The sequence below is a fragment of the Henckelia pumila genome, chromosome 3 (assembly GCF_033568475.1).
Source record: "Henckelia pumila isolate YLH828 chromosome 3, ASM3356847v2, whole genome shotgun sequence".
In the NCBI taxonomy this organism is placed as follows: domain Eukaryota; kingdom Viridiplantae; phylum Streptophyta; class Magnoliopsida; order Lamiales; family Gesneriaceae; genus Henckelia; species Henckelia pumila.
The window spans coordinates 134,066,548-134,210,726 of NC_133122.1; the positions used below are offsets into that span (position 1 = coordinate 134,066,548).

A 144,179-nucleotide genomic window follows, 5' to 3' on the forward strand; every position below is an offset into this window, starting at 1 on the left:
ATTGACAAAATCAGGAGTGACAGGGGAACTGAGTTTTTCAATCAAACTTTGTCTTCATTTATAGAGCACTATGTAATTAAACATGAATTCTCAGCAGCTAGAACACCACAACAAAATGTTGTTGCAGAAAGGAGAAACCGTACTCTTAAAGAAGCTGCGAGAATCATGTTAGCTGATTCCAAAGTCTCTCAAAGGTTTGGGCAAAAGCTGTGAACACTGCTTGCTACACTCAGAACAGATCAATGATATGCAAGAAATTTTTTAAAACCCCATATGAGATCTGGAATGGCAGACAACCAAATGTATCATACATCAAGATTTTTGGGAGTAAATTCTACATCCACAACAATGGTAAAAGTCATCTGACTGCATTTTTGCAAAGTCAGATGAGGGTATATTTCTTGGATACTCTTCAATTAGCAAAGATTATAAAGTTTTCAACAAAAGAACTCTAAATGTTGAAGAATCGGTTCATGTAATATTTGATGAGGATTTAACTAACGACATTCCAACTAATGCTCATCAAATCTCAGATCTATTTCAAGAAATTCAATTGGACAATGAAAGTGTAAATGACAGTGAAGATGACAGTGAAGATGAATTTTCACCACCAATTAGAACACTTCAAACTCCTGAACCTGAACTAGTGGACCCAACAGTTGAGGATTATAAAATTTATCAACCAGTTGGTATCCACCAAACTCACACAGTTGAGAATAATTAAGAGCAGCAACATGAGACTCAAGAACATCAATCACACATTGAAGGAACAGAGCTTAACCAAGATAACTTAACTGATCAAGATTTAGAGGCACATGTGGACATTGAGAATCAGCCTAATCCTAGACTCAAATGGTCCAAGAAGCTTCTAATCAATTTGGTGATAGGAAATCCTAATGAACCATTAAAGACTCGAGGACAAATGATTAAAGAATTTCTTCATGCAGCCTTTATATCTCAAGAAGAGCCAAAGAAAATTGAAGATGCATTAACAGATAGCTGTTGGATAGAGGCTATGTAAGAAGAGTTGAATCAGTTTACTAGAAACTCAGTCTGGGATCTTGTTCCAAGACCATCACACCAATCAGCCATTGACACTCGCTGGGTCTTTAGAAACAAACTCAATGAAAAAAGAAACTGTTGTCAGAAATAAAGCTAGACTGGTAGCTCAAGGGTATAGGCAAGACGAAGAAATTGACTATTATGAAACTTATGCACCAGTAGCTAGACTGTAAGCCATAAGAATATTCCTTGCGTATGCATCCTTCAAAGACTTCAAGGTATATCAAATGGATGTCGAAAGTGTTTTCTTAAATGGAAAACTTCAATAGGAGGTATTTGTTGAACAACTGCCTGGATTCATAAATCAACAATTTCCAGACCATGTATACCATCTAAACAAAGCTCTATATGGACTGAAACAGGCTCCAAGAGCTTGGTATGACATCCTAACCAAATTTCTTCTTGAACACGAATTTACAATGCGCACACTTGATAAGACTCTATTTAAAAGGTGATCACGCATTACTAGTCCAAATATATGTTGATGATATTATTTTTGGGTCAACTAACCCCAATCTGTGCACAAGATTTTCTAAGCTAATGCATAAAAGATTCGACATGAGCATGATGGGTGAACTGAACTTCTTTCTTGGTTTGCAAGTTCAACAAATGGAAAATGGAATATTTATAAGTCAAACTAAGTATACCAAGGAATTAATCAAAAAGTTTGGAATGAAAAACTTCATAGTTGCAACAACTCCCATTGGTGCATCAATTAAGCTTGACAAAGATGAAAGGGGAATACCAGTTGATGCAACAATGTATCGAGGTCTCATAGGCTCATTACTCTATCTTACAACTAGTAGACCTGACATTGTTTTTGCAGTTTGTCTATGTGCCAGATTTCAATCCTATCCAAAACAGTCCCACTTCATAGCTGCCAAAAGGATACTAAAGTATCTTAAAGGGACTCAAAGTGTTGGTCTATGGTATGCTAAGGAAAAATCTTTCAACTTAGTTGGATATTCAAATGCTGACTATGCTGGATGCAAACTGGATAGAAAAAGTACAAGTGGATCATGTCAATTCTTCGGGGATAGACTGATCTCATGGTTCAGCAAAAAACAAACTTCCATTTCCAACTTCTACAACTGAAGCTGAGTACCTATCTACAGGCAGTTGCTGTGCTCAACTGCTCTGGATTCAACAACAGTTGAGGGATTATGGAATTAAAGAACAGGAATCACCTATATTTTGTGATAACACCAGTACCATTGCAATCAATTACAATACTATTCTTCATTCAAGAACAAAGCATATCGAAGTCAGACATCATTTTATCTGTGATCATGCACTCAAGAAGGACATTAGACTAGAGCACATATCAACGGAGCAACAAACTGCTGACATCTTCACCAAACCACTTTCAGAGTCTAAGTTTTCTTACTTTTGAAATATTTTAGGGCTCATTGAACTGACTTAAATTTACATCGTTCAGTTTATGCTTTGCAAATTTCCTAACAGTTTAGCTTGACCTAAACTGAATCTTTCTCAAATCATTAAACGGATTTCTTATTTCATCCAAAATATTTCATTGTATATATCCTCGTTTATTTGAACACTCTTTATCTTTTTTAATTCAGTTTACACATATATTAAGGGGGAATATTGTTATCTTATTTTGTTTATTTTTTTTTGCAGTTTACCTCTTAGGCGCATCACAGATATCAAATAACACAATATAAAACAAAAGAGCATATTTTATTAATAAACACCATTTACAATGTCTATTTCACTATCCACAGCTAGTTTCCAGAGGAACAGATGCTCATCCCATCCTCCAGCTCCTCCAAGCCATGGAGAAGGGTCACCACCCTCAACTCCTTCTTCAGGAGCAGCAGCTTTATGCCCTCTCGGCCGAGGACATAAGCAGGGTTGTTGATACCGAGCACTTGTTTATACTTCTCGAGGCATCTAACCTCGTCAGGAGCAAGGGCTCCCAACCCTCTGAACTGCATCCGCACAAGTTTTTCTCGCAGTCGAGCTAGATTTTCTTCCACAAAATTTTCATGGGCTATTATCCATTTCTCCATCTCTCTTTTATTTTTTTTGTTGCTTGTTTAACAACTGAATTCCCTAACTTGTCTCTTTTTACAAACTAAAAGTTTAGACAATGAAGAGTCTCTTACATTTATTATTTTTTTGAATATGAAGATTCTCTTACGTGTATTTTCACTAAATAAGGCACTGTTTATTACAAAATATCTCTGAAATTTGATTGCATGTAATAATTATCTGATAACATTGTTATTCGTGCTTATTATTACATATTGCAGTTTACCTTTATTAACTTAGCAGTTGCATTAAAACAGTTTAGGTAAACAGTTTATGAACAAAATCAGTTTAGTAAAATCTCCTTCATTGATAATTGAAATTAAAAGCTACAATCACACACGCCTAATTTCCCTCATCTTGAGAAAAATCTCAAAACTCCAGTTCATCACCCAAGCTCGAAGAGGGGCAACTGAAGGATCCATAAGCTAATCTGATGCAATGCTAAGCAAATGATACATACTCTTTGCTGAGCATCATGTAGAGAACATTTTTGTCCTTAAAAATTTCTCTGGGCTCAAATGTATCATGAGCGACATGTAGTACATCCTCCTCTGAGCTATCTCCTCAGCTTCCTTGAACTTTCTTGGAGGAAACTGGGCATGATGATATATATGCAGCTCGTCAATATTCAACCAAACTTTCATAACTTTTTCATAAACCCTTTCCTCAATCTTCTTTTTCTCAGCCTCAAAGTAACATTCTTTGCATGCCTCACATGTCACATATGGACTTTGAGAAAAACCAAACAAAGGAATATTGTTACTCATTTTTTAAATTTATGAATTTGTTTATCATACTGTAGCCCATTATTTATAGTCGAGATTTATAGCATTTTTAGAGGGAAAAATCTGTACTATCTCCCGCTTTAATGTCTATTCATTTTGAATTACAAACTTTTATGTGTGTCACGTCATTCACTTGTCGTATTGACCAAGTCACACATTATTCACCATTTTAGTTTACCGTAAACCCTAAGCCTACACTAATTTCATTTGAATTTCTATATTGATCCACAGGAAATACTTCAATGACTACTTCATCTACAGTTTACATTCTCAATGCCCTCGCCGTCGATTTTGAATCTCTACATGGGATGGATAAACCGGGCATAACCGAGATTTGCACAGCTCTTGAGCAATCTGGGCTTCGATCCTTTTTGGATATCAAGAGTTTGGACATCTATCAAACGTATTTGGTGTCTTTATATCACAACTGTACGCTCAACGATGATGGAATACTTTTACTTTCTCTCGGAGGACATACTATCCAAATCAGTGAAGAATTCTTTGCCAACACTTTCAGTTTACCTACTTCAGGTACTACTGACTTCAATGCTATATCAACTGCTGATATCACTGAAATGCAAAGTAAATTTTCTGGCTCAAGTCAACTGATATCTCTGTCTGGATTCAAAAGAGATTTGAAGCTTGAATATCAAATGCTAGCTGACATTGTTGCTAAGAGTATTCAGGCAAAAGGAGGGTCCTTCGCCAGATTAACTGTCGATAAATTCAAGGTGATGACTGCTATCATGAAAGGTGTGAAGATCAACTGGAGTAACATTCTATTCAATATTTTTGTTCAAATGATGACTCCCACAAAGCAATCCTCTGGATTTATACTGCAAGCCAGTCGACTCCTTGAAATTCTAGGAGTTACCCTTCAAGCATCCTCTTAACTGCACAAGCTCCAAGTCCTGAATGTTGAATATCTGACAAATTTTCACTCCAGGGAATCAACTGATTTAGTCATTGCAAAAGTTCACAAAACACCAGTCAAGAAACTAGCCAGAAAGAAGAGAAATTTTTTTATACATGACAGTGAGGAAACTGATAGTAAAGAAGTTGTGAAGAAGCCCCAAACCAAGAGGACAAGAACTTTACAGACAAAGGCTATCTCATCTCCATCTAAACTTATCATCTCTGTGATTCCTAAATAGATGGATGTGGCCTCAACTGAAGACACACACTCCTTTGATGAAATAGTTGAAAAGCTAAAAACCAAAACTGACTTAAAGGGAAAGCAACCCATGATGGTTGAACCAATTCAGAGCCTCCACCCTTCTCAAGAAATTCCTTCAATTGAAGATTTGGAACCATTTTTTAAAACAAGGCTCCTTGGAAATTTATCTCACCAATCATCATATTACCTCAAGCTATACCAATCGGTGGTTTATCTTCAAAACAACTTGTTGAATATACTCATTCAGGCCTAGACTTGGCCATAGGAAGCTCTCAAATTGCCTCTTCCTCAGATCCTGACAGGCCATCCAATGTCATTCAAATTCAAATTGACTTAACCATGGATGAGGTACTTGAATATGGTGAGAAGCGCACTGATGAAATTTTTGACACTTGGCAAAAATACAGGACCTCTACATTGGCTAGACATCTTACCAAAAATAATGAGTTGTCTAAATTTGTCAAACTTGAAGAAATTGTGCTAAGGGTAGTCAAGACTGTCAACATTCCAGAAGCCTTGACAAGAAGAAAATATTTCTATGATCTTTTGAGGATCAAGAAACTAAGTGAATTTGTTGATGATTTTCAAAGGAACTATGATCCCCGTGCTAGAACATCTTATGAAGATCGATCCATTTTCACTCAACTTCAAACTGATCTCATCAATATTCAAATGGGAGTAAAGCTTTGGCAGACTGATCAATATTTGGGAATTCCAGAATCTTTTGTTTGGAGGAAACAAAAATCTCATTCCAAGTCTCGATCCAAACACAAGAAAAGCAAAAAGGGTCACTCTACTGAATCTTCCAACCACTCAATTGATCAAGTGTTTGAAGAACTTCAAAAGGAAACTTCAGTTGCTCACAATACAACAAATACATCTATTGAGTAGCAACTTCACATTTCAGGCGCAGAAACCACACTGCCTGTACTGCAATTGATGAACATTGATGAAGTAATTTCACACATTGAAGATGACAATCAACAACTTCCTCTTGTAACAGACACATCTATAGGCGAAGTTGTGCCTTCATTCATTCTTCAAGAAGAACCTGAAGAACCTCAACCAATCACTATGGAAGCACCATGAAACGACCCTAACTCTATAATTAATAAATAAATATGTGGAAAATTTTTTTTTTTATTTAATTACTAAATAAAAATATGTACATATATGCCCATACATATATGCACAGAATAAAAATATTTAAAAATAAATAAATAAACAATTAAATACTTAGATAAAAATGCATTCTTTAAAATAAAATAAATATCTGAGTCAAACATTTAATTAAAAATACTGCATAATAAAATGATTAAAATTTGCATGCACTGACAATATTCAATAAAATATTCAAAACTCACACCACTGAAAAATAATATAAAATGTGTAACGTGCTGACATAATCAAAAACATGCATGTGACTCAGACATCTATCACGGTCACGGGGTCACTGCATGTCCGCTCATAGGTCCTCGCCGCCGGTGGGTACTACTTCATCCTCTACGTACTCACCTGCATCATATAAGTGTAGTGAGCCTAGAGGCTCAACATGTCTAATCATTTATAACAAGGTTAAAAATAATGCATCACATAATTACTAATACATATCATATACATGAATGTGCATGCTTAAAAATATCATAAACATAACATAACTTAAATTAGACTTGAATATCATAATAATACATAAACATTGTTGAGCAATTAATTTTCTAACATCGCATGGTTGTATCTGTAGTGTAACCTTAAATCATACATTAAATACTGATCAGCGTGGAAACCAACGTACGTGGCGGTGACGAATCACCTCTTAAATTGGCAGTAAACTGCCCTTCAATAGTTCACATATGGGAACGAATCCCCCTTAAATTGTCACACTACTTCAACTTCCAACATAAAATTATTTTCTTTGCTCAATCTTAAACATTAAATTATGCCATAAAATTATTTCATGAATGCATGCACTAAAAATATGTCCGGATATATATTTAATTAATTTTTTTCATAATATAATATACTTATACTTAAAATAGACTTTATGCATAAAAATAATTAAATATATATTCCGGACTTATTTATTTTTCATGGGTTGATCCAGACTGCTGGTCACTCACTCTAAGCCCATTAAACTTAAATAAAAGCCCAATAGTCATATCTTAGCCCAAAATAAAATTATTAAACTTAATTGGGCCTAAATAAAAATATTTAAGCCCATTAACTTAATTAAACTCAATAAAATTCTAGACTGGCCCAAAAATCCACTGACTGGCCTAAAAATTCCTATGGGCCCACGAGCCCATAAAAATTATTGGGCTAACTTAAAAATAATTTTAAAAGCCCAAATAAAATTATTTGGAGGCCCACATAATTTTCTAACTAATTTTAAAAGCCCAAATTACACTTAAACTCTTAATTGATTTAAAATTAAAAATACCCGAGCCCGGCCCACCTAACCCGGACCCGGACCACCTAACCCAAACCTGGACACTACGGACCCGACCCGAATCCCCAGGACCCGACCCTGAACCCACCCCCAGCCCAAACCCGTACCCCCGCCCCTCCCTACTCTCTTGGCTGCGCGAGCAGCAGGCCTTAATGGCCTGCTGCCGCCCGGCTCCGGCCGCCCCTGGCCGGAGCACCACCGCCCAAACGTAGCCCACGTCTGGGCGGTCCTAACCCACCAGGCCTCACCCTCGGCTAGCCCCTGCATGGTTCGAACCGAGCCCCCTTACAGAAACCCTAGGCCTGCGCTTGCTATCCTCCTAGCCGAGACACCCTTCGGCCGAGCCTCTAGCCACCCCTCCCTTGGCCATGGCTCGGTCCCTTAGACCCTACTTGACCCTTAGAACCTCTGTCAACCGTCTGAACCAAGCCCCATGCCAAGAAAATTCGACCCATGCAAATCGTGTGCAAGCAAAGAAAAGAAAACACTAACATGCTTCGACCCTTCAGAATTTAAACTTGGGAATCATAATATTTCTGATAAATCATGAATTAATAGCTTATATGGTGTTGAATGGAGGAATTAAACATGCCTTTTATTTATTTGACGAAGAAAGACGCGTATACGAGGCTCCGGGACGATGAACGACCAAATAAATCCTCAAATAAAATTTGATCGGCTATGGTGGCTTGTTTTCTGCTGAAACCGTGAGGAAGATGCAGAAAGATATGGGGGAGGCGGCTAAGGAGATTGTGGTGGGGTGTAGGGTAGGTTTAGGGTAGAATTTAGGGTTATAACTTAATTAAAATAGGTTTTAGGATATTAAAATATTAATAATGATTTTAATACTAAAATATATAACTTAAAAGCTCCAACTAATACTTAAAAAAAATCTGATACTAAAATAAAATCTCGAAATATTAAATTAAGGGAATTTTAAAAATACTAAAAAGTCAATATTTTGGCTTATTTTGAATAAAATGGACCCCTAAAATTATATAAAATTAAACACTAAAAATTTTGAGATAATAAAACTCAAAATAATATTTTAGGGTTCTAAAAAGGCTCATGAAATTAATTGGCTAGAAAGTTGTCATCTCGTCCGTCCACGGTCTCGTCTACGCGATAAAATAATTAAAATACTAAAAATCATAAAAATCATTAATTATGGGTTAAATGCTTAAAAATAAATTAAATCATGCACAAATAATTCACATAATTATTTAACCCATAAATCTAAAATTTAAATAATTAAATATCCTAATTATGCATGCGGATTTACGTATTTAAAATACCGGGTGTTACAATTCTCCCCCCTTTAAATTGAATTTCGTCCTCGAAATTAAAGTACTTACCCGAACAACTCCGGGTAGCGAGTCCTCATGTCTGCCTCGGTCTCCCAAGTAGCTTCCTCCTCTGAGTGATTCAGCCACTGGACTCTGACCATCGGTATGACCCGCGTCCTAAGCCTCCGCTCCTCCCTTGCCAAGATCCGCACTGGCCTCTCCTCATACACTAGATCTGGTGGCAACTGTAAGGGCTCGAAATCCAACACATGCGACGGGTTGGAGACATATCTCCGAAGCATGGATACATGGAAAACGTTGTGCACTGCCGCTAGCCCCGGTGGCAGAGCTAATCGGTAGGCCAACGTGCCAACTCTCTCCAAGATCTCGAATGGCCCTATATACCTCGGATTAAGCTTGTCTCTTCGGCCAAAACGCACTACTCCTTTCATAGGTGACACCTTCAGGAATACATGATCACCTACAGCGAACTCCAAATCTCGTCGTCTGGCATCTGCATAACTCTTCTGCCGACTCTGAGCTGTCCTCATCCGATCTCAAATCTGAGTCACTATGTCAGCTGTCTGCTGCACAATCTCAGGACCCAGCAAAATCCGCTCACCAACCTCATCCCAATGCACAGGAGATCTGCATCTCCTCCCATACAATGCTGCATAAGGAGCCATACCTATAGACGATTGAAAGCTGTTGTTATAGGTAAACTCCACTAATGGCAGTCTAGTCTACCAAGAGCCCCGAAAATCAATGACACAAGCTCTCAGAAGATCCTCGAGAACCTGGATCACTCTCTCAGACTGACCATCTGTCTGGGGATGAAATGTTGTACTGAACAAAAGCCTCGTCCCTAAAACTGTGTGCAGACTCTTCCAAAACGCAGATGTGAATCTCGGATCTCTGTCTGACACAATAGACACTGGTATGCCATGCAGTCTAACAATCTCTCTGATGTAAAGCTCTGCATACTGTGTCAAAGTATAAGTAGTCCTCACCGGCAAGAAATGAGCTGACTTGGTGAGTCTATCCACAATCACCCAAATCGCTGTGCAACCTCTGGCACTCCTCGGTAAGCCAACCACAAAGTCCATCGTAATATTCTTCCATTTCCATTCCGGAATAGGAAAAGGTCTAAGAAGTCCTGCTGGACGCTGATGCTCTGCCTTGACTTGCTGACAAGTCAAGCACTCTGACACCACTCTCCCGATGTCACTCTTCATCCCGGGCCACCAATACAATAGCTGCAAATCTTTGTACATCTTCGTACTTTCGGGGTGAATGGAGTACGGAGATGTGTGAGCCTCTGCTAAAATCTCAGCTCTCAACTGATCGACGTTCGGTACCCACATCCTACCACGGTACTGAACGATATCATCCTCCACTGTATACAAGAGGTTACCTCTAGCCTCATCTCTCTGTCTCCATCGCTGCAACTCCTCATCAGTAGACTGTCCCTCCCTAATCCGATCTCGCAGAACTGGCTGCACCGTCAACACTGACAAGCTCGGTGCATGGCCACTCGGATAACACTCCAAGCCAAATCTCTGAATCTCGCTCTGTAGTGGTAACTGTACGGTCAAACATGATACCACTGACTACTTCCGACTCAAAGCATCGGCCACTACATTAGCTTTACCCGGATGGTAGCTAATGTCACAGTCATAGTCCTTCACCAAATCCAACCATCTGCGCTGTCTCATGTTCAACTCCTTCTGTGTGAAGAAGTACTTGAGACTCTTGTGGTCTGTGAAAATCTTGCACTTCTCGCCATACAGATAGTGCCTCCAGATTTTCAAAGCGAAGACCACTGCTGCCAACTCCAAGTCATGCGTCGGGTAGTTCTGCTCATGAATCTTCAGCTGCCTCGACGCATACGCAATAACCTTACCACACTGCATAAGTACTGCGCCTAAACCCAGCTTAGACGCGTCGGTGTACACCACTAACTCCTCGTGTGGTACTGTCATCGCTAACACTGGTGCAGTAGTGAGTGCTTCCTTCAGCTGATCGAAGCTCCTCTGACAGTCTGAACTCCAGATAAAATTCGCATTCTTCTTGGTCAAGGAAGTCAAGGGTACTGCAATAGAGGAAAAACCCTTGATGAACTTCCTATAATATCCTGCCAAACCCAAGAAACTGCGAATCTCTGAAGCATTCTTCGGAATACCCCAATTCTGCACTGCCACTACCTTAGACTGATCAACTGCAATCCCATCTCTCGAAATAATGTGGCCAAGAAATGCCACCTGCTCAAGCCAAAACTCGCACTTGCTGAACTTTGCATACAAACGATGCTCCCTCAAAGTCTGCAAGGCTGTCTGAAGATGCTGTCTATGCTTCTCGATGCTCCTAGAATAGATCAAAATATCATCAATAAAGACTATGATGAACTGATCTAGATACGGCTGAAAGACTCGGTTCATGAGATCCATGAAAACCGCTGGAGCATTGGTCATCCCAAAAGGCATCACTAAGAACTCGTAATGCCCATATCGTGTCCTGAAAGCAGTCTTGGACACATCTGCATCTCTAACACGCAACTGATGATAACCAGATCGCAGGTCGATCTTGGAGAACACTGAAGCTCCCTGCAACTGGTCAAATAAATCCTCTATCCTCGGCAATGGATACTTGTTCTTCACTGTGACCCTGTTGAGTTCTCGGTAATCGATGCACAGTCTCATACTGTCATCCTTCTTCTTCACAAATAACACCGGAGCTCCCCACGGAGAAAAGCTAGGACGAACAAAGCCTTTCTCTAACAACTCCTGAATCTGCTCCTTCAACTCTTTCATCTCGGTAGGAGCAAGTCTGTACGGTGCCTTAGAGATAGGCACGGTGTCTGGCACTAAGTCGATGCTGAACTCCACATCTCTCACTGGTGGAATTCCTGCAACATCCTTCGAAAAGACATCCGGAAAGTCACGAACCACCTCTATCTCCGATAATGGTCTGCTAGATGGCTCTGAAGTCGTGACGATACTTGCTAGAAACCCCTGGCAACCCCGTCTCAACAACTTCCTCGCCTAAATAAGAGATATCACCTGAGGCATATCACTGCTCTGAGATGCATGAAAAGTGAACGGGTCGCCTACTGTAGGTCTCACTGACACTGATCTCCGACGAAAATCAATCGAAGGTCCATTTACTGTCAACCAGTCCATGCCCAAAATCAAATCGAATCCACTCAATGGCAAAACCACCACATCTGCTCGAATGGAGTGTCCCTGCAGCTCCAACTCCAGTCCTCGAATAACCTTCGAGGTAGAAATAATCTGCCCTGACGGCATAGTAACATCATACCCACAGTCACTACTCTTAGGTGTGATGCCTACCCGCCTGATAAACTCCAGGGAGATAAACGAATGCGTAGCCCCTGAATCTAGCAACGCAAACGTGGAGTTGCCTCCAACTAGAATTCTCCCTGCACGCAGAAAATTCCCAACAGATTCATACCACTACTAAATTTTCCCCAACGTGTCACTACTAATTCTTAATTCTAATCACAAGTAAAACATGCTTCCTATTCTAACATGCAGTTAAATAACCCAAATAACAACAATTCCAAATTAAAGACTAATTTTTTTTTTTTTTTTTTTTAACCAAAGGAGAGTTATTAAAATGCTAGGGATAAGATATACCGGTGATCAAGGAGGTGTCTGGATCTACCTCCTCGGCCTGCATCACAAACACCCTACCAGCGGTGTTCTTCTTCCTCGGGCAGTTAGCTATCTGATGCCCTGGCTCCCTACAGTGGTAGCAAACTCCTGCTCCCAATAGACAAGGTCCCGAATGCATCTTCTGGCACTTCGGGCAAGTAGGATAAGCTATGGCATTAGGGGCCCCGCCCCTCTGCTGCTGCGGCCTCTGCTGCTGTGGCCTCTACTGCTGATTCGGGCCCTTAGCCAGCCCTGTAAACTGCTTCTTCGCAGGAGGCTGCGAAGATGGTCGCTGATACCCAGCCTGAAACTGCCTCTTCCCTTGCTGCTCTCTCTGAATCTCTCTCCGACCCTCCTCGGAACGCAAGGCTCTACTGACTGCAGACTCATAAGTAAGGACGTCTGCCATGCGAACATCATGCTTGATATCCGCCCTCAAATCCTCCACAAACTGCCTCAACTTCTCTGGTGGACTATCTGAAATCAGAGGCACAAAGTGACAGCCCCTCTCGAACTGTCTCACATACTCAACCACTGTCTTGTCCCCCTGACGGAGACTCATAAACTCTCGGATCATGCGACTGCCCACATCCTCAGTGAAGTACTTGGCGTAGAAGATACGCCTAAACTCTGCTCAGGTCAGTGTAGGAAGGTGAACTCCCCTGGCTGCACCCTCCCACCAGAGCGCTGCATCACCCCTCAGCATATACGTCGCACAGTTCACCCTGTCGGTGTCTGTGATCCCCATATAAGCAAAGATGGACTCCAGAGAGCGAATCTATCCCTCCGCCACCAAAGGATCGGTGGTACCAACAAACTCCTTGGGTCCCTTCTTCTGGAACCTCTCAGCAACGTCCTCTTCATGGGACAACCTGGGACGAGTAGCCTGCTGCTCTAACAGTGCAGTAATCCCTGCCATCATATTCGCATTGGCCTGTTCCAATGCTGCTAGAGGGTTCTGCGGAGGTGGAGGTGGAGGTGGAGGTGTAGGTGGAGATCCCCCACGTCTGTTCATCGGTCTGGGAGGCATTCTGCACCACCACATATTTCTTTACGTAAATCGCCATGCATAACTAAGTTGTTTAAAAGTAATACTAACTTAAATCCAAAGAATTAAATCATGCTATAAACACTTAAAACTTACAGACCGGTAGCGTGGATTTCTGAGCTCGCGTAGCAGTATTGACCCCTCCGAGGACCGCGCTCTGATACCAACTGAAACGACCCTAACTCTATAATTAATAAATAAATATGCGGAAATTTTTTTTTTTTATTTATTTACTTACTAAATAAAAATATGTACATATATGTCCATACATATATGCACAGAATAAAAATATTTAAAAATAAATAAATAAACAATTAAATACTTAGATAAAAATGCATTCTTTAAAATAAAATAAATATCTGAGTCAAACATTTAATTAAAAATACTGCATAAATAAAATGATTAAAATTTGCATGCACTGACAATATTCAATAAAATATTCAAAACTCACACCACTGAAAAATAATATAAAAAGTGTAACGTGCTGACATAATCAAAAACATGCATGTGACTCAGACATCTATCACGGTCACGGGGTCACTGCATGTCCGCTCATAGGTCCTCGCCGCCGGTGGGTACTACTTCATCCTCTACGTACTCACCTTCATCATATAAGCTTAGTGAGCCTAGAGGCTCAACATGTCTAATCCTTTATAACAAGGTTAAAAATAATGCATCACATAATTACTAATACATATCATATACATGAATGTGCATGCTTAAAAATATCATAAACATAACATAACTTAAATTAGACTTGAATATCATAATAATACATAAACATTGTTGAGCAATTAATTTTCTAACATCGCATGGTTGTATCCGTAGTGTAACCTTAAATCATACATTAAATACTGATTAGCGTGGAAACCAACGTACGTGGCGGTGACGAATCACCTCTTAAATTGGCAGTAAACTGCCCTTCAATAGTTCACATATGGGAACGAATCCCCCTTAAATTGTCACACTACTTCAACTTCCAACATAAAATTATTTTCTTTGCTCAATCTTAAACATTAAATTATGCCATAAAATTATTTCATGAATGCATGCACTAAAAATATGTCCGTAATATATATTTAATTAATTTTTTTCATAATATAATATACTTATACTTAAAATAGACTTTATGCATAAAAATAATTAAATATATATTCCGGACTTATTTATTTTTCATGGGTTGATCCAGACTGCTGGTCACTCACTCTAAGCCCATTAAACTTAAATAAAATCCCAATAGTCATATCTTAGCCCAAAATAAAATTATTAAACTTAATTGGGCCTAAATAAAAATATTTAAGCCCATTAACTTAATTAAACTCAATAAAATTCTAGACTGGCCCAAAAATCCACTGACTGGCCCAAAAATTCCTATGGGCCCACGAGCCCATAAAAATTATTGGGCTAACTTAAAAATAATTTTAAAAGCCCAAATAAAATTATTTGGAGGCCCACATAATTTTCTAACTAATTTTAAAAGCCCAAATTACACTTAAACTCTTAATTGATTTAAAATTAAAAATACCCGAGCCCGGCCCACCTAACCCGGACCCGGACCACCTGACCCAAACCTGGACACTACGGACCCGACCCGGACCCCCAGGACCCGACCCTGAACCCACCCCCAGCCCAAACCCGTACCCCCTCTCCCTACTCTCTTGGCTGCGCGAGCAGCAGGCCTTAATGGCCTGCTGCCGCCCGGCTCCGGCCGCCCCTGGCCGGAGCACCGCCGCCCAGACGTAGCCCACGTCTGGGCGGTCCTAACCCACCAGGCCTCACCCTCGGCTAGCCCCTGCATGGCTCGAACCGAGCCCCCTTCCAGAAACCCTAGGCCTGCGCTTGCAATCCTCCTAGACGAGACACCATTCGGCCGAGCCTCTAGCTACCCCTCCCTTGGCCATGGCTCGGTCCCTTAGACCCTACTTGACCCTTAGAACCTCTGTAAACCGTCTGAACCAAGCCCCATGCCAAGAAAATTCGACCCATGCAAACCGTGTGCAAGCAAAGAAAAGAAAACACTAACATGCTTCGACCCTTCAGAATTTAAACGTGGGAATCATAATATTTCTGATAAATCATGAAGTAATAGCTTATATGGTGTTGAATGGAGGAATTAAACATTCCTTTTATTTATTTGACGAAGAAAGACGCGTATACGAGGCTCCGGGACGACGAACTACCAAATAAATCCTCAAATAAAAGTTGATCGGCTATGGTGGCTTGTTTTCTGCTGAAACCGTGAGGAAGATGCAGAAAGATATGGGGGAGGCGGCTAAGGAGATTGTGGTGGGGTGTAGGGTAGGTTTAGGGTAGAATTTAGGGTTATAACTTAATTAAAATAGGTTTTAGGATATTAAAATATTAATAATGATTTTAATACTAAAATATATAACTTAAAAGCTCCAACTAATACTTAAAAAAAATCTGATACTAAAAATCTCGAAATATTAAATTAAGGGAATTTTAAAAATACTAAAAAGTCAATATTTTGGCTTATTTTGAATAAAATGGACCCCTAAAATTATATAAAATTAAACACTAAAAATTTTGAGATAATAAAACTCAAAATAATATTTTAGGGTTCTAAAAAGGCTCATGAAATTAATTGGCTAGAAAGTTGTCATCTCGTCCGTCCACGGTCCCGTCTACGCGATAAAATAATTAAAATACTAAAAATCATAAAAATCATTAATTATGTGTTAAATGCTTAAAAATAAATTAAATCATGCACAAATAATTCACATAATTATTTAACCCATAAATCTAAAATTTAAATAATTAAATATCCTAATTATGCATGCGGATTTACGTATTTAAAATACCGGGTGTTACACACCACCTTCTCCAAGTATTAACAATGAAGACGACACATTAAATTTGTCTCTTATGGAATCCACAGAACAACAAACTTCTCAAATGGATGAGTTACTTTCTCAAATTCCCACTGAACAAGCTCTGATAGAATCAAGGAAAGCCTCAGTACCTTTAGAGACTCCATCTAAAATTGATGACATTTTTGCTCTATCAAATTCTCTTCAAGAAGAAGTGCCTCACTCATCAATAACCAGTACATGAATCACCAACACACGTACAAATCACCAGAGATTCATCTCTTGATGATAAAGCTATTGGGATTGAAACTTTGTCTCATAATTTAACTTTGGTTGTTCATTCGGCCCCTGGATCATTATCTCAACAGCACAAAGGAAAAGAAAAAATTGAGATGATCTCAACTGCACCTTCCTCTCCTCCCAAATGACAGAAGACAGATTTTACCAAGAAAAACCTTTCATCCAGCGTTAAAGGAACTCCATCTCCCACATTGGTATCAGGCGATCTCTCAGATTGAGACTTCAGTCTATGCTATATCCAAGACTGTCACTAGTCTCAAGGAAAATCAACAAACAACCAACAGCAACATCTCTTTTTTGAAATAGTCAATGAGTGCAGAATTTGTAAAACTTCAAGACAAACTTGCACTATTGGACAAATTCTTCGATGATTCAAGTCAACTGACCAGTTCTTTGATTCAACTGCAATATTCTCATCAGTCTCTGGAGACAAAAGTTGAACACTTGAATGGATTTGTTCAATCCTTTCACACATCAGTTCAATAAAATTTTCAAGGACTTTCCAGACAACTGCATAGCTTGGCAAGCTTATCTCAGAATATTTTGCGCATTCAACATGAAGCTCAAGTCTCTGGTCGTTGATAAGTGCATTTTGTATGCATTAGTTTGTGATATTTTTATGTCTATTTTGTGTGCATTCATATTATTTTTATGTGTTTTTATTTATTTTATTGCATGCTTGTGTATTTCAATCATCGGGTTAATTTTGTAGGAAAATGAATTTTTGAAGAATGAATTACGGAGCAGCCTCGGTCGAAAATTCAAATTTAATTATAGAGAGCTTCAAATTAAATCTTCACCGTCCAAATTCATTTTAGGATGTTTTAAAGATGATGTCAAAATTTTAGTTCAATCCGATGGTTAGAACTTAAGTTATGATTTTTTCAAACTTGTCACGCGCTGGGAAAAAAACAAGCCGAATCTAAAAACAGGCAGAAATCAGGCATAATTTTCAGCGCTCGGTCCGTCATTTCTTACCGACCAAGCCCCCTTGCGAAGCTGGAAATTTATATTTTGCGGGTGTTTTACATGGAAAGAACTCTTGGGCACTATAAATAGAAAAAATTCTGAGGTTTTAAGGGTTCCAAACATTTAGATTGAAGGGAGGAGGCGGCCATCCAAGGAGAAGAACGTGAAGAGGGAGGAAACTTGAGAAATTGAAGAACCGCACAAACTAGTTTTCTCTTTTCTTTTTCTTTTATTTGTTGGGATTTAGGGGATCCTACCCCAAAAACTATGTTTTGATTTATTCTTGAAGATTGAATTTGGTTTTTAAGCGTTCTTGATTATATTATTGTGTTTATTGCAATTTTGAAGATTGATCAACTTTTTATTGATTTTATGTGTTATAATTGATATCGAGAGGAGATTTTATGACATGAAAGGGTAATATAATCTATGGATCTACAACTTGCATAGAGATATGAGGTTGGATACATGTTGATAGTCATAGTCCACTAGGTCGAAAGCTAGAGGATTCTACAAATCGTTAATGCAATTTCAGTTGTTAAATAACGCAAGGAAACTTGGTTATTACAATTCGTTAATTAGATCAATATAACTTGAGAGAGTATATTGATAGATTAGGAATTCCGTCAAAAGCATGACTTTAGAATTAAATTCAATCATTAGATAAGAAAGGGGTAGGTGAACCGAGATCCTAACAATCGTTTATTTATTTTTTGAATTTATTTTCTTTATTCTCTTTTGTTTTATTCCTTTATTTAAATTTATTAATTTATTCTCCATCTCTCGTTATATTAACTAAAGAATCATACCTGAGTAATTTAGTCACAAATCAATCTTCGTGGGACGATACTTGTACTCTGTACACTATATTATTACTTGACTCGTGCACTTGCGATTTATTCGAGCTTAACTGATAGATATATTTAAGTTGATTTTTAGTGTTACTATTTGTTTTATTCCTTTATTTAAATTTATTAATTTATTCTCCATCTCTCGTTATATTAACTAAAGAATCATACCTGAGTAATTTAGTCACAAATCAATCTTCGTGGGACGATACTTGTACTCTGTACACTATATTATTACTTGACTCGTGCACTTGCGATTTATTCGAGCTTAACTGATAGATATATTTAAGTTGATTTTTAGTGTTACTATTTGCTCGATCAAGTTTTTGGCGCCGTTGCCGGGGATTGAATAGACAATTTTTGCTTCTTGTTATATTTAGTTAATTTTTTTTTATTTCTTTGCTCTTTTTTATTCCTGCGTGATCTACCATTTGCTATTTTATTTTTTGCAGGAATTCATCTGGTGTAATACTTGGAGATGTTCCATCAACAAGTATTCACGAGTTTTACCCAGTAACATGGAGAGCCATTCTACGCAGCATGGGAGAGATACAATAATTTGGCGAACAAATTCCGGTATCATGATTTCTCGAATTATTCTCTTCTTAAATTTTTTCTTAATGGTTTGGATGCAGTGACACGGAGATGGGTAATTAATGGAGCTTTGCAAACTGGTTGTCCACTATTTTGCCGAGATGATGACAGTGCGATATACATACTAGAGGATATGACAGAATTTGACTACCACAGGTATTGGGATCTTACACCACATATTTGGAGCCACCAAGACCCACAAGATGCTCATTACCCAGAATTTTCAGACCAACCATTCGAGCTTCAAGAAGAGGAGGTAAGTTGTTCTCAATTGATGTTCCATTCACTGAAGGATATGGTGAGCAAGTACGTGGCCATGAACAAGCGAGCTATAGAAGATCTAATAAATTCTGGATGTCACCTTGAGGAGAAGATAGAGAATCTCAAAATATCAATTATCCATGAACACCAAGAACATGAGTTGAAGAAAGATACTCAAACAGTGATCCCCCAAATTTGGTTCGATGATGATGACTCAGAGAACCATGATTTGGAGTGCGAATCAATTCATGTTGAAGATCTTGAGGTGTTTGAGTCTTCTCTTTCCATTGAACCTCGACCGGAAGGAGTTCCGAGGGAGAAAATATATGCAGATACACCTCCAATACCAATTTCACAAGAATTTGTTCTCCGAGAGCCCACAGAGATGTTCTATTTCCATGTATATCAGCTGCTATGGAGTTTTGTTGAGGTGATGAGCATAAAATGTTTACATCTGGCCAAGCTTGAGGGCACATGGAACAAAGACCCATTGGTGGTGTCATATGACACTTACTTTGGGCGTCAACCGCTCTTTGATGGTTGCTTCTGCATAGTCGAGCTGTAGACTATAAATTTAGCGCTGACTGCGAGGCAACCCAGTGTTCTTTTCCTTGCTCTTTTCTTTTAATTTTTGTTTATGTTTTATTTATTTAATTTTTGCTTCTTTCTCATTCCATTTTGCCGTGCCTCACTGATGTATCCAGCCTGCTATTGTCATCCCAAAAGATTCTGCCGAAGAGGAAGATGAAGCGGATTCTTATGACCAGGGGAGTGTTATTTTTGTTTTCTTTTCATTTGTTCATTTTGCATTCTGTTGATTGTTTCTAGAGCATTGAGGGCAATGCTTTGGATAAGTATGGGGGGTAGACTAGTTTATTTCGGTATTTTGTTATGTTTGTGTTGCATTCATAATAGTTTAGTTTATTTTAATATAGTTTGTTTTAGTCATTGTTTGCATTTGTGTTGAGTAGGATGATTAATGGGAGCCAATGATGATATGAAGTTATGATTTTTGTGAAAATTTTTTATTTTTGCTCTTGACTTGACATGAGAAACCGTAGGTTGAATCGTGAATATTTTTAAGCACTTATGTTAAACCAGTGAATTGTAGCGAATGATTTGTTGATGTTTTTTTTTTGACTGCTTGACCTTTGCACGGAACTAGGTGATTAGGGAACTCGATTGTATTCTTGTGAATTTTGGTGATACTCTAATAAGTGCATTCATGATCTCGGATTTATTTTTTTGTAACTTCAAAATTGAGTGATTTGTATACGCACTTTGAAAAATAAAAACAACTCCATCCGGGCCATGAAAAAAGGGATTGAAATCCTAATCCCTAAATCAAAGGCTAAGTATGCGGATGAAATGTGTTGGAGCTCCATCCGGGCTATAAACGAGGGGATTGAAATCCTAATCCTATCTTAGTTGCAGCTAAGTATGCGGGTAATTTATGAGGAAGATGTGCGTTAAAAATATAAATCACCCTTATTTTTTTGTTATTTCAAAATCTTGAGGGAGGTGTAAATTTCAGTGTTATCTGGAAGGAATGGTTACATGAGAAGGAACTTGCACTGATGTGTTTATAGGTCACTAAGAAGTCATGTAAACGGATTCTATTTGAGTTGCATGAAACTGGAATGACAAAGCACACACGCACATTCATGCTAAATCGACGGTGTATTATAAAAGGTTGAGAGCATTCGTATTTTAATTTGACATATGACTTCTCTGAGGTAGCTTCCCATGAATTTTTCTACTCTTGTTTTTGTGGTGTGCTTGTTGCATTGTTTGTCTTGCTCGAGGGCGAGCAAAATTTAAGTATGGGGGTGTTGATAAGTGCATTTTGTATGAATTAGTTTGTGATATTTTTATGTCTTTTTTATGTGCATTCATATTGTTTTTATGTGTTTTTATTTGTTTTAGTGCATGCTTGTGTATTTCACTCCTCGGGTTAATTTTGTAGGAAAATGAATTTTTGAAGAATGAATTACGGAGCAGCTTTGGTCAAAAATTCAAATTTAATTTTAAATAGCTCCAAATCAAATCTCCACTGTTCAAATTCAATTTCAGGATGTTTTGAAGATGCTGTCAAAATTTCAGCTCAATCCGACGGTTAGAACTTAAGTTATTAATTTTTCAACAATTTCGCGTGCTGGGAAGAAACAGGGGCGCCCGATCTGCAATTTATTACAGACTGAGCGCCACATCTAAAAATAGGCAGAAAGCAGGCATAATTTTCAGCGCTCGGTCCGTCATTTTTTACCGATCGAGCCCCCTTGCGAAGCTGGAAATTTATATTTTTCGGGTATTTTACATGGAAAGAACTCTTGGGCACTATAAATAGGAAAAATTCTGATGTTTTAATGGTTCCAAACATTAGATTGAAGGGAGGAGGCGGCCATCCAAGGAGAAGAACGTGAAGAGGGAGAAAACTTGAGAAATTTAAGAACCGCACAAACTATTTTTCTCTTTTCTTTTTCTTTTATTTGTTGGGATTTAGGGGATCCTACCCCCAAAACTATGTTTTGATTTGATTCTTGAAGATTGAATTTGGTTTTTAAGCATTCTTAATTATATTATTGTGTTTATTGCAATTTTGAAGATTGATCAACTTTTTATTGATCTTATGTGTTATAATTGATATCGAGAGGAAATTTTATGACATGAAAGGATAATATAATCTATGGATCTACAACTTGAATAGAGATATGAGGTTGGATACATGTTGATAGTCATAGTCCACCAGGTCGAAAGCTAGAGAATTCCACAAATCGTTAATGCAATTGCAGTTGTTAAATAACGCAAGGAGACTTGGTTATTACATTTCGTTACTTAGATTAATATAGCTCGAGAGAGTATATTGATAGATTAGGGAATTCCGTCAAAAGCATGACTTTAGAATTAAAATTCAATCATTAGAGAAGAAAGGGGCAGATGAACCGAGATCCTAACAATCGTTTATTTATTTTATGAACTTATTTTCTTTATTCTCTTTTGTTTTATTCCTTTATTTCAATTTATTAATTTATTCTCCATCTCTCGTTATATTAACTAAAGAATCATACCTGAGGAATTTTGTCACAAATCAATCTCTGTGGGACGATATTTGTACTCTGTACACTATATTATTACTTGACTCATGCACTTGCGATTTATTCGAGCTTAATTGATAGATATATTTAAGTTGATTTTCAGTGTTACTATTTGCTCGATCAGTCGTCATACCTCAGCAGCTCATCAACCATCTCGCAGTTCATCGTTGCACAGATCTTCTTCCGATCGAAGATAATCTACTTTGTATTGCGTAAAGATTATTATGTTATCTACTCTTGTATCTCCACTTTCGGATCTTTATTATCAGTTATCAAAAAGAAGGAAGATTTACAAGAACTTGAAACTGAATATCTTTGCCAAAAATCAGTTTACATTGAATATCAGTTAATCACGCAAAATCTCAAAGTTTTGATAAACACCAAAAAGGGGGAAATTGTGGGGAAATTTAGTTTTAATGTTTACAAATTACAAAGCTTAAACAAAGGCAAAACTAATTAAGCAACTAAGAAGCGCTAAACTAATATTCGAAGCTAAACTAAGTCACGATCAACGATCGCGCTCAACTAGCCAAGATATGCTAAACTGACTCCATCAGTTTACACTTGCTAAACTGACTGCATCAGTTTACCCGCATCAGTCTACCAACTTGCCATTTCTGGATAAGATCATCCGTACTATGACACACTCTGCAGAAGGTAGTGCCGCGATACCAAGGGAAATGTCAGCTCCAGAATTCGTTGATGATAGTGACAAATCCAATGGGAATGATATTGAAACCTATCTGAAGAATTAAAATTGGATTTATGACCGTTGGCAATCCAAAGGGTATAAATAGAGATCTTGATCGATCAAAGCAGTTCTCTCTCACGCTCTGAAAACTCTGCTATTTTACGAGAATACTCAAAGCTTCATACGCTCAAGATTTGATCAAGGAACTCGAAGCACAAACGCCGAAGTGTTATTCTGATCATTGTAGGATCAATTTTTGTGCTAAGGATTTCCAGTTGTATTCACTTTGTTCTATCATCAGTCTAGGACTGAAACCGAGGTGTTGTACTAGGAGTTCTTGTTTAGGCAGTGTCTAAGTCCTAAACTGGATCGGGATTTTGCAAATTACTTGTAAAATTCAAAGTCTTCTAGTGATATCCTTCCGAAGTGGAAGAAGGGGTGACGTATGAGTGTTTGAAATCTCCGAACATCCATAAACAATTGCTTGTGTCATTTCAGTTTACTCACCATCACCACCTAACCTAAACTGTTACTCACTCAGTGTTTAAATCTACAATTTGACATATTTCCGCACATACTTCTGTTTGCTAAATTCCATCAGACATTAAGATAAGCTCAGGATTCAGTGACTAAACCGATTGAATTCAAATATATTGTACTAAACTACTTGAAAGTATATTCACTCCTCCTCTACACTTTCAACCGATCCTAACACATAAATTATATGTTTAAATTATATATTTAAATAAAAATATCAACTATATCATATTCATGTTTTTGGTTTCCAATATCTAACTTGATAGGCACGGACGATATACAAATCTACTTCAACAATTAATCTTACCTTTGACTACTGAAGCTCCTAGCAAGCAACACACTATGATAATCAATATTAAAAATTTTGAAAAATATTATTTTCTCGTATAATAACTTTTTCATACTTTACAAAAGATACAATAATTGTTTATGGCAAATAGTAGCACAAGCAATATTCTGAATTTAATCAAACGTTCTTTGAATGATGGGTCCAAGATTTGAGATAAACTATAAATGTTTTGAGTCTATTTGAGTTCTAATCATGAATTTAATTAAATTTCTTGTTTTTTATACACTATTTTTCAATAAATTTTACAAAATAGTATATGGATAGTTAAATAAAAAAAATTTGCATGATGTACTATTTAAATGTCTATGATTTTTTTACACATTATTTTTTACTAATATTAAGAATGATACTTGATCCAACTGCGATCGCGTAATAGAGAGTGGACATTGCCAATTGTAGAAGTAATAAAATATGTATGTATATATGATAATATGACTAACCTCTTTCCTAAAATATATATAAGTAATAAATATTATGATCTGACATTCACTCTCTAATTGTAGAAGAAAGTGGAACGTTGTTTAAATCACACAGCCTCTAAAACAAACATACAATCCTGGAAAAGATTATCTTCGATGGACAACAAATAGAGAAGAGCGAACATGTAAACGAAGTGAATAAAAAATACAAATTAATCAACAAGAATACAAGAAAAAAATCTAGTAATAAATAATGGAAAAAGAAACAGAAAATCTAGAAGCCAAACCAAAAAATGTAGACAACTTTACACCCTTCATATTGAAATAAAAATCAAAGACACCAAACGGAAGAAAAAATATATTTGTATTTAGGATGTTGAAATGGAACAAAAAATACATTCACGACTTACAAAAAATGTGGGTATACGTAGTCTGTCATAATAATTAACACACTTTTATCGAAATAATTAAATACAAACACACGTTAAAATCACACATCCTCTAAGAACAAACATACAATCCTGGAAAAGATTATCTTCTATGGACAACAAATAGAGAAGAAATGTTTGATCTGTATTGAGTTTGTTGAAACAAAAAACTAATTGGCAGATATATTAACAGAATCATTTGATTTTGAGAGATTCTCCAAACGAAGGAAATCTCTTAGCATGTGTTCATTATAATCACATACGGTTGCTGTCCTAAGTGTTGCCAACACTGAAGGACAACACCAAACATACATGTACATTTTTAGGACCTTAGGCATACTGCATTTTCATAATGTCCTATGTTTTGCACTATTTGATAACACTGACTAACACGTTGTAGTTCTTCTGCAAAATTTATTTTAAAATCACAGTTGCCATGATAATGTGCTCTAACTAAACCACGAAGTAGTTGAGAGATGTTCGTGTATTACATGATCTTGTCCCATGTGAAAAGTGGTTTCGCAAATTTAGAGTATAGTTTGATAAAATTTCAGTAACCAATGTCTTGAAAATCAAACATAAATCGGAAGAAAATTGAAGAAAGCTACCTAAAAAGGTCCAATGAAGACCGTTCTTTTAGTGAGCAGGCTACCGCTTTTGAACTAAAATAAAAAATAATAATAAGAAAAATATGGCTTTGGTAGCGTGAAAAATTCAAAATTTTTTGAAAACTACAGTGTTGTTGGGAAGTGTTGCCAACACTAATCCTTAACACGTACTGCACACACTTTGCATGCATTTGGAATAATTCTCCAATACGTCCTTATAGTTTTCTTATTTTTCCAAAAATATACTAACACTTTTTTCGTTCCCAATTACATCCCTCTTTTAATAAAAAGTTTTCCTGATATGTCCTTCAAACAAAAAATTTCCTATACTACTTTTATGTTAATATTTTGTATTAGATTTTCCCTGGGGCTCAAAAAATGGTATCAGAGCCTAGGTAATTTTATTCAGACATTATATTATTCATTAAATCATACTCTCCTTTGTTGAGGAAGAGATTTTAAACAAAACATGGATTCAAACGAAAGTTTGAACAAGAATGATTTCATTTATATGAAATCTCATAAACAAGTGAATCTATATAAAATAGATTCTTGTACACACTCTGAAAAAATTAAGAAATATGATCTCTAATTCTCAATTCTTAGAGATCACACCAGAATCCTTTAAACTCTTCGGAGATCTTAGAGAAATCCAAAAAATGGTACAATATTATAGCAACCAGCTATACGAAATACCTCGAAAAATTGAAGAAATCCTTAAAAAACAAGAAGAAATTCTTGTAAATTTAAAGGATCTTCAAATCAAAATGCAGAACCTAGAACAAACGTCGAGTTCTAGGAAAGAAGGAAGGTTACCACTCTCTTTTGGTACCGAACCCTTGTTACATCAGAAAGGTAAAACCAAAATGGTACAAAAACTTTTAACTGATGAAGAAATGATGATTAATCTTATAAAAGCAGTATCAGAGAAAAACACTATTTGATGACTACTTTAGAAAGATTAAATCTTGAAGATCTACAAGACCTTGCCAATTCATTTGCGAATCTTAAGGTAGTAGATCTAAAGATGAATTACCCTGAGGGTGAACAACCTACAAGAAATCCGGAAAGATATGTGGTTAAAACAAAAGAACCATATAGTGAATTTTACGTTGGAGAAAATTCCCATCCAGCAGGAACAAGGACAATAAGGAGTAAAATACCACTCCATCAAACTCCTTACGGAAAAACTTTTTTAGATCCGATACATCCTTATGGGGTTATGTTAAACCTTGATGTTCTGGACTTTAAAAACACAGAAGATCTCATAGATGATTGGATGTCAGCTATGATAATTGCAGCAGGAACATTAGATTTCAATAAAGAAGAATTCATTAAACTCCTAGAAATGAGTCTAATGGGATCGGTCAATATAGCTTGGGAAATGACCATGCCAGAAACCAAAGAATCAGTCTTTGCAGGAGAATCCCTAAGCGAGATTGGATAAAGAATGACTACTCTATTTAAAGCACAATTTATAGGGGTTGACTATTTCAATAATCAAGATACAGAGAAAAAGAGAAGATATACTCAAGCTCTGTATAGTCTCGACTTGCACGATATCTGTCTAGTTGATGAATATATTATGTTTTTCACCAAATATAGATGGAATTCGGGAGTCGAGGAAAACGTAGCCATTCAGCTATTTTTTGCAAAGATGCCAAGTCCCTGGAGAGAAATGTTAATAAAAGAATACGTTCCGGGTAATCCAGACACATTGGCAAGACGTGCCTCTTTTCTAAAAGAAAAATTAGCAGAATCGTGTCACATGGCAGCATTAAAAAAGAACTACAAGAAGATAAGGGGTATTAATAAACGTACTCATTTATGTTGTAAAGAAAATGATCTCCCAACAATCATTGGGAACAGATCACAGGGATTTAAAAGAAAAAAATTCATAAATAATCCATATAACAAACGAATGAGGAGTTCTTGGAAACCAAGAACAGTTTGGTCCAAACAAAAGGCCAGATCTTATAGATCAGGAAATAGAAACGGACCTGCAAGAACACCCCCAGCAATGAGTTCATCTCAAAACAGGGGAAAAGTACCATCCAAAAGAACTTTCAAAAGAACTCATACGAGAGCAAGTAAAAGTTTTAAGGACTGTAACTGCTGGACATGTGGAGCAAGAGGACATATCTCAACAAATTGTCCAGAAAATGAGAAGAAAGGAGTCAAACTTTTTGAAGCAACACTTGACATGGATGATGCGGTCTTCTTTTGAGATCTAGTCCAAGTATATCAGTTTGAGGATATACCCTCAGACGAAAGTATATACGAGGAAGAAATACTAGAAGAAACTGAGGATGAATCAAAATCAGAATCAGAGTAAAGAAGAAGTGTTTCGGCAAAAAACACATGAGAGTTTGGCTGGGTTTTTTAGTCAAACTACTATATCTCATAATTTGATCCAGAGATTATGAGAGAAAATCCTACTCTACAGAAATATCAAGGATTTTCGGCAGGACAAGTGGAAAGAGTCTTAGGAAACCTGGGCCTTAGACAAAGAAGACACAATCTGATTTACAAGGTATCCAGAAGGGAAATGGCAATCCCCATGGAATTAACTAGTAATCAGATTGAAATGCAATTAATTCCTTTTGAAAAAATAAGAGAAGAATTGCAAAAGCTGAAAAGTGAAGTAGCAAAGACGATGTCCTATATTCATATTAGAGCAATCCAAATAATGATCAAAACTACTTTTAAAGAAGGAATAGATTCACTCATGGACATCGTAGTATGCGATAAAAGAATGGGGAATATACAAGATGGTATTCTGGGAACTATCTCAGGAAATTTATGTGCAGAAAAAATTGTAGGAGTTATCTACCCAAGAATAGCCTACAATTTAGCCGACAGATATTTTAGTCGAGCCTTGACATTACATCAAAATTTCAAGGAAAAAAGACTGATGAAAGAAGGTAATAAACCATATTCTATTACATATCAAATTTCATATGCTCTTTCTAATACTCACCATTCAGAATTATTTATTAGAAATGAGTTTATTGAAATTCCAGAGATTTTTGGAAAGGTTGCTCAAGCAATCTACTCAGAAAAAATCGAGTTTCCCTTAATTCAGGAAACAGACATTCAAATTCAAGACCAACCGGTTCTATACAGAGAACATAAAATAGAACACAGAAGGTTATCTTTTCAGGATAATCAAATGACAAGTTGTAGGTGGGAAAAATCTCCTATTCAGGAAACTCCACCTGAAGAAAAGGAGTTTTCGATAATAGAAAAACTTAGATCTCCAGAAAGATGGAAAGAAGTAAAAATAGTATTCGAAATTACAAGTCATCGGAACCAATTCCCTTGTAACTCGATTTACTATTTAGAACAACAAGAAAAAGGAACTTACCAAAGAGTGATATATATTGGAGAATTGAAAGTTCAAATATGTGAAATTCCAGGAAAAGAAGTAGACCAACTCATTCTTGGTCTAGAATTCCTTGAGGACCATAAACCATGGAAACGCTTTGAAAGAAGAATAGAGTTTATGGCAAAAGATAAAACTTGGAGAATTCAATAAAAATTATACGAGATGGCCAATCAAGAAAATTGGATAAGGGATAATCCCTTAACCAGATTTGAAAACTCTGTTCACAAATAGAGAAAGAAACAATTCTTGAAGTTAGTAAATCATGAGCATGATTTACTAGAACGCATTGAGGAAGTAGAAAAGAGTAACCATACTCTACCTACTGAAGCCTTAGGAAGATTAAGGCTAAATAGTCTTAATCGGATTACTAAGTTACAACACAGCCAATTAAAAATAGCGGGGCCATTTAGTAATACTTTTAAATGACAACAAGTGTTCTCCATATACATTCCAATTGGGATGTTGTATGAACAATATAAGGCTGAATACTTTGCAGTTTATATTGATTCAGGAGCAGGAATTTGTACAGCAAAAGATGAGTCTTCCCTACAGATTGTGAAGAAGAATTGCCAAAAATTGTTGGACGACACTACGAGAAAAAAGATCATAGACAACGCTTTTTTCGCGTTGTCTATGTGGTTGAAAAAGCGTTGTTGAAACCAGTGTTGTAAAAAAAAATCCGCTCAACGACAACGCTTTTTCCGCGTTGTCTTTTTTGTTGAAACCAGTGTTGTAAAAAAAATCCGCTCAACGATAACGCTTTTTTCGCGTTGTCTTTTCTAAAAAAGACAACACTTTTTTAGCGTTGTCGTTTCTAAAAAAGACAACGCTTAAAAAGCGTTGTCGTTGAACTGACTTTTTTACAACACTGGCTTTAACAACGCTTTAAATCCTATACGACAACATTTAAAAAGCGTTGTCTTTTTTCAAATGAAAAACAAAAAAAATTAAAATTTAATTCACAAATTTTCAATATTATAAATTACTCAAAATTCAAAAATTTGTAAAATAAAATTTAATATACAATCTTCCAATATTACAAATCATTCAAACATAAAAAATAATCTAATTCTAAATCCATAAACTAATAGACCTGCATTTTGATTATTCCTATGATCTTCATCAAAAACTCCATCCACATTGGTAGCTTTCAGCACCACTTCCGCATTAACTACACATATCATTCAGAAATGCAACATCAGTTTCCCATGCACCATTTCAATAAAATGATACGATATAAGGGACAAAATAATTCAGGACTCTAGAAAGAAAATGGATGGCACTTAATATTTATACAATACGAAGGAAAATCAAGTGGGATTTATGGTTTAATAACATTCAACAAATATCATATCAATATAAGCATTTAAGTCATAAAAATGGACTCACTCTCTGTACATCGAAGTGCTGCAGCAGTATCAGTTGTGAAGAAGCGATTCCCAGTACCAGTTGCAAAATTTCAACTCTTCCTTTCTCTAAATGCCGAACGACTCTTCTTCTTATGTATGACTCAGCAATTCTGACATGCGAAATGCAGTCTGAACTCTTGTTGGGATGTCAATGCTCTCCATCGTTGATTGCAAAAATATTGCATTCATGACAGTAGCTAGCATCGTAAACATCGAGAGGGAAAATGCTTAAGCATCATATTACACAATCACCATAAAAAATCCCCGAAAATCAGATTCATCAATAAAAAACACATGAATCTTTTAATAATACATCAATACCAGAGCATAATAAAAGAGCAAGTGAACATCCAAGTACCTCGTGCAATAAAGTTGTAATTTAAGAGAATCAAATCTCAAATACTCGGTGTGCAGAAACATGAATCACGTCCAAAAGAAGAGTGGCACTTAAAACAGTGTCAAATTCATTCCAAACATCCCAAATCCACTGCACAACACTGCCTCCAACAGCCCAGAAACGCAACAAATCCAAAAGCCCCTAAGTCAAGAGATGTAATTCACACAGACAACCATCTGCTCCAACTCAAGGTGGCTACAACAGGGCAGCCTTATTAATGTATATCCAACAAAAGTAAACCAAACAATAATCTTCTTCATTCAATTACCTTGCTCCATATCAGAGACTAATGTATTGAACTTATCAAATCTACAACAACAAATCCAAAATACAACCAACATGGAATTAGATATCCAACATGGAAACGTAGAAACTACAAAAAGTTGATGTAATAGAAGGTCTCTTTTCTTTGAGAATCCAACCATTTTGCATAATAGAAATTTAGATTGTGCCCATACTGATGACAGGGATCACTCTGTTAAAATAAAAAAAAACCAAATAAATCATTATGAATTCTTGATGACATGGCTACCTAGTCTCGACTCGAGAAAGTAAAAGAGTTTCAATGTATTTAGAGCTTTAAACCAATGTTACAAAGCAAGTTTCTGGGCTTTGACATTCTTGGATAAATATTTTCCGACCTGCAAAATTTAGCATCAGATCGCTAGCTAAGACATCAGACGATATTCAAAAGAAAAAAAATTACCTTAGTAACACTTGTTCTTTCCTGTGACCACCACGAAATCGCAGTCTCATGCTTATTGATGTCAAAGAAAGATATGGAACTATGTTTCAGTTCTGCAAAATCCAGTAGCTTCCATCAACTTTGTTCTACTAGAACTGCACAATCAGCTAGCTTTCTCCTTCTTTGGAAGCTTTTGTAAACCTTTTGCAAATTTATAGCAGCTTCACGTTTGGGGCGTCTGGGATTTGGATAATAACAAAGACCCACCAAATATACACAAGTAAATTAAAGAGGTGAAAAGGATTTCCTAATATGTACCTTCATTTGAGTTCTTCTATTCTGAAACCAAAACTTGACTTGTCTAGAATCCAGGAAAAGCCTTCTGCCAAGCTCCATTCTTTGGAAAAGTTAGCATTTGAATTTATCCAAACTAAATCAATTCTGTGCACAATAATGAGTCAATTACTATTAATACCATGATAAAAAAAAGATTCAATAAAGATAAATCTACCGAGCATGAATTTCCGATATCTAGTAACCCAAAGAGAATACAAACCAATACAAACCAATACAAACCAATACAACACTGCATACCAACAGATTGATCTTGTTAGAATCACTGCCAATCTTGTTCATAGTATCACGCATACAAGCAAGGTTAACCACATCAGGTACACGGGTGAAATCCTAGGAACAAAACAAACATGATCAGATGAAAACTGCTAGGTTGTCATAATAGGAGTCAAGATACTGGAATTAAAAACCAGTTCCTGGAGAACTACAGGGGCAGGTTTGAAAGGAATCTCAACTATGTATGCTATGGAAAACGAGCCCAATTTGTTAACATTTTGAGCATGCATAAGTACAGCACCAAACATAAATATAATATATCTTTAACATCTAAAATTTAAGCTCAATATCATGATACCTGTCATTCGTGCCTTCAATTTGGATAGCTTATTGATTTCTTCAAGATGATGCATGTAATATTCCATGTGATCTTTAAGCCTTGGCCAAGTAAAGAACAAAATACAAAATTCAGCAATTTTTTGGAAATTAGAGAATTTAACACATCATGCGATTCCATAAGCTATTTACGCACCCAAATTTTCTGTCAAAATCAAGAGAATTTAACTTTTTAAAGAAATCATACAATCAGTATGAATTTAACAAAACTACTCCACGAAATTCTCATATGAAGCACGTTTGGTCACAAATTCACAGTGCTTGATTCCCAAGTAAAACACCTGAAAACTCATATGCATAGAAGAGAGCAATTATGCAAAATAAGATTTTCTTTGAACCTATGAAAAGAAGCATAACCTAAATAAACCCAATCCAGTTGAGCAGCCATGATCAAATGATTCACATCAAAAAAAGAAACTCAAGAACAGTAAAGTTGCTCACAATCACACTAAACATATAAACAATATATAGACACTCGATCGCCACCACGAAGAGTAAAATATTCAGCCTTTTTGAATTAGTATTAGTAACCAGCAAAATCCACCAAAAAATCGATAATTCGGAGCTGTGAAAAGGCTAAAATTCACCAAACCGATATTCCCTTTTAAATCCATAAACAATTGCAAGCAATGAAAGCCAAAAGTAGCTTCCATTCACTCTAAAATTCGTCAACCATTATAATAAAATAGGAAAACTTAATTCCACAATCTTTATGCAGGAAAAAACTTAAGACAAATGATTGTAATAATTTTAAAGAATTGGTCTTAGTTCCCAAATCACAGTCATTCAACAAATGTAGACAAGGCAAAAATATTCTGAAATCATAAAACCGTCAAGATCCAACAATTGGGAATAATATTAAACAACAAACATACGAGAAGGGAAAAAGCAAGAAATAACAAAAAAGAACCCAAGTATAAGTGTATAACTAAAAAAAGGGAAAAAGGAACCAAGTACGAGACTCAATCATTGACAAATGACACAAAAGTTCTTACCTCAATAAAACATAAAACGGTCAAAAATTAAAAACAGAAATCCAAAACCCCTTCTCTGGGCCTCCATCCGATTAACTTTCGAGGCTGCTTAATGGATATCTCACACCATTAAATGATGCTTCGTTTTTTCCCGTAAAAATAACGGAGTCAGCTCCACCATGAGCTTCGAATGCCGCTAACCTACATCACGAATATCTAGTGCTAAACCATATCTCTTTCTCATCCAAGAAACTCCGCCCGGAGGTGAACTTGTGGCAAAGTCACTTTGTGGCACACCAAGCGTTAGGTCAGCCCAACCACGGGCTAGACCATCACAAACCCCACCACTGTAACATACCCCAATCACTGCACGAGGCCAGCCCCACCAAAGTCACCTCCAAGCAAATAAATTTAAAAATTTCGAATTAATTCTTAAATAAATTCCAAGAATTACCCAATACATCCAATCGGCGCAAATATTGCACCTACAACAAACAATTAAACATATATCAATTATAGGAATTCAAATGAACCAAAATACCAAAATTCGAAACCCTATATTCTGAAAATACCTCAAAGCATTGGAAAAATAGCTCCAAACAACCAAAAAAACCCTTCCTCCAAGCCTTGGCGACTTTCGGCGACGGCAAAGGGACGGCTTCCAGAAATGGATTCGACGGAACGAGCTCAAAACTTAGGAAAATAGGTATCACTTGAAAGCTTATCTCGCGGGATTTCAAAATCTACGATTATATCTGAAATCCGACCACCGGCTGAGAAAATATCGGCTGTCAAAGGCGGCAAAAGTAGAAGAATAGGAACGAAATAAAAAGATAGGAGAAGGAACGTGCAGATACAGAGGAGAGAGAAATATGTCCTTGTAGGTTTTAAAAAAATATATAAACGCTCAGTTCACGATCCTTTTTAAAAAAAAAAAACGTTATTGTAAATTGAAAAAAAACGCTAAGCCAAAACGTTATTTATAAGCGTTGTCTTTCCCTAAAAAAAATTTAAAAATGTTGTCTTTTATAAATTAAAAATATATATAGACAACGCTTTTCAGTAAAAGTGTTGTTAAAAAATAAAAGACAACGTTTTTGGTAAAAAGCGTTGTTTTTTAAGTGTTGTGTATGAGCTTTTTTATAGTAGTGCGAGATTTCTCGAAAAGAATTCTAATTCTTTGTAGAGGAATAAAACAAGCACAGATCCTTATGGGAGGCGCATGTCAGACTCCTTGGTACAAGGTAAAGACACCATCAATATATTTCCATGATACAGGAGCCGATATCTTGTTAGAAAATAACTTTTTACAAATGTTAAAAAGTACACACAAGATAACGAATTAAGACGACTTATGTTTACTACCATTTGTGATCATAAGATTATCGTTCAACGACTCAAGATGGCGTTTTATAGACAAATGTCAATATTGTTCCGCAACCAGCGTGGTGATAAAGGACAACTTTTTCACCCAAACATGAAAGATTCTAGGATATTTGGGGAAACTATGTTGAAAATAACAAGAGAATAAGAACTTAAAATAGAGGATATGAACCTTCTCAAGGTAACTCTAAACCATAGGGATATAGAGTTGGAGAACAAGGTATCCCTTGAAGATGTCAAAAAGAGGCTCAAAGAAAGTTATAATGAACATCCTTTGGCATGGTGGGATAGAAATCAACTCAAATTCAGCCTTACTTTAAAGGAAGGCAAAGAATATGAGTTCGTTAGATATAAGCCTATCCCGATGAACGTAACAGATCAAAGGGATATGAGAATAATTATCAAGGAACATTTAGACCTTGGTCTAATCAAAGAAGGAGTTTCACCATATATTAGTCCAGGTTTTCTGGTCAGAAATCATGGTGAGATAAAAAGAGGAAAACCCAGGTTAGTTATTAATTACCAAAGAATTAATAAAATCCTGGAGTTTGATGGGTACTTCATACCCAGTAGAGAACACCTAATTAGTTGTGTACGAAATGCTAGGTTATTCTCAAAATTTGATTGTAAATCTGGATTTTACCAGATTCGGATGGAAGAAGGCAGTAAAAAATTCACAGCTTTCTCTACACCACAAGGACATTATATTTGGGAAGTTATGCCTATGGGATTGGCTAATGCACCCCAAATATTTCAAAAAAAGATGGATAATCTGTTTAAAGATTATTTCAACTTCATGTTTGTTTATATTGATGATATTCTTATAGCATCAAAAAACATAGATGAACATGTTAAACATTTAGTGATTTTCTCTAAAATTTGCAAAGAAGAATGACTTGTTTTATCTGAAAAGAAAGCAGTCATAGCAACAAGGAAAATTGAATTCTTTGGTATTGAAATTGATGAATCTGGAATAATTCTACAACCCCATATTGTGGAAAAGGTACAGAATTTTCCAGATAAACTCAAAGATGTAAAACAACTCCAAAGTTTTCTCGGAGTGGTTAATTTTGCAGGATTGTTCATAAACAACCTAGCAATGCACAGGAAGGTGTTCAGTTCTTTATTAAAAAAGGATGCTAGGTTTATATGGACCGATGAACATACTAAAAGGGTAAAACAATTAAAGGAGATATGTAAGAAACTCCCGAAAATGGCTATATGATGAAACTTAAAATTTGTAATTATTTATATGTTAAAAAGTGTGTTTTAAAATTTAAGTTTAATTAAAATTATGAAGTTGTATTATTTTAGTGTTATGTGTTTATATTTAAATGTTTTACTAAAATGTTGTATTTTACGATTTGCGCAGGTTTGGTAAAAATAAAATTACTCAAGCTACAGAGGTCATAATGGAGTAATCTCAAAACCTGTAGAATCACAAAAGAGGCATCTTCAACTTTGTAGAAGACAAAAAATTCCAAAAACTTCATTAAGATGATCAAAATAATCAAACATCAAAATGAAGACAGATTTACTTTTACTATGACCATCTTGGAGTAAAAATATCATAAGTATTTCATATTTTATCCAAAAGGGGTGAATGAGTTGTCAAAACACATCTACAGACAAAGGGCTACGTGTTATATGTTTTGTGTAGAAGCAAAATCGGAAGTCCAAGGCATAAAACATGCCAATTAAAGTTGGGTCAATGTATTGACATTCAAGGAGACAAGCACCCACCAACTTTACTATTCCATATTTAATGAGTCTTGGACTCTTTCTCTCATTTGGCCTATAAATAGATGTGTTGTATAAGCTTTGTAGTGTGCAAGAGTGTAGAGAAATCCTCATTTGTAAAATAAATATTGTGTGTGTGAGAATAAAAGTTTGAGTGTGCATATTTCTCAAGTTCAAGTATGAAATTTATTTTATCCTTACTCTTGAGTTTCATGTTCATGGCAAGCTAAATCTTTTTATGTCAAGGTGAAAAGGTTTCATTGTTGGTCAAGTAAGATTTTTTATATTTTGTATATTCTTCTCTTTTTCTATTTCTATTTTGTTTTTCTAATTGATCCTTATTTGTAGGTATAATTTTGGAAGATTTGTTGTTATCTATTTACATCAAATACTTGGTACCTTGAATGTGGTTACCTTGATTTGTTGTCAAATATGATACAATAAATACCACAATAATTATATACTATAAATATAAGTATCTATTTATAATAAAGTCATATATATTATTTAGACGATAGCGTGACACTGTCGGTTGTTCTAAATAATATATTGTGATTTGAACTAACATTTACTTTCTCGCATCTAACTTTTACTTTATCGCAACTAACATTTACTTTTCCGCAACTAACATTTACTTTCTCGCATATAACATTTATTTTTCCGCAACTAACATTTACTTTATCGCATCTAACATAAAGTCATGTATTTTATTTAGACGATAGCGTGGCTCTGCCGGTTGTTCTAAATGAAATATTGTGATTTGATCTAACATTTACTTTTATGTCAATTTATATTTATGCATTTATATATATATTATGGGTACCATGTATTAAATATCGGCTGATATTAATATAGTGGAAACTATATTATATGATATACTTGTTTAAATATTTAATTGTTCTTTTTATGTTTATATTTATTCATCTATATATATATTATGGGTACCATGTATTAAATATCGGTTAATCTGATATTAATATAGTGGGAACTATATTATATGATATACTTGTTTAAATATTTCATTGTTCTTTTATGTTTATTCTTATTTTAGTTTCTTTTATTTATTTTTATTAAGCAATCTTAAATAAACCAACAATGAACCTTTGAAACCTTGACAATTTTATAATTTGTGTATTTGAAGTTTCATAATAATATTTCCATCTATAATATATCATGCTAAAATTAAACTTACAGCATCCTCTCCGTAGATCGATCTCGTACTCACGAGTATATTACTTGCAGACAACCTACACTTGGGTGAATTACAATTTAAGTTGTAGCAAGTTTTTGGCGCCGTTGCCGGGGAGGTATAAATTAAGTTTAATTTTGTTATTATGTAAATAGTATGTTGTTTTTAATTGTATGATTGCTTGGAGTCGTAAACAAAGTGGTAGACTTGTTCGAGTAACTGAAAATATTTTAAACATGGAAGATAATTATAATAATCAAGATAATAATAATAATAATAATAATCATCATCAAGAACATGAACAACCAAGAACACTTAGGCACCATATGAATCCAATAAGAACTAGTACACCATCTTGTTTAGTTTTTCCTCCTGATGCATCTAATTTCAATTTTAAGCCACAAGTCATTCAACTTTTACCAAATTTTCATGGCTTAGATTCTGAAAATCCATATTTGCATTTAAGAGAATTTGAGGAGGTTTGCAACACTTATAATGATCAAAATTGTAGCATGGATACTGTTCGATTAAAGCTTTTCCCTTTTTCCTTAAAAGATAAAGCTAAAACATGGTTGCAAAATTTGACATCAAGTTCAATAAGATCATGGGAAGAAATGCAACAACAATTTCTAAAAAAGTTTTTTCCTTCCCATAGAACAAACTCTTTTAAAAGACAAATTACAACTTTTTCTCAAAAACAAGGGGAAACATTTTATCAATGTTGGGATAGATATAAAGAGTTACTTAATACATGCCCACATCATGGTTTTGAAATATGGAGGATAATTTCTCACTTTTATGAAGGTTTAATACCTAAAGATAGGCAAATGATAGAATTCATGTGTAATGGAACTTTTGAAGATAAAAAACCCAAATGAAGCTATAGAATATTTGGAGTCATTAGCAGAAAATGCTCAAAATTGGGATAATATAGGCTCAATTGAACCACCAAGTAAAACCAATAATTCAATAAATGGGGGTGGTATTTATCATCTTAAAGATGATGTAGATGTTCAAGCTAAACTTGCATCTTTAGCAAGAAAAATCGAGTCATTAGAAATGAAAAAGAGTGATCAATTAAAAAATGTTCAAGAAATTGTTTGTCATATATGTGACACACATGATCATCTTACAAAAAATTGTCCTACTTTGCCTTCATTTAAAGAATGTCTCTATGAACAAGCCAATTATGTTAACAATTTTAAAAAACCAACATTAGATCCTTTTTCACAAACATATAATCCTGGTTGGAGAAATCATCCTAATTTTAGTTGGAGGAACGATAATAATGCACAACCTTCACAACAACCTTTTCACAATAACCAAAGTCATCAAGGTTATGCTCCTTATATCCCACCTCCAAGAAAACATTTTGAAGATGAAATTCATGCATACATTCAAAAGCAAGAGTCTATCAATATTCAAAACATTCAATCTATGAATGATTTGAAAGAAACTCTTGCAAAATTTGCATCTGCACTTAATATTCATGAAAAAGGAAAATTTCCATCTCAACCACAACCTAATCCTAAAAATCAAAATCAAGAAAAATTTGATCAAGTAAAATCTGTTATTACTCTTAGAAGTGGTAAAATAGTTAATGATTCATATAGTGATGAAAACAAAGATCAGTCAAACTCAAAGAGTAAGGATGAAAATCTTGATACTTTCGAGAAAGATGATACTTTGAGTCCTAAGATTAAGAAAGTTGACGATAAATTATCTGAAATAATATGTGAGTCAAATAAACATATTCCTTTCCCTCATGCATTAGTTAATAATAAAAAACAAAAAAATGATTCTGATATTTATGAAGTTTTTAAACAAGTAAAAATAAATATTCCATTATTAGATGCTATTAAACAAGTGCCTTCTTATGCAAAGTTTTTAAAAGATTTATGTACTGTGAAAAGACAATTGCATGTAAAGAAGAAAGCATTCTTAACGGAGCAAGTAAGCTCTATTATTCAAAATAATTCTACCTTGAAATATAAAGATCCCGGTTGTCCAACAATTTCATGTATTATTGGAAAAAATAAAATTAAAAAAGCTTTGTTAGATTTGGGAGCAAGTGTGAATTTAATTCCTTATTCAGTTTATGAAAAGCTTAAGTTAGGAGATTTAAAACCTACATCTGTCACTCTTTTACTAGCCGATAGGTCAATCAAAATACCTAGAGGTATCGTAGAAGATGTGTTAGTTCAAGTCGATAAATTCATATATCCTGTGGATTTTATTGTCTTAGATACACAACCAATAGAAGTACATAACGAAATTTCAGTAATATTGGGACGTCCATTTCTAGCAACTTCAAATGCTTTAATTAATTGTCGAAATGGAATAATGAAATTGTCTTTTGGAAATATGACTTTAGAACTTAATGTGTTCAATTTATGTAAACAACCAAGTATTAATGAAGATGAAAATGATAATGCAATAGAAACAATTGTGGAAGAAAATATACACCAAGAAAACTTAAATCAACAATCTGAAGTTTGTTTAGTGAAAAGTTTTGATTCAAAAAATGTTTTTAAATCAAAGTTATTTGAAGAAATTAATGAACTTGAAGAAGTAAAAGAAAATGATCATCCAAAACTTGAATTAAAACCCTTGCCAATAGAACTAAAATATGCTTTTATTGGTGAAAATCAAACATATCCTTTTGTAATATCTTCTACCCTCTTACCAAAACAAGAAGAAGATTTAATAACACTACTTAAAAAACACAAAAATGCAATTGGATGGACTTTGCAAGATATAAAAGGTATAAATCCTTTAATCTGCACACATAGAATTCACTTGGAAGAAAATGCTAAAACATATCAACAACCACAAAGAAGATTAAATCCACACATGAAAGAAGTTGTTAAAAATGAAGTTTTAAAACTATTAGATGCCGGAATTATTTATCCAATCTCGGATAGTAAATGGGTAAGTCCAACACAAGTAGTACCAAAAAAATCAGGCATCACTGTTATAAAAAATGAAAAGGGAGAATTATTACAAGCTAGGATTCCATCTAGTTGGCGTATGTGCATTGATTATAGAAAATTAAATGATGCAACTAGAAAAGATCACTTTCCGTTACCATTTTTAGATCAAATTTTAGAGAAAGTGGCAGGTAATCCTTATTATTGTTTTCTTGATGGGTATTCGGGGTATTATCAAATACCAATATCATTAGAAGATCAAGAAAAAACTACTTTCACTTGTCCGTTCGGAACTTTTGCTTTTAAAAGAATGCCATTTGGTTTATGTAATGCCCCGGCTACTTTTCAAAGATGCATGCTAAGTATTTTTAGTGACATGATTGAAGAATTTGTGGAAGTTTTTATGGATGATATAACTGTTTTTGGAAACTCATTTAAAAACTGTCTTAAAAATTTGGAAGAAGTTTTAAAAAGATGTGAAGAAAAAAATCTTGTTTTAAATTGGGAAAAATGTCACTACATGGTTAAATCCGGAATTGTGTTAGGGCATGTCATATCTAAAAAAGGAATTAAAGTTGATAAAGCTAAGGTTGATGTTATTGCTAATTTACCATCACCAAACACGATCAAAGAAATTCGATCATTTTTGGGTTATGCGGGATTTTATAGAAGATTTATAAAAATTTTTAGCATAATATCGAAACCAATTTCAAATCTTTTAACAAAAGATGCACAATTTGAATGGACTCAAGAATGTGAAACTGCTTTTAAAAAGATAATTAATCTTTTAACTACATCACCTATTTTACAACCTCCTGATTGGTCTTTACCATTTGAATTAATGTGTGATGCAAGTGATTATGCTGTAGGAGCCGTGTTAGGACAAAGAAAAGAAGGTAAACCTTATGTGATCTATTATGCAAGTAGAACCTTAAATAGTGCTCAAATCAATTATTCAACAACTGAAAAAGAATTACTTTCAGTAGTGTTTGCATTAGATAAATTTTGATCCTATTTAATTGGTTCTACTACTATTGTTTACACTGATCATTCTGCCATAAAATATTTATCAAATAAACAAGATGCTAAGCCAAGATTAATAAGATGGATTTTGTTGTTACAAGAATTTGATCTTGTAATAAAAGATAAAAAAGGAAAAGAAAATGTAGTAGCCGATCATTTATCAAGAATAATTTCTGAATCATCTCAAAATGAAATACCAATAAATGAAAATTTTCCGGATGATCAACTATTTTATGCTACTACTATGCCTTGGTTTGCTAATATTGTAAATTTTCTTGTGACAAATAAAATGCCTTCTCATTGGAGTTCACAAGATAAAAATAAATTCTTGAAAGAGGTCAAAAAATTTTATTGGGATGATCCTTATTTGTTTAAGTATTGTCCTGATCAAATTTTTCGACGATGCATACCCGACAATGAGGTAAGTAGTGTCATTAAATTTTGTCATTCTGAGGCATGTGGAGGTCATTTTTCGTCAAAGAAAACAGCTGCAAAAATCTTTCAATGTGGATTTTATTGGCCTTCTTTATTCAAAGATACACATTCATTTTGCAAATCTTGTGAAAATTGTCAGAAAATGGGTTCAATTTCAAAACGAAACATGATGCCTTTAAATCCAATCATGATTATTGAAATATTTGACAGTTGGGGAATAGATTTTATGGGTCCATTTCCATTATCTTTTGGATTCACTTATATTTTAGTGGCTGTCGATTATGTTTCAAAATGGATTGAAGCAATTGCATGTAGAACTAATGATCATAAAGTTGTGATAAAATTTTTGAAAGAAAATATTTTTAGTCGATTTGGAATACCTAGAGCTATAATCAGTGATGGGGGAAGTCATTTTATAAATAAATCATTTTCTTCATTGTTAAGAAAATATGGTATTACACATAAAGTTTCTACTCTATATCACCCTCAAACGAATGGTCAGGTTGAACTTGCAAATAAAGAAATAAAACAAATTTTGGAAAAAACAGTCAATCCAAATCGAAAATATTGGTCTTTAAGATTAAGTGATGCATTATGGGCATATAGAACTGCATTTAAAACATCATTGGGGATGTCACCATATAGATTAGTTTTTGGAAAGCATTGTCATTTACCTTTTGAAATTGAACATAAAGCTTATTGGGCAATTAAAGCGTTTAATACTAATTTAGATGATGCATCTAAATCAAGAAAATTGCAATTAAATGAACTAGAAGAATTAAGAAATGATGCATATGAAAATGCAAAGATTTATAAAGATAAAATAAAAGCATTTCATGATAAAAATATTATGAGGAAATCTTTTGAAATCGGACAGAAAGTTTTACTTTATAATTCTCGCTTGCATTTGTTTCCAGGAAAACTTAGATCGCGATGGTCTGGACCATTTATTGTTAAATTTGTCTATCCTCATGGTGCTGTTGATGTTGTAAATCTTAAAAATAATAATGTATTTAAAGTTAATGGGCAAAGACTTAAACCGTTTATAGAAAATAAAGTTTTTAATGAAGAGTTTATGCCTTTATATGATCCAACTTAATTGTTACTTATATTTTATTTTATTTTTGCAGAATTGAGTTCACTTCCCGGTTAAGTGGCGGATAACGGTACTCCGTGACTACTTTCAGTCGGTTTTATTTCAATTTTCCAAAATAATTGAATATATATATATATATATATATATATTATGGATGAAGCTATCAAAAAACTTGGTAAATATTTTCCATCTGTTTCTAAAAAAGTTCTGAGAATGATTTATGAAGGCAGATGTGAAAGATTGAGAATGCTTATGCAAAAAGGAATCCCGGAGGATATTCGTCTTATAATTGAAGCCAAGGTTCGATTAGGTGGTGAAGTTCCAAAATTCTTACTTGTTCGAAATATGTCTGAACTAGGAAAAAGTACCTATGCGAAGAAAAGAAGGGCTAAAAGGTTAGATGTTTGTCATAATTGTGCCAGATGGACTTGTAATAGACAATGCAGATCTTTGGGATATGTTTCCACAAATAGAGAAGATAAAATTGATTTTATTAAGAATGGGCTGAGTAAAGAGTCATTGGATGATATCTCATTGACTCTTGAGACACATTCTAGTGGAGATGTACAAGGTCAACTTCTCCGTTTATGGAAACTATTCCAAGCGCAGCGTCATGGTGATGGTCTTGGGAATCTGACTAAAAAAGACTCTATTTGCCAATTTATAAGAAAATTGGATGGTAAGCCAACCCTCGACTCATAAATATTGAAGGAACACTGTGAGCCACAATCACATCACTGTTTATACGCATGCATGTTATTATTATATATTATTTTTTTTACTATTTTCATCATTTTGTTCACATCTGTATTCCTATTTCTGTCTTATTCCTTGTTTTCCTTATAAAATCACTCAACTCTCTCTATATTTTTGAAAAGAAAAAAAAAACATGACAGGATCTTCTTCACAAAAATTGAAAAATATTTGTGTCTTTTGTGGTTTTAATACTGGAAAGAATGAAATATTTGTTGATGCAGCAATTAATCTTGGAAAAAAGTTAGCAGAGAGAAAAATTCACTTGGTTTACGGAGGAGGCAATATTGGGTTAATGAGATCTATTTCAACAGCAGCTCATCTTGGAGGTAGTCAGGTTTTGGGTATTATTCCTACAGCTTTAGCTGAAGGAAATATTACAGGTGTTACGGTTGGGAAAGAGTTGAAAGTTTTATCAATGTACGAGAGAATAACTAAAATGATAGAAAATTCTGATGCTTTTATTGCCTTACCTGGTGGTTTTGGTACTTTAGAAGAAATTTTTCATGTTGTGTCTTGGGCACAACTTAATATCCATAATAAACCTGTTGACTTGTTGAATATCAATAACTATTATGATGGTTTGTTGACTTTTCTTGATGTAGCCGTGGAACAAAATTTTATTTCAGAAAATTCACGAAGGATGCTCATCTCTGCTTCGAATGAAGACCAATTAATTGATGATCTCCAAGCTTTTGTTCATCAACCTGATTCAGCTATAACAAAGATCAATTGGTCTCAACCAACCAGTAAGAAAAGAAAACTGGATCATTGATTCAACATGTCATGAAATGGTTTGTGTTTGTTCCTCATCTTCAATAATTCCAGGTGATATCTCTTTCATCATGTACTCTTTATTTTTCTTAAAAAAAAAAAATTAAAAACAATGTCATATTCAGGTTTGGGGGAGGGTTTATCCTTAAAAAAAAAAAAAATTTTTTTTTAAAATTTTAAAAAAATATATTTCTATAATAATATTTATTTTTATTTTTCAATGGCAGAGTAAGGAGTCAAAAACTCCTGACACGCATTAGTTTTTATTTATCATCTTATCACAATAGATTAGATTTTAATATTCCGTATATATTTAAATTGCAAACTACTAAGAAAATGAAGTCTTTTTGTATAGATGTTTATTTATTCTTCTTTTTATCAATTTAATAGAAAATATATAATTGATGGGATATAAGTTATAAATAATATATAATTGTGTGTTTTCAAATAACATATTTTCTAAAACTTTTATGAGTATATAATTAAAGTGATATTGATTGAATAAATAATAACATGTATAATTGAGGGAATTAATTTGTAAAAGTGCAATAGTTACTCACATAAATTTTGTGAGTGAGGGGTAAGAACTGAAAAAACAACTTATAAGCTTTTATTGATTATTAAGAAATGGTTGATTACTAGATTAAACCCATTTTGAAAAAAAAAAGAAAAAAAAAAGAAAAATGAAAATTGGCTGCAAAGTTGTTTGAAGTTTGATTGTAAAGATGTAGAGTATTAATATCTCTACTATAATTATTAATGTAATAGATTTACCTCATAAAAAATAAAAAAATAAATAAACTTTGAAAAAAAAATGTTACATTTTCAAAGTTTATTGGAGGTATTTGATTATGTAAAAACAATTTTGCAGCCAAGCAAAAAAAAAAACAAAAAAAAAAAAACATCAAAAAAAAAAAAATGGGTTTATTCTTTGTAAATCATCTTATCTTATTTTCAATATTAGGTTATTTGATTGTCTGCTTTACTAGCCATTTTCAAAGAGTGTATAATTTTCTTCCAACTCCATGAGTGAAAAACAGCTATATATGAAATACTTTAACCCGAGAGAATATCGAGTTGAGACTTTTACATTAATATTCCTGATGATATACATGTTATGAAAATGATTTCTATTATCCTTTTTATTATATTATTCTCAAAGTTTTTAGAAAATATTTATGTAAAAAAAATTATATATATATTTAATATTTTGATATTGTGTGAAATATATATGTATAGCTCATCCAATTACATATTAATATATTGATTGATAATGAGATTTATAAATAAAAATATGATCTGCTCACAAGTGTGTTTTTAAAATTTCAAAGTTTGCAAATTTGAATATATATATTAAGGAATAAAAATCTAACTTGTGATTTTATGATATTTTATGATATTTTATTACTAAGGGACTAGTAATTAGCCGGTTTGGGGGTGTGATGAAACTTAAAATTTGTAATTATTTATATGTTAAAAAGTGTGTTTTAAAATTTAAGTTTAATTAAAATTATGAAGTTGTATTATTTTAGTGTTATGTGTTTATATTTAAATGTTTTACTAAAATGTTGTATTTTACGGTTTGCGCAGGTTTGGTAAAAATAAAATTACTCAAGCTACAAAGGTCATAATGGAGTAATCTCAAAACGTGTAGAATCACAAAAGAGGCATCTTCAACTTTGTAGAAGACAAGAAATTCCAAAAACTTCATTAAGATGATCAAAATAATCAAACATCAAAATGGAGATAGATTTACTTTTACTATGACCAGCTTGGAGTAAAAATATCATAAGTATTTCATATTTTATCCAAAAGGGGTGAATGAGTTGTCAAAACACATCTACAGACAAAGGGCTACGTGTTATACGTTTTGTGCAGAAGCAAAATCGGAAGTCTAAGGCATCAAACATGCCAATTAATGTTGGGTCAATGTATTGACATTCAAGGAGACAAGCACTCACCAACTTTACTATTCTATATTTAATGAGTCTTGGACTCTTTCTCTCATTTGGCCTATAAATAGATGTGTTGTATAAGCTTTTTAGTGTGCAAGAGTGTAGAGAAGTCCTCATTTGTAAAATAAATATTGTGTGTGTGAGAATAAAAGTTTGAGTGTGCATATTTCTCAAGTTCAAGTATGAAATTTATTTTATCCTTACTCTTGAGTTTCATGTTCATGGCAAGCTAAATCTTTTAATGTCAAGGTGAAAAGGTTTCATTGTTGGTCAAGTAATATTGTTTATATTTTGTATATTCTTCTTTTTTTCTATTTCTATTTTGTTTTTCTAATTGATCCTTATTTGTAGGTATAATTTTGGAAGATTTGTTGTTATCTATTTACATCAAATGCTTGGTACCTTGAATGTGGTTACCTTGATTTGTTGTCAAAATATGATACAATAAATACTACAATAATTATATACTATAAATATAAGTATCTATTTATAATAAAGTCATATATATTATTTAGACGATAGCGTGACACTGTCGGTTGTTCTAAATAATATATTGTGATTTGAACTAACATTTACTTTCTCGCATCTAACTTTTACTTTATCGCAACTAACATTTACTTTTTCGCAACTAACATTTACTTTCTCGCCTATAACATTTATTTTTTCGCAACTAACATTTACTTTATCGCATCTAACATAAAGTCATGTATTTTATTTAGACGATAGCGTGGCTCTGCCGGTTGTTCTAAATGAAATATTGTGATTTGATCTAACATTTACTTTTATGTCAATTTATATTTATGCATTTATATATATATTATGGGTACCATGTATTAAATATCGGCTGATATTAATATAGTGGGAACTATATTATATGATATACATGTTTAAATATTTAATTGTTCTTTTTATGTTTATATTTATTCATCTATATATATATTATGGGTACCATGTATTAAATATCGGTTAATCTGATATTAATATAGTGGGAACTATATTATATGATATACTTGTTTAAATATTTCATTTTTCTTTTATGTTTATTCTTATTTTAGTTTCTTTTATTTATTTTTATTAAGCAATATTAAATAAACCAACAATCAACCTTTGAAACCTTGACAATTTTATAATTTGTGTATTTGAAGTTTCATAATAATATTTCCATCTATAATATATCATGCTAAAATTAAACTTACAGCATCCTCTCCGTAGATCGATCTCGTACTCACGAGTATATTACTTGCAGACAACCTACACTTGGGTGAATTACCATTTAAGTTGTAGCACTATATCCGCAGATGAAGATGATTTGGTGTTATTTACAGACGCCAGTGATGATTGGTGGGCTGCAGTTCTTACTAAGCTCACTCCAGATGGGGAAATACCATGCAGATACTGTAGCGGCCTATTTACAAAATCTGAGCGTATCAGATGGCATATCAATGAAAAGGAATTTTACGCAGTTAAAAAGGCTTTTGAGAAATGGCCTTTATTTTTACTTGCTAAAAAATTTATTTTGAAAGTTGATAATACCCAGGTAAAAGCTTTCTTAAGAAATAAAATTGAATCTAAACTAGAGAAGACTAGATTATTAAGATGGCAAGCTTTATGTCAAAATTATATTTTTGATATTGTTATTATTAAATCTCATGAAAATATTCTTTCATATTTTCTAACAAGAGATGGAAGGCGGTGACGTAGATTCCATCATGAAAATTCAGAGGCATCTCAGGAAACACCTTGGGTTTCTTCAAATCGAGTTCAACCAGTTATCCAATAATGCTGAAATGGTCGGCAGGTTACAACAAGCTGATCAGATCAAAGTATCTAATCGAATTATAGGATGTATGCAAGCTCAAACTCAATTATGGGCTGCTATTCATGGGCCAATTGTGAAGGCTATAGAGAAAACATTGGTTTTTCATAAACAAGATATGCTAAAACCATTGGTTTTACAAAAACAAGAAATACAGCCAGCGGTTGAGAAACAAGATAATGAGGATTCTAAAACTCAGGAAACAAGTGCTAATCTATCATCAAGTTTTGATGATCTACATAAAGCAACAATTGATGAGGATAACTCATCAATTCAACCCTCCGCCCCTGGGGTAAAAGAGGAAGAGATCAATCTTAGGCCCCACACAGACAAGGGCAAATCTAAGATTGATACTAATCCAGCTGTCATTTCTCTATTTCAGGTTTATCAACAAAGGTGGAAGAAATTAAGTACAAGAAGTGAAATTAACCCAAACACTTGCAGGGTTGATGTTGCGGGGATATATCCAAGGGTTTGGCTAAAAAATAATGTCAATCCTAAGGATGTAAAACTATGGTATGAATTTGGGGCTTTAGCCTAAGTTTATACAACTTCACCAGGCTTCCAGGAGATATCACAGCTACCGAAATGAATTCAGGAAGCAGTCCAAGAAATATGGGCAAATAATGACCTTTGGTCCAGAGGAGATGTGCTCGAGTTATACTTATTTAGTGCAGCTCCAGAACCAACAGGGAAAGGATCACATGAGTACTTTCATTTCATCAAGCTAAGGAAACCTGATTGAAATAATCAAAGATTTATTAAGGATCCTATATCTGAATAAATACCATTGGTATCTACTTTCGGAGAAAATGAAATCTCAACTAGAAGGCATGGGGTATCTAGGTTTGTCTCACTGAGATGGACAAGGTCAAGTTTCCGTTCAAATTTTATCAGAATTCTGTGAATGGATCATTCCTGTTAAATACAATGACAGGAAAAACTACGACTTTTGCGGAAGAACTCTTCGAAAAGAAGAGAAACCTTTTGTGGAACAACAAGATACCGGGGAGTAAAGAAACTCGCCGAAAATTTTGCAATATGGCTCATATCGAAAGATGGTCAGAAAACATCTGCCCAGAATGTTCAAGCAAGAAGGAGCCAGAACTTGGAAAAACCTTCAAACCCCGAACGGATCGGAAGGATTTTTTCGAGACAAGCAAAGGTAGACAAGGGCCACTGAATACACGCTTTCACAAGGGCTCACTTCAAAAGTAAAAGATGCCCCGACAAAATTAAAGAAGTCATGTGAGGAGAATAGAGCCAAAATAAAGTGGCAGACATGTGAATCCTCCACTAGTAAAAGATGCCATCAATAATGGCATAAAAATTCAAGACAACTGCCATTAATAATGGCATAAAATTTAAGACAGCTGTAAGATTCCCTGAAGTTTCTCGGTGAAACGAGTGGAACTTCAGCTATAAATAAAGGATTTTGAGGAAGCTGAAGACATCGATCATTCCATTCAGTTTTCTTACAAATAAAACATTGTAATATTTCTCTTTCTAAGTTTGTATTAATTTTTAATTTTATGTATTTCAAGAACAAGGCTACTATGAGTAGCTAAACTAGTTATCTCTTCCTCTTCAAATGAGGTTGATTTATGTAATAATATGTTGTCTGAATAAATTTCCGAAGCTCTCCCTTATCATGTTGTCTTCATTTCAAAATTAAGCTTTTACTATACGCCTTAAGGTAGGAAACAAAATAAGGTTGTGCTAGCTGCTGCTGAAAGAGTGTGTGTCAGGAACCATCGGTTGCGATCGCGTGGTTTGGTTTTGAGGAGCAACCCGTAAAACCCGGTGGACATAACCCGACAATAATTTGGTCAAAAAGGTAATTTGCTTTAATTTACTTACGAAAGCATGATGAGATTAAGCTTTTAAATATAAAAATGGAAAATAAAGGGCAGCATATGTATTATTTAGTTTCAAGGACATATTTGAGACACTTTTTAAATAATAAGGGATATATTCATGAATTGAAAAACGAAAGGGATATAATTGGGATGATGATGAAACTAGAAGGATATATTCAATAATTATCCCCATGCATTTAATTGTTGATCTAATATCATTACATTTTGTTTTAGACATAACTTAGGTCATGCATATATCATAAATTGTGAATATTTTCTGTTTAGAGTTGTAAGTTCTAAATGGACAAAATAAGGTGAAATACCCTGTTTGCTAAAAATTGATATTATGTGATTGACAATGATTTAGTGTAGTTGAGCCGATGTCGAGTTATTTATGAGAATTTTTGGGTTGCTTTGAATCTCAGATTATTGTCATAATTGGGTCGCATTTTGAAACGCCTACTACTAATAAATGCGGAAATTTTTTTTTTTTAAATAACTAAGAATAATACTATACACATATGCCCATACATATATGTATAAACATTAAAAATACTGCTAATAAATAAAATTCTTTAAAATAAAAACTTAAATAAATAATAATATTAAACCACTGAAAATCTCTCGTCGTGCTAAATAAAAATAATAAAATTAATTCGCTCAACCACTGGAAACTGAAAATACGAAACATGTTTTATAAAATCTCAAAGGTACTCAAACATGCAAGACTCAATGCGACGGTCACGGGGCCACTGCCATGCCTGCTCATACATCCTCGCCACCGGTAGGAGCTACAAACGAATCATCACACTCACTTGCACCATATAAGCGTAGTGAGCCTAGGGGCTCAACATGTCTAATCCTTTATAACAAGGGTTAAAAATAATGCATCACATAATCATACTAATACATATAATATCATGAGTATGCATGCATGCTCTTAAAAATGTGCACTGTAAACTCTTGCATACCATATCTTATAACATAACATCCATCATACTAATCATATAATCCATACGTAAATAGAGCATGACTTAATCATAAGTAACTGTGAAGGTTATATCCGTATATGTGGCTCGTAAACATGAGCGACTGATCAGTCTGAGAACCATCGTACGTGGCGGTGGATAAATCCACCTCTATGCTGGTAGTAAACTACATCTGTGTCAGTGGTAAAACCACTTCTATGCCGATAGTAGAACTACCTCTGTGCTGGTGGTAAACCACCTCTGTGCCGCCACATAACTTCAATTTCCATAAAAATATTTTTCATGCTCAATTCTTAATCATAAACATATCATAAAACTCTTCATGTATGCATGCACTTAAAATATGTCCGTAATATATATTTAATTAAATTTTCATAATAAATATACTTTTACTTAAAATAGACTTCAAGCATAAAAATAATTAAATATATATTTCGGACTTAGTTTATTTTCATGGGTTGGTCCAGACTGCTGATCACTCATTCTTAGTCCATTAAACTTAAATTAAAGCCCAATAATCATATCTTAGACCAAATAACTTGATTAACTTAACTCGGCCTAAATAAAAATATTTAAGCCCATTAACTTAATTAAACCCAATAAAATTCTAGACTGGCCCAAAAATCCACTGACTGGCCCAAAAATATTCATGGGCTCCCAAGCCCATAAAAATCATTGGGCTAAGTTAAATAAATTATTTAAGGCCCAAATAAATTTATTTGGTGGCCCAAATAATTTTCTAACTAATTTTAAAGCCCAAAAATCAATTAAAACATTAATTACTTAAAAATTAAAATACCCGAGCCCGGACCACCTAACCCGGACCCGGACCCAACTGACCCGACCCAGGCCCCAACCCGACCCGGGAAACAACCAAAACCCAAAACCCGATTCCCCCTTTCTTTCCCTCGGCTCGGCCGTGAGCAGCAGGCTTTACAGCCTGTTTCTGGATATCTCCGGCCACCCAATGGCCGGAGATCCACCATCACTGGCTAGCACACTTCGAGACCTTTCCAAAAAGCTAAGAACCAACCCAAACCATGCACCGTAAATGGAGAACGAACCCAAACACCAAGCATCATCTGTACTAGCGCGCGCAGGTGAGCGACTCGGCCAAAACCAATCGTTCTCCCTACTCCGAATATATTTTTCCCTCAAACCACTTCTCACTTATAGCCAACATCTAAAGGTTTCTATCAAGATAAAATTCATCCCAAACCGTGGCCTGAGTAGCCCAGACGAAGCCTCGAATTAAGGCTGATCCCAGCTCGCGCTCAGAGAGGAGCAGCGACTGTATTTTTTATCGTGCCGCTTGCTCTGACCACCAATGACCATGAGACCACTTGCAAAAACTTAGCCAACATCTAAGGGGTTCCAATGAAACCAATCTTACATCAAACCATAGCCTGAGGAAGGAGAACGAGCCTCTCTTCCACAGAACCCTTGAACTGCGCGATCTGATGCAATATAAAGTAAAACTCACGTTTCCAGCTTGTTCCACCTTAAAATTCTAACCCAGATCAATCCTAAGGACACTAATACACGTCTATAATCATCTGCCAGCAGCCGGATCCATTCCCTTTCATAAAAACGTGGCCATGCATATGAAAATCAAGCAAACAAGATAGTTATACGGGTTCTAGCCATAAATCTTCATGAACTAAAAAGAAAAAAACAGAAACACAACCATGTGATCGGACATAAACAGGTTATATAGCTTATATGGTGTTAAAGGAAGGAATTAAACATGCCTTGATGATTTATTTGTAGCTAAACGTGCGTGTATGGGTTCCGGGGCGACAAACTCCAACTTTTCTCAGGAAATCGGCTATGGAGGATGTTGGGAGGTGGCTGATCGTGAAGAGAGAATGGAGAGGAGGATGGAGTCGGCTGAACGGAGTTTAGGGTAAGGTAGGATAGGTTTTTGTTTTTGTTTTTTTAAATTTGATAATTATAATTAAATTAGAATAATAACTAATTTAGGATAAAATCATACCTAAATAAATATTTAAAAACTCAAACCCAGCCTATTAATCTGATAATAAACCAAAAATCCCGAAATAATAATTTAGAGGATTTTTAAAATTTAATAAAAGTCATTAAAATGACTTATTTTGGCTAAAAATCAACCCTTAAATAATTATATAAATAAATACTAAAATTTTCTTGACAAAATACCTTAAAATAATATTTTAAGACTCATAAAACTCATAAAATATTTTTGGCTCAAAAGTTGGTATCTCGTCCGTTCACGGTCCCGTCTACGCGATCAACTCAATAAAATTTTCAAAAATATAAAAATAAAATAACTGCGGGTTAAATGATAAAATAAATTTAAATCATCCATATAATTCACATAATAACACATATAAGTCATTTAACCCAAATAGAATTTTTAAATAATTATTTTCCCTAATTATGCATGCGAATTTACGTATAAAAATTTTCGGGTGTTACACATTTTATTTCGTTAAATTCAAAGGTTTACCCATTGTTCTTTTTTGGAAAGTATTTCTGCATGGGTCTTTTGAAAGGTGAAGGGTTGATAGTAGATTTTTGGATAAATTGTTCACCATATATTTTACACAAATTTGATTAACATCACATTCATTGTTTTTTGATGTTCAATTTTCCATCTAACTCCCTGCTTAATATTTCTATTTCACTTACTTGGAAGGCTTTGTTTTTACTCTCATGAGATACTAACTCGTTTGTTTTGATGAGAGGAAATTTTACTGAGCAAATTTTGATCATTTTGAAGAAGGACAAGGTTTTTAACCCGGGCCTACTTTTGTTGTCATTGAGGAAGATAGACCTAACTTGGTCTGCATCTGGTGTTGAGTCGAGTGTTACCAACACAATATGACAACACTGTTGAAGCTCTGCACTACATTTCTCCCGCTACTGATTTCTCCAGATAAATCATTGTGTACTCTGAAGCCATATTGGCTCAGTATATATTGATTCTTGAATTGGTTGTTTCTGGTAAAAAAAGGGGAGATGTAGTTGGCACAAACTCACAAACTGCTGGAAACTTTGGATATTGGACTGAAGATGTTGAACAGGAGATGGGAATGCTAAAGATTAAGAAGAAATATCCTTAAACTATATATTCTTTTACTCTAATCTCAATGCTATGAATTTTTATATAATTTTACTATGTTTTAATTTTAACTCCCTAAGTAATACTCTAATGATACGCCCATATTGCTCTAATATGAATAGGATCCTCATGTAGCTCTGTTACACATGTTATTCCTTGTGTTTCCAACACGAGTGACAACACTGTGTATATGTTTTAAATTCAGGGGGAGAAATGGTTTTAAACTAAGGGAGAGTTTACTGAAACTCGTTTGTGCATGTTTTGCCCAGAAAGACAAAAAGGGGGAGATTGAAAGGAATATGACTTGCCTTGCAAGACATAAATTCCTTAATGATATTTTCCTAATTTTAATTAGATCTTATTTATGAGTTTTGCCTTTCTAGACTTGATATTTTGTAGATTTATAATAATCCTTGGTTAGTAAGATATGATTCCTTTATATTTAAAAGAGTTTATTTCCTAATAAACTTTATTTCCTTATCTTGTGGGACTCTATCTAAGAAATCCTATCAAAGCAAGGACATATCTCTATATATACCAATAAGACTGCTGCGTAGAAAATAGAGAGAAGAAGAGAAACAAAGCGAGATCAACAGAGAGATTAATTCAGAACATATTGAGCGTTGATCGAGATTTTCTTGAAGAAGCTTTATCGTCGATCGTTGCTGAATAATCGTGTTGCCGTGTAGTAGACACTTGAAGAATCACGCGAGTGAAGTGTTGATCTGAAAGTGAAACCTTGGTTTTTGTTTTTGGTACATGTGTTCAACATCATATTGATTTTTCTATTCTAGTTTCTACTAGTTTTTATGATGTTTATTTTCTCAACTTATTGAGAAAAGTAGTTTTTCATAAACAATCACTAGTTGGTTTTTGTGTAAACTGATTTGTTTTCTAGTGATTATTTTGATATGAGGCATCACGCAAGTACTTGGTACTTGTGCATAAATATCTTTGTGTTATTTATTATTTTTATTTAATTATTCCACTGCGTAGTGTGTCTTGAAGTATTCACAACACTGAGAGATAACACTTAATCTGAAATTTATTTCGTCAAAACCCTAACATATCCCAACCCAATAAGGCATTCACGATGAAGATCAACCATACAAGAAAAATTCAAACCAATTTATAGGATGAATTAAAAAAAAATACATACACAATTGCAAAGAAGATCTTAAATTAAGTTGATATCACAGGGAGAAAGCACTCATCTTATCCATGTAATAAGCATTAGCCTATTCTTGGTTAGAAACAAATAGGTCTATATAAGGTATCCATAATATACCACGATAGGAGTCCTGCCAGTATGAACACCATTGGACCACTCCAGTAATGCAAATATCTTTGTCTTGTAATCTATTTTCCCATTAATTGACACTACGAATGACTGTTTTCTATTCAGTGTCGTAAAATCGAGAACTCTAGGCATGACGGTGATGTTATAATCCGAACTAGTGCTGGTGATTGCCTTGTATGTTGAATTTGTGGATCCTACATTTGTTACTGTTCTGTTGAACTGGGCTGAGAATGGTGTGCTCATGAAACTTTTAGAGAGGAATTGAAAAGTCATTGTTGGATAATTCAGATCGTTGGATGTCGATTTCTTGTCCGGACATATTATACTTGTTCCTAACATTTTGCTAAGCCTTGACGCGTCATGGATGGAGTTGCAAAGAAATTTGATATAATATTCTGGTGTGATATCATACACAAGGCCGGGGTCAACAGATTTGATGGGATCGATATGTTCTGCTTCGTAAGAAAATTCGCCATTTGGATCATTTGTGGCATTCATTCTCCATGCTATGAGATGAAAGAAAGAAAAGAGAGAATAAAAAAAAGAGTTGGCATACAAAAGAAAAGATGATCAGACTACACAATCTTTAAATTTCAGTCAAATCACCAATCGTCATGAGAGCTGATTTGATTGCAGAAGGGGACCAATCTGGGTGGAATGATTTAAGGTAAGCAACAGCGCCAACCACATGATAGTTATGTTTTTATTGCATTTGTTAGTGTTATTTTCTTGTTGTTTTGCATTAGTTTATAGGTTTTATTTTTGCAATTTGTTAGTATTGCATTTTCTGTGTTTGCATGATGGGATTCACATTTTTGTGGTTAGGTCGCATATTTTGGGCGGACTAGGACGGAGCTTTGAAGAAATGGAAAAACTGGAATTTCTGAAGATCTCTTCGCCGCTCGATCCACAGGATGTTGCAGATCGAGCGGGCGCCTTTACCTTGAGATAGTAATGTTGGAAGTTTTATGGCGCTCGATCTGCAGGATGTTGCCGATCGAGCGGGCGTCACTTTTCGGGAAATATTTTATAATTTTCGAAACGTTGTTATTTTATTCTCTAGCCTTTATTAGACTTTTATTTCGATTTTTAGGACTAATTATCAGATTTGGAGACTTTCTCTTGGAGGCTAGGTTTTATTCTTGAATTTTTATCTCTAGTTTTCTTCTTTTCTTTGAATTTTTATTGATTTGGATCATGAGTATTGTTGGCTAAACTTTTAATACTTGGTTGAGGGAGACGAAATCTTGATATATTTTATTCATGAGATTCGATTCGTAGTGTTTAATCTTTATTAAGTATCAATCTTTGATCTGTTTGATTTCATGTTTGTATTCGAGAATTTAGGATTGGCCATCTTAGAGTTTTGTATTGCGAACAATAGCTAAATTAGAATTCAAATCCGTAATTGTTTGAACAATCTAATTTGCGAAGCAACTACGTTTGATATTTTCTGCTGTTGAATTTATTAAATCGTAGGATCAATTATTGACTAGGCTAAATACAACCGCTGGTGTTTGTGTTGTCTAGGTTCGTCAGTTTTACTAGTTTGAATGCTACCGTGGATTTAAATCTGATCACTGGTATTGGGTTAACTTATGGGGTAAGGGTTAATTTAGAATGCTGTTTTCTAATTAACTAAAATTAAGGTGAAACATGAATTTGATTTTCAATGAAGAATATTTAATAGGATTAATTATTTTTAGAGATTCGATGATTGAATGAATGAATATCAAGGGTGTAGTCGACCGATACCAAGTCTCGTCTCTTATTGAATTTTTTCAGTTTATTATTCAATCTTGCATGTTAGTGAGTTTTCATTTCTTAAAGTTTTTAGTAGTTAATCTCAACCCTCAAAACCCCCTTTATTTATTGAGAACACATTAAATTTGCCTTTTCTCGTGAGAACGATCCCTACTCACACTACTACATTATTTGTTAATCTGATTGAGTCAGGTAATTTGGGCGTGACACGATTAAGCGCTACAAAATTTTGGCGCCGTTGCCGGGGAACGGTGTTAATTTATTGTGTTCCTTTTCTTTTTGTTTTATTTTGATTAATCTCACTTTCTGTTCTTTTCTTTGGTTCTAGTTCTCTCTAGTTCATGCTTTCAGGTGATTTTGCTGAAGAGGATTTTTTCTACGATCCGAAAATTGAAAGAACTTTGCATAGGCGAAGGCGAGAACTCCGTAGGCAACAACAAGAAGCCGCTGCTCGAGCTGCTTTTCCAGAAGAAGAGATGGCCGCTAATGCTAATGCAAACCTGAGTCTTAGACAATTGGGAAGTCCTGATCCCAATCAACAACTTTATGCATTACTTTTCCTACATTAGAAAATAATGCTACGTTTGAGCTTAAGTCTGGTTTAATTCACTTATTACCTGATTTTCATGGTCTTGCAGGTGAGAACCTGAATAAACACTTGATGGAATTACACGTGGTTTGCACGAGTATGAAACCCCATGGAGTGACAGAGGAGCAGATTCAGCTGAGGGCCTTTCCTTTCTCTTTGAAGAGTGCTGCTAAGGATTGGCTATATTACTTTCCCTCTGGTTCTATCACAACGTGGATGGAGATGAAAAGGATCTTTCTAGATAAATTTTTCCCAGCCTCTAGAGCTGCGAACATCCGGAAGGAAATTTATGGAATCAAGCAACATTCAGGGGAATCACTACACGAATATTGGGAGCGGTTCAAGAAGCTTTGCGCTAGCTGTCCGCAACACCAGATAAGTGAAAACCAGTTAATTCAATTATGCTATGAAGGTTTGTTACCTCATGTCAGGAGTATGCTAGATGCGGCGAGTGGAGGTGTTTTCATGGATAAAACGCCGGTACAAGCGAGAAATTTAATTGAAAACATGGCTGCCAATTCTCAACAATTCGGCACCAACAGGAATGAGCATGTACCAAGGAAGAACAATGAGGTAAATGTCTCTTTCCTTGAACAATAATTAATTTAATTGACGACTCTTGTGCGTCAGATGGCTGTAGGGAATGGACAGACTGCAAAGGCATGTGGGATTTGTGCTGCAGTGGGACACGCTACTGATATGTGTCCCACATTTCAAGAAAATTTGGTTGAACAGATTAATGCTACGGGGGTATTTCCTGGACCACCGCAGTGGAAATATGATCCCTATTCCAACACATACAATCCTGGTTGGAAGGATCATCCCAATCTGAGATATGGGAAACCTCAAGCAAATCAATCGGGGCCTCAAGCACCACCATATAATCAAAATTATAGGCCGCCGTATCCTCAACAGCAACAGCAGCGACCTCAGATACCAACACCAGGTGAGTTTCTCGAAAATATAGTTAAGGAACTTGCCACTAACACTGAAGCTTTTCAACAGGAAACAAGAGCAAGTATCCAGAACATGAACACCCAGATGGGACAGCTCGCCACCGCCATCAACAAGCTAGAAGCACAACATTCCAATGCTCTACCATCTCAAACAATTCCAAACCCAAGAGAAAACGCAAGTGCAATCACTCTAAGGAATGGGAAGGAGTTGAAGATCAAGGAAAAAGAAGTGGAGACTTCACCCAAGGATAAACAACAAGAAGAGCCAAAGGCGACTGATGGAGAAACATCCAAGGAAGAAGCGCCAAGAGGTAAGTTTCCTCCACTTTCTGAATATAATCCTGTCGCCCCTTTTCCCTTAGCACTTAAAGAATCTAGAAAAAATGAAGGGATAAAAGATCTTTATGAGACTTTTTGTAGATGTGAGGTGAATATTCCGTTGCTAGATGCTATTAAGCAGGTACCTCGATACGCGAAGTTCTTGAAGGAGTTGTGTACAGCAAAGAGGAAACAAACATTGAAAGGCTGTCAAAAAGTGGAACTTGGCGAGAATGTCTCTGCTATGATCCAACGGAAATTGCCTGCAAAATGCAAGGATCCAGGTATGTTTTCTATCCCATGCACTATAGGGAATGTTAGACTTGAGAAGGTCATGCTAGATCTAGGAGCATCAATCAACGTTATGCCTTATTCTATATATGCATCATTGAAACTTGGCCCATTGAACAAAACTGGAATTGTTATCCAGTTAGCTGATAGGTCTAATGCATACCCTAGAGGAGTAGTAGAAGATGTGTTGGTGCAAGTCAATGAATTGGTGTTTCCTGTAGATTTTTATGTGCTAGACATGGAAAACGGTGATCATAATAGTCCTATTTTGTTAGGCAGACCATTTTTGAAAACTTCCATGACAAAAATTGATGTTCACAGTGGCACACTTACTATGGAATTCTATGGCGAGATTGTGAAATTTAATATTTATGATGCCATGAAATTTCCTGATAGTGATTATTGTGTATTTTCTGTTGATATTGTGTATTTCTTGGCCCAAGATTATTGTGAGCATGCAGGGAAAGATGAGCTAGAGGTGGCTATTACAGCACCCATTATACAGACGGAAGATGGAATTCGATGCAGTCAAGAAGTGAAAGAGATTGAGAAACTTCTGAATAATTCACCTGAGCTACCTCAGTCAGGTAATGTCTCTTACTTATCTTTGCCAATCTCTAATACTAGGCATCTTCCACCTGTTTTGCAGGCACCAGTGGTCGAACTGAAGACGCTTCCAAACCATCTGAAGTATGTTTTCCTTGGTAAAGGAGAAACACTACCGGTTATCATCTCCAACAGTTTGGAAGTCGATCAAGAGGAGCAATTAGTCAAGGTGTTACAAGAGCACAAGACTGCTATTGGATGGACCATAGCAGACATTAAGAGAATCAGCCCTTCCACATGCATGCACCGAATATTGATGGAGGAAGGAGCAAACCCCTCACGTCAGCCGCAACGCAAACTGAATCCACCAATGATGGAGGTGGTAAAGGCTGAAATTTTGAAGCTACTTGAAGTTGGGGTGATCTACCCAATTTCTGACAGTCAGTGGGTCAGTCCGGTACAAGTGGTACCAAAGAAAACCGGAATTACTGTGGTGAAGAACAAGGATGACGAGATGGTTCCCTCCCGTATTCAAAATGGGTGGAGGGTTTGTATTGATTATAGGAAGCTGAATGCCGGAACCCGAAAGGACCACTTTCCTTTACCCTTTATTGATCAAATGATTGAAAGGTTAGCGTGTCATCCTTACTATTGATTTCTTGATGGATATTCTGGTTATTTTCAGATTGCTATCGCGCCAGAGGATCAGGAAAAGACGACGTTCACATGCCCGTTTGGCACCTTTGCATATCGATGGATGCCCTTTGGACTTTGCAATTCACCGGCCACTTTCCAACGGTGTATGGTTAGTATTTTTTCGGACTTTATTGAGCATATCTTAGAAGTTTTCATGGATGACTTCACTGTCTATGGTGATTCCTTTGAAAAATGTCTATCTAACCTTGCACTTGTCCTTAAGAGGTGTATCGAAACCAACCTAGTTTTAAATTCTGAAAAATGTCATTTTATGATTGGGCAAGGTGTGGTTTTGGGTCATGTTGTGTCATCTAAGGGCATAGAGGTAGATAGGGCTAAAATTGATATCATTCAGTCTCTCCCTTATCCCAAATGTGTGCGGGAAGTGCGTTCTTTTCTTGGCCATGCAGGTTTTTACAAGAGGTACATCCAAGATTTTGCCAAGATCGCATCCCCCATGTGCAAGATATTACAAAAAAATGTGTCATTTGAGTTTAATGAGTCATGCAAATCATCCTTTGACAAATTGAAGAACTCCTTGACATCTGCACCAATAATCCAACCACCGGATTGGAGCCAGCCATTCGAGATTATGTGTGACGCCAGTGACTATGCCGTTGGCGCTGTTTTATGCCAGAAAGTTGGGAAAGCATCGCATGCTATTTATTACACTTTGCGTATACTGAACGATGCCCAACGAAATTATTCCACTACTGAAAAGGAGCTTTTAGCTGTTGTTTTTGCATTAGAAAAATTTCGCTCCTATTTACTTGGTGCTAAAGTTATTGTTTACTCTGACCATGCAGCTCTTCGTTTTCTGATGGCGAAGAAAGAGGCAAAACCAAGACTGATCCGGTGGATACTACTTATGAGCGAATTTGATGTGGAAATTAAGGACAAAAGAGGGGCCGAGAATCAAGTTGCTGACCACTTGAGATGTCTAGTTCATGTTGATGAGGAGCTGAATTTGCGAGAAGAATTTCCTGATGAACAACTGTTTTCGGCGAGCGCCGAATTACCATGGTACGCAAATATTGTGAATTATTTAGTTACTAATGGTTTCCCCTCTGAATTTTCCAAGGCGCAAAGAGACAAAGTGCGAAGAGATGCGAAGTATTATGTGTGGGATGATCCATACTTGTGGAAACACTGCGCTAATCAAGTGATACGTCGATGTGTACCTGCGAGCGAGGTAATCCCTATCCTCACGTTTTGTCATTCTTATGCGCCGAAAAAGACGTCAAGGAAGGTGTTGGATAGCGGATTTTTCTGGCCTTCCTTATTTTGAGACGCGTACATGTTCTGTAAGTCGTGCGCTCAATGACAAAAGACAGGTAACATCTCCCAATGAAAGGAGATGCCCCAACAACCTATTCTAGTTTGTGAGATCTTTGATGTTTGGGGCATCGACTTCATGGGACCCTTCCCGAGTTCATATGGTTATATTTATATATTACTTGCTGTGGATTATGTCTCAAAGTGGGTGGAAGCAAAAGCCGCCCGTACTGACGATTCTCAAGTTGTTGCAGAGTTTATCAAGCATAACATTTTCTCTAGGTTTGGAATTCCAAGAGCCCTCATTAGTGATAGAGGTACACACTTCTGCAACCGGACCATGGCGAGTTTGCTTAAAGAATACCATGTGACCCACAGAATTTCCACTGCATATCATCCACAATCCAACGGTAAAGCTGAGGTATCAAACAGAGAGATCAAATCTATCCTCGAAAAGACCGTGAATCCTACAAGAAAGGATTGGAGCTTACGTTTGGATGATGCCTTGTGGGTGTATAGAACCGCGTTTAAGACGCCGATTGGAATGTCTCCATATCGGTTGATTTTTGGGAAACCATGTCATCTGCCGGTGGAATTGGAGTATAGAGCCTATTGGGCTATCAAACATTTTAACATGCAGATGGATGAGAGCGGCGAGCACCGAAAGCTGCAGTTGCAAGAATTGGAAGAGATCCGAAATGATGCCTATGCTACCTCTAAGATTTACAAGGACAAAACAAAGGCCTTCCATGACAAGATGATCTCTCGACGGAACTTCGAAGTCGGTCAGAAAGTTTTGCTCTATCATTCAAGACTTTGGTTGTTTCTAGGTAAGTTACTTTCGCGTTGGAATGGACCTTTTGTTGTAACTAATGTCTTTCCTCATGGTGCAGTCGAAATTCAAAGTTTGGACACATCCAAAACATTCAAGGTGAATGGCCACCGTCTTAAGCATTACTATGAAGGAGTCCAAGTGAACATCGGAGAGGACGAGCATGATATCACTCTTGATGCTCCGCCAAATGTCAACTAAATCACGGCATGCAGTCGAGCTATAGACTGACTACAAATTTAGCGCTGACTGGGAGGCAACCCAGTGTTTCTTTCCCTTTTGCTTTTACTCGTTTTTATATTTTTTTTTCCTTTATTTTTTTTTTCTTTTTCCTTAGTTTTAATTTTATTTCCAGTTTTTTTTCTTGTTTTTCCGAAATTTTGAAAAAGCCGAAAATATTTTTTTTTCTTTGGCTCGCTCAATTGGCAAGAGCTTGCGGATCGAGCGAGCGCTTTTTTGTTGGAGACAGTGATTTTATGTTTTTTGTCTCGCTCGATCCGCAACATTTTGCGGATCGAGCGAGCGTGCTTTTCTTCGGGACAGTAAGTCGCTTATTTTTTGTCGCTCGATCCGCAACATCTTGCCGATCGAGCGACAGCCTTTTTACGTTAATTAAAACCCAGAATCCCCTTTCCCTCTATCATTCCCTCTATTCTATCTTCCAAAGACTTAAATCCCCAAAATACTTTCTACCAATTTACCTCCTTAAATTCATCTTTATTTCTCTTAATCCGCAGGAATTAGTCGAGGGAAGGACCACCGCACTCTAGTCGCCATCATCTCCGATCATCTTCTCCAGTCTTCTCCTTCGTCGGAAATCTCACGATCGGCACCCCATCTTCTCGCGCATGGCCATCATCTCCGATCATCCTCTTCGTTCATTTGTAGGACTTTCTACTGCTCCATCTTCCTTCTCGGTTCCGTTTAGACGCAAAATCTTCTCAGAGGCACCGGATTCTTTTCGCACGCCAAGTGTTCGACGTATTGCATCCTTCACTCGGTGCTATCTTCATACTTTACATGGGACCTAAACGCGTACGAAGTCAAGGAGAGTCCTCTTCTCGAGTCGCTGCTCGATCTTTTGCCAACTTCACCGGGCTCTTTGTCAATGACGCCGCTCGTGATCGTTACATCACTACCAAGGCAAGTAGTTCACCCATTCCTAAATGTGGTTTTGAGTTAGACTTGGCCTATCTTGATATTCTTAGGACTATTCAAGAGCGGGGTTGGACAAAATTCTGCGAGCCACCTCCTCCGGCTGTAGTCCCGCTTGTTCGTGAATTCTATGCGAATGCAGCAAAGAGAACAGATAGAAAGGCATTTGTTAGGGGGAAACTATTTTCTTTTTTGCCCCATGAGTTGAATGCTTTATTTGAAATACCAGAGGTGGACGATTCGCTCTATCAAAGCCTACACGACGGCCCGGATTTGGATGAGTTTCTTGAAAAACTAGCATACCCTGGAGCTACATGGGTTGACCCAGTTTCTATCGTGAACTTCAAGGAGCGGTTCTTACGTGTGCTTCCTGCCTCGTGGTATGCTTTCGTGATTCGGTGTCTGATGCCGATATTACATTCAAGCGATGTCAATCTTGACCGCGCTACACTTCTTTATACGCTTGAAATAGGAGCACCAATTAATGTGGGGCGTGACCTTCATAGTGAGATTCACAGATCAATCCATAATGTCACAGTGGGTCTCTACTTTCCCATGATCATCACCTGTCTATGCATACGCGCCGAGGTTGTTGTTTGGAATGATGAAGAGTGGTTGCAGCCTCAGCAACCACTCGACTCCGCCTTTATCGAAGCCAAGAGAGCGCATCGTGTCAAGCATTTTATGAGGGACGACCACTTCCAACAACCGCCAGCCCCCCAAAGGCCGCCTCTACCTCCTCGTCACTCTCAAGCCGATTCCATCCATGAGCTCACTGCCTACGCTCACCATCAGGATGCTTATAATACGGTGGTGGCTCACAATTTGCAAGCGGTGGATTCTTTATTGCGGAATCTCACATTGAACTTTGGTCTTGATCAAAATGCCGTTCCAGCCACTCTCCCATTCCCGCCACCTTTCCCTTTCCAGTATGCCTCTCCTGTCCTTCCTCCGGAGGCTGAAGGGGAAGATGCCGCAGACCTGTAAACCAGGGGAGTCCCGTTTTTTGTTTTTGCATTTCATTCTGTTTAGTTGTTTGGTTGAGTTTTGTGTTGTCTTTCATTGAGGACAATGTTTCGTTTATGTGTGGGAGGGTGCATTCATGCATGCATTTCATTGCATTGTTGTTTTTGTTGCGTTGTTGCATTTAGTTTGTTTTTGGATTTTATCATTCTGTTGCATTCTGTATTGAGTTGAGAAGGAAACGTGTAGCCTGGCCAATGATGACGCTTTGTTTGTGAATTACATGCCTATCTGACAAGTTTTTGCACTGATGGAACTTAGTAGACGAGTGAACTCTTACATACTCTGTGAATTACACTCAAATCTGAATTTTGAAACATACAAACGTGGATAGGATTGAGGCATTGTTTGGATTCTTTGGGCCTAACTTCTCTTGAATTTTTTTCCTTAGATGCCCGTTGAGCTTTCACATATATATGAGCACATGAGGTGCATATTTCTGAAATTTGTGCAAAATCATCGTTTACTGTTGATGATTTCTCTTTTCTTCACTGATTAATATTTGTATGAGTTGATTGTGAATTGAGACATGTCTAGAATTAGTTCAAACACCCTTCGAGGCGAAATACGGGTAAACTGTGACTTAGGAGTGATGTTGGCAATTTTTCTGAATTTGTTTGAGCTTTTCTAGCCACCCACTTTATTAATTATCCCTAGTACCTTGTTTGAGCCTGATTGAAAAACGAATGGCATGCGTGCAAATGTGTGGTAAACCCTCGTTCGGCATTATTTCAAGGTCCTAAAACTACTACCTATAGCCTAAACACTGTTTCCTACCTTTAAGGGAGTGAGTTGAATGTTGAAATCATTTTATGCTCCTGCTCTGAATGGTTAATATGGAATGTTGTGATGATAGCTTGAAAGAAAAAGAAAAATAGTAGTGAAAAAGTGGGGAAAAAAAGAGAAAAAAAAGAAAAGAAGGGAAATTAAATGGTGAAAAGCATTAGAAAAAAAATTGTGGAGATCAATGAAGTGAAAAATGGTGTGAAAACTGAATGAAAAAGGAGTGAACTCTAAAGATAGACATAATTTACTCCCTCTTTGAATCCTTTTTCTTTATTGTAGCTATAAGCCAAGCCTACATTATAAGCCAATTAAGACCTATTGACCGAGTCACAGTCGCCCAATATACTAGTGGAGAGGGGTTGCGAGAATTTTGCCTATGGACTGTCGATTGACACTATTGATGAGTATGAATTTTTTTTATCAAAACACGTACACACTAGATTTCTTTGTGTTTAACCGATTGTGAGTGTGTTGATTTGATTTATATTCATTATAATCCTGTGAAACCATGAAAAATCCTCATGATCTATGAATGTGTGAATTGAATTTGGAGGAGTGTGTTTTGAACTTGAGTTGCGGGGTTTATAAGTTTGTGAAGTGAAATCCGTCTGGTTTTAAAATTTTCAAAACAATGTGAGTTGGATGGGTGAATGTGAAAAGTTTGAAAAAAATGAACTGAGGCCAGTACTGCGTAGTATTTCTTGATTCTTGTTTGCATATTTTATCTTGTATGACTTGCTCGAGGGCGAGCAAGGAGTAAGTGTGGGGGTATTTGATAGTTATGTTTTTATGCATTTGTTAGTGTCATTTTGTTGTTGTTTTGCATTAGTTTACAGGTTTTATTTTTGCAATTTGTTAGTATTGCATTTTCTGTGTTTGCATGATGGGATTCTCGTTTTTGTGGTTAGGTCGCATATTTTGGGCGGACTAGGACGGAGCTTTGAAGCAATGGAAAAACTGGAATTTCTGAAGATCTCTTCGCCGCTTGATCCGCAGGATGTTGCTGATCGAGCGGGCGCCTTTACCTTGAAACAGTAACGTTGGAAGTTTTATGCCGCTCGATTTGCAGGAGTTTACCGATCGAGCGGCACTCGTTTATGCCAGGCAGTAGCTTTAGGATTTTTACACCGCTCGATCTGCAGGATGTTGCCGATCGAGCGAGCGTCACTTTCTGGGAAACATTTTATAATTTTGGAAACTTTGTTATTTTATTCTCTAACCTTTATTAGACTTTTATTTCGGGTTTTAGGACTAATTATCAGATTTGGAGACTCTCTCTTGGAGGCTAGGTTTTATTCTTGAATTTTTATCTCTAGTTTTCTTCTTTTCTTTGAATTTTTATTGATTTGGATCATGAGTATTGTTGGCTAAACTTTTAATACTTGGTTGAGGGAGAAAAAATCTTGATATATTTTATTCATAAGATTCGATTCGTAGTGTTTAATCTTTATTAAGTATCAATCTTTGATCTGTTTGATTTCATATTTGTATGCGAGATTTTAGGATTGTCCATCTTAGAGTTTTTGAAAGAGTGGGTGCCCGGTGAGCCAACTTGTGGCTAAGGGCTTTTATGACTCTATGTATAAACAATCTTTTGTTTAATATAATTTACACTTTTATAATGGCATTTACTTTATCTTTTATCATATTATTATGTTGTGACATACTATAAGATGTTTAGATGAAGACCTTGAATATACTATAGTATATGTAAGATGTGGTGGCACATGGGGATGACTATCATGAAACACATCTTATAGTCACTGTATATTCTAAACAGCTCCTAGTCGATTGAGCCGTCCGTTAATAAGGATAAGGATCGCTCGAGATTGAGACTAGCATTTGCGATGCCGAGTACCACGTTTCATTGGTATGGAACATAGAGATGTTCAAAGCATGCAAATGGATATTCATACGATGAATGATCGAACTACCCTATCCGGACTTTCCAAGTGGTTATCACTTATCGAGTGGATAAAGTCCGCGGTTTTGGTTGTACACCATTAGTCCTTACTACTTGAAACATCATTGAGACTCTATATGCTAGTACTGTACTTTGACTCGTTTACCGACTCTATTGGGGTCATCAGGTGTCGGGATTGGGTACAGTTACGACACATATAGGAGTCGATGCTTTGTTGTCAAGGATTCACCACATACTTGCGAGTGTGGATATCCTATGCAATATGAGGAGATATTAGTGTGACGAATCTCTGGCCAGAGTACATGATGTGTTTTAAGAAATGGTTTCTTAGTAGCACATGCAATGTCACTATTTGATCTTCAAGACGCATTGCATAGTTATCGAATCTCGAACGACTCTCGATTTACCAATAGTTGTTGATTCGATCGGGATATATGGATGAAGGGACCGTACTGTACGCTAACCAAAATCTATTGGTTCTTGCAGGCACTATCAGTGATACCTAGGGAATCATGGGGCGATGTTGCTAGGCGCTCTTACCATGATTCGATGGGCAAGTCGGAAATTGTTGTTCCGAGTCACAAGGAGTTGTGAGCCCACGGCTAGCTGTATCCCTGAACCATTGAGGGTCACACAAGTAATGGATTTTTAATCCCCGTTGAGATAATTAAATTTAAAGAGTTAAATTTAGTGAATAAAGAAGTGGGACTTCTTATTTAAGAGTAGAGGGAGTAAGATTTCCTAAAATGACATAGTGATGGACATTTTTGGAAACCACTGAATTCGGATTCAGAAAATTTATCTTGACTTTAAAAGATGCAGAAATGGTTTCTGTGCACATTGGTGAAATTGGTTTATCAATCTGAGTCACGATGAATTTTATATTAATTTCTGACAATGCGGGCTTTGCTTGTCAGGCTTGAAATTATGACTAATGGGCCCTAAGCTGTTAGCAGCCCACATTATAAATAAGTTATTGCAGTACAGAAATTACACACAACTTACACTCAGATTTTCGAAAACCCTAGCCTCCAGTCTAGGAATTTCGGCCGCCCCCGCCCTCTCTGTCTTAGAGAATTTTCAGTCTGCGAATTTCGAATTTGCAGTCTGTATTAGCAGATCATATCTGTTCTATCTCTTCGTAGAAACTTCTGATAGACTTTCTAGTGTAGTCTATCAGAGGGATTAAACTTCTGTTCGTGGACCTGATTGAAGAATTGTTCGTTCATCAGTTCCTGGGATATACAACAAGAGCAGTTTAATCTGTTGGTGTCCATAATCTCGTTTTGAGATTTTAAGGTAAAATTTATATTGTTTAAATTTTATATTATCAATTTTAATCGTAGGAATTTGATACCCATATGGAATCGTTCCATATAAAAATTTAAAACTTCCGCTGCACCGGGTATCACTTTCTTTTTCGATCCGGAGAATGACCGTGTTCCAACAGTGGTATCAGAGCCAGGCTCTTCTCGGATTTTACGATTAAAATTTTATCGATTGTACAAAGCCTCGATTTTTCAGAAAAATAAAACGGAAAAGAAAAAAAAAATTTATTTTCGGGCTGCCCGCTGCCCGAAGGCAGCGAGCAGCACCGCGTGCAGCCCTGCGCGAGCTAGGGCAAGCGTTGCCCTAGCCCGCGCAGCTGGGCCGCATGGAGCGGCCCAGCGGCTGGGCTGGACGAGTCCAGCCCAGCGACGGGCGGGCAGCCCGGGATTGTCCCGGGCTACCCAGAAATTTTTTTTAAAAAATTAAATTTTTTCGTGAATTATGAATTCTAGCCCAAAATGGTTTTGGGCCCAGTTTTTGGCCCGATTGAAAATTGTTTCAGTTGGTCCACGAGGCAATGGGTCAAAATTGTTTGAGCCCAAAATTTTTAAGAAAATTAATTTTTGGATAAATTTTGAATTTTGGAAATTTATAAATTTAATCCCATAAATTAAATTTTTAATTATTAATTTTGGTACAATTGATAATAAAATATGATTTTATGTATAAAATTGGATTTTATATGTAAAATATGATTTTATGGATAAACTAGATAAAATATGATTTTATATATAAAATAATATTTTATGTATGAAATATGATTTTATCTATTTATAATTATTGCCATTGCATGATATCCAATAAATTAATTTTTGAATTAAATATTATTGGATAAGGATGATCGATTGCCATGACCAATATTGTAGGTGTATGTTAGGTTGTTTACATTTGACTTTATCATTGATTGTTGGGTTTTATTAATGGGCCTTGTTTATGGCCCAAATTTGATTTTATCATATTTAATAAAAGTGGGCCTGGTTTATGGCCCGTTTCCACCCCTATAATGTATCCCTTTATTTGTCATAGTAATTTATTTTAAATTCACTAGAAATAATGGGAGTTTTTGAAGATGGAGGTGGGACCAGCAAGCAATGATAAAGACTGAAAAAATGTAAATTGGAAGCACAATGTAATAGGATTGCATTGCATACTTGCATATCACCTAGGATTGGACTTAGAATCGTGATTGGCAACCACAGGTCGATTATTAATGGGATCGATCATCCTAAAATATAATATATGATATTATCGTTGTATGCATGTTTAGACTAAATTGTATGAATCCCGCAAGCATACAAATTTTAAATGATGAGACAAATTTTCAAAATTAAAATCCCTCATTTTAAATATGATTTAAAATTGATATCAAGATAAATAAAGGAAATTTAAATATTGTTTAAATGTTCCTACCTTCCATCAACGATAAATGTATGAGATGCTACCCGCGGATACGGTCCGGCTCATATTATTGGGGGGGCCCGTTCGTCGGAAAGCTGTACATTGGATCGACACATGTTGTAAGTTGGATGGAACTCCCATGGGATTGGCTCATATTATTGGGGATCCACATGGCAACCGTCCATCACAACTTAATATTGATGGGTCATCTTGACATGTCACAATAAACGGCGTCATATTATTGGGCTCTTATTGGACATGAGGTAAAAACATGGAGATTTCTTTGGAAGCAATTGGGCTCTACCTTTTGAAAATTATGGTTGGCTGATATTATTCGGGACTATAGTTTGTCAATTGGACTCCATGTTCCCACTAAAGAAAATGTTTCTCGTTTTCACTAGAGGGTAGTGAAATCGTTAAAACAGTGGGAGTGAGATTCATAAAATAAATTTCGCCTATTTTATGTCTTAGTAAATTAATTAAACAATAACTGATTATTGTCTATTTCTTTTCAGTATTTCATTAAGATGAATTCGCGCAATCCACTATTCTCTATTCTCGAACAAAATAAACTGACTAGCGCAAACTATACGGAATGGTTTCGTAAGTTGAAGATTGTCTTGACCTCGGAGAAGATGTTCTACGTGTTAGAAAAATCTCCTCCGAAGGAAGCACCAGCTGATATAAGTCCGGAAGAGTTGGCCAAACTTGATAAATGGTGGGACCATGATATCAAGGCCAAATGCTATATGCAAGCTTCGATGTCTGATGAACTCCAGAGGCGATTTGAGGATACCGTGAATGCTGCTGACATTCACGTACAACTCAAGAAACTTTTTGGGGCTCAATCGAGAGCTTAAAGGTTTGCTACTGTAAAAGAGTTAATGACGTGTCGCATGCGTGAAGGGACTTCGGTCCGTGATCATGGGGTACGCGTGATTTGGCTCATTCAGAAGTTGGTAACGCTTGAATTGGTATTGGAGCATGAACTCAATGTGGACTTATTACTTCTCTCTCTTCCTTCATCGTTTGACGGTTTTGTGGTGAATTTCAATATGAACAAGATAGAGGCCTCCCTTGAAGAGATGGTCAATATGCTTGTAACTTATGAAGCCACTTTAAAGAAGGATAAACCGGTTCTCTTGGTGGGCTCCTCTTCTTCTGCTAAGAAGGGGCCAAGTACAAAGGGTAAGAAACGTTCTGCCCCATCCAAGAAAACCGGACCCGAGAAGAAGAACAAGACAAAGGCTTCAAACAATGAAAAGTCCAAGGATGTTTGCCATCACTGCAAGAAACCTGGTCATTGGAAATGTAACTGCAAGGAATATCTAGAGCAGTTGCGAACTGCGAAGGGTATGTTTTATATTGAAATAAATGTTTCACTTAATACTACTTCTTGGGTATTGGATACCGGATGTGGATCTCACATTTGCAATGATTTGCAGGTGATGACAAGAAGTCGCAAGCTTAGAATGGGTGAGACCCAGCTGAGGCTCGGAAATGGTTCTAGAGTTGAAGCCAAAGCTGTGGGAGACGTTTATTTAATTTTGCAGAACGGTTTTAAGTTACTTTTGAGAGATGTTTTATTTGTTCCAGACTTAATTAAAAACATTATTTCTGTTTCTATGCTTGATAGAGATGGTTTTTCTTGCAATTTTGTGAATGGGATTTGCAATATTTACAAGAATGAATGTTTGATTGGAAATGGACAACTTGAAAACGATCTATATAACTTAAAATTAAAAGACGTTCCAATAAATTATGTTGATAAACCGGTAACAACAAACAAAAGGAAAATCGATAGTCAAAACCCGGCAAACCTTTGACATGCTAGGCTAGGTCATATTTCATCAAGGAGGATGAACAAGCTAGTGGGAGAGGACATGTTTGATATGTCTGATATTAACTCTCTAGCTACTTGTGAGTCCTGCCTGAAAGGAAAAATGACTAAATCTCCTTTCAAAGGAAAACCTGAGCGTAGTCAAAATCTATTGGATTTGATCCATATGGATGTTTGCGGACCATTTAGTATTGGTACAAAATTTGGTCACACCTATTTCATTACCTTTACTGATGATTATTCTAGGTATGGGTACTTATATTTGATGAAATATAAGTCTGAATCATTTGAAAAGTTCAAAGAATTCAAGGCCGAAGTAGAAAACAAACTAGGTAAGAGGATTAAAGCACTTCGATCAGATCGAGGTGGAGAATACTTGAGTACCGAGTTTTTGAGCTATCTAAAAGAGAATGGGATTCTCTCTCAGTGGACTCCTCCTATGACACCTCAGCTTAATGGTGTTTCGGAGCGTCGCAATCGAACTTTGTTGGACATGGTTCGGTCTATGATGAGCTTCACTGAGCTCCCGCCTTCGTTTTGGGGCTATGCTCTTGAAACGGCGGTATTGTTGTTGAACAACGTTCACACTAAAGCAGTGAACAAAACACCATACGAGTTATGGAATGGCAAAGCTCCTAAGTATTCGTACTTGAGGATTTGGGGATGTCCTGCTTACGTGAAGCAGACAGTGGGAGATAAGTTGGATAGTCGATCCACCTTATGTTATTTTGTAGGGTATCCGAAGAATTCAATCGGATATTATTTCTATCATCCTACTGAAACAAAAGTGTTTGTTTCAAGGAATGCCACCTTCTTGGAGAAGGAGTTCTTATTGGATAAGAAAGGCAAGATGATGGAACTCGAAGAAATTCGAGAAGAACCCAAGATACAAAATAATGATCCTACACCTCAGGAACCATTGATTGACACGCCTATTACTAGAAGATCCGAGAGGACTTCTAGGCCTCCAATTAGATATGGTTTTCTTCTTGAAGGGGATCAAAGTGAACCCGACATTGGATGTGATCCAAGAAACTTCAAGGAAGCAATTTCTGATGCAGATTCGAATTTATGGCTTGAAGCTATGCAGTCGGAAATAGGTTTGATGCATACAAACCAAGTTTGGACTTTAGTAGATCCTCCCGATGGAATTGTTCCAATAGGGTGTAAATGGATCTATAAGAGAAAACTTGGGCCTGATGGAAAGGTACTGACCTATAAGGCACGATTGGTGGCAAAAGGTTATACTCAAAGACAAGGAGTTGACTATGATGAAACTTTTTCACCAGTCGCAATGTTCAAGTCCATAAGAATTCTTATTGCTATAGCAGCATGGTATGACTATGAGATATGGCAAATGGATGTGAAGACTGCATTTCTTAATGGAAACATTAAGGAAGAAATCTATATGATGCAGCCCGAGGGATTCACATCCATGGAAAGCGAGCATAAGGTATGCAAGCTTCAGAGAGCGATCTATGGTCTCAAACAAGCATCAAGAAGTTGGAACCAGAAATTTGATGAAACAATAAAGGATTTTGGTTTCATCAAGAACCCGGAGGAACCGTGCGTGTACAAGAAAGTAGTTAAGGATGCTGTGACATTCTTAGTACTTTATGTTGATGACATCTTACTCATTGGGAATGATGTAGGGATGTTGCAGTCAACAAAGATATGGTTATCAGGTAGATTCTCGATGAAGGATTTGGGTGAGGCGTCCTATATTCTAGGGATACAGATCTATAGAGATAGATCTAAGAGAATGATAGGATTTACTCAAGCTACCTACATCGACACTATATTGAAAAGGTTTTCAATGGATGAGTCCAAGAGAGGACATCTACCTATGTGTCATGGAGTCTCTCTATCCAAGTCTATGTGTCCCAAGACTGACGAAGAGATAGAGAAAATGACACACATACCATATGCATCAGCCATAGGGAGTATCATGTATGGGATGATATCCGCCAGACCGGATGTGGCATTTGCTCTGAGTGTCACGAGCAGATATCAAGCCAATCCCGGTCAAATGCATTGGAAAGCCGTGAAGGATATTCTTAAGTACTTGAGAAGAACTAAGAATGTATTCATGGTTTATGGAGGAAGAGAACTGAAATTGGAAGGCTATACCGACTCTAGCTTCCAAAGTGACGTGGATGACTCGAAGTCAACCTCTGGATTTGTGTTCATGCTCAATGGCGGTGCTGTCTCTTGGAAGAGTTCTAAGCAGTACACCACAGCGGATTCCACCACTGAGGCATAATACATTGCGGCATCAGCTGCTGCTAAAGAGGCCGTTTGGATGAGGAATTTCGTCCAAGAGTTGGGCGTTATTCCTGAAGCTGTTGGTCCAGTCCCGGTGTACTGTGACAACATGGGTGCCGTTGCTCAGGCAAAGGAACCAAGGTCTCATCAAAGATCCAAACACGTACTGAGGAAATACCACATCATCCGGGAGATCGTGGAAAGAGGAGACATCACTATCGAGAGAGTGGCCTCTGCAGACAATATCGCTGATCCACTTACTAAGTCCTTGCCAGGACCATTATTTGACAAACATTGCGAAGCAATGGGACTACGTAGTATGACTAGTTGGCTTTAGGGCAAGTGGGAGATTGAAAGAGTGGGTGCCCGGTGAGCCAACTTGTGGCTAAGGGCTTTTATGACTCTATGTATAAAAAATCTTTTGTTTAATATAATTTACACTTTTATAATGGCATTTACTTTATCTTTTATCATATTATTATGTTGTGACATAGTATAAGATGTTTAGATGAAGACCTTGAATATACTATAGTGTATGTAAGAAGTGGTGGCACATGGGGATGGCTATCATGAAACACATCTTATAGTCACTGTATATTCTAAACAATTCCTAGTCGATTGAGCCGTCCGTTAATAAGGATAAGGATCGCTCGAGATTGAGACTAGAATTTGCGATGCCGAGTACCACGTTTCATTGGTATGGAACATAGAGATGTTCAAAGCATGCAAATGGATATTCATACGATGAATGATCGAACTACCCTATCCGGACTTTCCAAGTGGTTATCACTTATCGAGTGGATAAAGTCCGCGGTTTTGGTTGTACACCATTAGTCCTTACTACTTGAAACATCATTGAGACTCTATATGCTAGTACTATACTTTGACTCGTTTATCGACTCTATTGGGGTCATCAGGTGTCGGGATTGGGTACAGTTACGACACATATAGGAGTCGATGCTTTGTTGTCAAGGATTCACCACATACTTGCGAGTGTGGATATCCTATGCAATCTGAGGAGATATTAGTGTGACGAATCTCTGGCCAGAGTACATGATGTGTTTTAAGAAATGGTTTCTTAGTAGCACATGCGATGTCACTATTTGATCTTCAAGACGCATTGCATAGTTATCGAATCTCGAACGACTCTCGATTTACCAATAGTTGTTGATTCGATCGGGATATATGGATGAAGGGACCGTACTGTACGCTAACCAAAATCTATTGGTTCTTGCAGGCACTATCAGTGATACCTAGGAAATCATGGGGCGATGTTGCTAGGCGCTCTTACCATGATTCGATGGGCAAGTCGGAAATTGTTGTTCCGAGTCACAAGGAGTTGTGAGCCCACGGCTAGCTGTATCCCTGAACCATTGAGGGTCACACAAGTAATGGATTTTTAATCCCCGTTGAGATAATTAAATTTAAAGAGTTAAATTTAGTGAATAAAGAAGTGGGACTTCTTATTTAAGAGTAGAGGGAGTAAGATTTCCTAAAATGACATAGTGATGGACATTTTTGGAAACCATTGAATTCGGATTCAGAAAATTTATCTTGACTTTAAAAGATGCAGAAATGATTTCTGTGCACATTGGTGAAATTGGTTTATCAATCTGAGTCACGATGAATTTTATATTAATTTCTGAACATGCGAGCTTTGCTTGTCAGGCTTGAACTTAGGACTAATGGGCCCTAAGCTGTTAGCAGCCCACATTATAAATAAGTTATTGCAGTACAGAAATTACACACAACTTACACTCAGATTTTCGAAAGCCGTAGCCTCCAGTCTAGGAATTTCGGCCGCCCCCCCTCTCTCTGTCTTAGAGAATTTTCAGTCTGCAAATTTCGAATTTGCAGTCTGTATTAGCAGATCATATCTGTTCTATCTCTTCGTAGAAACTTCTGATAGACTTTCTAGTGCAGTCTATCAGAGGGATTAAACTTCTGTTCGTGGACCTGATTGAAGAATTGTTCGTTCATCAGTTCCTGGGATATACAACAAGAGCAGTTTAATTGTTGGTGTCCATAATCTCGTTTCGAGATTTTAAGGTAAAATTTATATTGTTTAAATTTTATATTATCAATTTTAATCGTAGGAATTTGATACCCATATGGAATCGTTCCATATAAAAATTTAAAACTTCCGCTGCACCGGGTATCACTTTCTTTTTCGATCCGGATAATGACTGTGTTCCAACAGTTTTGTATTGCGAACAATAGCTAAATTAGAATTCAAATCCGTAATTGTTTGAACAATCTAATTTGCGAAGCAACTACGTTTGATATTTTTTGCTGTTGAATTTATTAAATCATAGGATCAATTATTGACTAGGCTAAATACAACCGCTGGTGTTTGTGTTGTCTAGGTTCGTCAGTTTTACTAGTTTAAATGCTACCGTGGATTTAAATCTTATCACTGGTATTGGGTTAATTTATGGGGTAAGGGTTAATTTAGAATGCTGTTTTCTAATTAACTAAAATTAAGGTGGAACAGGAATTAGATTTTCAATGACGAATAATTAATAGGATTAATTATTTTTAGAGAATCGATGATTGAATGAATGAATATCAAGGATGTAGTCGACCGATACCAAGTCTCATCTCTTATTGAATTTTTCCAGTTTATTATTCAATCTTGCATCTTAGTGAATTTTCATTGCTTAAAATTTTTAGTAGTTAATCTCAACCCTCAAAACCCCCTTTATTTATTGAGAACGCATTAAATTTGCCTTTCCTCGTGAGAACGATCCCTACTCATACTACTACATTATTTGTTTATCTGATTGAGTAGGGTAATTTTGGCGTGACACGATTAAGTGCTACCACCACATGAGGGCAAGACATGGATGTCCCGGATAATATACTATATTTCACAGAATGCTTATCTACGGAGTTCTGTAATGGTGAAGCTAAAGGTGAAAATGCTACTAAGATTTTAACTCCAGGGGCTGTTACATCACACTGCGTATACATTTTCATTCCCCTGTATTAATAATATAAACATCTATAACCTATATAAAAGAGTGAATAAAAGGGCAAAGTTTTACTATTGTGAATTTACAACTTTTCTCTTTTATTCAATCTTCTATGTAATCCAACAATGTACTTACAAGGGTATAACAGTAAATATGTATACACACTTAATTTATAATACAGGGGTATTAAAGTAAATATATGTTGGTCATTAATTAATTAGTAATATAATAATATATAGTTATTATTATTTTTGTTGGCTATATATATATATTAAGACAAAAGTAAATAAAGGAAATTAAATACATAAAATATGAGTCGACCGTTTCCCAAGGTTTGCTGACTAACTTAAGTACAGGAAATTAAATACATAAAATGTGGGCCGACCATTTCAGAAGGTTTTCTAAATAGATTGAAATTAAATACATGAGAGCACCCACTTAATCCCCTCCAACATTTCCAAAAAATACACACTTAAAAATATGGGCCCCCATTTCGGAAAACCCATTTAAGAAGGTTTGCTAAATAGATTAGATCGAAATTAAATTCATGAGATAACCCACTGAATCCCCTCCAACATTCCAAAAATAATAACCACGAAAGGAGAAGAAACGAAGGAGAAAAGTACAAGAAACGAAGGAAAAGAGAAGCCATTGTGGTTGCACCGCCTGTGGCTTGTCAATGGGTCGAAAACCATCAATTTTCTCTTAAAAAAGGTTTATGTATGCTCTTGGGATTCAACACATTGTTTATGTTCTAGGTGTTTGTTATCATTTTCGATTTAGAATTTACTTACAAACAATTTACTAGGATTTTTGCTTCCTTCGCTATTGTTATCTTACCTATGCGTTTTGATCCATCAACACTTCTTCTTCTGTGGAACAGGCGGTGCAACCACAATGGCTTCTCATTTCCTTCGTTTCTTGTACTTTTCTCCTTCGTTTCTTCTCCTTTCAGTGGTTTTTTTTTTTGGAATGTTGGAGGGGATTCAGTGGCTTATCTCATGAATTTAATTTCGATCTAATCTATTTAGCAAACCTTCTTAAATAAGTTTTCCGAAACGGGGGCCCATATTTTTTAGTGTGTATTTTTTAGAAACGTTGGAGGGGATTAAGTGGGTGCTCTCATGTATTTAATTTCAATCTATTTAGCAAACCTTATGAAATGGTTGGCCCACATTTTATGTATTTAATTTCCTTTATTTAAGTTAGTCAACAAACCTTGGAAAACGGTCGGCACATATTTTATGTATTTAATTTTCTTTATTTATTTTTGTCTTAATATATATAGCCAACAAAAATAATAATAACTATATATTATTATATTACTAATTAATTAATGACCAACATATATTTACTTTGATACCCCTGTATTATAAATTAAGTGTGTATACATATTTACTGTTATATCCTTGTAAATACATTGATGAATTACATAGAAGATTGAATAAAAGAGCAAAGTTGTAAATTCATAATAGTAAAACTTTGCCCTTTTGTTCACTCTTTCATATAGGTCATATATATATATATATATATATATATATACACACACACAACTCCGATCCCCTGCACCCTAGGGTGCAGAAAAACTGTGTGCGACCACTAAAACCCGGTAGTGGGTTTTAGTGGTTTTTTTTTTTTTTTGCACCACTAAAACCCACTACCGGGTTTTAGTGGTCGCACACAGTTTTTCATCACCCTAGGGTGCAGGGGATCAAAATTATATATATATGTAAGACAGCCAAAAGCAGTGCAATGATCTTGGAATATTAAAGCCTGAATATTTGATTACTAGGTTTCCAACGTTCATGAATTGTTTTTTTGTATTTTCATTTTATCATTTGATTCCATGTGTTTGTACATTTTCCACACAGAATGTTGTTCAATGACAATAATGCTGCTCCTGTCAATGATATGCATGGAAAATATCCAGCCCCCAGTATATTTTTGAGCAGAATATAGTGGATGTTATATTTTCTATAGCATTTAGTTGCTTCCTATTTTTTTATCAATCTTCTCAACTGTATACATATAATGTTTAGGAAAATCTGCAAGAAATACCCCAAAATCCAGCAAATCTGTTTCAAGCTATTCAAATCTGGAGATCGAAAAACTCCCTCAACGGATTCATAATGCATCAGAGTCAAGGAGAAAAAAAACGGTGAACTTTGTTTTCATATAAGTGTTCTTTTTATGTTATAAATAAACAAATAATAATAATATTTAAATTAGCACACACCACAGTTTTTTAATGGTGATTGTTACATTTATTTCGTTTTATTGTAATTTTTTTTTCGGTCATTATATAATATAATATTATATATTCATAGCTTACATTTTATTAACTTTACCAGCACTGCTTTATGCAACGGAGATAGTTCCTCATATGTTGATTGTACAAACAAAAACTCAACCTCCCAAGGTATTATATAAAAATCATTTACATTGTCGTCTGACTTTCTTATCTCAATTATATTAACTGTATGCATCATAGAAAATACTCTTTCTTGGATGAAGAGGTAAGTTTTCAAGCACGACTTTACTATAAAATAATCATTTCCAACTTACAAATTTAAAAATACTTCTTTCGTGAAACATTTTTTTTCCAATGTTTCTCTTATTAGTATTATTACTTTATCTACTCCCTTTGTTAATTTCTCTTCATAAAAATATTATTGAGATGATTTTCGTATTAACTTAGTTTACTAAATTTCTTTTTGCATTTGTTCAAGGGTACAATGATTCAAGGTGTAATGTTTTCAACCATTATTCAATAATTTCAAGATCAATTAAAGATCAACAAGAGCTATATTATTAATTTGCAACCCGATTGTCCGGCTGATAGACTAAAAATTCTCCAATGTGAATGACAAAATTGAGCTTCAAATCCAGAGAGCAACGACTATGCGTGAAGCACAACCACAACTACAAACTTGCAATCTAAGTTGGGACTATAAAGAATTTTCTTATTTAAAATCAACGAAAACCATTGATGATGAGCACGATAACTGATCTATCTATAATTGCTTTAAATAATTGTGCTACAAAATGAATTTATTAAATATCATTCCCATTTTACGCAGATGTGGTTGGAATTTTGATCAAAGTCCGAGATGTTTTTCGCTTTAAGAATGATGAAACAAAAAATTCTGGCTACAAGAGAGAAGTAACTCTGATGAACACAATATAAGTTTGAAACTTATAACCAACCAACTCACCAAATATTTTAAAATGTTATATCTCACATGCTAGAAACTATCACAATCAACTTATGGGATGATCTCGCACTAAACAAAGTCATCATTTACGACGGGAATTGCACTAAACCCAAGTTGTGCAGAAAAGGAAATTATAAACTTATGGTGTGTGTAAAATATTCGTTCTATTATCGTTTGAATTTTACTACCACTTAACAATATATATATATATATATATATAAAGAAATTTTCAGCTGCCCAACCAATGATGCCCAACTCGTCCCCGACCACTAGAACCCAGTACCGTGTTTTAGTTATGCGAAAAAAACAACTAAAACCCGGTACCGGGTTAGTGGTCGGGGACGAGGTGGAAAAATATTGTTGGACAGCTGAAAAGTCATATATATATATATATATTTATACATTATTAAAATATATGATGGGAAATAAATATATTTTTATACCGGTGTCAAAGGAGGACATTCATCCAACAATTGATGTAATTTGATCTCGTCGCATTCTCTAATTATTTTTTCAATCCACAATGAATTCAGAATTTGTGGCCCCATGACATTTTGTAGCCTGTATTATATATATATATATATATATATATATATATATATATATTTATACATTATTAAAATTGAAAGAGTGGGTGCCCGATTAGCCAACTTGTGGCTAAGGGCTTTTATGACTCTATGTAAAACAATCTTTTGTTTAATATAATTTACACTTTTATAATGACATTGACTTTATCTTTCTTCATATTGTTATATTATGATATACTATTGTTGTTTTGATAAAGACCTTGAATATACTATAGTGTATGTAAGATGTGGTAGCACATAGGGATGGCTATCATGAAACACATCTTATAGTCACTGTATATTCTAAACTGTTCCTAGTCAATTGAGCCGTCCGCAAATAAGGATAAGGATCGCTCGAGAATGAGACTAGCATTTGTGATGCCGAGTACGACGTTTCATTGGTATGAAACATAGAGATGTTCAAAGCATGCAAATGAATATTCATATGATGAATGATCGAACTACCCTATTCGGACTTTCCAAGTGGTTATCACTTATCGAGTGGATAAAGTCCGCGGTTTTGGTTGTACACCATTAGTCCTTATTACTTGAAATATCATTGAGACTCTATATGCTAGTACTGTACTTTGACTCGTTTACCGACTCTATTGGGGTCATCAGGTGTCGGGATTGGGTACAGTTATGACACATATAGGAGTCGATGCTTTGTTGTCAAGGATTCACCACATACTTGCGAGTGTGGATATCCTATGCGATCTGAGAAGATATTCGTGTGACGAATCTCTGGCCAGAGTACATGATGTGTTTTAGGTTACTTGGTGTTCCTAGTAACACATGCGATGTCACTAATAGATCTCCAAGATGTTATGCATAGTTATCGAATCTCGAACGACTCTCGATATACCAATGGTTGTTGATTCGATCGGGATATATGGATGAAGGGACCATACTGTACGCTAACCAAAATCTACTGGTTCTTGCAGGCACTATCAGTAATACCTAGGGAATCATGGGGCGATGTTGCTAGGCGCTATTACCATGATTCGATGGGTAAGTCGAAAATTGTTGTTCCAAGTCACAAGGAGTTGTGAGCCCACGGCTAGCTGTATTCCTGAACCATTGAGGGTTACACAAGTAATGGATTACTAAAACCCCGTAGAGATAGTTAAATTTAAAGAGTTAAATTTAATGAAAGAGAAGTTGGACTTCTTAATTAAAAGGGAGTGGGATTTCTTAAAATGACATAGGGATGAACATTTTTGGAAATCACTGAATTCGGATTCAGAAAAATTATCTTGACTTTAAAAGATGCAGAAATGGTTTCTGTGCACATTGGTAAAATCAGTTTATCAATCGGAGTCACGATGAATTTTATATTAATTTCTAGAACAACGGGCTTGGCTTGTTGGGCTTAAGTTATGGATTGTGGGCCCTAAGGAGTTAGAGTCCTAATGCAATTATAACTTAATCTAGTCTAGAAATTATCTATAAGTATATGTACTGTGTTTGAAAATTACACAAGCTTTCAGTCTAGCAATTTTCGAAAATCAGTCTATATTATTCAAGAGGTTTTTCGAAAATTCCTCTGTCCCTTTTGGAGAAAATTCGACTTGTTGTATGAATCCCGCAAGCATACATAAATTGCATGATGAGACAAATTTTCAAAATTAAAAATCCCTCATTTTAAATATGATTTAAAATTGATATCAAGATTAATAAAAAAAGGGAATTTAAATATTGTTTAAATATTCCTACCTTCCATCAACGATCAATGTATGAGATGCTACCCGCGGATACGGTCCGGCTCATATTATTGGGGGGGCCTGTTCGTCGGAAAGCATGGGGGTTACTTTGGAAGTAATTGGGCTCTACCTTTTGAAAATTATGGTTGGCTGATATTATTCGGGATCATGATTTGTCAATTGGACTCCATGTTCTCACCAAGGAAAACAGTTTCCCGTTTTCACTAGAGGGTAGTGAAATCGTTAAAATAGTGGGAGTGTAATTCATAAAATTAAAATTCGCCATATTTTATGTCTTAGTAAATTAATTAAACAATCATTGATTATTGTCTGTTTCCTTTTCAGTATACTATTACAATGACTTCTCGCAATCCACTGTTTTCAATTCTCGAACAAAACAAATTGACTGGCGCAAACTATACGGAATGGTTCCGTAAGTTGAAAATTATTCTTACTTCGGAAAAAGCTTTCTACGTGTTAGAGAAGCCGCCTCCGAAGGAAGCCCTGGCTAATACAAGTCCGGAAGAGTTGGCCAAACTTGATTTATGGTGGGACCATGATATCAAGGCCAAATGCTACATGCAGGCTTCGATGTCTGATGAGCTTCAAAGGAGATTTGAGGATACCGTGAATGCTGCTGACATTCACAAGAACCTCAAGGAACTCTTTGGAGCTCAGTCAAGGTCGGAGAGGTATGCCACCGTCAGAGAGCTCATGACGAGCCACATGCGAGATGGGACATCGGTCCGTGAGCATGGGGTGCGCATGATTGGGCTCATTTAAAAGTTGATAACACTCGACTTGACTTTGGAGCATGAACTTAGCGCGGACTTGTTGCTTCTATCACTTCCTTCATCGTTTGACGATTTTGTGATGAACTTCAATATGAACAAGATAGAGGCCACCCTTGAAGAGATGGTCAATATGCTTGTCACATATGAAGCCACACTAAAGAAGGATAAACCGGTACTCTTGGTTGGCTCCTCTTCTAACTCTAAGAAAGGACCAAGTGGAAAGGGTAAGAAACGTTCTGCCCCGCCCAAGAAGATTGTACCAAATAAGAAGGGAAAGGCCAAGGCTTCAATTGGGACAAAAGATGAAAACGTTTGCCATTACTGCAAGAAACCCGGTCATTGGAAACGTAACTGCAAGGAATACCTCGAACAGTTGCGAACTGCAAAGGGTATGTTTTACATTGAAATAAATGTTTCGCTTAATACTTCTTCTTGGGTATTGGATACCGGATGTGGATCTCACATTTGCAATGATTTGCAGGTGATGACAAGAAGTCGTAAGCTAAGGATGGGTGAGACCCAGCTAAGGCTCGGGAATGGTTCTAGAGTCGAAGCCAAAGCTATAGGAGACATTTATTTAGTTTTGCAGAACAATTTTAAGTTATTTTTGAGAGATGTTTTATATGTTCCGAATTTGGTTAAAAACATTATATCTATTTCTATGCTTGATAGAGATGGTTTTTCTTGCAATTTTGTGAATGAGATTTGCAATATTTACAAAAATGAATGTTTGATTGGAAATGGACAACTTGAAAACGATCTATATAGCTTAAAATTAAAAGACGTTCCAATTAATTATGTTGATAAACCGGTAACAACAATTAAAAGAAAGGACGATAGTCAAAACCCGGCAAACCTTTGGCATGCTAGGCTAGGTCATATTTCCTCAAGGAGGATGAACAAGCTAGTGGGAGAGGACATGTTTGATATGTCTGATATTAACTCTCTACCTACTTGTGAGTCCTGCCTAAAGGGAAAAATGACTAAATCTCATTTCAAAGGGAAACCTGAGCGTAGTCAAAATCTGTTGGATTTGATCCATACAGATGTTTGCGGTCCATTTAGGATTGGTACTAAATGTGGCAACACCTACTTCATTACCTTTACCGATGATCATTCTAGGTATGGGTATTTATATTTAATGAAATATAAGTCTAAAGCATTTGAAAGGTTCAAAGAATTCAAGGCTGAAGTAGAAAACAAACTAGGTAAAAGTATTAAGGCACTTCGATCGGATCGAGGTGGAGAATACTTAAGTACCGAGTTTTTGGACTATCTAAAAGAGAATGGGATTCTCTCTCAGTGGACTCCTCCGATGACACCTCAGCTAAATGGTGTTTTGGAGCGTCGCAATCGAACTTTGTTGGACATGGTTCGATCTATGATGAGCTTCACTGAGCTCCCACCTTTGTTTTGGGGCTACGCGCTTGAAACGACGGTATTGTTGTTAAAAAACGTCCACACTAAAGCAGTAGATAAAACACCATACGAGTTATGGAATGGCAAAGCTCCTAAGTATTCGTACTTGAGGATTTGGGGATGTCCTGCTTACGTGAAGCAGACAGTGGGAGATAAGTTGGATAGTCGATCCACCTTATGTTATTTTGTAGGGTATCCGAAGAATTCAATCGGATATTATTTCTATCATCCTGCTGAAACAAAAGTGTTTGTTTCAAGGAATGCCACCTTCTTGGAGAAGGAGTTCTTATTGGATAAGAAAGGCAAGATGATGGAACTCAAAGAAATTCGAGAAGAACCCGAGATACAAAATAGCGATCCTACACCTCAAGAATCATCACAAGACACGCCTATTACTAGGAGATCCGAGAGGACTTCTAGGCCTTCTATTAGATATGGTATTCTTCTTGAAGGGGATCAAAGTGAACCCGACATTGGATGTGATCCAAGAAACTTCAAGGAAGCAATTTCTGATGCGGATTCAAATTTATGGCTTAAAGCTATGCAATCGAAAATAGACTCGATGCATTCTAACCAAGTTTGGTCTTTAGTAGATCCTCCCGATGGAATTGTTCCAATTGGGTGCAAATGGATCTAAAAGAGAAAGCTTGGGCCTGATGGAAAGGTATTGACCTAAAAGGCACGATTGGTGGCAAAAGGTTATACTCAAAGACAAGGAGTTGACTATGATGAAACCTTTTCACCAGTCGCAATGTTCAAGTCCATAAGAATCCTTATTGCCATAGCAGCATGGTATGACTATGAGATATGGCAAATGGATGTAAAGACTGCATTTCTTAATGGAAACATTAAGGAAGAGATCTATATGATGCAGCCTGAGGGATACACATCCATGGGAAGCGAGCATAAGGTATGCAAGCTTCAGAGATCAATCTATGGTCTCAAACAAGCATCAAGAAGTTGTAACCAGAAATTTGATGAAACGATAAAGGATTTTGGTTTTATCAAGAACCCGGAGGAACCATGCGTGTACAAGAAAGTAGTTAAGAATGCGGTAACATTCTTAGTACTTTATGTTGATGACATCCTACTCATGGGGAATGATGTAGGGATGTTGCAGTCAACAAAGATATGGTTATCAGGTAGATTCTCGATGAAGGATTTAGGTGAGGCATCCTATATTCTAGGAATTCAGATCTATAGAGATAGATCTAAAAGAATGATAGGACTCACTCAATCAACCTAAATCGACACCATATTGAAAAGGTTTTCTATGGATGAGTCCAAGAGAGGACATCTACCTATGTGTCATGGAGTTTCTCTATCCAAGTCTATGTGTCCCAAGACTGACGAAGAGATAGAGAAGATAACACACGTGCCATATGCGTCAGCCATAGGTAGTATCATGTATGGGATGATATCTACCAGGCCGGATGTGGCCTATGCTCTGAGCGTCACGAGCAGATACTAAACCAATCCCGGTCAAATGCATTGGATAGCCATGAAGGATATTCTTAAGTACTTGCGAAGGACTAAGAATTTTTTCATGGTTTATGGAGGGAGAGAATTGAAGTTGGAAGGCTATACCGACTCTAGCTTCCAATGTGACGTGGATGACTCAAAATCAACCTCTGAATTTGTATTCGTGCTCAATGGTGGTGCTGTCTCTTGGAAGAGTTCCAAGCAGGACACCACAGCGGATTCCACCACTGAGGCAGAATACATTGCAGCATCAGCTGCTGCTAAAGAGGCGGTTTGGATAAGGAAATTCATCCAAGAGTTGGGTGTAATTCCTGAAGCTGTTGGTCCAGTCTTGGTATACTGTGACAACACGAGTGTCGTTGCTCAGGCAAAGGAACCAAGGTCTCATCAGAAGTCCAAACATGTACTAAGGAAATACCACATCATCCGAGAGATCGTGGAAAGAGGAGACATCAGTGTCGAGAGAGTGGCCTCTACAGACAATATCGCTGATCCGCTTACTAAGCCATTGCCAGGACCATTTTTTGACAAACATCGCAAAGCAATGGGATTATTTAGTATGACCGGTTGGCTTTAGGGCATGTGGGAGATTGAAAGAGTGGGTGCCCGGTTAGCCAAGTTGTGGCTAAGGGCTTTTATGACTCTATGTAAAACAATCTTTTGTTTAATATAATTTACACTTTTATAATGGCATTGACTTTATCTTTCTTCATATTGTTATATTATGATATACTATTGTTGTTTTGATAAAGACCTTGAATATACTATAGTGTATGTAAGATGTGGTAGCACATGGGGATGGCTATCATGAAACACATCTTATAGTCACTGTATATTCTAAACTGTTCCTAGTCAATTGAGCCGTCCGCAAATAAGGATAAGGATCGCTCGAGATTGAGACTAGCATTTGTGATGCCGAGTACCACGTTTCATTGGTATGGAACATAGAGATGTTCAAAGCATGCAAATGGATATTCATATGATGAATGATCGAACTACCCTATTCGGACTTTCCAAGTGGTTATCACTTATCGAGTGGATAAAGTCCGCGGTTTTGGTTGTACACCATTAGTCCTTATTACTTGAAACATCATTGAGACTCTATATGCTAGTACTGTAATTTGACTCGTTTACCGACTCTATTGGGGTCATCGGGTGTCGGGATTGGGTACAGTTACGACACATATAGGAGTCGATGCTTTGTTGTCAAGGATTCACCACATACTTGCGTGTGTGGATATCCTATGCGATCTGAGGAGATATTAGTGTGACGAATCTCTGGCCAGAGTACATGATGTGTTTTAGGTTACTTGGTGTTCCTAGTAACACATGCGATGTCACTAATAGATCTCCAAGATGTTATGCATAGTTATCGAATCTCGAACGACTCTCGATATACCAATGGTTGTTGATTCGATCGGGATATATGGATGAAGGGACCATACTGTATGCTAACCAAAATCTACTGGTTCTTGCAGGCACTATCAGTAATACCTAAGGAATCATGGGGCGATGTTGCTAGGCGCTCTTACCATGATTCGATGGGTAAGTCGGAAATTGTTGTTCCGAGTCACAAGGAGTTGTGAGCCCACGGCTAGCTGTATTCCTGAACCATTGAGGGTTACACAAGTAATGGATTACTAAAACCCCGTAGAGATAGTTAAATTTAAAGAGTTAAATTTAATGAAAGAGAAGTTGGACTTCTTAATTAAAAGGGAGTGGGATTTCCTAAAATGACATAGGGATGGGTATTTTTGGAAATCACTGAATTCGGATTCATAAAAATTATCTTGACTTTAAAAGATGCAGAAATGGTTTCTGTGCACATTGGTAAAATCAGTTTATCAATCGGAGTCACGATGAATTTTATATTAATTTCTAGAACAACGGGTTTGGCTTGTTGGGCTTAAGTTATGGATTGTGGGCCCTAAGGAGTTAGAGTCCTAATGCAATTATAACTTAATCTAGTCTAGAAATTATCTATAAATATATGTACTGTGTTCGAAAATTACACAAGCTTTCAGTCTAGCAATTTTCGAAAATCAGTCTATATTATTCAAGAGGTTTTTCAAAAATTCCTCTGTCCTTTTTGGAGAAAATTCGACTTGTGATTTTTGTGAAAAATTACAAATTGAATTAATAGATCATATTTGTTTATTCTCTATGTAAAACTTCTGATTGATTTCTAGTGCAGTCAATCAGAGGGTTTCTGTTTTTCATTCGTGGACCTAATTCCGGAGTTAGATCGTGACTGTCATCGGTTCCCGGGATTTACAAGAAGAGCAGATTAAATTCTGTTGGAGTCCACGATCAAGCCTTTGCTTGACGAGGTAAAAATTTAATTGTGGTTTTATTTTTACTTGAACAAATTTAATCGTAAAAGTTTTGATACCCATATATGGAATCGTTCCATATAATAAAATAAAATTTTAAACTTCCGCTACACCGGATATCAATTCTTAATTGATCTGAACACGTTTTCCAACAAAAATATATGATGGGAAATAAATATATTTTTATACCGGTGTCAAAGGAGGACATTCATCCAACCATTGATGTAATTTGATCTCGTCGCATTCTCTAATTATTTTTTCAATCCACTATGAATTCAGACTTTGTGTCCCCATGACATTCTGTAGCCTGTGTTATATATATATATATATATATATATATATATCTTACAAATATATATTTTTTATTTATGTCCGATCACAATAACCCATGCACATTAATGTTATTTATTTAATTATTTTCATAGGAACGGCTTTACTGGTTTAAAGCGTCTATATATGAGATTGAAAATAAATCAAATCCATGGTATGACGTGTGTACCAGTTGTCTCAAAGCGATCGTAAAAATAACGGATGTCATCAACTGTATCAATTGCAAGATGCATGATGCTCAAATCATGCCAAGGTAATCATTTTCTCGGTTGGGGAATTGATGAGAAATTTTTATTTTCACGTAGGTAATCTTTTCAATTATTCAATTTATATTAAAAATTCTACTTATAACACTTTGATGTCAATTGAAAATCTATAGATTTCTCTTAACAATGATGGTGAAAAATGACACAACGACAGGGATTACATTATTTGAAGACGCGGCTTCAGAGTATATTGGTTGCTCGGTGAACAAATATATTGACTTGCTAAAAAAGGTGTACATGATTGCTAATTACAATTCTCAATTTTCCATTTATGAATTAAATGATATAAAACACATTTTTAATATATGATAATAGGATGAAGGGGAACCAAAAATCACAAGTACTCTTGACAATCCGATCAAGAAAGAACATATATTTATTTTCAAGATGGATAAAGATCTTCTCAAGAAGAAGAAGAAGTCTCTCTCTATTGTGGTGGAAGCATTTCAAAAACCATTGCAAAAAAAATATGAAGCTGAAATACCACCACAACAAAGGACACCAAAGAGAGAGAGACGAAAAAAAAAAAGGATTCACCCAAATCTACAAACAAGACAAAAAATGTGCAACCACCAAAAGAAGCAACAACTGAAAACATCGACATTGCTTATGATGAGAAATTGTCTGCATTTACTCAAAGAACAAGAAATCTAATTAAACAAAGGAATGGATCGGATGTGAAAGACGTTAAAGTGACAAAATAAAATTCTTACATTTGTTACAATGTGATTTTCAAATTAATTTCAAGAATCTTATTATAATTAATTTTATTTTATTTTAATTCTCATTCTAATTTATTTTAGTACATATATGCTTTCACGTGCGACACACGTGCATATTACTAGTTCTTTAAAATGCTGTAATGGCCGTAAATATTTACTATATGTACCTTCATAATATTTGGAAAAATTCTATTCGGGCCTCTTGAAGAAAAGGAAGCAATAGTAGGGGCGTTAAGATTCGTCACAAGTTTGCTTTTGAGTATCTACACCGTGTGATTTCTGTATTTATTAATAAGATATTATCATACCCGATATATTCAATCAAATTTTGAATGAGACGTGACAGGCCGGGTTCAGTACTTTGTGGATTTGAAGTAGCTGTAAGGTTTGGACAGTATGAAATCACAGAAATACCAGAAAACTTTTCGAGTGTGTGTTATCTTTCAGTGTTGTCAACACTTCACGATAACACTATGCATCAGAATAATTAACTAACAGTAAAAGTAAATAGCACACAGATATTTATGCACAAGTACTAAGTACTTGTACTATGCCTCATGGCGAAATAATCCCAAGAAAATTAAATCAGTTTACAAAAAACAACTACTGATTGTTTTACGAAAAATCTACTTTTCTCAACAGATTGAGAAAATAAAAGACTTCCTAAAAACTAGTAAAAACTAGAATAAAACATCAATAGGAAGTTCTAAACCGAAAAACGAAAACCAAAGAAACACTTTCTGAACAACACTTCACTCGTGTGTTCTTCAGTGTTTCCAACACTACTCGGAAACATAACGTAGCAGTAGTATCTGTTCAGAAATTCTTCAATGATCGATCTTCAACACTCTAGAATTTCTGCAGTACTTTCTCTATGTATTTTGCTCTCTACGTTTCACTCTCTTCTCTCTTGATTGTCGTGTTATCAGATCGGTCCAAGCACTCCTATAAATAGATCTTCAATATGTTTCCATAAATAAGAACCTACAAAGCATGGAAACAATATATCATCAGAAATCACATATTTCGAATCAAGATATATCTGATATTACAAATTTTAAAACATGTTCTAAGAAAGGCAAAACTATAAATATAGAAATTGAATGCAATAAGGAAATAATTTAAAAGACATATGCACAACATGTTCTTTCAAACTCCCCCTTTTTGCCTTTTTGGACAAAAAACACAAACAAGTGCAAATAACTCCCCCTATCTTATGTAACTAAAGCTCCACCTGAATTTAATCATCTCAGAACACAGTGTTGTGTGATTGTGTTGACAACACCAACTCTCAACACTGACTAGATCAGAGTAGCAAATAGTTTAATATCATATCAGAGAGTAATAAGGAGCACAACCTAATCAACTCAGAAAAATATTACTAACTCAGAGCAAAATAACAAAAGATAAGGATAAGAAAAAAAAAATCCTAAAACCAATTACGATCAACCATAACTAATCATCTGCTTTTTCAGCTTGCTCAGCACTTGATTTGATTCTACTCCCCCTTTTTGTCCAGAGGGCCCTGGTATTCCAAGTTTAGTCCTCTACTCAGCCATTAAGGCTTCATAGTACTCGAGATCAGCTTTGTCTTGTGCAATTTTCAGTTCAGCATGAGCCATTTGAGCACGTATTGCCATAGAATTCAACATAATCACAGTAGTGTTAAGAATGGTCATGGTTGGAACAGACTCAGTGTTGGCGACAATGGGTACAACACCAGTCCATGGTAGATCAATCATCCTATTTCCTTTCAGCAAACTAGGTGCGATCTTGATAAGCTCATCTCCTCCAATCAATTCTTCATCATCCTCTTTCGTGAAGCCTTGAGATTCCAGCATACCATAGATCAATAAAAGAAACGGAAACTTAGTTGCTTTCCAACCACCTTCTCGAAAGGTCATAATATTTTCAAACACAAAATTTCCAAAATCCAAAGGAGCTTGAGTACCAATGGCAAATAGCGCAAGAGCTTGTGGCTTAGTTACCACTGTTGTATTGGTAGAAGGCGTCCAATTCCTGATCGCAATTTTGTGAAACATAGAAAAGAAAGAAGTAAGCTTTGCAGCTGACAACCTGTCCGGGTGAAGCAGAAATTTTTGAACCATCCCTCCAGTGATCACTTTAGTGACTTGATCAATATCCTCAGTAACTGCATCATCATCGATATCAGGAGTATTTTAGTGCTCATTGATCAAAACAGGAGTAAAATCATACACCTTTTCTCGGATGTACACTCTTCCAAACTTAAATGATTCTTCATCTCCAGTCTTCATGTTCAGATTGCAGTAAAATTCTAACACAGCTCTTCTTGAAAATAGTCCGGCAGTGGTGACAGTAGAATATAAATTCTGTTTTTTCAAGAAAGTCACCAAGTTCTGCTTTTCAAAAGACACTTCATCAATATTTATTTCTTCCCAACAGTCTTTTCCAGACAGAGCTTCCCATTCATCAGCAGATTCCTTTGAATAAAACTGAATATTGTATGCCTTAGCAGGATCAATATCAGAGTCAGATTCAGCAGTGTTGTCATCAGTGTTGGCAACACTGTCATCAGCAGCTTGTTCCTCAGAACTTCCAGAACCATCAGAAGCAACATCCTCATAGTCTTCTTCCTCAGAACTCGAAGAAGATGAACTATCAAACTCCTGGGGCCCGTTATTCTCAAACTCTTGCAACATTTCAGCATCTGGTTCATCACCATCAGATGGAACTTGTGAAGGTGCAACTGGTTTAGCCTTGGTTTTCCGAATATTCGCCATGAAAGTGGCCAGTGAAATTTCCTCATCAGTAGACACTGGAGCCTCTGTGGTTGGCTTTGTGGTATCATCTGCAACAGCAACACTAGATGACTCTTTCTCAGTAGAAGCCACATCAGTAGAAATTTCATCAGAAGAATCATCACCACTAGACGAAACTCCTTTATTTGATTTGGCATTTTCAGCAACAACGGTTTTTGTCCTAGCAACCACCTCAAAATTCTGATCCAAAGAATCATCTCCAGATGAGAAATCTGGATCATCCAAAATAGGACGTGAAGTCTCCCCCTTACCACGAAATCTCTTATTGGTAGTAAAATCGGGGTTGAAGCCCGCTTGGCACTTTGACCTTCTCACTATTGGCTGTGTTGGGAACATACGATTCAACACTGAGAAATCAGGAGGATTCTCAAGGTCGATTTCGTTCCCGGGTTCTCCTGGAGCAATTTCTGCCAACGGTGTAGGTGTTGGAGAACGCGGCGATCAGATCAATTATGATTGATACCCGGTGCAGCGGAAGTTTAAAATTTTTGTATGGAACGATTCCATAATAGGTATCAACCTTACGATTAAATTGGGTGTGTAAAAATTAAATAACAATTATAAAATTTTTACCTTTAATCTCGAATCGAGATTTTGGACACCAACAGATTTCTCTGCTCTTGTTGTATATCCCTGGAACTGATGGACGAACTGTTCTTCAATCAGGTCCACGAACGGATATTTAATCCCTATGATAGATTGCACTAGAAAATCTATCAGAAGTTTCTACGAAGAGATTAACGAATTTGATCCGTTAAACCAGACTGTAATTCAAAATCACAGGCTGGATTTTTCTCAAGCAGAGGGAGAGGGGGCGGCGGCCACAATAAATAAAATTAGGGTTTTTGAAAATTATTTTATGACCTGTTGTGTGTAATTTCTGTACTGCAATAACTTATTTATAATGTAGGCCACTAACAGCTTAGGGCCCATTAGTCATAAGTTCAAGCTCGACAAGCAAAGCCCGCATGTTCAGAAATTAATATAAAATTCATCGTGACTCCGATTGATAAACCAATTTCACCAATGTGCACAGAAACCATTTCTGCACCTTTTAAAGTCAAGATAAATTTTTCTGAATCCGAATTCAGTGGTTTCCAAAAATGTCCATCCCTATGTCATTTTAGGAAATCTTACTCCTCTACTCATAATTAAGAAGTCCAACTTCTTTGTTCATTAAATTTAACTCTTTAAATTTAACTATCTCAACGGGGATTAAAAATCCATTACACTATGTGACCCTCAATGGTTCAGGGATACAGCTATCCATGGGCTCACAACTCCTTGTGACTCGGAACAACAATTTTCGACTTGCCCATCGAATCATGGTAAGAGCGCCTAGCAACATCGCCCCATGATTCCCTAGGTATCACTGATAGTGCCTACAAGAACCAATAGATTTTGGTTAGCGTACAGTACGGTCCATTCATCCAAATATCCCGATCGAATCAACAACCATTGGTATATCGAGAGTCGCTCGAGATTCGATAACTATGCAATACATCTTGAAGATCAACTAGTGACATCGCATGTGCTACTAAGAAACCATTTCTTAAATCACATCATGTACTCTGGCCAGAGATTCGTCACACTAATATCTCCTCAGATCGCATAGGATATCCACACTCGCAAGCATGTGGTGAATCCTTGACAACAAAGCATCGACTCCTATATGTGTTGTAACTGTACCCAATCCCGACACCTGATGACCCCAATAGAGTCGGTAAACGAGTCAAAGCACAGTACTAGCATATAGAGTCTCAATGATGTTTCAAGTAGTAAGGACTAATGGTGTACAACCAAAACCGCGGATTTTATCCACTCGATAAGTGATAACCACTTGGAAAGTCCGAATAGGGTAGTTCGATCATTCATCATATGAATATCCATTTGCATGCTTTGAACATCTCTATGTTCCCTACCAATGAAACGTGGTACTCTGCATCGCAAATTCTAGTCTCAAACTCGAGCGATCCTTATCCTTATTATCGGACGGCTCAATCGACTAGGAACAGTTTAGAATATACAGTGACTATAAGATGTGTTTCATGATAGACATCTCCATGTTCTACCACATCTTACATACACTATAGTATATTCAAGGTCTTTATCAAAACAACAATAGTATATCACAATATAACAATATGAAGAAAGATAAAGTCATTGCCATTAATAAAAGTGTAAATTATATTAAACAAAATATTGTTTATACAAAGAGTCATCAAAGCCCTTAGCCACAAGTTGGCTCACCGGGCACCCACTCTTTCAATCTCCCACTTGCCCTATAGCCAACTAGTCATACTACGTAGACCCATTGTTTCGCGATGTTTGTCAAATAATGGTCCTGGCTAGGGCTTAGTAAGTGGATCAGCGATATTGTCTGCAGAGGCCACTCTTTCGACAGTGATGTCTCCTCTTTCCACAATCTCCCGGATGATGTGGTATTTCCTCAGTACGTGTTTGGATCTTTGATGAGACCTTGGTTCCTTTGCCTGAGCAACGGCACCCGTGTTGTCACAGTACACCGGGACTGGACCAACAACTTCAGGAATAACGCCCAACTCTTGGACGAAATTCCTCATCCAAACGGCCTCTTTAGCAGCAGCTGATGCTGCAATGTATTCTGCTTCAGTGGTGGAATCCGCTGTGGTGTCCTGCTTGGAACTCTTCCAAGAGACAGCACCACCATTGAGCATGAACACAAATCCAAAGGTTGACTTCGAGTCATCCACGTCACTTTGGAAGCTAGAGTCGGTATAGCCTTCCAATTTTAGTTCTCTTCCTCCATATACCATGAACATATTCTTAGTCCTTCGTAAGTACTTAAGAATGTCCTTCACGGCTTTCCAATGCATTTGACCGGGATTAGCTTGATATCTGCTCGTGACACTCAGAGCAAATGCTACATCCGGTCTGGTAGATATCATCCCATACATGATACTACCTATGGCTGACGCATATGGTACATGTGTCATTTTCTCTATCTCTTCATCAGTCTTGGGACACATAGACTTGGATAGAGAAAATCCATGACACATGGGTAGATGTCCTCTCTTGGACCCATCCATTGAAAACCATTTCAATATGGTGTCGATGTAGGTTGATTGAGTGAGTCCTATCATTCTCTTAGATCTATCTCTATAGATCTGTATCCCTAGAATATAGGATGCCTCACCCAAATCCTTCATCGAGAATCTACCTGATAACCATATCTTTGTTGACTGCAACATCCCTACATCATTCCCAATGAGTAGGATGTCATCAACATAAAGTACTAAGAATGTCACAGCATCCTTAACTACTTTCTTGTACACGCATGGTTCCTCCGGATTCTTGATGAAACCAAAATCTTTTATTGTTTCATCAAATTTCTGGTTCCAACTTCTTGATGCTTGTTTTAGACCATAAATTGATCTCTGAAGCTTGCATACCTTATGCTCGCTTCCCATGGATGTGTACCCCTCAGGCTGCTTCATATAGATTTCTTCCTTAATGTCTCCATTAAGAAAAGCAGTCTTCACATCCATTTGCCATATCTCATAGTCATACCATGCAGCTATGGCAATAAGGATTCTTATGGACTTGAACATTGCAACTGGTGAAAAGGTTTCATCATAGTCAACTCCTTGTCTTTGAGTATAACCTTTCGCAACAAATCGCGCCTTGTAGGTCAATACCTTACCATCAGGCCCAAGCTTTCTCTTGTAGATCCATTTACACCCTATTGGAACAATTCCATCGGGAGGATCTACTAGAGACCAAACTTGGTTTGTATGCATCGAATCTATTTCCGACTGCATAGCTTCAAGCCATAAATTTGAATCCGCATCAGAAATTGCTTCCTTGAAGTTTCTTGGATCACATCCAACATCGGGTTCATCTTGATCCCCTTCAAGAAGAAGACCATATCGAATAGGAGGTCTAGAAGTCCTCTCGGATCTTCTAGGTATAGGCGTGTCCAGTAATGGATCCTGAGGTGTAGGATCGTTATTTTGTATTTCGGGTTCTTCTCGAATTTCTTCGAGTTCCATCATCTCGCCTTTCTTATCCAATAAGAACTCCTTCTCCAAGAAGGTGGCATTCCTTGAAACAAACACCTTTGTTTCAGCAGGATAATAGAAATAATATCCGATTGAATTCTTCGGATACCCTACAAAATAACATAAGCTGGATCGACTATCCAACTTATCTCCCACTGTCCGCTTCACGTAAGCAGGACATCCCCAAATCCTCAAGTACGAATACTTAGGAGCTTTGCCATTCCATAACTCGTATGGTGTTTTGTCCACTGCTTTAGTGTGGACGTTGTTCAACAACAATACCGCCGTTTCAAGCGCATAGCCCCAAAACGAAGGTGGAAGCTCAGTGAAGCTCATCATGGACCGAACCATGTCCAACAAAGTTCGATTACGACGCTCCGATACACCATTAAGCTGTGGTGTCATAGGAGGAGTCCGCTGAGAGAGAATCCCATTCTCTTTTAGATAGTCCAAAAACTCGGTACTCAAGTATTCTCCACCTCGATCTGATCGAAGTGCTTTAATACTTTTACCTAGCTTGTTTTCTACTTCAGCCTTGAATTCTTTGAACTTTTCAAATGCTTCAAACTTATATTTCATTAAATATAAATACTGTAGTGACCCTTACCCAGATCACCTACTAAACAGAACTTAGGCATGCAATTAACTTAATAAAACAGATATCAGAATAAAACTGCGGAAACCAATAACATTATACAATCCCAGGTAAAGGAATCTGTAATTATCCAATATTATACAACCAAATCGAATAGCTGTATAAACCCAAACAACAGTAATAAAGCCTAGACGAAGCTCCAGCTGGCCAACCACTGACTAGCCCCTCCTGGATCCACCCTCCTCGTCCAATCGCAAACCTGCCCCATGGAATAGGGTGTCCAGAAAATACAGAGTACGAGACCTGAGCATAAAACGCTCAGTGCGAGAGTATGAGTATACATGCATGCAAAGTGAACTCCCTATAGACTCGAGGTCAAGGATCAGATAACAGAGACAGACCGGGCCCTGGTATGTAGCATGTTGTGCCGTCGCTTCAGGAGGTGGCTCCCATACCGAGATAACCGTGGAAACACCGGACCCAAATCGATGGAAGTCCATCCACTAACAGGATAGGGTACAACCCTACTACAGACATCTCGAAGGAGATACATCAAGATGCAAATGAATGCAGCATAATATCATGGCATATAAATCATGCGGTCACATAATACATGCATACTCAGTCAGGATATCTCGAACAGTACTTTCGTACCTCAAATACCAGGTAGGCACTACCAGCTCTAAGTCCAAGCCTAAAGTCCGCCTACACAGCGAAATGATACTACTATCATTACAGTGCTCTAAAAGCCTTAACTAAGCTATTGCATACTCCTAAATATTTATAGGAAGCAAAAGCTATACCTTCGTCCGTCGTTAGCCCTTTGATGTCGATGCCTCCAGAACTTGGGCACAACTCCGCTACGACTATCGAACGCCTCTCCGACCTCCGGACCAAGCCTAAGAAGACTAGAACAGCTCGAATATGACTAGAAATAGAGAGGAAATCCGGAATTGGCAAGGAGAAATGAAGTCTCGGCCTTCTATTTATAGACAACGATCGGAGCCTCCGATCCTCGATCGGAACGTCCGAACCTGGATCGGAACGTCCGATCCTGCCATCGGAGCTTCCGAAGATCCTGATCTGCCACGTGTCAAAATATCACTTGTTGACTCCAGATAGGGGTGATCGGAGCCTCCGGTCCTGATCGGAGCTTCCGATCCAGCCACACGTCATGGATGACGTAATATCATCAGTGCCTCCGATCCCGATCGGAGCTTCCGATCCCGATTGGAGCTTCCGATCGTCCCTTCGGAGCTTCCGATCCGTCCAATCCCAAATTTATTTAATTAGCATTAATCCTTTAATTACTCAATTAGGGTTCGGGCTACTACATTCTCCCCCACTTAAGATATTTCGTCCTCGAAATCAGATCTTAAGTACCGAATGCACATACAGAAATCAGAAACATTCTTTATTCAAATCAAACGTTTACAGAGTTTGCAACTGAATACAACTTAAAGAATGAAATCAAAACAACTCAGGATGGTCTTTACGCATCCTGTCCTCAAGCTCCCAAGTAGCTTCCTCAGTGCCTCGGCGCTGCCACTGAACTAAAACCAAAGGAATGACTTTGTTCCGTAAAACCTTATCCTTATAATCCAGGATACGAAGAGGTTTCTCAACATAAGTCAAATCCTTGTCTACCTGAACCTCAGACCGCTGCAGAATATGAGATTCATCCGCCACATACCGTCGCAACAGAGATACGTGGAACACGTCGTGAATGCTGGATAGATGCGGTGGCAAAGCTAGTCGATAAGCCAAATCGCCAATGCTCTCCAAGATCTCAAACGGACCGATAAATCTGGGAGACAACTTGCCCTTAAGGCCAAATCTGAGAATCTTGCGGAAAGGTGACACTCTCAGAAACACTTTCTCCCCGACCTCGAACTGCAAAGGCCTACGCTTGATATTAGCATAACTGGCCTGACGATCCTGTGCAGTCTTAATCCATTTCTTGATTTGATCAACAATGTCTATCACCTGCTGGATAAACTCCGGTCCCTCAGCCTGTCTCTCCCCCACTTCTTCCCAGAAGAGTGGAGTACGACAACGTCGCCCATACAACGCTTCAAAAGGTGCCATCCCAATACTAGTGTGATAGCTGTTGTTGTAAGCGAACTCGATCAACGGCAAATGATCCTGCCAGGCTGAACCAAAATCCAAGACGCACGCTCTAAGCATATCCTCTAACGTACGGATAGTGCGCTCTGACTGACCATCAGTCTCTGGATGATAGGCTGTACTCAAACTGAGAGTAGTACCCATCGCACGCTGAACACTCCCCCAGAATCTAGAAGTAAACCTGGGGTCCCGATCGCTGACAATGCTCACAGGCACTCCATGAAGTCGAACGATCTCCTGAATGTACATCCGTGCCATGCGATCCACAGAGTACTCTCGGCTATAGGCAATGAAATGTGCTGACTTGGTGAGTCGGTCCACCACCACCCAGATAGCATCACAGTTCCTCGGGGATACCGGCAAATGGGTCACAAAGTCCATAGTGATAAACTCCCATTTCCATTCAGGAATAGGCAGACTGTGAAGCAATCCTCCAGGTCGTCGGTGCTCTGCCTTGACCTGTTGACACACCAAACATCTCAAAACAAACTGATAAACACTGCGTTTCATTCCCTTCCACCAGAAACGAGTACGTAGATCCTTGTACATCTTGTTGCTCCCAGGATGAATACTCAACTTAGTGCGATGTGCCTGAGACAAAATCTCCTCTCGCAACTCTTCATCCTGTGGAATCACAAGCCTACCAGACAAACACAGAAAGCCATCTGACTGATAATGAAATCAAGACGAGCTACCCTCGTTAGCTAGACGAGCTAAACGCTGGGTCTTCGAATCAGACATCTGAGCATCTCGGATCCGCGAGTACAAGGCTGGCTCAGATAATATCGCAAACATCTGGATACTCTGCATACCTTTCTTATGCTTGAAGGTATAACCTGAAGTACAACAGTCACTGATCGCACTAGACATCGAACAAGTCTGAAGTGCGGATAGTCGCACCTTGCGACTCAAAGCATCAGCGGTGAGATTAGCAGCTCCTGGATGGTACTTAATCTCGCAATCATAGTCCTTAAGCAAGTCCATCCAACGTCTCTGTCTCATGTTCAATTCTGCCTGAGTGAACAAATACTTGAGACTCTTATGGTCGGTGAAGATCTCAAATTTCTCGCCATACAGATAATGACGCCAGATCTTCAAAGCGAACACAATGGCTGCTAACTCCAAATCATGGACTGGGTAGTTGTCCTCGTGAAGCTTCAGCTGTCTAGAAGCGTATGCGATCACATGCCCATTCTGAGTCAGGACACAACCTAACCCCTGAAGAGAAGCATCCGTGTAAACTACATACCCTCCAGATCCTGATGGTAATGCTAACACCGGCGCAGAAGTCAACCGCCGTCGAAGCTCACGGAAATTCTCCTCACACTCGGAGGACCACTCGAAATCCACACCCTTGCGGGTAAGCTGCGTCAACGGTCGAGCTAACTGAGAGAAGTTCAGAATGAAGCGACGATAATACCCTGCTAGACCCAGAAAACTACGGATCTCAGCAACCGTCGTCGGACGCGACCAATTAAGTACCGCTTCAATCTTGCTTGGATCAACAGAAATCCCTTCCCTGGATATGATATGGCCAAGAAAGACCACTCTATCCATCCAGAACTCACACTTGCTCAGCTTGGCGTACAACTGCTCATCTCGAAGAGTCTGTAGTACCAACCGCAAGTGAGAAACATGCTCTTCCGTATTACGTGAATACACCAAGATGTCGTCAATGAAGACCACGACAAACTTGTCCAAATACTCCCTGAAGACACGGTTCATCAAATCCATGAATATAGCCGGCGCATTAGTCAAACCAAATGGCATCACTAGGAACTCGTAATGCCCATAGCGAGTACGGAATGCAGTCTTGGCTACGTCCTGATCACGGACTCTCAACTGATGATACCCAGATCTCAAGTCAATCTTGGAGTAAATAGAAGTACCCTGCAGCTGATCAAACAAGTCATCAATACGAGGCAACGGATACTTGTTCTTCACAGTGACTCGATTCAGCTGCCTATAGTCAATGCACAGCCGCATCGACCCATCCTTCTTCTTTACGAAGAGAACAGGAGCTCCCCAAGGAGATACACTAGGACGAATGTACCCCTTGTCCAAAAGATCCTGTATCTGATTCTTTAATTCACGCATCTCTGACGGAGCCAGACGATACGGTGCTCTAGAAATAGGCGAAGTACCCGGCATCAACTCTATGTCAAACTCGACTTCCCTAGCAGGAGGAAAACCCGGAATCTCATCAGGAAATACATCTGGAAATTCATCCATAACAGGAATGCTCTCTATCCCAATACTCTCAGCGGACAAATCAACTGCATAGATAAGGTAGCCTTCCCCGCCAGACTCTAGAGCTCGACAGGCTCTCAAAGCTGATACCAAAGGCATCGGGGGTCGCGCTCCCTCACCATAGAAAAACCAACTCTCACTCCCTTCCGGATGAAAGCGTACTAATCTCTGATAGCAGTCCACTGAAGCTCGATAGGTAGTCAGCACATCTATTCCCAGAATGCAATCAAAGTCGTCCATCGCCAGGACCATGAGATTCGCTAACAGAACGTTCCCTTCGAACTCTAAAGGGCAACCCATCACTAGACGCTTAGCCAAAGCAGATTGGCCCGTCGGGGTAGAAACAGACATCACTACGTCTAGTGCAATGCATGGTAATTTATGCCTCTTAACAAAACGTGCAGAAATGAAGGAATGAGATGCACCAGTGTCAATAAGTACAAGAGCAGGTATACCATAAAGCATAAATGTACCTGCGATGACTTTCTCATTCTCCTCCACAGCCTGATCATGTCTCAGGGCAAACACCTGGCCAGAAGCTCGTGGCCTCAAATGAGAACTCCCAGCAGACTGTCCCTGCGACCTCTGCTGTACGGTAGCCTGAGAACCAGATCCTGAACCAGATCCAGAACCGCCTCCCCCAGACAGTGGACAATCCCTCCGGATATGACCAGTCTCTCCACAACGGAAACAAGCTCCAGAAGCTCTGCGGCACTTGTCGGATGGATGGTTCTTCCCACAGTGATCACACTTGTCCTTTCTTACCGAAACGGACAACACCTCCCGAACCAGAGGAAGAAGTAGACCCGGACTTCTTGAATGACTGGGCATGGGGGGCCAAAGAACTAGCAGGTCTCGACTGAGAGAAAGACCTGTTCCGCCGAATGCTGTCCTCCGCCTGGTGACAACGGCTCACCAAACCCTCGTAGGACATGTCATCACCAACCGCCACACGGTCATGGATCTCAGGGTTAAGGCCCTGAAGGAACAGATTATACTTCATCTCTGAGCTATCAGCAATCTCGGGGCAATAGGATAGCAGATCAAAGAACCTCTGCTGATACTCATCGATAGACATAGTTCCCTGTCGCAGACTCAGTAGCTCGCCTGCCTTCGACTGTTGGAGTGCAGGAGGAAAATACCGCTTTTGGAAAGCTGTGCGGAACTCGGCCCAGGTGGCCACTCCTCTCGCCGTAACAAAAGGTGCAGAAGTAAACCTCCACCACCTGCGCGCACGCCCATCCAGAAGATAGCCAAGGGTCTCCACCTTCTGCTCATCAGTGCATTGGAAAGTCTGAAAAGTCGTTTCCATGCGGTCTAACCAGTTCTCCGCATCCTCCGGAGACTCACCTCCAACTAAGGGCTTAGGACCCATAGCTAAGAATCGACGCACAGTGAAACGCTCGTTGTCATGGTGACGATGACGCCGTTCTAGACGAGGCTCCCGGTCGGCATCACCCCAACGCCCACCAACACTGCTATGAGAACTCTGGTCGTCACAATTTGACATCTACAAAAATACCTCAAGATGAGACTAAATCTCAAGAAATCTTTTGCATGCTCTGATACCATAAATGTAGTGACCCTTACCCAGATCACCTACTAAACAGAACTTAGGCATGCAATTAACTTAATAAAACAGATATCAGAATAAAACTGCGGAAACCAATAACATTATACAATCCCAGGTAAAGGAATCTGTAATTATCCAATATTATACAACCAAATCGAATAGCTGTATAAACCCAAACAACAGTAATAAAGCCTAGACGAAGCTCCAGCTGGCCAACCACTGACTAGCCCCTCCTGGATCCACCCTCCTCGTCCAATCGCAAACCTGCCCCATGGAATAGGGTGTCCAGAAAATACAGAGTACGAGACGTGAGCATAAAACGCTCAGTGCGAGAGTATGAGTATACATGCATGCAAAGTGAACTCCCTATAGACTCGAGGTCAAGGATCAGATAACAGAGACAGACCGGGCCCTGGTATGTAGCATGCTGTGCCGTCGCTTCAGGAGGTGGCTCCCATACCGAGATAACCGTGGAAACACCGGACCCAAATCGATGGAAGTCCATCCACTAACAGGATAGGGTACAACCCTACTACAGACATCTCGAAGGAGATACAGCAAGATGCAAATGAATGCAGCATAATATCATGGCATATAAATCATGCGGTCACATAATACATGCATACTCAGTCAGGATATCTCGAACAGTACTTTCGTACCTCAAATACCAGGTAGGCACTACCAGCTCTAAGTCCAAGCCTAAAGTCCGCCTACACAGCGAAATGATACTACTATCATTACAGTGCTCTAAAAGCCTTAACTAAGCTATTGCATACTCCTAAATATTTATAGGAAGCAAAAGCTATACCTTCGTCCGTCGTTAGCCCTTTGATGTCGATGCCTCCAGAACTTGGGCACAACTCCGCTACGACTATCGAACGCCTCTCCGACCTCCGGACCAAGCCTAAGAAGACTAGAACAGCTCGAATATGACTAGAAATAGAGAGGAAATCCGGAATTGGCAAGGAGAAATGAAGTCTCGGCCTTCTATTTATAGACAACGATCGGAGCCTCCGATCCTCGATCGAAACGTCCGAACCTGGATCGGAACGTCCGATCCTGCCATCGGAGCTTCCGAAGATCCTGATCTGCCACGTGTCAAAATATCACTTGTTGACTCCAGATAGGGGTGATCGGAGCCTCCGGTCCTGATCGGAGCTTCCGATCCAGCCACACGTCATGGATGACGTAATATCATCGGTGCCTCCGATCCCGATCGGAGCTTCCGATCGTCCCTTCGGAGCTTCCAATCCGTCCAATCCCCAATTTATTTAATTAGCATTAATCCTTTAATTACTCAATTAGGGTTCGGGCTACTACAAATACCCATACCTTGAATAATCATCAGTAAAGGTAATGAAGTAGGTGTGGCCATATTGAGTCCCAACTCTAAATGGACCACAAACATCTGTATGGATCAAATCCAACAGATTTTGACTACGCTCAGGTTTCCCCTTAAAAGGAGATTTAGTCATTTTTCCTTTTAGGCAGGATTCACAAGTAGGTAGAGAGTTAATATCAGACATATCAAACATGCCCTCTCCCACTAGCTTGTTCATCCTCCTTGAGGAAATATGACCTAGCCTAGCGTGCCAAAGGTTTGCCGGGTTTTGGCTATCGATTTTTCTTTTGTTTGTTGTTGCCGGTTTATCAACATAATTTATTGGAACGTCTTTTAGTTTTAAGTTGTATAGATCGTTTTCAAGTTGTCCATTTCCAATTAAACATTCATTCTTGTAAATATTGCAAATCCCATTCACAAAATTGCAAGAATAACCATCTCTATCAAGCATAGAAACAGAAATAATGTTTTTAATCAAATCCGGAACAAATAAAACATCTCTTAAAAGTAACTTAAAACCGTTCTGCAAAAATAAATAAACATCTCCCACGGCTTTAGCTTCAACTCTGGAACCATTTCCGAGCCTCAGCTGGGTCTCACCCATTCTAAGCCTGCGACTTCTTGTCATCACCTGCAAATCATTGCAAATGTGAGATCCACATCCGGTATCCAATACCCAAGAATTAGTATTAAGTGAAACATTTATTTCAATATAGAACATACCCTTCGCAGTTCGCAACTGCTCTAGATATTCCTTGCAGTTACGCTTCCAATGACCGGGCTTCTTGCAGTAATGGCAAACATCCTTGGATTTTTCCATGTTTGAAGCCTTTGTCTTGTACTTCTTCTCTGGTTCGATTTTCTTGGGTGGGGCAGAACGTTTCTTACCCTTTGTACTTGGCCCCTTCTTAGCAGAAGAAGAGGAGCCCACCAAGAAAGCCGGTTTATCCTTCTTTAATGTGGATTCATATGTCACAAGCATATTGACCATCTCTTCAAGGGAGGCCTCTATCTTGTTCATATTGAAATTTATCACAAATCCGTCAAACGAAGAAGGAAGAGACAGAAGTAGTAAGTCCACGTTGAGTTCATGCTCCAACACCAAATCAAGGGTTACCAACTTCTGTATGAGCCAAATCACTCGTACCCCATGATCACGGACCGAAGTCCCTTCACGCATGCGACACGTCATTTGCTCCTTTACAGTAGCGAACCTTTCAGCCCTCGATTGAGCCCCAAAAAGTTCCTTGAGTTGAACGTGAATGTCAGTAGCATTCACGGTGTCCTCAAATCGCCTCTGGAGTTCATCAGACATCGAGGCTTGCATATAGCATTTGGTCTTGATATCATGGTCCCACCATGTATCAAGTTTGGCTAACTCCTCCGGACTTACGTCAGCTGGTGCTTCCTTCGGAGGAGATTTTTCTAACACGTAGAGCATCTTCTCCGAAGTCAAGACAATCTTCAACTTACGGAACCATTCCGTATAGTTTGCGCCAGTCAACTTATTTTGTTCGAGGATCGAGAAAAGTGGATTACGCGAATTCATCTTATGAAATACTGAAAAGAAACAGACAAATATCAGTGATTGTTTAAGCAATTTACTTAGACATAAAATAGGCGAAATTTATTTTATGAATCTCACTCCCACTATTTTAACGATTTCACTACCCTCTAGTGAAAACGGGAAACTGTTTTCCTTAGTGAGAACATGGAGTCCAATTGACAAACTTATGGTCCCGAATAATATCAGCCAACCATAATTTTCAAAAGGTAGAGCCCAATTTCTTCCAAAGCAACCTCCACGTTTTTACCTCATGTCCAATAAGGGCCCAATAATATGACGCCGATTATTGTGACATGTCAAGATGACCCATCAATATTAAGTTGTGATGGACGGTCGCCATGTGGATCCCCCAATAATATGAGCCGATCCCATGGGAGTTCCACCCAACTTACAACATGTGTCGATCCAATGTACAGCTTTCCGACGAACGGGCCCCCCCAATAATATGAGCCGGACCGTATCCGCGGGTAGCATCTCATACATTGATCGTTGATGGAAGGTAGGAACATTTAAACAAATTTAAATTTCCTTTATTTATCTTGATATCAATTTTAAATCATATTTAAAATGAGGAATTTTTAATTATAAAAATTTGTCTCATCATTTTTAAAATTTTTGTATGCTTGCCGGATTCACACAATTATGTCTAAAACATGCATACAACTATAATATCACATATTATATAGGATGATCGATTCCATTTCTAAACGACCCGTGGTTGCCAATCACGAGTCTTAGTCCAATCCTAGGTAATATGCAGTATGCAATGCAATCCTATTACATTTGCTTCCAATTTACATTTCTTCTGTCTTTATTGTCTGTTGGGCCCACCTCCATCTTCAAATCTTGATCTCCCACTAAATCTAATGTATTTACAATAAATAACAATGACAAGTAGGGGATACATTTTTAAGGGGTGGGAACGGGCCATAAACCAAGCCCACTTTTATTACATATGACATTCATATTGGGCTATAAACCAGACCCATTAATAAAACCAACAACAATAAAACAAATGTAAATTCCTAACATACACCTACAAAATTGGTCATGGCAATCGATCATCCTTATCCAATAACATTTAATTCAAAATTAATTTATTGGATAACATGCAATGGCAATTTAAATTTAAAAGGATAAAATCATATTTCATACATAAAATCTTATTTTACATACAAAATCATATTTTATCTTTTTATCAAATAAAATCATATTTTATCTATAAAATCCAATTTTATACATAAAATCATATTTTACTCAATATATCCATAAGATCATATCTTATCATCAATTGTACCAAAAATAATTAATTTCAAAATTCAATTTAAGGATAAAATATTTAAATTTTCCAAAAATTCAAATTTATCCAAAAATCAATTTTAAAATTTTCGGACTCGAACAATTCGATCCGACGCCTCGTGGACCAATCAAAACAATTTTTGATCGGACCAAAAATAGAATTTTAACATATTAAAATTTAATTTAAAAATTAAAAAATAATTTTTCCCGCGGGCCGCCCGGGACATTCCCGGGCTGCCCGCGCCCTAATGGGGTCGGGCCGGGCAGCCCGGCTGCCCCTAGGGCAGCGACGATTGCTGCCCCTGCCCCGGACAGCGATCCAATCGCTGCCCGGGTTTTTGCCCGAAAAAAAAAAATTTTTATTTTTAAAATATTTATTTTGTTTCAAAAACCGAGGCCTAAAAAATTTTTGTACAATCGATTAATTTAATCGCTTGATCTGTGCAACCTGGCTTTGATACCACTGTTGGAGAACGCGGCGATCAGATCAATTATGATTGATACCCGGTGCAGCGGAAGTTTAAAATTTTTGTATGGAACGATTTCATAATAGGTATCAACCTTACGATTAAATTGTGTGTGTAAAAATTAAATAACAATTATAAAATTTTTACCTTTAATCTCGAATCGAGATTTTGGACACCAACAGATTTCTCTGCTCTTGTTGTATATCCCTGGAACTGATGGACGAACTGTTCTTCAATCAGGTCCACGAACGGATATTTAATCCCTCTGATAGATTGCACTAGAAAATCTATCAGAAGTTTCTACGAAGAGATTAACGAATTTGATCCGTTAAACCAGACTGTAATTCAAAATCACAGGCTGGATTTTTCTCAAGCAGAGGGAGAGGGGGCGGCGGCCACAATAAATAAAATTAGGGTTTTCGAAAATTATTTTATGACCTGTTGTGTGTAATTTCTGTACTGCAATAACTTATTTATAATGTAGGCCACTAACAGCTTAGGGCCCATTAGTCATAAGTTCAAGCCCGACAAGCAAAGCCCGCATGTTCAGAAATTAATATAAAATTCATCGTGACTTCGATTGATAAACCAATTTCACCAATGTGCACAGAAACCATTTCTGCACCTTTTAAAGTCAAGATAAATTTTTCTGAATCCGAATTCAGTGGTTTCCAAAAATGTCCATCCCTATGTCATTTTAGGAAATCTTACTCCTCTACTCATAATTAAGAAGTCCAACTTCTTTGTTCATTAAATTTAACTCTTTAAATTTAACTATCTCAACGGGGATTAAAAATCCATTACACTGTGTGACCCTCAATGGTTCAGGGATACAGCTAGCCGTGGGCTCACAACTCCTTGTGACTCGGAACAACAATTTCCGACTTGCCCATCGAATCATGGTAAGAGCGCCTAGCAACATCGCCCCATGATTCCCTAGGTATCACTGATAGTGCCTACAAGAACCAATAGATTTTGGTTAGCGTACAGTACGGTCCATTCATCCAAATATCCCGATCGAATCAACAACCATTGGTATATCGAGAGTCGCTCGAGATTCGATAACTATGCAATACATCTTGAAGATCAACTAGTGACATCGCATGTGCTACTAAGAAACCATTTCTTAAATCACATCATGTACTCTGGCCAGAGATTCGTCACACTAATATCTCCTCAGATCGCATAGGATATCCACACTCGCAAGCATGTGGTGAATCCTTGACAACAAAGCATCGACTCCTATATGTGTTGTAACTGTACCCAATCCCGACACCTGATGACCCCAATAGAGTCGGTAAACGAGTCAAAGCACAGTACTAGCATATAGAGTCTCAATGATGTTTCAAGTAGTAAGGACTAATGGTGTACAACCAAAACCGCGGACTTTATCCACTCGATAAGTGATAACCACTTGGAAAGTCCGAATAGGGTAGTTCGATCATTCATCATATGAATATCCATTTGCATGCTTCGAACATCTCTATGTTCCCTACCAATGAAACGTGGTACTCTGCATCACAAATGCTAGTCTCAAACTCGAGCGATCCTTATCCTTATTATCGGACGGCTCAATCGACTAGGAACAGTTTAGAATATACAGTGACTATAAGATGTGTTTCATGATAGACATCTCCATGTTCTACCACATCTTACATACACTATAGTATATTCAAGGTTTTTATCAAAACAACAATAGTATATCACAATATAACAATATGAAGAAAGATAAAGTCATTGCCATTAATAAAAGTGTAAATTATATTAAACAAAAGATTGTTTATACAAAGAGTCATCAAAGCCCTTAGCCACAAGTTGGCTCACCGGGCACCCACTCTTTCAGTAGGTTGAATGGCAACAGGTACAATCGAGAGAATAGGATCAGAAGATAGCTCCGAAGGCTTGTCTTACTCTTGATAACCCATCTTCGATCGTATATCATGCGAATCGAAAGCTTTGTTTGCCATTATAAACAATTTAGGAAGTAAGGATTTTAGAGAATTTTTGCAGAGAGAGATAGAAAAGGTTGAAGATGATAAGATCAATTTCTACAGTGCTTAGAAATATATAGGGATAAGGGGTTTAAACGGAAAAAAATCAAAAGCCTCTATCTCTCATATCAGACTAAGAATTTTCCCCTAACGGTAACAATTCTCCAACGGGAAAAAAAATCTCTCTAATTAAGGAAATTAAATTTGATTAATTAAGGACACCCTGAAACTCTTACTTAAGAATATATCAATATTCCCCAAAAATAAATAACTCCACATCGAGTTCTAACTCCACTGAAACATATTCAATCTCAATCAATTCAATTTTCAGCAAGTTGGGCAATTTTTTCAATTTTTGTTAGTCTTTGAACTGTTAAACCTGAGCACGATATGATCACAATAAATGCAAAATACATGACCTAATTTATGTCTAAAACAGAATTTAATGAGATTAGATCAAAAATGATGCATGCAAATTGTGTGCAGCACGTGTTAAGCACCAGTATTGGCAACAATTCCCAACAACACTGTAGTCTTCAAAATACTTTTGAATTTGTCACACTTCCAAAGCCATGTGATTCTTCTTTTTATTTTGATTCAGAAGTGGTAGCCTGCACACTAAAAGAACAGTCTTCATTGGACTATCTTAGGTAGCTTTTTCCAATTTTCTTCCGATTTTTGTTTGATTTTCAAGACATTGGTCACTGAAATTTTATCAAACCATGCTTTTTAATTTTTAAAACCACTTTTCACATGGGACAAGATCATGGAATACACGAACATCCCTCAACTACTTCGTGGTTAAAAGCATATTTTCATGGCAAGTGTGTTCTAAAATTACCTTTGACAGAAGAACTACAAAGTGTCAGTCAGTATTATCAACCAGTGCAAATCATAGAACAATATGAATATGCAGTATACCTAAAGTCCTAAAAATGCACATGCATGTTTGGTGTTGTCCGTCAGTGTTGGAAACACTTAAGGACAGCAACCGTGAGTGCTTATAAAGAACACATGTTGAGAGATTTCCTAAGACTGGAGAATCTCTCGAAGTTTAATGCTTTTGTAAAAATATCGGCCAGTTGGTTATTGGTCCCAACAAACTTCATATGGATCATGTCCTTCTCAACTAAATCTCGAATGAAGTGATGTCTTATCTCAATGTGTTTAGTTCGAGAGTGTTATACTGGGTTTTTTGATATATCTATAGCACTTGAGTTATCACAGTACACAGTTGGTGTTTCACTTTTAAGACCATAGTCTTGTAGCATTTGATTCATCCAAATTAATTGAGAACAACAACTTTCCGCTGCCACATATTCGGATTCAGTAGTAGAAAGTGACACACAGTTCTGCTTCCTACTATACCATGAAACCAAGTTGTTACCCAAATAAAAACAACCACCCGTGGTGCTCTTTCTCTCATCAACATTCCCTGCCCAATCAGCATCACTATAGCCTACCAAATTAGTATTGGTTTCTTTAGTGTACCATAACCCTAAGTCTAAAGTGCCTGCAACATACTTCAAAATTTGTTTTACAGCTTTCATATGTGTGACTTTAGGATCAGATTGATATCGGGCACACAAACACACACTGAACATAATATCAGGTCGACTTGCACTTAGATACAGCAGACTTCCAATTATGCTTCTGTACAAAGTGTTGTCAACACTGTCAGCAACACTGTCTTTGCACAGTTTTTCATTAGTTCTCATTGGTGTTTTCATATGTCTAACATGATTAGTACAAAACCTTTTCACCAAATTCTTAGCATATTTGCTTTGACACAACAAGATGACATCACTCATTTGTTTCACTTGTAATCCTAGAAAGTAATTCAACTCACCTACCATGCTCATTTCAAAGGTAGCAGTCATGCTTTCAACAAAATCATTTACAATTTTTTGAGATGAAGCACAGAAAATTATGTCATCAACATAGATTTGACAAATAAGAATGTTACCTTGTATTTTTTGAACAAAAAGTGTTTTATCTACCTCACCTCTTTGGAATCCAATGTAAAACAAATACTCCGTGAGCCTTCCATACCAAGCACGAGGTGCTTGTTTCAATCCATATTCAGTGTTGGACTCAGTGTTGTGCTGGGTGATTTTTTAGGAGGGACAACACTATTGACAACACTGGAATCAGTCTGTGAAGAGACGGTATCTAGCAGATCATCAATATTGTCTTCAATTGTTTTCCCCTTCAGATCAGCATAATCATCAAATACCACATTAATAGATTCAATGATAGTTCTAGTTCTCCAGTTAAACACACGATAATCTCGACTATTCAAAGCATATCCAAGAAATAGACACTTATCGCTTTTTGAATCAAATTTAGCCAATTGCATCCTGTCATTCAAAACATAACATATGCATCCAAAAATATAAAAATATTTAAAGTTAGGCCTCTTTCCCATGAGAATTTCATAGGATGTCATAGTAGAACCTTTCCTTAAATATACCCTATTGGATATGTGACATGCAGTATTTAAAGCCTCAGCCAAAAATATTTTTGCAATATTTTTGGAGCTTAACATAACCCTTGCCATCTCTTGGAGGGTTATGTTTTTCCTTTCGGCAATGCCATTCTGCTGAGGTGTCTTAGGTGCTGAATATTCATGTGATATACCTTCCTTTCACAGAATTGATCAAACAATGAGTTTTCAAATTCCTTACCATGGTCAGTTCGAATCCTGATAACCTTCAAAGCAAACAGATTAGTGATTTGCTTTATCAATTTTTTTGAAAGCATCGAAAGTTTCAGACTTTTCTCTTAAAAAACTTACCCATGAGTACCTTAAAAAATCATCAACACATACAAATGAATACCTCTTACTTCCACAGCTTTCAACCTCCATAGGTCCCATTAAGTCCATGTGTAGGAGTTCAAGAAATCGTGTTGTCCCACAGTGTTGTAACACAGGATGTGACACACGAGTTTGCTTACCTTTTTGACAGTCTCCACACACATATGGAACTCCAGAAGTTAAATTTGGCATCCCATGTACAGCATCATACTGGCTTAATTTTTTCAATGCTTTGAAGTTGGCATGTCCCAACTTTTGATGCCATAAATTCAAATCATCAACCTTGGTGAATTTGCAAGCAAGTTCCTCTCCATGTTGATAACAGTTGTCCGATGATCTAAACCCTGTCAAAACACACGAATTACTCTTATCAAATACTTGACATAAATTCTTATCAAATTTAACATAAAGATCATCATCACGAAGTTGACTAATGCTAATAAGATTTGCATTTAATCCTTCAACATGTAGAACATTATGAAGCTTAGGCAGTCCTTCTACATTCAAAGTTCCTTTTTCAACAATCTTTCCATTGGCTCCTCCTCCATATGTCACTTTTCCTTTATCATGTTCAACATAGTCAGAAAGATACTTTTTCAATCCTGTCATGTGGCGTGAACTACCACTGTCGAAGTACCAATGACCTGCAACATTAGTTTTCAAGGAAGTATAAACGACATTACAACTAGATTTAGCTTTTGGTACCCAAAACTTTTTCTCAAAATTTTTCTTCCTGGCAGTGTTCTGGTTCAGTGTTGGCAACACTGATGACAGCTCTTGCCTGGAATTCCAGTACATATAGTCATACCTAAGCTTATAACAATAAGGCTTGATGTGACCTTGCTTATGACAGTAATGACAAACAAACCTATGATTCCTTTGCTTTTTCCTCTGAACAGGAACTTGTGTCTTCAATGGAATTGGTTTTTCCTTTAGAATTACAATTGGAACACTAGCAGAGTTACTGTTCTCTTTGACAAAAACAGTTTGTGACAACTCCCCAACTTCAAACTTGCTATTATGAAACCCTAGACCAACTTTATCTTCTTTTCCCATCATCAAAATTGAATCCAACTTGGTCTTGCTTGAATTATACTTTGCAAGAGTTGCATTGGCTCTTCCAAGTTCTTCTTTGACCTTGCCTAGTTCTAAATCCTTCTTGCTCAGAACAAGTTCAAGTCTAGCCACTGAAGCTTTCAGTTCACTGTTCTCCTTTGTTAAAGCAGAATTTGTCTTGTTCCTTAATATCCAGTCATTATACAATTCTTCATACATCTTCTGAGCATTATCCCAAAAAAGTTCTACTTCACCAACTTCCTGATTTGAGTCTCCAGAAATAGATGCATTCAGACACAGTACCTTTCGGTCAGTGTTGTGACCAAATGTTGTGACACCTGTAATAACACTGTGTTTCTTCTGCAGCACCAAAAATGAAAGGGCATTTTGAGTCTCTTCTTCTCCTTTTTTTGTTCCTTCCTCATCTTCATCATCACTTAGGGAAGCACACATTCCTTTGCAAAGTCTGGTTGGGCACTCATTAGCATAGTGACCGAAGCCTGTGCACTCATGACACTTCACAGATTCAAACTTCTTCAATATATTCAGTGTTTTTCCTTCTTTCTGAAAGTGATTTTGACTCTTTGAAGGGATGGTATTCTGTTCTGGTCCGCATATCCTCAATGGTTTTCCAACAGTAGGAGCATTCAAAACTTTGGGTTTCTGACCAGGTTTCTTATAATCTCTCATTCTCTTCAAGTAGTTACCAAATTGTTTGGTAAGAAAGGCGATTGAATCATCTCCTAAGTTAGACTCGTTGACTCCCTGTGTCAGATCAACAAAATCATTGTATGAGTCATTAGAAACTTGAAGTGCAATAGACTTACCTTTGTCCTTTTTTCCAAAATTCATCTCTAACTCATATGTTCGAAGTGAACTCATCAATTCATCCAATCCCAGAATTGATGTGTCCTTTGATTCATCAATGACACAAATCTTCATTTGAAATCTTTTTGGCAGTGATCTCAACACTTTGCTCACCAAGCATTCATTTGAAATAGCATCACCAAGATCAATTGCCGCATTCTCGATCTTCCTCAAGCGGCGTTCATAATCATCAATTGTCTCACTCTCTTCCATTCAGATTTTCAAACTGAGTAGTAAGAATCCTTCTTTTGGTTTGACGCACACTATCTGATCCTTCACAGTGCATTTGAAGTTTTTCCCAAGCCTATTTAGCACATACACAGTTAGTGACCAGTGAAAACATATTAGAATCAAGAGAAGTAAATATAGCATTAAGAGCTTTGTTGTTCATATTCGAAGCAGCAGTTTCATCGGCATTCCATTCCGTTTCTGGTTTGAGGAGAAAATCTCCTTCTCCATCAGTTCTCCTTGGTGGATTCCATCCTTGTAGCACATGCTGCCATGCCTTTTCATCAATCGATTTGATGTAGACACTCATCCTTACTTCCGAATAGAATAGTTGGATCCATCCAAGATTGGAGGGCGTTGAGCAGTTCCTGAATAAGGTATCTCCATTGTGATGTCCTATCAAACACAAAAATAGAATCACACTTAGTATCGTCAAGTGAATGTCTCTGACGCCAATTGTAAGGTTTGGACAGTATGAAATCACAAAAATACAAAAAAACTTTTCGAGTGTGTGTTATCTTTCAGTGTTGTCAACACTTCACGATAACACTATGCAACAGAATAATTAACTAACAGTAAAAGTAAATAACACACAGATATTTATGCACAAGTACTAAGTACTTGTACTATGCCTCATGACGAAATAATCACTAAAAAATTAAATCAGTTTACAAAAAACAACTAGTGATTGTTTTACGAAAAATCTACTTTTCTCAACAGATTGAGAAAATAAAAGACTTCCTAAAAACTAGTAAAAACTAGAATAAAACATCAATAGGAAGTTCTAAACCAAAAAATGAAAACCAAAGAAACACTTTCTGAATAACACTTCACTCGTGTGTTTTTCAGTGTTTCCAACACTACTCGGAAACACAACGTAGCAGTAGTATCTCTTCAGAAATTCTTCAATGATCGATCTTCAACACTCTAGAATTTCTGCAGTACTTTCTCTATGTATTTTGCTCTCTACGTTTCACTCTCTTCTCTCTTGATTGTCGTGTTATCAGATCGGTCCAAGCACTCCTATAAATAGATCTTCAATATGTTTCCATAAATAAGAATCTACAAAGCATGGAAACAATATATCATCAGAAATCACATATTTCGAATCAAGATATATCTGATATTACCAATTTTAAAACATGTTCTAAGAAAGGCAAAACTATAAATATAGAAATTGAATGCAATAAGGAAATAATTTAAAAGACATATGCACAACATGTTCTTTCAGTAGCCTTCCATGTCATGGAAGTTTGTCATACTTAAAGAAGAAAGGGGGATTGGAACGATGAAGGAAACATCAGATCTTATCAGTGGTAGGTCTGTACCAACTGCTCCAGCGCGGATTGCTTCTGCCAAGCCGATGTCTTAGTTGCAAAGAACAACCTTGTCTTTTAATTTTGTTTGATCTAAACAATTTGGTAAGCAGGACCTGAAATTTTCATACAAAAAATTAATTAAAAAAATAATGTGTATGTTTTGGAACAACAAATGGGAAGTTAGTTAACAAACTCAGCATCTGGTTCTTTGCATGTGCTTGAGGTTTCTTGCCCATAAGCTAAGGGAAAACTATTCCCCTTGAAGTCGAAAGCATTGATCGATTTTCCCTGTAAGATAAGGTAAAATTTCACCAAAATGGGAGCTCAGAAGTTTAGCTACGCTTCATATTTTTAAGAGCATGCATACCACAATTGCAGTTCCATTCCCAAGAGCCACTTTGGTGATGATACCTCTATTAGTAGTGCTAGCTGCAACCGTGAGAATCCATGGATCGATGCTTGTGATCCGACCAAGCCCTTTATTCCCTGCTGATTGAACTACTAAAATACCCTTTTGTAAAGCATGAAACGATCCGATTGCAATCACGTCCTCATCCACTTTACCTGGATAAGAGTTTGCGATAGAGACGGTAATGATATCAACTCCATCAGCTATAGCATCATCAAACGCAGCTAATATATCTGAAGACTGGCACCCCTGATTAGGATAACAAACTTTATGTGCAGCGATTCTAGCCGACGCGCCTCCTCTTGCAGTCCCATTAGCAATGTCGTAAAAACTGGTGTCCTTAACCGCATTACCAGCTGCTGTAGACGCGGTATGAGATCTGTGGCCTTCTGCATCCCTTGCCGATTCAACATCCAAAGGCTTGAAGGAGCCGCAGTACCGGGCTCCGATTAGTTTGCTGCACGCACTAACAGATTTGTCAACTTCTCAAGAACAGGAAGGACATGGTGGTGACAAAATGGATTTAATTTACTTATTGCAGGTGAAATTTTGTCCTCCTTTACACGCTCCTTTCCATTTCTTGGGAGGAGGGCTAAAGTCTTTATCACTGAAACTCTTTGATTCCGGCCATATTCCTGTGTCAATGACCCCAATAATCGTGTCGCTCTCCACAGTAGGATTTCAATTGAGAATTTTCGTGGAGTCCCATGAAATCCCATGATCTTGTTGTTTGTAGATGAAGAGCTTTACTAGGAAAAATCGATACCACTTCTTCCTTACCTGTATTTCAAATTATGTGAAAAATGAGAGAACAGAAGTTTACTCGCCAACTTTTCCTGCACTTCATCCGTTAGATTGTCAACAAATCCATTGAAACTCCGTCCGTAACTTTTGGTTATTGATTGACCTCGAAACCTTAGAGAAACAAGAACAAATCACGAAAATGAAAACTTTGTTTTTTTTTCTCTAAAAATACCATATCTTTTAATTTTGCAAAATGTTACACAAGTTTATGATACCTGATGTCAACAACATCTTGAAGCATGCTGGAGTGGTATGTGGAAGATGACGATTCTTCGTTCTCCCCGAGATGTCCCATGTACACTATGTAATTCTTCCTCTTTTGATCATCCCAAGCATGACATAACATTATCCCGCTCAGAAAACATAGAGCAAACAAAAAAGAGGAAATTTTGAGAGATTGCAGAATTCGGCGCATTGTTGAAGAATTGAAATGTGAGACAAAGATGTGCATGTGTGTACTTGTCTTTGCCTTTTTACATTCTTAAATAGAAATGAAAATTTTGTTTCAGAATAAGATTCAGCTTATTTCATTTCAAGGGGTTGATTCTACTAAATGAATTGATTAAGATTTTCTTCTCTGACTTAAGGGTATCCTTATTTTGGATCCCATGTATTCTCAAAATGTTGATTTTCTTTTTTTCTTTTTCGGGGAAAATTGCTTTCTCCATGCTTTATATTCGAGCTTTTTTTTTTTGGGATTTTGGTACGATGTATTGTCTGAATTGAGCTGTATTCTTGAATCTTTCATTGTTTTTTCAGAAATTATGATAATTTGTTTTCTAATTATAGTTTTCTTTATTTGAAAGTGTTTGTGCGTTACATCACTTAAATTTTGATAAAATTTCTCCAACCACCCTTGTGAAAGTACCCATTAGCTAATACATCCTTGTGTAACGAGTTTGAACATTTAAACTCCTATGTTATAATTTTTTTAGCAAGAAAGTCTCTATTCGTACAAGAAAATAGTACCAAATTATCATCGTGAAATTATTGAAGAGCTAATAACCCCCTGTGAAATGAGTTTGAGCAAATGAACCCCTGTGTTATATTTTTTTTTAAGTTAACTCTCCCCAAAATATATATTTTTTAAATATAAAATATATATTAAAAAACAAAAAATACCTCAATTTAAAAATAATACTCTATCATTTTGTCAATTGATATATTATATACTTCGATCCATCAAATTTGTTGTGCAAGGATTTATTTATTTTTTATCACTTAAAATCATACAAATATCAACCGATTGAATTGAATTCTAATTATGTTATGATTGTATTATATTATCTTATATTAGCTACATGAAAAATGTTATTATTTAAAAAAAATAAAATGATATATTAAAAAAAATCAAAATTTTTGGCACCAATTTTCTTCAAATTTAAATTTCATACAGTTAATCTTAACAAATAATTTGAGGAAAGGATAAAAAATTCACAATGAAAATGATATATTTTTATTTATTTTCTTAGGTAAAATAGATTAAATAAATTTTTAGTGAAAAATATTATCAAGCATCTATTTTTTTGTTATTATTTTTAAGTTCTCTAAAAATTATGTTTCGACAAAATATTATTTTTTTGGTGAAATTTTTTCATATATCATTTTAGTTTTTTTAAATAATCACAGTTTTTTTTCATGTAGCTAATATAAGATAAGATAATATAATCATAACATAATAATTCAATTCAATCGATTGAGATTTGTATGATTTTAAGTGATAAATAAATAAATCCTTGTACTACAAATTTGATGGCTCAAAATATATAATATGTCAATTAACAAAATGATAGAGTATTATTTTTAAATTGAGGTATTTTTTGTTTTTTAAAATATGGTTCAGATAAAAAAAAACTTTTTGGGGAGAGTCAGCTAAAAAAATATAACAGAGGGGTTGAGTTGCTCAAATTCATTATACAAGGGGTTATTAGCTCTTCAACAATTTTATAGGGGTATTTGGTGCTATTTCCTCAATTTTTTAAAAAATAAAACAAACATAACATACTAGGACTAGAATTCGATAAATGGAAGATCAAAATGGGAAATAAATAAATATAAAGGACAAAATTTATAATTTTCCTTGTCTTTTCTAAATCATAATTTATAATCTTGAACTTGGTTGATTTTATGCTGTGTTGCCAAAATATGTGCTTTGATTTTGTTAATTTTGGTCAACGGAAAAATTGGACTATGATTGCCTGTAACACAGAATGAATGCGGTAAACATTAATGAATCAACTATGGTACAAATTAATGAATTCAGAAATACGATAAGATATGATGTCATATTGTTTATGTTATAATGATTAATAGTTCAAATAAATGTCTTTTTCTTTCAAAGGAAAAAAAAAATAAATTTCTTTATTTTTCTGAAAAAATAAATAAATGCCTTTGCTTTTTTCTTTTTTTTTTTATATTAATATCCTATCATATCCTATTCTTGGATAAATTAATTTATTTTCTTCAGTAATATATCAAATTATCAAAGAAATCATCAATTGTTTTTTTTTTACCGGAAGAAATCATCAAATTAAATAAACAAAGTTTAAATCTCTAACTCATTAGTGATACAACCATATCGAAATATATAACTTAAATTGAAACGACCCTAACTACTAATATTTAAATAAATAAAGATATGCGGAAAATTTTAAAAATTTTGGCATGACCTATTTGTTTGAATAATAAAGCCACCTGTCTCAAACAGAAGTTTAAAAATAAACCACATTCCGAGGTAAACATGTCACAAGGCATATAAAAAAATACCTAATTCGACGCCAGAAGAAGGGAAAAAAATATTTAATATTTACACGCCAACATAATTGCAGGGAATAACACATCCTGCTACTGGAAAGAAAACGACATACAACAATGTATAATTATTACAACGACATAATGCGAAAATAAAAGAGCGGCAACGGTCAGAGCGTGTCACCGAACACCTACGGACCCTGAAAATCCTGCCTCGTAGTCTCGACTGCATGCTCACCTGCACCAAGCATAGTAGTGAGCCTAAAAGCTTAGCAAGATTTAAATAGTACAACAAGAGTTCAAAAAAATGCATCATACTCAAAATAGGACTAAATACGCTTATGAAATCTCATACGAAAGGAAAAAATCATAACATGCCCGAAGTAATAACAATATCAATATGCGGTGAAAAACACAACCATGATTCATTCATCCTATACTTTTACTTTTGAATTTGGATCCTCGACTGTGACTATGATTTCGATCGATCGATGACTATAGTATACAATGCCGGCAAGGAAGTCAAGATTTCTCTGGACCCCACATTGCCCTTTAATTGGTAGGGAAATCGAGATTGCTCCCGACCTCGTACTACGCGTCCATTTGGTAGGGAAATCGAGATTGCTCCCAACCTCGTACTACACGTCTATTTGGTAGAAAAACCGAGATGTCTCTCGACCTCGTACTATACGTAATTTGGCAAGTGAATCAGGGCATCCCCCGACCCAACATTGCACGTAGAAGTCACAACCAACTCACTTCATTCTTTAACTTTTTCTTTCAATTAACATTTCTCATTTCAACTCTTTCCTTCACAAGCATTCTTTAAAATAAGACTTTGGGACTAGATTACAAATGGATTTCAAGGCACACACGCGAATAAATGGGCGTTGAATAATTTAAACAACATAAAATCAAAAGATAGCATGACATACATTTTCATGGATGATTGGAGTGTAGGGGAGCACACTTGGATTTAAAGTTTTTTTTCTTTTACTTAAGTTTACGCTCACAAGGCCCAACTCGAGCTGTTAACCCATAAAATCCAAAACTCATCCTGTTTAAATTCAAAAGGTTTCCGTTCAAACCGGCCCTTCAAACACACCTTAAAATACTCATAAGTCCAGAATTCACATGTTATAATGGCCCAAGCAAACTCAACAACTTAGACTCCCGAACAGCCCGTAGAAAACAAAAAAATCTGCTCGCGTCACCTCAATTTAAAACACACATAACCTAGTTGATTTTTATCCAAAATAGGCCCAATTTACACCAAAACGATTCTAACATCCTATACATTAAGAAAATCAGAGGTAGCCCCTGTCCAGGCCTTTAAAACCGAACTCACCAGAACTTTTTCACAAGACTTGACGCAACGGTAAAAAATTCTATTTTTGGACCTCTTGACACTATAGACTCCCGAGCTCATCCCTTAACCTATTACCCCTCAAAAACCCATAAAAACAACTTGCAAACATGCCTAGACACCCATCTAGGACCCTTGGACAAATCCCTAGCCCATCACTACATTACCTCTCCCTTTTTTCCCCTAACATCTTCAAAACTCTTCCAAGTGACCACCCAACCTACTAGTTCCATGACCAGCCCCATGGCCCTCCTAAAACACATCCAAATTCACATGTACAACCTCAAAAACACCCCATGGCAGCCCCTCAACTCCCTTCATCCATTCATTCAAAAATTTTGATTCAAACGCCACGAACTCAATATTTTCCACAACATTTCGAAGCTCATGTATAAATTAACTTGGCCAACAACATTTGAGGCTTAAAACCCACCATGCACACATGAAAATAGATTGGAATCAATGCATCATTTCTGATTTTACAACATAGTACCAAGAAACTTAAATTCATGCAAGTTCTTCATCTCATTTCAACCCATGAATCCTTCTAGCAACAAAACATGCAATTTTCGAAATACAAGGATCACCCCTACTGATTTTCAGATTAAAAACATTCCAAACATAAAGAAAATGATGCAAAAATTTGAGATTTAAAAAGAAGGAAACAAGGCACATAATACTCTATACTTGGGTTTCAAAAGAGGAACAAAAATCTTGCCTCAAACTTGAAACAAGAAGAGAAGAAGAGAAGGCTGGACACACCCACTAATCCCACGGCTGGAGCTGGACAAGACTCCTAGGTGACCTTCACGGCGGAAGGTCGGCAAGGGGAGGTGGTCGGCGGCGAGGGGTGGAAGAAATGGAGTGGCCGATGGTTTCTTGAGGGGAAATGGGGAGTTGGCATGAAGGAGGGCTAATTCGATGTAGTGCCTTGAACGACACATATTTTGACACCTGTTAAATCAAATACAATTTTTTTAAATGGGAAAAGAAAATGGGATTGGGAACCATGGTTATTGCTTAACGATGACCGAAAATTTCAAAATTTTAAAACTTCTTCCCGCTTTATTCACCATCTTTATTCACTCTCTCTTTGCCACAATTTCACTCTCCGCCCAAGTTTTCTATTATCTCTTATCGCTTCTCCTTCTCCTCGCCGTCAATGTCCACTCACCGCCCTCCATATTTCCGGTCCATCATCCAATCTCTTTCCAGTCCTCACTCAAACATAATTTTTCCTCGAGCCGCTTCTCCTTGTTGGTCGGCCTCCATTACAGACACAAGCTTCGATTGATTATTTCTAGTGCAGCGTGGGGTAAGCTGAGATCTGTGAATTGGAAATGTCATTAAAAGTTTTGTGGCAATTACAGAAGCTCGTTGTGACTTGTGAGTTTTTGTAATCAACTTTAGATTTTAAAAACATTTATTTGTGTTGTCAAAGCAGCTATTGGACACAATTATTGTTACTAATCTTTGTATCTTTTTACCATCACAAAGATATTGACTAGATGTCGACAATAAAGGAGCCAACAAAAAATTAGCATTGCTTTTGATGTTTGTTTCATTCCCTGTTTATTAGTTCTAGTTGTGTATTGATTCAATCTATTAGATAAAAACGACAGTACTTAATCTTGATTCCATTCCCGTTATATCAACAATAGAAAGGGACAGATTCTTTTTTTGTTTTTTTTTTTAAAAATCTTAGTTTATACTTTAAGATAAGTCGTTGGTAATGGTTTGTTGCTGCTTAGAGAGTTACCAACTATGACAGTATTTGAAGAAGGTCAAATTTTTTTTCCAATATGTACTTTGATTAAAAGAAGCACTGTTTTGCTGAAGTTTATCAGGATGTAGACGAAGTAAAACAATAAAGCTTTCTGGACGCTCTTCACTGCACTTGCTTCTATTTAATCAACAAGGGCATTGTCGACACCAAAGGAACCATTCGCTCCATCAGATGTTGATCAAGTCGGACAAGAAATCCAAAAGATAGAGAAAATAGTGGCTAACTTGTATGTTACCAAATGGTGTAACAAGGCATGCCAAGAGAGAAGAATTGCTAAAAAGGCATGCCAAGAGGAGAACCTGCTGTGAATATTTGTAATATATTGCAAGGAATTAACATATTTTGAAACATGTATGGAATTGTTCAATGCATCATTATTGTTGAGGATATTTTGAAACCTGCTATTGAATATAGTATTGAAAACCTTGGTTATTTGATCCAGTGTGACGCTTGGCCATTTTATTTTTTGTGATAAACTGTGGCTGATAACATGAATGGTTGAAATTAACCATTTCTGACACAGTATATCTACTTTTCGATAAGATATTGGGTATAAAATAATTCAATTTGCATCACAAATGAATTGCAATGACAAGTAAACCGAAGAATAATGATAGTAAACCGACACTATCGAGAAGTAAAAAATGCATTACCAAATTATGTTAGAAATTCAAGTGACAGTGCAACATAAGAGTGGGTGGAATTGCTCGTAAACATTTATAGGCATACATTAGAGAGTCTAAATGGATAAACTTTAGGCTTTCCTTTACGACCATATTTAAGCAACATAGAACCTTTCTTTGGAACAATCCATGCCATAAATTGGAGGGGGCCGATCAAAATCAGAGGTAACACGAATTTATTTGATATACTAACAATGACTAGGAATCATGCCGAACACCAAAATAATACACCATTGTCATTAAAAATGATGAAATGCCAACAATTCTGAGATACCAACGTTTACAATCACTTAACGTTTTCGAAATACTAAATACACTTAAACTGATCTAGCATTACATTACATTTTCTAACACGAAATAACCACGATCACTCAATCTCATCTCTTGAATCTTTTGTTTCATCAGATCCACTTTCTCCATAATCTGCAACACATCATTTTGTAAATTAGAGCATCTTCCAATTCAAAATATTATATAACACATACATGCACTTGTTTATATCTCAAAACACTAGAGAAATTGATTTCCGAATAACAAACAAGCAAACAATCGAAGCAATAACAATATAGTTGGGACAAGGTAGAAAATTATTTCCCCTTCCCATGAATGATTTGCAAAGTATCACCAAAAATAAGTGGTACCCTTTAACCACTAAGCATTGACATAACAAAAATCCAATAATGACTGGAAAAACTAAAAATAATTTCCTCTAAACCAGAAGTTTATTTGCTAATACCTATACATACATTATCATGAAAGGAATGAAAAATAAAACAGGCAAGAAGTGAAGCCCCATATCAGATTCAAAATCTTGAAATGAAAGCCAGTAAATCTCACTCCATTACCACCACTTGCTTGTGTTGAGTTCACTCTCAATTTTTGATAGTAAGAAGATGACGCCCAACCTATTTGACATTGAAATTGTAGCTCTTGACGAAAACATTTAACAACTATATGTATCCATATGGATTGTTATTGACACACTAAATAATATTTTATTTTTTCTTTTTATTAATTCATAATAAGTGCTTTTTTTACATATGTAAGAAACTATATGCTCTAATTTTTTGGACTGTTTTTCTTCTATTTCTGTAGTAACCCAGATTTTATTTTAAGATAATAATATGATAATCATGATTAAGGGTCCAGTCTTAACTGCTGAACTGATGAGCAGCTAGGGAATATGAGCAGCTAGGGAAACATGAGCAGCTAGGGAAATATGAGCAGCTAGGGAAACATAAGCAGCTAGGAATTTGCTGCTAGGGATTATACAGCTAGGGATTCTTTAGCTAGGGAATTCTCTTGCTAGGGATTCTACAGCTAGGGAATTCTGCTGTTAGTCTGTTAGGGACTTTTGTTACTAAGGAAGTTTGAAAAGCTGCTAGGGAATCCCGAACTGCTATTAAGGAATCCCGACCTGCTGCTAGGGAATCCCAAACTGCTATTAGGGAAGCCCGAACCCTCCAGGACAGGCAGGCAGGTGTGTGGACGCTTGCATGAATGATAGTTGGCACCTAAGCATGAGCTGTCAATAATGGTAGTGACTCAGCTCAAGCATCTGATATGTGGCGTGCTTATAGGAGCTCGGACGTCTCGACGTCAGCTCAAAAATCCCGATCACCCCAAATATTTGTCTATAAATAGGAGCTGGGGATTTAGTTATTTTTCACATCACTTCCATCTCACTTCATATCTTAGCTCGGGAAAGATTAGTTCGGGAATTCGGGAAGGAATAGCTCGGGAAGGAAGAGCTCAGGGTCGGACCAAGAGACCAGTTTGGGTCAAGCTTGAGACCAAGTCAGGTCGGGAGTTGACCTAGGAAAGCTAGGGGTTGTCTTTTTCCAGCTTATTCAGACTTCGGTGTTAAGTACGTACACATTGACTGAGATTGCCAGCGAGTATACATGTTTATATATTGCATTTATTTGGCATTATTATTTGGCATGATGTATGATTTACCGTTTTCCATATTCATATGTCATGTGCACATACACGTTGAGCCTATACCTTGTTATACCTGATTATAGAGCCGCTCAACTCTATACTCGATAGTCTGTCACTGAGAGTACCGCGACGGCGGGGGCATTTATGTCTGTCTACTCTGGTGTACTAGACGAGTGTGGTTGCATCCAGAGGTTGATCCATGCGGTGACAGAACTCATGTGGCGCCGGTACTGAGCATGAATTTTTGGATGACCCTTTACCAGTCATCATGTTTCATGCATTATATACATATGTTTACTCATGTCTATGTAATGAGCGTTAGCGCTCACGTCCTAGTTGTTATCTTGGACACCCTATTCCACGGGGCAGGTTGCAGGATGGATGGAGCTGGTAGTTTTTTATGCAGCAGGATTTGATATAGCTGTATAATGTTTACTTTTAAGAATTTAGATATGGTTGTATCACTACAGATTTAAGCCTGGATTTTATTACTAAGCTGATATGTAAATTATGGTTATGTTTCCGCACGTTTTACTCTGTTAAGTTTTTTTGCTGTATTAAGTTTAATGCATGCTATTAGTTGCCAGTTAGTAGGTGATACCATGCAGGGTCAATACATTTTTGGTATCAGAGCATGCATAGATTTTGGGATTAGTACTTGGGATTTAGTCTAGTAATTCTTGCGCATTGGGATTTTAATGTGCAATTCTTTTCAGGATATGGCTGACGAGAGTCACGATAGTGTTGGCCAGGGAGGTGGTCATCATCATCGTCTCCATCATCATCTGGATGATCGACATCGTCCTCATGAGGGTAGACGTCGCTATACTATTAATAAGTTCATGCAGGTAGGACCAAAACCCTTGGTGGGAGGCGAGAATCCTGAACAGGCGAGGAGTTGGATGTCTAAACTCGAGAGTACTTTTTGTGCTTTCGATTGTACTGAGGATCAGAACCTGGAAGTTCTAGAATTTGTTCTAGAGGATCGAGCATGTTTTTGGTGGGATGCCAAGGCTGCTCAGGCACGTACTGAGAGAGGACAGGTGACTTGGGGGGATTTTTGTCGGGAGTTCCAGAAATTGTATTTTCCTCCGGCTGTTCGCCAAGCACGATCGATGGAGTTGCTTACTCTGAGGAAAGGATCAATGACTATTGATCAATATCAGCAACGATTTCTTGATCTGCTACCTTTCAGTCCTCATATCAGTAACAGTGATGCATCAAAATATGATATCTTTCTGCAAGGTTTGAATCAGGATATCTACTCTCAGGTTGTCGTCTGTGATGACCCGGTATCTTTTGAAACTTTTGTGAACTGTTGTCATTTTGTGGAGACTAGCAACAGGCGGGCACAGTTGATGATGCCAGGACAGCCTAGTGGATTTTTTGAGCCTCGAGCTCAATCTGTTGTGCCATCTGTACCTACGTCTTCTTCTACTCCTACTACTTCGTCTGGTTCTCGTGGTTCACGAGGTACATTCCACTTTGGGAAGAAGAAGAAGAAGGAGGAGTTTTGTAGCCACTGTGGTGAGAAGCATCCTGCAGCTTCATGTCGGAGAGATACTGGTGCTTGTTATATTTGTGGTCAGCAGGGACATCTGCGGAGAGATTGTCCTCAGCGTATGGGTTCTGCTAGTGGATCGGGATCCCAGGTTGGATCTTAGGCTTCTACTTTTCCACGTCAGCAGCAGCACCACAGAGTTCTTCTGGTTATCGTCCCCAGACTCAAGGGCAGGTATTTTCTCTATCTCAGGAGCAGGCTACTGAGGGAAGCGATCGCATGTTGGCAGGTAACTTTTTTTTATGTGGTATTCCTGCACTTGTCTTAATTGATACTGGAGCATCGCATTCCTTTATTTCTAGTCGCTTCGTTAAGAGACATAGATTACCTTATGTATCATTAGATATGGATTTAGTTGTATCTACTCCGTTGGAGCAGGAGGTAGTAACTAAGCGTCTAGTGATGGGTTGCCTTCTGGAGTTTGAGGGTAATGTGTTATTGGCTAATTTGATGATATTAGCGATGACAGATTTTGATTGTATTTTGGGAATAGATATGCTGACTTTATATCACGCTACTGTGGATTGTTATCAGCGTCTGGTACAGTTTCATCCTGTTGAGGGTGATAGCTGGTATTTTTATGGTGAGGGTGCGCGACCTCCGATGCCACTTGTTTCGGCTCTGAAGGAATGTCATGTCTTGGAGTCAGGTGGGGAGGGCTACCTCATCTATGCAGTTGACATGTCTTCGAGTAGTCCGGGTATTGATCAGCTACCAGTTGTCAGCGAGTTTCCTGACGTATTCCCTGATGAGATTCCTGGTTTTCCTCCGGTTCGAGAGGTTGAATTTGGTATTGATCTAGTACCAGTAACTACGCCTATATCCCGAGCACCTTATCATCTTGCACCGGCAGAGATGAGGGAATTGAAACAGCAGTTACAGGATCCGCTTGATAAGGGATATATTCGTCTTCATAGATGATATTCTTGTCTATTCTCATGACAAGGATGAGCATGCACAGCATATAAGGATTGTTTTACAGACGTTACAAGATAAGCAGTTGTATGCGAAATTGAGCAAGTGTGAATTTTGGCTTGATCGGGTAGTGTTTCTCGGTCATGTGATTTCTAGTGAAGGAATATCTGTTGATCCTAGTAAGATAGAGGCAGTGCTGAACTGGTCTCATCCGACGACGGTTGCTGAGATTCGTAGTTTCTTGGGTCTAGCTGGATATTACCGTCGGTTCATCGAGAATTTTTCACAGTTGGCCAGGCCTTTGACTCAGCTTACTCGGAAAGATGTTACCTTCATTTGGTCCTCGGATTGTGAGGAGTCATTTCATGAGCTGCATAGACGTCTTACTACTGCACCTGTGCTAGCTCTACCTTCTGGATCAGGAGGTTATGTTGTTTATATTGATGCCTCTGGTCAGGGGTTAGGATGTCTTTTGACACAGCATGGACATGTTATTGCCTATGCTTCTCGACAATTGAAGACGCATAAGAATAATTATCCAGTGCATGATCTCAAGTTAGCCTCCATTGTATTTGTGCTCAAGATTTGGAGGCATTATCTTTATGGCGAGAAATTTGAGATATTCACGGATCACAAGAGTTTGAAGTATTTATTCACTCAGGTAGAGTTGAATATGCGACAGAGATGCTGGATGGATCTTTTGAAGGATTATGATTGTGAAATCAAATATCATCCAGGTTCTGCCAATCTTACTGCTGATGCCTTGAGTCGGCAGGTGAAACTTTCTGCACTTCAGACTAATGAAATATCTCATATGATTCAAGAGTGTTGTTCATTGAGTTTTACGCTCAAGCACAAGAAAGGGAGGAATGGGATTCGTTTGTATACTATTCTATCTGAGCCAGCATTGTATTCTCGGATCAGAGATGCTCAGATATCTGATGTTAAGACTCAGCGTTTGGCACGTCTGGCCAATGGAGTTAATACATCTGGATTCCATTTTCAGGCAGATGGTTTATTGTGCCTATCTAATCGAGTGGTTGTAACTAATGTTGCGGAGCTCAGGAATGATATTCTATCTCAAGCTCACAGAAGTTGATTATCTGTTCATCCTAGTAGCATGAAAATGTACAAGGACTTGCGAACTAGATTCTGGTGGAAAGGGATGAAGCGAAGTGTTTATTAGTTTGTTTCTAGATGTTTGGTTTGTCAACAAGTCAAGGCTGAACATCAACGACCAGGTGGATTACTGCAGAATCTTGAGATTCTCGAATGGAAGTGGGAGCACGTGACTATGGATTTTGTCACCCACTTGCCTATGACTTCACGTCAGTGTGATGCTATCTGGGTTGTCATTGACCGTTTGATGAAATCAGCACATTTCATTCCTTACAACCGTTAGTATTCTTATGATCGCATGGCACGCTTATATATCCAGGAGATAGTGCGATTGCATGGGATTCCAGTGAGCATAGTTAGTGATAGAGATCCGCGATTTACCTCACGTTTTTGGGGTAGTTTTCAGCAGGCGTTGGGTACCACTCTAAGTTTAAGTACTACATATCATCCGGAGACTGACGGGCAGTCAGAGCGGACGATTCGTACGTTGGAGGATATGCTACGTTCGTCTGTCATGGACTTTGTCTTATCTTGGCAGGATCAATTATCTTTGATCAAATTTGCCTACAATAACAGTTATCATCGTAGTATTGATATGACACCTTTTGAGGCATTGTACGGTCGACGGTGTCGTATTCCGTTATTCTGGGATGAAGTCGGGGAACGACAAGTCGAGGGTCCTGAATTGGTGCAGCAGATTGTAGACAAGGTAGATTTGATCAAACATAGGATCAAAGTTGCTCAAGATCGGCAAGCCAGTTATGCTAATATTCACCGTCGGCCACTTCAGTTTGAGCCTGGTGAATATGTGTTCTTACGAGTATCACCTTTTAGGAAGGTGATGAGATTCGGTGTGAAAGGCAAGTTGTCTCCTCGTTTCATTGGGCCTTTCCAGATACTGGAGAAGATCGAAGATGTTGCATATCGTTTGGCTTTACCGCCATCTCTTTCCAGTATACATAATGTTTTTCATGTGTCGTTACTTCGACAGTACATAGCTGATGAATCTCATGTGATTCAATCTACTGATAAACGACCAATCCGTATCCTAGACAGGAAGAAGAAAGTTCTTCGGAACAAGACTATACCACTTGTGATGGTACAGTGGCAGCACCGAGGCGTTGAAGAAGCAACTTGGGAAACGGAGAGTCGTATGCAAGCGGAATATCCTGAGTTGTTTGCTTTATACTTTTGATTACCATGTATCAGTATAATTACAGTTTGTTGTAATAAGACATGGTTTTCTGTTTCATATTGTTATCTTAATTTGTCTTTAGATTTTATTTCGCGGACGAAATATCTAAAGGTGGGGAGAATGTAGTAACACAGATTTCATTTTAAGATAATAATATGATAATCATGATTAAGGGTCCAGTCTTAACTGCTGAACTGATGAGCAGCTAGGGAATATGAGCAGCTAGGGAAACATGAGCAGCTAGGGAATATGAGCAGCGAGGAAAATATGAGCAGCTAGGGAAACATGAGCAGCTAGGGAATATGCTGCTAGGGATTATACAGCTAGGGATTCTTTAGCTAGGGAATTCTCTTGCTAGGGATTCTACAGCTAGGGAATTCTGCTGTTAGTCTGTTAGGGAATTTTGTTACTAAGGAAGTTTGAAAAGCTGCTAGGGAATCCCGAACTACTATTAAGGAATCCCAACCTGCTGCTAGGGAATCCCGAACTGCTATTAGGGAAGCCCGAACCCTCCAGGACAGGCAGGCAGGTGTGTGGACGCTTGCATGAATGACAGTTGGCGCCTAAGCATGAGCTGTCAATAATGGTAGTGACTCAGCTCAAGCATCTGATACGTGGCGTGCTTATAGGAGCTCGGACGTCTCGACGTCAGCTCAAGAATCCCGATCACCCCAAATATCTGTCTATAAATAGGAGCTGGGATTCAGTTATTTTTCACGTCACTTCCATCTCACTTCATATCTTAGCTCGGGAAAGAGTAGTTCGGGAATTCGGGAATGAATAGCTCAGGAAGTAATAGCTCGGGAAGGAAGAGCTCAGGGTCGGACCAAGAGACCAGTTTGGGTCAAGCTTGAGACCAGGTCAGGTCGGGAGTTGACCTAGGACAGCTAGGGGTTGTCTTTTTCCAGCTTATTCAGACTTCGGTGTTAAGTACGTACACATTGACTGAGATTGCCAGCGAGTATACATGTTTATATATTGCATTTATTTGGCATTATTATATGGCATGATGTATGATTTACCGTTTTCCATATTCATATGTCATGTGCATATACACGTTGAGCCTATACCTTGTTATACCTGATTATAGAGCTGCTCAGCTCTATACTCGATAGTCTGTCACTGAGAGTACCGCGACGGCGGGGGCATTTATGTCTGTCTATTCTGGTGTACTAGACGAGTGTGGTTGCACCCAGAGGTTGATCCGTGCGGTGGCAGCACTCATGTGGCGCCGGTACTGAGCATGACTTTTCGGATAACCCTTTACCAGTCATCATGTTGCATGCATTATATACATATGTTTACTCATGTCTATGTACTGGGCGTTAGCGCTCACGTCCTAGTTGTTATCTTGGATACCCTATTCCACGGGGCAGGTCGCAGGATGAACGGAGCTGGTAGTTCAAGGCTGGACTAGGGAGCAGGAGCCTTGAGGAGTTTTTTTATGCAGCAGGATTTGATATAGCTATATAATGTTTACTTTTAAGAATTTCGATATGGTAGTATCACTACAGATTTAAGCCTGGATTTTATTACTAAGCTGATATATAAATTATGGTTATGTTTCCGCACGTTTTACTCTGTTAAGTTATTTTGCTGTATTAAGTTTAATGCATGCTATTAGTTGCCAGTTAGTAGGTGATACCATGCAGGGTCACTACAATTTCCGATCCTAACAATGGGGTTATTAGTCCTTAGAGTCATAAATTAACTAATTCCATAAGATAATGAAAATAATATGATATAATATTGTGTCATATATCTTTTATCATGAATATTATTCAAAAATAGAACTCAACTGATGAAGAAAATGGCTCAAGGATTGAGTCATGAAATTAAAAAAGAAAAATGTAGAACACAAAACCAAATCAAGTCAAAGACATGCGGCCAACAACTTATCAAATTCTCGTCATAATGGCCAAAAGAAGAGGTTATTGAACTTCAGATTAATCCAATCCTTAATTAGTCACAAATATATTGATTATCCAGCAAACTCCATTTTAGCTAAGTAAACAACAAATATATGTTCATGGCATTGATTATCCTCTCTTTGAACCGCATCGCCATTTTCTTGAAAACATTAAAAGGAAATTTCACCTCACAATCAAGCCAGTGAACATGAATGAACCAAGGAGATTTCAATTCTACATCTGAGAAGTGGAAACTCGGAGTCGGCAACGTTTTTTTCTCAGCAGCCAGGCCGCGGTTGGATGCGTCGGAGTCAGCGGTGGTTCAACGAAAGCCTCGGTGGTGTGGATCTTGATATTGACCTTGACCCTGATGGGAGCCAGAGTCTGTGACGAAAAGGAAGAGTCAAACTCGGAGTCGGTGAAGGAGATCTGGGTGACAACGCCGATTACGGTGGAGTAGATCTAAACGAGGAATGACTCAAGAGAAATGAGAATGGTTTAAGCGAGGAGTCAAGGAGATATGAAAATGGTTTAAGTGAGGAGATCTGTTTACCATGGTTGAAGGTTGGGTTGGGTTTGATGGAGAGAGTGGAGGAAAAACAATTTTTTTAAAAAAACAAAAAAATAAATAAAAAGGAAAACTAAAGACTTGCCATGTGTCGATTGGTGAATGGATCAAGGCACTGCCTTTAAAGGCAGCATCGAACGAACCGTGAAGGAGAGGAAAAAATAAAGTGAGAGGCGACTATTGGAGTGTAGGAGTGATAGAGTTTTAGTTGTGTGTGATATAACATGTGTATGCATGTATAGGTGTGAGTGTGTGAGTGTAGGACAAGTCAAAAAGTGCTTTTTGACCAAATAAAAGTTCTAGTTTTGATTTTTAAAATTTTAGCTTGTAGAATTGCCTCTAATTTAAATTTCTAAGTCTGGAACCTTAAATTTAAAATGCCAAAAATGAAATTTCACTTGTCCGGGTCCAAAAAGGCTAATTTGAGGAATTTAAAGAATTACGCGCGGAAATGCGATTACGCGATTTTTCTTAAACGAAAAATCTAAATAAATATTATTTTTTTATTTTATTTTCTGCACCTCTCAAGAAATTTAGGTCACCTATATTTAAAATGGAGGATTTTTTCCGCCGTGTTTGCCTTCGCCGCGCACCGAAGCCGGAAGTCACCCATAATAAGCAATTTTAAGCAATTAAATTTTTAATATCATACAAGTAAATTCTAAGGAGATTTAAATCATTTAAATTACCAGGAATTTTAGAAATTTAAACATTAAAACTAATTTAGGCATGAAATTTAATTTATAGAATTTAGGCGTCACAAAAACAAATAAACGTTTGAGGAAATTTAAACACTAACTTAGAAATTAAAATCAATACTTTAGTTATTTTGATGTCACAATGTTAAATAAAATGTTTAAATAATAAACTGAGCGATTAAAATAATTTAAATAAACTAAATGATTGTTTAAAAGTCATTAAAATAAAACACACAAGCGGAATAAAATTTTTTAAAACAACTTGGACAATTGAAAGCATTTAAATAAATAAGCTATAGAAATTTAAAATGATTTAAAATAACTAACTGTTAACTTAAGTTATTTAAAACAAATAAGTTGGACCATCCAAAAATATTTAAATAAATAAGCTTAACTATTAAAATCATTTAAATAACTATCCAATAAAATTAAATCATTTTAAATAAATGAGTGGGACAGTTAGGATCATTTAAACAAATAAACTAAATAATTAAAATCATTTAATTAAGCAAACTTAAACCTTTAAAATATTTAAAACAAATAAGTTGCACAATAAAAATCATTTTGGTAATTAAACTTAAGAAATTAAAAGTATTAATTAAATAGTTAGTACAATAAAAACATTTAAATAAATAATTAATATTTTATTAACAATTAATTAAGATAAAAAATTTTAAATCGATTTAACTTAAAAATAATAATCATAATATTTATTTAATTCAATGCATGCGATTTAATAGATTGAATTTTAGGTGTTACATAAATAAACTGATAACAACTGTATCAGATTCTGCTGCATAGTAAAACCTCTGAATAACTCCTACTCCCTAACCCTGTCTCGAAATCCTTGCTCCGTCCAACCTGCGACCTGTCCCGTAGAATGAAGTGTTCAGATAATAACTAGGACGTGAGTGACTATCGCCCATTACGTAAATATAAGTAAACATATAAATATGGTACATGCAATCGTGATGATTGATAACAGGTCATCTGATAAGTGCTGCTCAGTACCGACGCCAAATGAGTGATGTAACCTCGCGGATCAACCTTTGGGTACAACCACACTCGTCTATATCACTGAAGTAGGCATACATATCTTTCCCCGCTATCGCGGTACTCCTAGTGCTAGACTAAATACATGTATAGAGCTGAGCGACTCTATAATCATGGATATCAAGGAATAGACTCAATGTGTATGTGCACATGACATATGAATATAAAGACAGTAAAACATACATCATGCCACATAATAATGTCACATAAATGCAACATATAAACATGTATACTTGCTGGCAATCTCAATTAATATTTACATACCTAAGAGCTAATTCGAGTCTACGTAGGACGTAGGTTCCAATCCCACAAGCAAATATTTACTGTATCGCTGCACAAGTTCTATAAGTCTTAATTAAGCTAATAGTTACTCCTATATCATATAGGATTTTCAGACCATACCTTCGTCCGTCGATATTCCTTTGATATCGCTGATTCTGGATGTCTATAACAACATATTTGTTACTCCAAAACCTTTCTATTAACTGATCGGGCTCTCAAGTATATAACTCACTTATATATAACTGAGAGAAGAAACTCGGGAATTCTTATTTAAAACTGAATTCGAAGACAAATAGGGCCAGGGTCGGCCACGATCGGAACATGCGATCCGGGATCGAAGCTTCCGATCCGTGCATGCATCGCAGTTGTCAAAACTCAACGCTTAGTCATCAACCTAAACTAGAAACCTGAGATCGGAGCTTCCGTTCATGGATCAGAGCTTTCGATCTGTACATGCTTCCGAAAATGCCTTCTTCATTTCGGTGCTTATGATTGTGCATGGATCGGAGCTTCCGTTCTGCGTTCGGAGCTTTCAATCCTGTTCATGCATGAAAGTCCAATTTTTAGTTTCCAAAATTAATTAATCCCTTGATTTGTTTAATTAATAACCCTTAATCATGTAATTATCTCAAAATAAAATCTGGGTTACTACATTCTCTCCACCTTAAGAAATTTCTTCCGCAAAATTAAATGAAAGGCACAAATCAAGATTAAACACAGAACCATGTTTTATTACATCAAACTGTATGTACATTGTTACATGCTACTCAGTAATACAAAGTAAACAACTCAGGATATTCTAGTTGCATACGACTTTCCGTCTCCCAAGTTGCTTTTTATACGTCTCGGCATTGCCACTGTACCATCATAAGTGGTATAGTCTTGTTCCGAAGCACTTTCTCCTTCATTTCAAGGATTCGGAGTGGTTATTCCACGTAATACAAATCTAGTTCTAGCTAAACGTCAGTTGGTTGGACAATATGTGACTCATCAGCTATATATTGTCGTAACAACGACACATGGAATACATCATGTATACTGGAAAAATATGGCGGTAAAGCCAGACAATAAGCAACGTCTCCGATCTTCTCCACTATATGTAAAGGAACAATATATCTAGGTGACTACTTTCCTTTCATACCGAATCTCATCACCTTCTTGAAAGGTGATACTCGAAGGAACACATGTTCACTGGTCTCAAACTGTAGTGGTCTGCGGTGAATATTCGCATAACTGTTCTATCGGTCCTGTGCAGCTTTGATTCTCCGTATGATAAGATTTACCTTATCCGCAACCTGCTATATCAATTCTAGCCCCTGAACTTTCCGTTCTCTCACCTCATCCCAAAAAAGTGGAGTACGACATCGTCAACCATATAATGCCTCAAAGGGTTCCATATCAATGCTGCGGTGATAACTATTATTGTAGGAAAATTCAATCATAGGCAACTGATCCTCCCTAAACAAGCCTAAATCCATGATAGAAGCACGCAACATATCCTGAAGTGTATGCATCGTCCATTCTGACTATCCATCAGTATCCATATTATATGATTTGCTCAAGCTCATAGTGGTACCCAATGCCTGCTGAAAATTACCCCATAAATGTGAGGTAAATAAAGGATCCCTATCACTGACTATGTTCACTGAAATTCCATGTAATCGCACTATTTCCTATATGTATAAATGTGTCATGCGATCATATGAATATTCTCTATTATAAGGAATGAAGTGTGCTGATTTCATCAATCGATCAACAATGGCCTAGATAGCATCACACTGGCGTGCAGTCATAGGTAAGTTGGTGACAAAATCCATAGTTACATGCTCCCACTTCCATTCAAGAATTTAAAGACACTATAATAAACCACCTGGTCGTCAGTACTATGCCTTGATTTGTTGACAAACATGACATTGTGAAACAAACTGATATACACTCCGCTTCATTCCCTTCTACCAGAATCTGGTTTGCAATTCCTTATACATTTTCATGCTTCTAAGATGAACTGTCAGTCGACTTCTATGAGCTTAGGATAGAATATCATTTCTGAGCTCCACGTCATCAGGTACAACCACTCGATTAGATAAATACAATAAACCATCTGTTTGTTAATGGAATCCAGATGTATTAACTCCATTGGCTAGATGTGTCAAACGCAGATTCTTAACATCAGAAATTTGAGTTTTCTCTGATTCGTGCATACAATGATGGCTCAGATAGAATCGTATATAAACGAATTCCATTATACTCTTTCATGTGCTTGAGTGTAAAACTCAGAGAAAAACATTCATGTAATTCACTCATCTAAAGAGGAGAAAGCCTTACCTTCTGACTCAGGGCATCACCAGTAAGGTTTGCAGAACCTGGATGATACTTAATCTCACAGTCATAATCTTTCAATAAGTCCATCCAGCGTCTCTGCCGCATATTCAATTCCACCTGAGTGAACAAATATTTTAGACTTTTGTGATCCGTGAATATCTCAAATTTCTCGCCATAAAGATAATGTCTCCAAATCTTGAGTACAAATACAATGGCGGCTAACTCAAGATCATGCGCTGGATAATTCGTCTCATGCGTCTTCAACTGTCGAGAAGCATATTGATAACTATATTTTGTGTGTATTATTTTGTGTCAATTTTATGTTTATTTTGCATGCATGCATATTGTCTGATGTGTATTTTTTATGTTTTTATTTGTGATTTATTTATTGTGTTTGCATCTCCCTTCTCCAGGTTATTTTTGTAAGAAAGTTGCAAATTAATAGAAAAAGGTCAAAGAAGAACTCGTGCTCAAGAGGATGAATTTCCCGCTCAAGCGAGAGTCCATATTCTAGAAGGCTATAAAATATGGCGCGCTCGAGCGAGTGATTCTTGTGCTCGAGCGCGATCCTCATTCCAGAAGAACTCTTATTGTGGTGTGCTCGAGCGAGAAATCTACTCGCTCGAGCGCGATTTCAGGAGGTTAATAATTCGGAAATTCCTTGTGGCGTAAGCAAAGATTTATTTATGGGATCCAGATCATATAAATAGAAGATTTTATCATATTTTTGTGGGTTCTGAGTTCAAGTTCCAGATTCTAATGGAAGAGGCGGCTAGAGGCTTGAAAATTTTCTTCTCTTCTCTTTCTTATTTTTTGTTTATTAAACTTTTGTTTGAATATTTTTTTGATTATTTAGTAGTTTTTTTTTCAACCAAGACCACAATATTGGGTCAAAATTCATTTATGTTTGAGACTTGGTTACATGTTTGAGATTTTAATATTTTCGATATTAATTGATGTTCATTTAATATTTTTTGTAAATAGTTTGTGCACCTAATCACATGTTTGTTGATTAATCACGAATCGACAAAGGATTGATTAAAGATAACTTTAAAAATAATAATCAACATATGGTAAAACCGACTAGAAATAGTATTCGGTTTCAGTATGCGATTTTAGGTGAAAACTGAATTTCATAGATATTGAATGTGTTTGAGTTTGATTAGAATCATTAATTAATCCGTCCAACTTGAATAGGTTTAGCAAGTCTAGAAATAGATTGTTGAATAAGATATAAAAATTCACCGTGATCGAAATATACATGATTTTCAGTCTGTACCAGGTGGATGCATAAATTGGTTCGATACCTTCGCGTGTCTTGGTTGTCTCATTTTAGTTAATATTATGATAGATTATTTGCTTGAGACCAAACTTTTTTTTTCATGCATTTGTTTAATTCTTAATTTTAGTTTTAATTTTTCTTACTTGTGAGGTGCTTGGAGATGGATCATCGACAGATGTTCATAATGTTTGGACAACAATAATCGGAGTCATTATGTTGCTTGGGGGAGATTCAATGATTTGGCAAACAAATTTGATGCCATGAGTTTTCAAACTATACGCTAATTCAGATTTTTTATTGTGGTTTGGATGAGACAACAAGAAGTTAGGTAGATTATGAAACTTTGGCAACTGGCAGTCACTTGTTCAGAAGATATTGTAACAGTGCTAAGCAATTGTTAAATGATATGACAGATTTTAACACCATTGACATTGTGATCCTTCACTGCATGGTTGGAGTCACAAATATCCTCCTGAATTCAACTCTACAAATTTTGCGAACCAACCATTTGAGCATCAAGAAGAGTATATAGGGTGTTTTGAGGATTATGTAGCTCAGTTTGAGAACATTGTGAAAAAGCAGGCAGAGACAAATAAATTCTTAGAAATCCGCATCAACTCTTTTTAGTCTTTTGGATGAACATATTGCGCTTCTTATAGAACCATTTTCTGAGATCTATCAAGAGAATGAAGTAATTGAGCCAGAGCAAGAAGAAATACTATTTGAAGAATTTTAATTGAATAGGAGCCAAACATGACAGTGGAGGAGGAAGAAATATACAAGAAGAAAGATTTGACCTCGTCAATGGTCTTTACATGTACACCATTAGAAGATCCATTCTTTCCATTGACGTCAACTCCAAAGTATTACATCCTCTCAGCCTAGATTCAGAGTCTCCTTCCAAAATAATCAGTTTTTGCCGAGTATTGTTGGACCGACAAGCTTACAATATCAATATCATGTCAAGCTTGAAGACATACAAAATCAAGACCCATATGTAGAGTCGTATGATTCTTACTATAGGCGGCAGCTGCTATTTGATGGTTTCTTCTGTATAGTCGGGCTATATACTATAAATTTAGCGTTGATTGGAAGCCAACCAGTTTTTTCTTTCCCTCTATTTTGTTTATTTAATTTTTATGCTATGTGAGACCTCAGTTTTAAACATCTAAACTCGGATTAGACAACAAAAGAGCATATACGATCCAAGAATTAAAGCAAAGTTTTTTTTAAAGAGAATTCCTCGCGCTCTCGCTAGACACTCATCTCGCGCGCGCGCAGGCAACACAGCTAGAGCCCCGGCTGAAGGCTCACGCCCGCGCGAGATGGACCTATCGCGCGTGCGGGGGCTAACAAACCCGAGCCCCTGGATTACCTCGCATGTGTGCGAGGTACCACCTTGCCCGCGCGCGGAAGAACTGGGCAGAAAATGCCCAGGTTACCAAAAAGAACATTCCCGCGCTCGCAACAACAAACATACTAAATCATACAAAAACGAGGGTGTAGAAAATACACACAATATCAAATAGCAATATCAAAGCATGCTATCAAAATACATGAAGTTCTAGAGTAATTCAACATACTCAAAAGCAAAGAACATGAATCAGTACTAGCTATTACAATCCAAAACGCAACATAACAAGTTCGAAGACTAAACATGCTATGAACTTTAAACTAGATTGGCATGCTGTTTTTCGAATTCTAGACCGAGTCTCACTTCTACACCTTGCCCTCAAAGCTAACTAAGCCTCCTCTGACTTGATCCTGCCCCACCTGTTGCCAAGTACACATACAAAACAAAGCAACAGCCGGATAACTCCGGTGAGAAGATATTCCCAGTAAAAACAACATAACAAGCAATACATGTAATATAACAATAACATGCTTTCAAGACAACATTATCAACACAAAACGAATTATATGCATGTCTTTAAAATAGAGATATAAACTCTAAAAATTAAGGGGTTGCTGCTATGCTTTTGGGATCCCGAGGAAGAGATCACGTAAACAACCCACCGAACCTCCCAATCGAGGTGGTATCACGTATCCCACTCCTCTAGACTTTGAGCAACTATAATGAGATGCTAGCACTAGGCGAAATGGCTACGACCTAGGCCGCTCGATTATAGATCCCAAACGTCTAACAAAAGGGTTTTTCTGCCCGCTAAAACGATAATGCTGGCTAAATATGAATGCATATGGAACATAAAACGTTAAGCCATATAAAACATTTATATAACAACAAAATACAAGTTCCACATGCTAGAACAAGTATCGATGCAATATGTGATTTTAAGAGGAAACTCGAGAACCAACTGTCCGAGTATGCTATCCCGCTAACAATGACTACTTTTACCTTACAATGAAATAGCTCCAACTCTGGATAAGTTACAATAAAAAGTGTTGTATCAGAAACTAACAACCTAACAACAATATTGGCTCAAGGTAAATCTCTTTACCGATTCTTCGTCCAACTCTAGACGATCGATTGCTGCTACTCTATCTCAACAACTCCAAAAGAATCTGTTCGGAGACAAAAGATGATCAACAACAACGAACAAACCCAAATCCCAAAGTTTTATAACTCAAACACGGTTCAAAATCCCCAAAACTCAAACCGGCGGCATAACGGCTATAAACTGAACAAACCAGAAACGCAGACAATAGTACAACATCGATATCAACTCAATTCAATACCAAAAAAATAACAACAAGGCAAAACCCACCAAACTCAAACTCCAAATTTTCGAACAAGGCTTTCGAAAATCAAAACCGACTGAGAATAAACCATCTGAACTCCGCCAAGAACAACATACTCGAAATTCAATCGAATCTAACAACATCCGAAAAACAAAACGTATCTGATTGGAGAAATACTTACGGTATAACGGAGCTCTCGTTGCCGTGATCGCTAAGCTGTCTTCAGAAATAAATTCTAACAGCCGGATCGAGCTCGGATAGAAATCTGGGAGCTTGAAAACTCAATGGGGCGACTACAATGGTGGAGACGGCTAAGGAGGGGATGAAGTGGTGAAGGAGAAGACTTAGTCAAGTCTTATAATATAACAAATCCAAAAATTGCGTTTTATGTAAGAGTGGGTGCCCAGTGAGCCAACTGTATGGCTATGGGCTTTGTTGACTCTTTGTATAAACAATCTTTTGTTTAATATTATTTACACTTTTATGGCAATGACTTTATATTACTTCATATTGTTATATTGTGATATACTATTGTTGTTTTGATAAAGACCTTGAATATACTATAGTGTATGTAAGATGTGGTAGAACATGGAGATGTCTATCATGAAATACATCTTATAGTCACTGTATATTCTAAAACCGTTCCTAGTCGATTGAGCCGTCCGATAATAAGGATAAGGATCGCTCGAGTTTGAGACTAGCATTTGCGATGCGGAGTACCACGTTTCATTGGTAGGGAACATGGAGATGTTCGAAGCATGCAAATGGATATTCATAGGATGAATAGTCGAACTACCCTATCCGGACTTTCCAAGTGGTTATCACTTATCGAGTGGATAAAGTCCGCGGTTTTGGTTGTACACCATTAGTCCTTACGACTTGAAACATCATGGAGACTCTATATGCTAGTACTGTGCTTTGACTCGTTTACCGACTCTGAGGGGGTCATCAGGTGTCAAGATTGGGTACAGTTACGACACATATAGGAGTCAATGCATTGTTGTCAAGGATTCACCACATACTTGCGAGTGTGGATATCCTATGCGATCTGAGGAGATATTAGTGTGACAAATCTCTGGCCAGAGTACTTGATGTGATTTAAGAAATGGTTTCTTAGTAGCACATGCGATGTCACTAATTTGATCTTCAAGATGTATTGCATAGTTATCGAATCTTGAGCGACTCTCGATATACCAATGGTTGTTGATTCGATCGGGATATATGGATGAAGGGACCGTACTGTACGTTAACCAAAATCTACTGGTTCTTGTAGGCACTATCAGTGATACCTAGGGAATCATGGGGCGATGTTGCTAGGCGCTTTACCATGATTCGTTGGGCAAGTCGGAAAGTGTTGTTCCGAGTCACAAGGAGTTGTGAGCCCACGGCTAGCTGTATCCCTGAACCATTGAGGGTCACACAGTGTAATGGAGTTTTAATCCCCGTTGAGATAGTTAAATTTAAAGAGTTAAATTTAATGAACTAAGGAGTTGGACTTCTTAAATAAGAGTAAGGGAGTAGGATTTCCTAAAATGACATAGGGATGGACATTTTTGGAAACCACTGAATTCGGATTCAGGAAAATTTATTTTGACTTTAAAACGTGCAGAAATGGTTTCTGTGCACATTGGTGAAATCGTTTCATCAATCGGAGTCACGATGAATTTTATATTAATTTCTGAACGAGCGGGCTTTGCTTGTCGGGCCCCAGCTTATGACTAATGGGCCCTAAGGTGTTAGTGGCCTGCATTATAAATAAGTTATTTCAGTACAGAAATTACACACAACAGGTCATAATTTTTGAGAGCAAAAATCGAAAACCCTAGTCTCTCTAAAGAATATTTCGGCCGCCCCCTTGCTCTGTCACAGAGAAATTCCGGTCTGTGATTTTGAATCGCAGTAAGGAATAACGAATCAGATTCGTTTATTCTCTTCGCAGAAAACTTCTGATAGATTTTCTAGTGCAATCTATCAGAGGGATTAAACCTCTGTTCGTGGACCTGATTGAAGGCGTTCATCGGTTCCAGGGAGAGACAACAAGAGCAGAATTGTTCTGTTGGTGTCCATTAATC

The 144,179-nt window shown here is 37.0% G+C and overlaps 1 long non-coding RNA gene, 1 other non-coding gene and 1 pseudogene across 11 annotated transcripts; all 3 read right to left on the reverse strand.

The window, feature by feature from the left end:
- Positions 1–29,847: 29,847 nt before the first annotated feature.
- Positions 29,848–34,150, reverse strand: LOC140887525 (uncharacterized). Of its 10 annotated transcripts, none has more exons than XR_012151923.1 (10): positions 33,855–34,150; positions 33,304–33,767; positions 32,271–32,350; positions 31,937–32,029; positions 31,661–31,783; positions 31,190–31,543; positions 30,926–30,966; positions 30,619–30,852; positions 30,241–30,457; positions 29,849–30,022 (listed from the first exon to the last, which is right to left on the reverse strand). It is a non-coding gene; the product is annotated as an uncharacterized lncRNA (long non-coding RNA). The 10 variants fall into 10 exon arrangements; XR_012151919.1 differs by having other exon boundaries at positions 31,080–31,543; XR_012151922.1 differs by having other exon boundaries at positions 29,848–30,022; positions 30,619–31,298; positions 31,364–31,455.
- A 4,102-nt stretch (positions 34,151–38,252) lies between these two features.
- On the reverse strand, positions 38,253–38,363 carry LOC140894063 (small nucleolar RNA R71). Its single transcript, XR_012153616.1, has one exon. It is a non-coding gene; the product is annotated as a small nucleolar RNA R71 (small nucleolar RNA).
- A 17,228-nt stretch (positions 38,364–55,591) lies between these two features.
- LOC140889536 (subtilisin-like protease SBT4.13) lies at positions 55,592–118,318 on the reverse strand (annotated as a pseudogene).
- Positions 118,319–144,179: the final 25,861 nt, after the last annotated feature.